General features: G+C 40.7%; 11 protein-coding genes and 1 long non-coding RNA gene across 14 annotated transcripts; 8 read left to right on the forward strand and 4 right to left on the reverse strand.

Moving 5' to 3' along the window:
- Window positions 1-4,729: 4,729 nt before the first annotated feature.
- Window positions 4,730-7,368, forward strand: slc18a3b (solute carrier family 18 member 3b). Its single transcript, XM_056430089.1, has one exon. It carries the CDS (start codon window positions 5,066-5,068, stop codon window positions 6,632-6,634), a length of 1,569 nt encoding a protein of 522 aa, XP_056286064.1. The 5' UTR covers window positions 4,730-5,065; the 3' UTR covers window positions 6,635-7,368.
- A 670-nt stretch (window positions 7,369-8,038) lies between these two features.
- On the forward strand, window positions 8,039-23,924 carry LOC130204101 (choline O-acetyltransferase-like). The gene is made up of 15 exons (XM_056430617.1): window positions 8,039-8,122; window positions 12,622-12,724; window positions 14,169-14,360; window positions 15,045-15,163; window positions 16,406-16,459; window positions 16,635-16,815; window positions 17,809-17,986; window positions 18,099-18,268; window positions 19,030-19,130; window positions 19,242-19,370; window positions 19,458-19,580; window positions 19,667-19,808; window positions 20,066-20,128; window positions 20,792-20,929; window positions 21,843-23,924. Exons 2-15 carry the CDS (start codon window positions 12,677-12,679, stop codon window positions 22,095-22,097), a joined length of 1,893 nt encoding a protein of 630 aa, XP_056286592.1. The 5' UTR covers window positions 8,039-8,122; window positions 12,622-12,676; the 3' UTR covers window positions 22,098-23,924.
- Window positions 23,925-25,289: 1,365 nt separating this feature from the next.
- LOC130203809 (uncharacterized) lies at window positions 25,290-28,122 on the reverse strand. The gene is made up of 3 exons (XR_008833538.1): window positions 27,401-28,122; window positions 26,224-26,329; window positions 25,290-25,929 (listed from the first exon to the last, which is right to left on the reverse strand). It is a non-coding gene; the product is annotated as an uncharacterized LOC130203809 (long non-coding RNA).
- An 8,893-nt stretch (window positions 28,123-37,015) lies between these two features.
- On the reverse strand, window positions 37,016-57,411 carry LOC130203669 (poly(ADP-ribose) glycohydrolase). The gene is made up of 18 exons (XM_056430023.1): window positions 56,983-57,411; window positions 56,801-56,889; window positions 56,279-56,698; window positions 55,962-56,164; window positions 55,528-55,650; window positions 54,991-55,077; window positions 54,668-54,742; window positions 50,433-50,525; window positions 49,319-49,473; window positions 47,517-47,596; window positions 47,358-47,415; window positions 47,118-47,193; window positions 45,799-45,946; window positions 41,434-41,512; window positions 40,950-41,058; window positions 39,271-39,376; window positions 38,150-38,278; window positions 37,016-37,899 (listed from the first exon to the last, which is right to left on the reverse strand). Exons 1-18 carry the CDS (start codon window positions 57,096-57,098, stop codon window positions 37,724-37,726), a joined length of 2,322 nt encoding a protein of 773 aa, XP_056285998.1. The 5' UTR covers window positions 57,099-57,411; the 3' UTR covers window positions 37,016-37,723.
- Window positions 57,412-58,752: 1,341 nt separating this feature from the next.
- On the forward strand, window positions 58,753-68,036 carry zgc:174164 (uncharacterized protein LOC570656 homolog). The gene is made up of 22 exons (XM_056429968.1): window positions 58,753-58,859; window positions 59,208-59,314; window positions 59,401-59,477; window positions 59,590-59,668; window positions 59,754-59,830; window positions 60,103-60,292; window positions 60,408-60,470; window positions 60,727-60,798; window positions 60,922-61,091; window positions 61,186-61,276; window positions 61,855-61,985; window positions 63,408-63,579; window positions 64,841-64,930; window positions 65,011-65,212; window positions 65,427-65,535; window positions 65,719-65,899; window positions 66,029-66,115; window positions 66,201-66,306; window positions 66,865-66,997; window positions 67,109-67,208; window positions 67,395-67,432; window positions 67,538-68,036. The coding sequence occupies exons 1-22, from the start codon at window positions 58,793-58,795 to the stop codon at window positions 67,653-67,655; spliced, it is 2,460 nt and encodes an 819-aa protein (XP_056285943.1). The 5' UTR covers window positions 58,753-58,792; the 3' UTR covers window positions 67,656-68,036.
- A 492-nt stretch (window positions 68,037-68,528) lies between these two features.
- Window positions 68,529-70,710, forward strand: LOC130203996 (L-seryl-tRNA(Sec) kinase). The gene is made up of 6 exons (XM_056430472.1): window positions 68,529-68,812; window positions 69,305-69,560; window positions 69,728-69,929; window positions 70,041-70,116; window positions 70,205-70,298; window positions 70,394-70,710. Exons 1-6 carry the CDS (start codon window positions 68,594-68,596, stop codon window positions 70,609-70,611), a joined length of 1,065 nt encoding a protein of 354 aa, XP_056286447.1. The 5' UTR covers window positions 68,529-68,593; the 3' UTR covers window positions 70,612-70,710.
- On the reverse strand, window positions 70,649-74,004 carry LOC130203995 (zinc finger protein Pegasus-like). Its single transcript, XM_056430471.1, has 4 exons — window positions 73,895-74,004; window positions 73,527-73,762; window positions 73,249-73,422; window positions 70,649-72,510 (listed from the first exon to the last, which is right to left on the reverse strand). The coding sequence occupies exons 2-4, from the start codon at window positions 73,660-73,662 to the stop codon at window positions 71,591-71,593; spliced, it is 1,230 nt and encodes a 409-aa protein (XP_056286446.1). The 5' UTR covers window positions 73,663-73,762; window positions 73,895-74,004; the 3' UTR covers window positions 70,649-71,590.
- A 437-nt stretch (window positions 74,005-74,441) lies between these two features.
- Window positions 74,442-79,351, forward strand: LOC130203621 (short/branched chain specific acyl-CoA dehydrogenase, mitochondrial-like). The gene is made up of 11 exons (XM_056429954.1): window positions 74,442-74,516; window positions 74,779-74,941; window positions 75,017-75,117; window positions 75,221-75,427; window positions 75,586-75,756; window positions 76,034-76,159; window positions 76,233-76,325; window positions 76,443-76,532; window positions 76,638-76,775; window positions 77,385-77,484; window positions 77,667-79,351. The coding sequence occupies exons 1-11, from the start codon at window positions 74,481-74,483 to the stop codon at window positions 77,741-77,743; spliced, it is 1,302 nt and encodes a 433-aa protein (XP_056285929.1). The 5' UTR covers window positions 74,442-74,480; the 3' UTR covers window positions 77,744-79,351.
- Window positions 79,352-80,321: 970 nt separating this feature from the next.
- acadsb (acyl-CoA dehydrogenase short/branched chain) lies at window positions 80,322-85,833 on the forward strand. Its single transcript, XM_056430545.1, has 11 exons — window positions 80,322-80,428; window positions 80,718-80,880; window positions 80,974-81,074; window positions 81,169-81,375; window positions 81,467-81,637; window positions 81,757-81,882; window positions 81,956-82,048; window positions 82,166-82,255; window positions 82,361-82,498; window positions 82,925-83,024; window positions 84,176-85,833. Exons 1-11 carry the CDS (start codon window positions 80,396-80,398, stop codon window positions 84,250-84,252), a joined length of 1,299 nt encoding a protein of 432 aa, XP_056286520.1. The 5' UTR covers window positions 80,322-80,395; the 3' UTR covers window positions 84,253-85,833.
- A 1,410-nt stretch (window positions 85,834-87,243) lies between these two features.
- Window positions 87,244-88,519, forward strand: hmx3b (H6 family homeobox 3b). Of its 2 annotated transcripts, none has more exons than XM_056430269.1 (2): window positions 87,244-87,632; window positions 87,870-88,519. In XM_056430269.1, exons 1-2 carry the CDS (start codon window positions 87,353-87,355, stop codon window positions 88,463-88,465), a joined length of 876 nt encoding a protein of 291 aa, XP_056286244.1. In that variant the 5' UTR covers window positions 87,244-87,352; the 3' UTR covers window positions 88,466-88,519. The 2 variants fall into 2 exon arrangements, with proteins under 2 accessions (XP_056286244.1, XP_056286246.1); XM_056430271.1 differs by having other exon boundaries at window positions 87,873-88,519.
- A 1,744-nt stretch (window positions 88,520-90,263) lies between these two features.
- On the forward strand, window positions 90,264-95,385 carry bub3 (BUB3 mitotic checkpoint protein). Of its 2 annotated transcripts, XM_056429695.1 has the most exons (8): window positions 90,264-90,395; window positions 91,254-91,448; window positions 91,522-91,591; window positions 91,961-92,112; window positions 92,410-92,568; window positions 92,690-92,867; window positions 93,104-93,320; window positions 94,010-95,385. In XM_056429695.1, exons 2-8 carry the CDS (start codon window positions 91,254-91,256, stop codon window positions 94,017-94,019), a joined length of 981 nt encoding a protein of 326 aa, XP_056285670.1. In that variant the 5' UTR covers window positions 90,264-90,395; the 3' UTR covers window positions 94,020-95,385. The 2 variants fall into 2 exon arrangements, with proteins under 2 accessions (XP_056285670.1, XP_056285671.1); XM_056429696.1 differs by lacking the exon at window positions 94,010-95,385 and having other exon boundaries at window positions 93,104-93,324.
- A 9,706-nt stretch (window positions 95,386-105,091) lies between these two features.
- si:zfos-911d5.4 (uncharacterized) lies at window positions 105,092-120,753 on the reverse strand. Its single transcript, XM_056430738.1, has 7 exons — window positions 120,670-120,753; window positions 120,224-120,354; window positions 119,563-119,663; window positions 118,598-118,746; window positions 117,261-117,489; window positions 116,547-116,767; window positions 105,092-106,926 (listed from the first exon to the last, which is right to left on the reverse strand). The coding sequence occupies exons 1-7, from the start codon at window positions 120,688-120,690 to the stop codon at window positions 106,759-106,761; spliced, it is 1,020 nt and encodes a 339-aa protein (XP_056286713.1). The 5' UTR covers window positions 120,691-120,753; the 3' UTR covers window positions 105,092-106,758.
- Window positions 120,754-127,001: the final 6,248 nt, after the last annotated feature.

Raw genomic sequence — 127,001 nt, forward strand, 5'->3', positions numbered from 1 at the left:
ACTATGTTTATAATTTTAATTTTCCAAACATAAATATAAAATAACGTTAGAAAATGTTGTCAGTGCAGATGAACTTTGCCATTCTGGAACACTTGGAGTTCTAGACTTTGTAGTAAGAGTACATTAAATGATATTAAATGCTGCTGCATTAGATTTCTACAAAAAGGACTTTTAAAAGGAGAGTTATGATTGAAGAGCACTATATTTTAAGTCAACCGATGATCCGTTAAAGTGCACAAGATCCCCTACCGAGTATTAATTTGGGAAATAAACAATTAAGCAGAGCATAAAAGACTTTAACGAGTAAAAGTTGAAGCACAGAGGTCGATTGAGGGAAATAGTATTTAGTGTTTGCATACATTCACATGTTAATTATTAACTTATTGGTCCATGAAACACAATGGTCCATGTTAAATAATAATTTAGCTGAGAGATACTCAGAAAGAAAAGCAAAGGTCAGAGAGAATCCTGCATTAGACATTACTCGTGACAGTCAACAGGTCAGATTAGATGACAAGCGTCAACATGTCACATGATAAAAATAAATATCTTACATAACACTGCATGTGTCTGTTCATAAGCCTAAACGATGTATCTTTCATCAACTGATATTTGGATTTCAACACAACAAATTGTGTCAAAGATTTGACACATCTCCGGTGGATTTTTCTTGTAATAATAATATGTAAAGGACTGTCTCCAGAGTATTATCTGGATTAGATTATAATTGCGTCACCAGCCTTCAAAGACATCTTTTCCTCGAGCCTCATTGATTAAACATCTCTCATAACGTCTTCACACTGTCTCAACCCAGAGGACAACGCTGACACTGAACTCCAGATTATCAGTGTAGTCACTGACAACACTGCACTGTCACTCGCATAAAATATGTACATAAAAAAAAAAGCTGTTGTGTGTTTATCTAACGGCTGTCGCTGTGCCAAGCCTCTCTCATTAGTCAAATTGTGCAGTAATTTCCTGTGATGTAGTAATCCTCCTGTTGGTGTATTAATGTTGCATTTTCTGCATCAAATAATCCACTGCACACCCTGGAAACACCCCTCCGCTGTCTGCTGAGATCATCATCCAATATTCTGTTTATGACTGTAATCATCAAAGGTGTTGACATCAACAACTGAAAAGATAAAGATACTGTCTTAGCTGGGAAGTTACACACTACTAACATCTGCAATAAAGATACTGCAGTCACATTGGGTAGAAACAGATATATTCCAACACAAAGTGAGGCCACATAAAGTAGAAATTTAATTGCATTGTTATTACCTATTTGAACTTTAAAGGTCCCAATAGTTTATACATTCTACACAAGTGATCGTTTCACAACTATTACTGTTGTAAATCAACATGGATAGCATTTTGTAGCACCAGAAACATAATTTATTTAATATTACACTTACATTTTATCACTGATGTGAATTAAAATCCCCTGTTTTTGGTCTGATGTCAGAAAAGGTTACAGTCCTGTTTTTTGAGTTTTGGTAAGTATGTTTTATCATCAGATCTTGGATTAAACATTTATCATTATTTTCAAGTCTTCACTGCCCTCTACTGGCAAATGATAACAGTTCTAGCTTAGTTTAATACTGTTAGATAACATTGTAATACAAACATGTTAAAGGCTTGAATACTTCTTATTTGCTGAAAAAATATAAATGATGAAGTTTTATTGTTTTTTAAAGCATAATAAAATGAACCTAATATAGGGATTTAACTGTGGATTAAAACAAATACATTAAAAAACTGACTAAATTGTAGATGATGAGTAGCCTTGGGTTACAGTGGTTATAATAATGTAAAATAGTATTACGTCATGGAAAATATCACTGAGAAATTAGATGGTTTTGTTATTGATGTTGTGTGCACGTGTAGATTTCCACCACACGGGGTCGCTGTTGGCTTGTGTTCAATCTTTCAAAGGGTCCCCACCTCCCCGCGCTGTTTGGCACGATTCCATCTCAGGATGTCAGAGCTGCATTTAATAGGATTTCTATGTTATCACACAGTTTTCAGTTTGGAGTTGTTATTGATATGATGTGGTTCATTGGATAACTTTTAACTAAATCAACAGTTTGTTGTTGTTGTTGTTTCATTCACAAAGTCGCAATCTCCCTGGCTGCGCCAACGCCAGTCTCGTGGTTCTGAAATCCCATCAGCTGCGGTCAGTTTATGAGTTAATGTCTGTTACATATTAAAAAACTAATATAGTAAACTATGAACCATTCCATGTACGCAGTTAATGAATGTAGTGAATTGAATATTTGATTTAAGTTTTAATATTTTGATTTCCATAAACTCGTTGGTGAGAAGTGAGTTTATAGTTGTTTTATTTATGCTTGTAGGGTTTTAAGTTCTCTTTATATTCTATTATTCTTACACAGTGTGTGTGTAGATTTCATCTTGAGATTAATAACGGCTATATCTTCTTTGTAAACGATGCTATAAGGTGTCCCCGCGTTGCGTGTACGTATGTCTATGAATTCATACAAAATCATTGAAGAATAACACCAAAGACTCACACAACGGACTTTAGGAGAAAGCCTCTTTTTCTTCGAGGCTCTTGTGGAGGGGTCGTGTGATGTGGCGCTCATTGGCTCTTATTGGTTGAAGTGATTGCTGCCATGCATGGTAATTAACATAAAGGAGGCAAGTGGCGAAGGGATTCACTTGGGGGCAAGCTGGTGATGCGTCACAGCTCTTGGTAATAAGAGGAGACAAAAAAGGGGACTAAAATAGCGCCGAATCTGCGGGTTTAATGTGCACCAATGGCCACGAAGTCCCTCGTTGTCTCAGAGCTGCGCGCTATATGTGCCACAGGTGATGGGAGGAATGCACACAGAGATGAGAGTTTGAGCGCCCTAGGTGTTGCAAATAAATGCAGTAGGGGCGAGATCCCCCGACGCTGCACCAGCAGCACACCCTCAGTGGCAAGTGGGTCTGTGGCAAGTGCCGCTCATTGCCAGTGCTCACAACTCACTGGCACCTCACTGGCACCACACTGGCACACTCACTCATGGTCTCACTGGCTGGGCACTGACTTGCATAAGGTGGCTTTGCCACAGACTGTGTACATAATTTTTTGCCTTAACTTAAAAATGCACACTACGATATTGTACAATAATATTGTATATATAATAATATTGTTTTGCTACTACTACGTTTCACTTATATATATATACATATATATATGACTATATAATATAATATACCTTCCTTAATAATAAAAATATATAATTATTTTTTTACCATGTCATACCTTGTTATCCATGAAATTTCTCCTTTGACTTGCCATTAGTCAGTCTAAAGTTTAAGCACCAGCACTAGTGACACTCTGCCACACTTGCCCAGCAGCAGCCAGCAGTTGCCAGCAGTTCGTCCAGCAGATGCCACTACTGGTCAAAACTGCCTACTAAGTGCACTACTGGTTAAAAAGTGCAAGAGCCACATAACGATCACAAGACGAGGAGGGTCGAGATAGGAAGACAGATAGACAGCAGTCTGAGCTACAGACACAGATAGCTTTGCCGAAATATATATATAAAAAGACACTAGGATATATAAAAATGGATAGATAGATTTAGCTAGAAAATTAGATGCTTAAATATGCTAGATAGATACATATATAAGAAATATGATATATATATATATATATATATTATATATATACTTATATATTGTAACTTTCTGTATATACTGATATTGTGTGCAACTATTTTTATGAATTTATATGTACTGTATTACTGATGTTATTTAATCTATTACACCGTATACCATGATACTATTAAACACAGCATTACCATGCATCCTTAAACACCACCACGGGATGTTATTAATCCGGCGTGTTACTCTTCCACCGGATCAACCAACCAGTTATATCCCCTCCCCTAAGGGGGTCGAAACACAGGCAAACCGACTCTCAACCCAAACGTCTCGACTCCCTAACTCCCGCGGTGTTTTCAGACCTCCGCTCCCTACAGCCTCCTCTACCCGCCTCGTATCTCACTGCCTGCTGACAATATAAAACAGACACCCATATAGGTGACAGCGCCAATACACATGGTGACTGTGGTATGAAGATAATATCTCAGTATATATCCATACAATATTAAAATATCCATCTGTGTATATTGATTATCTATTATTACTAAATTCTAATCAAATGCTAATATATATATATATATTTATATCTATCCATCTATAGATCTATCTATCTATCTAATATCTATCTATCTATCTATCTATTCGCAGCTGCGTCGCTAAAAGTGTCATCTGTCACCCTTAAACTTGATTGATTTCTGGTACTCGCAATCAGTAGTCGCAGACTGTCACAGTGCTTAACCTTTTTGTCACTCAGTCACTGACCAATTGGCTGGCACTTTTTTCTGGTGTAGCATGACGGCGTATGCGCACTGGCACTTTTGACCAGTTGTGGCACTTTTCAAACTGTGCACAATCTCATTGCATTTAAGAGCATAGTGGTGCAAATTGCTGGAGTGTATAGTACTGAACTAATAAAATACATTTATAATTGTATGGTATGTTATATTAACCATATCATAAAATATGAATATTAAATTAAGTGAATATGGCATATATTTATTGTGCCAAATATAGGTATATAATTGTGCAATCAAAAAGTAATAGCGCACAATGATATGGCAAGTGTACATAAGATAGCTGCCTGCTCAATAAATGACCAAAGTCGCTCCAAACAGCCTGTGCCATGTAAGATTAGTGACCGAAACCTCTGCACGGTGCAGAAAGGCTACGATTTCACCACGTCACTTCTCCGGAGATCATGAAACAGCATCGGATGTGGCTGAGGCGAAGACACGTTGAGAAAACTGAGGGAAACCATCTTCACCGATGAGGCATCCAAGTTCCCCTTCGCCTCTCCCTTTACGCACAGGCGAGGTGAGAACGGAGAGCATCACATCCACGTAGAGAAAACACCAACGAGTCATCCGAGGTGCGAAACAATCGGCAGCAGACGGGAGAAGCACAACTACAATTTTTTTATTTTACGAAAGTCATAAAAAAACACATCATGGATGGAGAAGGAAGAACGCCCGGGCTGGTCAAATCAGCTGCGGTGAAGCTGTCCGCGATGGGCGAGAGAACCAGGGAGTTGGGCACCGCGATGAAGGATCCTCACCGGCAACGACGGATCATATTAGTGATTGTTTGCGTGGCTCTCCTTCTGGACAATATGCTCTACATGGTAATCGTGCCAATTATTCCAGACTATCTTGCTGAGCTGGAGAGTGAGCAGTCAGAGCACGTCCACGTAGTGATACACCCCAACTCTTCAGCCAACAGCACAAGCCAAGACGAAATCAACAAGAACAATTTAGATGTCCAGATTGGAGTACTTTTCGCCTCCAAAGCCATCCTGCAGCTGTTAGTCAGCCCGCTGTCGGGAACCTTCATAGACCGGGTTGGATATGACATTCCACTTTTAATTGGCCTGAGTGTTATGTTCGTGTCCACCTGCATATTTGCAATTGGGGAGAACTACACGACGCTGTTTGTGGCTAGAAGTTTGCAGGGTCTGGGCTCAGCTTTCGCGGACACCTCTGGAATCGCGATGATAGCAGACAAATACACCGAGGAGTCGGAGAGGAGCACGGCGCTCGGCATTGCGCTGGCGTTCATCTCTTTTGGGAGTCTGGTGGCGCCTCCTTTCGGGGGCATCCTTTACGAGTTTGCGGGTAAGAAAGTGCCCTTCATCGTGCTCGCCTGCATTTGTCTGGCGGACGGTGTCCTGCTGCTGACTGTGATCAAGCCGTTCTCCAACAGGACTAGAGAGAACATGCCAGTCGGGACCCCCATATATAAACTCATGGTTGACCCGTATATAGCTGTGGTGGCCGGGGCGCTGACAGTCTGTAACATCCCGCTGGCTTTTCTGGAGCCCACCATAGCCAACTATATGGAGACCACCATGCACTCCACTCAGTGGGAAATGGGGCTCATCTGGCTCCCAGCCTTCTTCCCTCACGTCCTCGGAGTGTACATAACAGTCAAATTGGGAGCTAAGCATCCCCATCTGCGGTGGTTCTACGGAGCTCTAGGCATGGTTATCATAGGGGCGAGCTCCTGCACAGTCCCTGCATGCAAAACTTTCGGGCAGCTCATCGCCCCGTTGTGCGGCATTTGTTTTGGCATCGCTCTGGTAGACACTGCCCTGCTGCCCACACTGGCATTTTTAGTTGACGTGCGTCATGTTTCAGTGTACGGTAGTATTTATGCCATAGCAGATATTTCATATTCTGTTGCGTATGCTATGGGTCCTATAGTAGCCGGCCAGATAGTGCACAATTTTGGATTTGTACAACTTAATTTGGGCATGGGCCTCGTCAATGTGCTTTACGCGCCAGCCCTGCTGCTGCTGCGCAACGTGTGCCAAATGAAACCGTCCGACTCCGAGAGAGATAACCTCTTAGAGGAGGCTCCGCAGGGTCTGTACGACACGATCAAGATGGAGGAGAGAAGAGCTAAAAAGAAGGGCTACCGTTCCGCGGGGAATTGCTTGGCAGTAGATGAGAATGGGGTTGACACATTCAGAGCACAGCGGTCCGTGTCAGAAGAGACGTCCGGTACGGAGTACACTTAGCCCGGCCACACTCCCCCTTCCCCCGAAACATTCCCCAGGAGAGATTTTGGAGATGAGGCAGGTTATAGTCAAGTAATTTAAACTTTTATGTAAGTACCAATGTGCAATATAAACACCCAGTCACCAAAATCACGGTGTGACCCGCTTTAATTGTTTCTTTTTGACTGTGAGTTCATTGTGTCGAACACGTCTGTGGAGCGTTTGTCATGGACGTATAACTGGAGTTTTGTGCGACATCTATCAGCTACCGTTGAATTCGTGTGTATCACTATTGTAAAATTATATATATAGATAAATGTACGCACAATATTATATGGGACCAACTATATATGCAGCACATTTTCCCCCTTACAAAAAAAATAGCCTATATTTTTAGTCTCCGAAGAAACTTTTTTTACTTGCGCATCAAAGGCCTGATTTACTCTTTACGTTGTTTTAAAAAAAATCCCGGATTTTGATTTTGTATCAAGTCGGTTTGAAATGTTTTTGTTGTTTGAATTTAAATGTATCCTAATAAATGGATTTTTGTACATATGTGGATATGTGCATACTGTAAATGGTTCAAACGTACGTGGACCTCTACAAAGTACGTGTGCGTTTGTTTTGTTTGTGTGTATGTGCGCGTGTATGTATGAAACATTTTGTCAAGACGTAGCTAATGAATTCAGTCTCCTTCAGATGAAAACATGTGTATTCATCATTTGTCGTTTTAATAAATCTCTGTTTGGACCTGTGTAACTCTGGTGATTCCGTTCTTATTTCAAGCTGCAAACGAATAACATCAAAATATGTCTGGAACACTTTTCGTTAGAAAATATGATGAATTCAGATTATAAAACAATTCACACTTCAATGTTGCTTAGAAGTATATTTATCTTGGTTGAAAAAGGAAATCTCATCAGGTTTTAATTATGAAAGATGAAAAATATGAATCATTCTGTGATTATTGAAAATACTTCAATGCGTAATTTCGCTATCAGCTCTCACAATTCGGCCCATTTTCCATGATATACAATAAAACACACACACACACACACAAAGATTGTTTTTGTCTCCCGTATTGATTCAAATCAAACTGACAAACGCAGCAGAAAGTGTAGGACTTCAATCTGAACCGAAAATGCATCATAAATGTTATTTATCACATGTCCTCTGAATGACAGACAGAAGGCGACTGTATACTTTTTCTCTGTTAAATTGATAGTGTGTGTGTGTGTGTGTGTGTCAGAGGGGGGGGGGGTGCAGGGGGCAGCTGTCACATAATATGTTCCACGAATAGATTTCAATGGGAGGAGTTTCCTGCCCCAACGGGGTAGGTATAGCCGCAAACACCTTCAGCATCTTTTCCAAGGCGCACTTTAATGTGGAGTCGCAGCCTTAGGGCGGAGGGACCGGAGCGCTACACTCACACAGGACTTCACAGCGTGGACGTGGGAGGCAACATCCACACACTCATCTCACCTCTTGAGTGGTGCACCCACCGAACAGGTATATCACTTTTTCTTCTCTTTGAAGTATACACAGGCACTCCCTATATATGACCCCCTGGGTGTTTATTTACCCAAATGTGCTCACCTCCCTGTGGATCAAGGCGACACACCAGAGGAAGTGGGTGTCTGTCTTTGGGTTATAAGTGTCGCTGCTCTTCATAGAGTGTAGGCGATCACAGTGAGAGGTGAATGCAGGATGTTCTCTCTGCTATGCGGACAGCGGTTGGTGCGCTCAGGAGTATTTGGAAGGGTCATACCCCCTGTGGTGCACGCCAGGTCTTTCGCTTTATTACTTTAACTTTCCTGTCGTCTTCGGGTCCAATCCGACCCATTTTCAACTTTAATCAATCATAAATATTGTGTTTGACATTTGATTGTCTCAAGGCCTTATGATATCTTCGGCATTTGAACTTACATTGCTGATCGCACTATTATTGATTTTTTTTTAGTGGTTTACTTAAGGTCCGCGATATGAAATTATTAATGGGAAACACTCGATTATGTCCATTTATCAGATGGAACACACACACCAACCCTGTATCACAAAAATTACGTTCCCCCAGACCTAAAATGCAATTTGCGTTTGACTGAAACGTATTTCTCTCCAGATTACGTTTGTATTTGACGTATTATAATTACAAATACGTCTCTGATCAACGTATCTTAAGCCGTTTGTTATCTCTCTTTTCGACAACAATGCTGTTATGAATTGTAAAAAGCGTCCTCTAGTCTTATTTATTATTATGTTATATGTTGTTTCGCCTGCGTATTCTGACAGCAATAGGCGTTGTAACGGATCATATGAATTGGCGTGAAGACTTAGGCCTACTGCTGGTGACTCTCCATTATTTTCTTTCTTTAGGTGACAATACATTAATAAAACTCGTAAACTATCACCACCTTAACAGAGTTAGTCCCATACGGGTCAAATCAACTATTACACTTTTTATAAAATGCGCATCTGTCCGTAATCTATACCATAAAGTTCGCATTTTAACCTAAATTAAAAGTGCGCTTCCTTTTTACCTTTCAAAATAAAAGTCCGATTTGTCTGTTAAGCGGAAGTAGTATAAAACGTCTATATTTATTCAAACAATACAATATAAAAGGCATACATCAAAATCAATGAGGAAAATGCTAAACAGTCAAACAACTCAAAACAATAAACCCTTCATTGGGTTATTTACAGGCGTGTTTACTTCTCATCAAACAAAAAGAGCAGGTACCCGGAAAAATCTGGGAAATAATTTGGGAATTGAAAATAAAACACGATTTACCCTTCAACTTCCACTGATATGCATGCAAACTAAGACATCATTTCACACACACACACACACACACACACACACACACACACACACACACACACACACACACACACACACACACACACACACACACTGACAGAACACATAGACACTCATATACGTACACACACACACAGGCAGAGACACACACATACTCACACACACAGACACACACTCTCATACGCACACACTCTTACACATGCACACACACACACAGACAGACACACACTCACACACACACAGAATGACAGACACACACACACAGACACACACTCACACACAGACACACACTCAGACACACACATACAGACACTCACATACATACAAACACAGGCAGAATCACACACACGCACACACACACCCACACACACACACAAATATACATGCACACACACGCATACTATGCAGACTGACCCTTGACCTCCCAATTGTCTCTCAGATATAACCCTCCTGCTATATATTAAATATATTATATCTACCTTGTTATAAGACTTTGAGGTCGTGGGGGGAATTTCCTCCAAAACCTTCATAGGAGAAAATTGTCACCGTGCCAATAACCCTTGTACGATCCTTAAAACCATTCTTTTAGTTAATTTTTCATACTTTCAATCAACTTAAAGATCTGGATTCTTTTCAGATTCAAAGAGGGGCATCTGAATATGAATACCCTACAGTTTTGGACCGATAGCTCTGAGTTAAGGGCCCCAAAACAGGTCCAAATATAGTCAAGACATTGACAAGGTTAGAAATAATGATTAATATTTGAAGTATTAATTTTGTTCTTCAAACTTCAAGCTCAAAGGAAGGCCCCCCCCCCCCGCCCCACACACACACACATACACACACTTATGTGCCAAGGTGAACCACACCTTTCAGAATAAACAATGTTTCATATCGTCTCACTTCCCCCGATATGAACCTGTATTTTATGCCTCGCTCTCATTTGACTGTGAACACAAGGAGGAGGCGACCAAGAGGCTCTGGACCCAATCTAGCGATACCTTTTCAGGATAGCAGAGAAAGTAATCTCTTTTCTTTTCGACATCTTTCGCCGTATATTCTGCTGTCTAAACTTGGTAAGAAAGTAAAGTCTGCCATATAGTTGCTCAAAAGCAATATGTGCATACTGAGCATTACCACAGCCAAACATTGTACCCAGTTCTTTCAAATCCCATCGCTACCCACGGCTCAAAAGAGCCATCTTTCTACATCTATCGTTATAAGGTGCATGTGTTGTAATTTAGTAAGCCTAAGGCAGATGGATTCAATTATCCATAATCAGTCACCAATATAAAAGGCATCTCTGCCTCTGGAGTCCAGCTACGATCATGTGCTGCGATAGGTTTATTATAAATCAATCGTGATGAGAGGTTACCCAATACAGCATCAATTGAGAACTGGGACGGCAAATTTGACATTACCCGGTGTCCAAGTCCGAGTGTGAAATATAAATAACACTTGTAGTGGTATTTAGTGTAAAACTGTAAATACAACTTATAGTGTTGTTTACATTTGACACTCACTCATCTACTGTTATTCTAAATAAACACTTCTCAGTGTAGTGTAGAGTAAAATAATAACTCTGACCAGAGTTGCATTAACTCTGAAATGTTAACACTATGTTCAGTGTTACTGTAACACTTTGTGGACGAGGGACCATATGTTCAATGGCTGACTGTTAAAATAAACTATTTAAGTGTTAAATTGACACTGCCAATTTTACTGTGCAGCAGCACTGCTCCAAGAAGGCTAAGGATAGTTTAAATGCAATAACTTATTATTTGAGTAAAAATAACTGCAATAAATAGGCAATATCCACACTATACACTTCCGATTTAAAACACGTATCATTTGCTACATTTACAGTGAGCTTCCTCACTATGCCAACGATTTAGGAGTTAGGAAACGCTCCCGAGGACGGATACATGTTACTAACGGACTCCTCACTATTTTCATGAGCTGCCACAGAACCAGCAGCAGTAGTCGAGTTTGAAGACCTTGTGAAAGTATATTTACTTTGCTCAGTTTGCTGCAGCAATTGAGAGATGGCTCTTTTTCACATATCCGCAGCTTAATACGCTCAGCAAACACTGGGTGTTTGTTCCAGAAATGTCTTTTAACATTTAATATTTGGTTCTTTGATGATATCTCGCCACACATGAAGCATACAGGTGAGCCAGGATCTTTAAATTGGCATATAGGAGGTGGGTGTGCTGCCTGTAGTGTGGTTACATATGTGTTGCACATGTTATGCAGGTTTGACAGTATTTTGTTCAAAAGCTCAAAACAACGTGAGTGAATAAATGTAGTGTTACCAATTGAACAACCATACCTCCCCTTTGTCGCATGGTCTCTTGCTTGTGCAACAACTCAGCATCGTGAAAAAATAAACGTGAAAGGAGACACGGTTTACCATCAGATTTTCGAAATTTTGAGCAACCAATTTGGCGGCCTGTGCAGAGAAATGGTGAGGACGAGAAGTATAAACACAAGTGTGTCATGGGAGGAGAGGCCTTTACCACGGATAAGGGCACCAAGGGAAGTCTCCAGAGAAGCACAATGTTCCGAAAGTGTTACTAAGGGCACACATTGTAACTCGCTTCATGTCCTTCAGCAGCAAGGTGTTTCAAAAAGGGGTCACTGCCTCTGCCTCACTCTGTTTCTGTGCGGGAGAGGCAAATAAAAGGTCATTAACATATTACAACCATGCGGTGCCCTAAATCCACACAAGGTGATGCACGGTGTCCACGTGCGTACTTTAAAGTCCACTGTGCTGTGAAAGTTATTTTTGATTATCATAATCATGCCTTTAACATTCAAACAAACTTGCAACGATGAATACTGTACAATCCATAATTATATACAATTATTTTTTTAGCATTGTTCGTAAAATTCCATTAAAAAGTGAAACACATTGTATCCTTTTATTGGATGAATTATCATTTGTTTTGGGAAACAAACTTTGAGGACTGCAATAGAGATGAAAAGAGTTTTTAATATGCATATCTCTTTACACTGGTGAGCGATTAGGCACAGCTGGAATGCAAGGACAAGCAGTGAATTGCATTCGGCAAAACGATGAAGAATGGAAGCCTGATGTACTGTGTACCTCCATTGCTCAGTAAATTGTATTAACTGTAGTTGTTCTGCTCTCTTTCTCAAATGTCTTTAAATGCTTCGTGAAAGAAAGACTGAGACCTCAGATCGTCTCAAGAGGATTTCTACATGATTCCCCTTTGACTGGAATGCCAATCATGGAGAAGAAAGAGACAGTCTGGCACCCAGACAGCCAAGTATGAACACGTGTAATTGCTTTCATCGTGAAAATGTTTTGTTTTAAAATAAATAAGCACTCATTCAATTCTAATATGCTCAGTCTTAAAACGATATATACAGGACTGTCTCAGAAAATTAGAATATTGTGATAAAGTTCTTTATTTTCTGTAATGCAATTAAAAAAACAAAAATGTCATGCATTCTGGATTCATTACAAATCAACTGAAATATTGCAAGCCTTTTATTCTTTTAATATTGCTGATTATGGCTTACAGCTTAAGAAAACTCAAATATCCTATCTCTAAATATTAGAATATCATGAAAAAGTATACTAGTAGGGTATTAAACAAATCACTTGAATCGTCGAATTAACTCGAAACACCTGGAAACACATTTTCAAATGTTTGATTTTGTTTTGCTGTTATAAATCTTTTTTTTTACTTGGTCTGAGGAAATATTCAAATTTTATGAGATAGGATTTTAGAGTTCTCTGAAGCTGTAAGCCATAATCAGCAATATTAAAAGAATAAAAGGCTTGCAATATTTCAGTTGATTTGTAATGAATCCAGAATGCATGACATTTTTGTTTTTTTAATTGCATTACAGAAAATAAAGAACTTTATCACAATATTCTAATTTTCTGAGACAGTCCTGTATATATATATATATATATATATAAATAAATAAAATAAATATATATATATATATTTATATATATGCTCAGTCTTAAAACCATATATATATATGGTTTTAAGACTGAGCATTGTCGCTGTCCATTGACCTGAAGTTGGAAACGTTAAGTGTTGAATTTCAGCACCACGGACAGCGGCATCGCCACTTACACTAACTGTCCGCTAGGGGCGAACCAGACAGCCTTCCACCTTTCAGACACTCAAAGTGGGACATGAAATATTTTGTGTCATTTAATCCAGATTGAGTCAGTAGAGTATTATGATATAATTGAGTTTGCATTTACTGTGGCTTGATTGGCTTCAAATTGTAATCAACATAATACGATTTCCTGAAAAGAAAAGAAAAACAGCTACGCAAACCCAATTTCCAGGAATCCATAGATCGGAAACCTATTTTATAATTCAAATTCAATATTCAATATTAACATGTGGGGATACTAACAGTACAGTTATGTAAATGTTAAAACATCAGACAGAAAATATAATCAATGTGCATTTTCTCTTCTAATGAAAACAAGAGTGTTTCAAGTCCCAGAGGGCTGGAGACTATATTCTCAAATAATCCTTGAAGCATTTAAATTGAATTATTGACGGAGGTTCTAATAATAATGATTTTAATAAGGAGAAAGAACACATGTGAGAGAATTACCAATTTAACTAATGAACCCACGGTGAATCAGGGGAAAGACTTAAAAATATCAAACAGCTGCTACGTTTCATTACTTATTACTGTATTTATAACAATCTGTGTTTCTTTATATGACATCAGAAGTTGCCAAAGGTCCCTGTGCCGCCACTGAAACAAACCCTCGACGTTTACTTGAAGAGTGTCCAACACCTGGTCGGGGAGGAGCAGTTCAAGAAAACAAAGGCCATTGTGGAGAAGTTTGGGGCTCCTGGAGGCGTCGGAGAGGTTCTCCAGAAGAAGCTTTCAGAGAGGAGGGACAAGACATCCAACTGGGTAAACTTTCAGATCTGAAAAATAAATGACAAACACTGCTGCTCCTTGCCGTAGGTTCACTTATATTAATTAAGTTTGTCTTTGTTTTATTAGTGTTTAAGATATTCTGGATGTGTTCCTCCTTTCTCGTTCATCAAACGTTCATTTGAAAAACTTAATATAGTTCATTGCAAAATCATTCTCTAATGACCTTTCAGTCAATACATTCTTTGTATCATTCATAATCATTATAATCCAATTTATTGAATTTGACCTTTTACAATATAGTGTTTGTAATAAGCCTAAACTTTGATTGTGTGTGTGTGTTTTTTATATTACTGTTTCAAACTTCATCTGCTCTATCGAGTCTGAAAAAAATATATATAGAAATGACTTTTTCAAAAGAATATATATTACTCATTCATGAAAGAGTTGAAGAAAGTGAAACACCTTACAATAAAGAGTTATTGGAGCCGGTGTTGCCTCAGTAGCTCCACCTGTGTCTGGGTGATCGGTCAGACCTCAACTCATCTGGAGTCTATCACGCTCCCACGCTGACTCTCTCCCACTCTTCTTTTCACCTGGCAGTGACACACTGTCAAGTTATTTTTCCTCCATTATCAAACTCTGACAGTAATAACTTGAGTTTAAAAGGCTTGACAAAGCCTCATTTCTCAAAAAGTGTCCTTGGTTTTTTTTATTTAGGTGTTTGACTACTGGCTGGAGGACATGTACTTGAACAACAGGATGGCCCTTCCGGTCAACTCCAGTCCCGTCACGGTGTATCCTAAGCAAGCGTTTAAAGATCAGAAAGACGCCCTCGGGTATGTGTTGTTTTTGGTTCTGCTATTGCCAAACCGTTGCATGTGCTGAGTGTTTCAACGTTCCACATCCTGTGAGTAACCAGAGATCCATGACTGCTGCTGCTAACTGAATAGGTCACTGAGAGGAGCAAATAACAACTACACATCATCATAAATTGCTTGAGGATATATAACAACATGTAAAAATGAAAAGAAATGTGCAACTGAAACAAAGGTTTAACACTTTTTTCGAAATTATTTCAGTAATGTAAACTTAACAATATTGATCTTGTGACTGCGGCCAACAGAACAATATGCAACAAATAGAACAAATATCTTCATTATCAATTAATCTCACAATTACCGGCTTGTCCAAAAAAGGTCTAGAGAGCTAGAGGAAATCTCATATTCAAGTAGAAGTATATAAAATAAAAATACAATTTAAAAAAAGCCAACCACAATAATTCATATCACATAATAACTCCCAGAATGCACTGGACATCCCAGATTGTTTGCAGATTGCTTGAGAGTCTTTGACAAGGGCAGTTTCCCAACCCCAGTACAATGCCATCACTAACAATACAAAGTACACAGTACATCACCCAGTCCTGCAGACAGGGGTTATGTTCTTCTCAGCAGGCACAGACTCAGATTAAGATCTGAATTACAGACATGGAAAAAAAATCACTGGCATCCTCTCTTGGTTATATCTCTGCCCATTATTAAATGAGCCGCCATCCACCAAACATTACAGCAGTCCACCCAGGCCTGTAACTCAACATTAGCTTTTGTCAGCTCTCGCCGCACTAACCGGATAGTTCCAGAGCACCCGGAGCTGGTAATCTACTGACACGGACATTTATTAGATTGCGAGTGACAGGGCTAAACTCACCGCAGAGACCGCTAGTCAGGCTTCATTTAGGGGTGTGGAGCACTGCGGCCGCCTCCTTCGTATTGATCTGGCTTCGAACGTAATAACACCAAGACAAATGACACACAACATGAGACCTGACAGGGCTCTGTGTTTTCCCTGTGTGCCCACACCGCCCACTCACACGTACAGACTGTCTCTCTCTCTCTCTCTCACAAACACAGATAAACACACACAGCTCGCCCACTGTATCCTAGTGATTTGCCATAATGTGATTACGGTTGTCCTGTGAGAGATGAGAGCAGATCTGATTATAATCACCAGCCAGATCGCTGTCTATGTTCAGTGTTTCATGTTATTTTTTTATTTTTTTTACTTCTCACTCTTTTAAGATTTGCTGCTCGTCTCATCAGAGGAGTAGTGGACTATGCTGCTCTCATTGATAAGTGAGTTTAACCTATAATGGATGACATGCCACCCTGCACCCTCAGCCTCCACCCGCATACCCCCTGGTGCTACACTCTATGTTACCGAGTAAAGTCAGCGAATGCAAGATGACAATAAAATAATAAGTGATTAGAGTGAGAGTCTCGAGGTAATCCGTGTACTCGTGTCTCTCAGGCGGTCACTGCCAGTGGATGTTGCTGGAGGTAAGCAAGCTGAGACTCCTCTGTGCATGGAGCAGTACTACCGCGTCTTCAGCTCCTACCGCGTCCCGGGGTTACAGACGGACACGCTGGAGGTCGAGACGAACGTAGCGTCCGCCGCGTCGCAGCACGTCATCGTGGCGTGCAAGAACCAGGTCAGCATCATCGGAGGAAACTTCTCACGCTCCATCACACTTCTGACTGCAGACAGGGTCCTGTTCACTTGAGAGAAAAGATGAATACATGCAAAGACATTGTAATATTATATATAGCGTTTATCGATAAACGCTGAAAGATGAGAGTGGTCTGGACGTCATGTCATACAAAGGCCATGGATTTACTTTCGTTTGAATACTTTTTTCTTCAGATAATTTGTTCCCATTGCATGCAGCAATACTGGCCTCTCGTGTAAACTTTTCCTACATCAGATTTCAGAGTATTGGACTCTTCTAAGCATTTGGCTACAATAAACATAACATTTATTCTGTCTAGGTGCCATATATGAATATGCTGAGTGGAGCGTCATGAAAGCGAAACTGGAAAAAAATAATCCATGAGAGATATTTCCTAAGGTTCATGGCATGGTATAATCTTTATGTTATAGTACATTAGGACTATATAACTCACATTAAAAAAGTTGCTCTTCAGTTAGACATTTGAATTCTTAAAATCCCACGCCGCTGAGACGCAGGTCTGAAGTCCAAAGCTACTATTTTCATAACATTTAGCTCACATATTGTGCCTTTCAATAACCTCGGAAAGAGGCACAGCAGGACGCCTCACCTGGAAATGTCTCTGGGATCTATCAGTCCGTGGCACACGCCCGTCCCCATGGAGATACGGGCGTTAACTACATCACTGTTGATTGAATCTGCCAGAGCTTCCTTCAGTCGTGTGTTTAACTGATCATAGTAGAGGAGCCTTATTTTAGGTACCACTGGAACATATTCAGCTGTAATTACTAGCGTCCTATTTATCTCAGCTGTTCAAGTACCGTACCACAGTAGCAATGAATGAATCCGACATGAATGACTTTTAGTAGACAAGGACACATGGAAACACACATATTCATGATTGAAGTTGCATCATGCAATGCAATGAAATAGTTAAGGAACACATGATTTCTATAATCAATTTTTTTCCCCTAGTTTTTCGCGTTGGATGTAGTCACAAACGGCAAGCAGCTCAACGAGACTGAGATCTTATCCCAACTGGAGAAAGTCATGACGATGGCAGAAAACGCAGCAGAGCGACTCCCTCCTTTGGGCATCCTGACATCTGATGGGAGAACAGAATGGGCGCAAGCCAGAAATGCACTAGCAAAAGGTCTCCACTTCAAATGTTTCCCGAAATTTATATCAGAAATTTTAAACGACTGCAAACAATTTCGAGATGAGTAAACCAATACATATCTCGTCTCCTTCCCTCTTCCATCCAGATCAAACCAACAGGGACTCTCTGGCCCTGGTTGAGAGCTGTCTGTGTGTGGTGTGCCTGGATGAGCACGGTGGCCTGGTGCCCAGGGATTCTAACAGGGCCCTGCAGCTGCTGCATGGTTGCGGCCGTGAGAAGAATGGGGCAAACCGCTGGTATGACAAATCGATACAGGTAGGGCAACATTCAAGGCACTTAAAGTCACATTATGCAACAACTGTACCTTAAAATAACAGCTTGAAAAAAATTGTGCCGCTACAATGACTTTTAATATGGCGATTTGCGCCTCCGCCATTGCCATCGGGGGTCTGTGGGGAAATAACTCCGCTATGTAGGATTCTGGGGCCGCCCGATCCGGGGCGGATGTACTTCGACCTGCTTTCTGGCAGTGATTACGCAACGTCATATAGTGCCAGTCCACGCTCGCAGCTCCAGTATAAGGGCGAAGCAAGCAAAGTCTCTTGTAATGAATTACACGTTCCAATGTCAATTACGAATATGTAGCTTTTTGGCGTTGTCAACAATATTGTATTCGATCACACGTACTCCACATTCAAACATTTAGAAAACAACGTACATAGGCTGAAAAACGCGATCGGTATTTCATCTAAACTAAATGTTGTCATTCTTTTGGTTATGTTAGCATTCATCTCCGATATCACAATGAATAAAACTATGCAGTCATATTTATGTAAAATCTTTGAATATTCTTACCTTATCGGTTGACATCATTTCTTGGTTTCTGACTTCGTCTGGTCATCAATACAAGTATATGCGAGGCTGCATCTATCGTAACTGGGTATTTACGACACTGAAGTAAACGTTAAATACCTCCAAAACTGAAGGGGGCGCTAAAAGAGAAAAACTCCATTATGGGGCTTTAAATCCTCCATGAATGTAGAGTTCGGGCAGTTAGCTAATCCACCTCCTCTCAGTTTGTTGTAGGAATGGACGGGACTTGCGGAGTTGTGTTCGAACATTCGGTGTTCGAGGGAATGGTTATGGTGCATTGCTCTGAATACGTATACAACTACGTGTAAGTCAGCCCGTCGGTGCAACATATAACCACACACTGAATATTGTTGTCAATGAATGCTGCTGAGGCCAACAGTGAGGGAGACACACGTGCTGTTGTTGTCTTGAACAGAATGGGGAGTCCGTCCAAGACGGCGGGAGCATCCGGCATCAGTAACCTCGCCCCTCCAAGAAGGCTGCTCTGGAAATGCGACCCACAGATCGAAGGACTTTTAGCAGCTTCAGGAGACAGACTCCAGTGGCAAGACCAATACTTCATCTTATCTACAAATAATGCCTTGCGTCAACGTCTTGTCTCTTGTCTCACGTCTCCGCTTTTTCCTTCCAGGCTGGTGAATAATCTGGACATGGATGTTTTCATTTTCGATTTCTATGGGACAGAATTCATAAAAAAACAGAAGACGAGTCCCGATGCATTCATACAACTTGCCTTACAACTTGCGGTTTACAAGTAAAGCACTTTCAGGATCTCAATCTTCAAATGTGGCCACCAATATGCCCTTTGAAATATACTGATATCGTGGTCTTGTGTCTCAGATGCAACAGAAGGCTCAGGCCCACTTATGAGAGTGCGTCCATTCGGCGTTTCAAACGAGGTCGGGTTGACAATATTCGCTCTGCCACCCCGGAGGCCCTGGCCTTTGCGACGGCCATGACAGATGAGAGGGCCACTTTCTCCGTGAGTCATTTTTCTCACTTCGACCCCAATTACTGAGTTACTCCCACGTTAGTGTATCACGCCTGCTTAAATGAAACAGGTGCGACCAGTCACCTCACCCTGCCATTCCCAGTGAACTGATCCCAACAGATGATCTCCCTACACATTTAACCAGTCTATGAACAAATTGATTTACAGGCTGTACACCTGCTCCTTTTTTACAATATAAAAATGCCTTGTGTTTTGTTTCTCAAAATAATTTGTTGCTTCTCATACAGGATGCGGAAAAAATGAAACGATTGCATAATGCAATCAATGCCCAGACAAATTATACAATTGCAGTAAGTATTTTTTTGTTTTGTTAGCCTTATTCAGTATAATTAATGTGACAGACAGAATTTAAACGTGTACAATTTACATCTTCATCTCATTAAACATTCACTCCTTGGACACTTTGTTTGACCTGTTTGACCTTTTTGGAAATGCACTTTTTGCTGAGAGTTAGATTCTAAAGATTGATACCACGCAAATATCTGCATGACAAATATTACATTTCAGCTAAGGCACGGAGCTTCATATTCTACAGACTGATATGAGAGCAGTATCAATACTCTCATCTAACACTCAGCAAGAAAGTTAATAATTGTCTTTCCCCAAAATGGGTCATGCAGAGTTGTTTTAATCATCTCTTCAGGATGGTGGCAGCTACAGTCAATTTGAATTGACGTGCGTTACAATACTTTTCAATACTGACCATTTAATGGCAGAAAAACTAAATAAATGTATATATTTTGGGGTGTTATTTGAAAAAAGCAGGCATATGGGTGTTGAACTTCTATTCAAATCATCAGAGAGGAAGTTAAGATAATTCGGTGTACATGGTCTGCAATCTAATGGTTTGAGGTGAGGTGGTTGTAAAGGACTGGACTGGAAATAACTCATGTGATCATATTGAGGTCCGACTGAAAATACTTCCTTCGCACTAAATGAAAAATATTTCTCAGGCTATTTCAGGAATGGCAATAGACAATCACCTCCTCGGGCTCCAGAGGATCGCAAAGGAGCTCAACATGGAGAAGCCAGACATCTTCAGTGACGAGACATATTCGTCCAGTAACCAGTTCATCCTGACGACTAGCCAGGTAACACGTGATCCCACTCTATTCTAACATAACGCTTTAAACTTTTGATTCTGGTTGAAGATAGAGAACACAGAGGAGAAACTGTTGAGGAAATACTGGTGCGAATAGTGTTTTTTAGATGAATCCATCCTCACTTCCTCCTCTCGTGAGCAGAGGCACGTTGACGTCACGGCAAGCAAAATACGATAACATGACAGCCATCAAGCCGGCAAACATTTCCTGCAAATTTAACACATTTTTTGTATATAATTCAAGATGAAGAAAGATCCCAGGATCCACGAGAAAACACTGTATCGTCAGTAAATGGCTAAAAGAGCTCTACTGTAGTCATTTAAATAGATAATTGTGGCTGTATACGTAAACTAAATGCACAAAACTAAATTAAATATAGCTTTTGCTGGTGTTTGAGATGCTCACAGAGGACTCTGTGCTTGCTGATATGGTATTTTATTATTTGTGAATATATCATTTCATTTGTTTTACTAATCTCCATGGCTTAAGGCAGCCAAGTCAGAGAGTTTTGCATGAAGCTTTAAAGATGTCAAGAGTCTGCTTCATGTTTCAGTTGTCTGGAACACCTGCAGGGTTAAAGCATTAGGCCCTGCATGTGGTGGGATGTAAACAGACACTGGTTAGAAAATACATTTGTGGTTACTTAATTCATTGATCAACAAAGAAAGTATAGAATAATTTAATGACCCATTAATCATTTGGGTCACATATCAAGAATAAATGGTTCCAACTCATCAAATGAGAGGATATGCAGTTTTTTTCTGTTTTGCAAACTAAACAACTTCATGTTTTGACTGTAAATATGCTAAATTAATATTCTAATGAAAGTGATGAAGCAATAATACATGAACTTTTACGTTCTCTTGACTGGGCTAACCCCGACGGTGCTCTCTCGTATCAGGTCCAAACCACAGTGAAGATGTTATGTTGCTACGGCCCGGTGACGCCCAACGGCTACGGCGCCTGTTACAGCCCGAAGTCAGACCACATCATCTTCTGCGTGTCCAGTTTCTGGGAGAACACAGAGACGAACTCGGCCGTTTTCGTCAAAGTCCTGAACGACGGCCTGCTGGATATCAGGGACCTGTGCAACAGAACCAGTGCTGCGTCTCCCAAACGGGTCGATGGTGGCCAGAGTCAGGCATCAGGGAAGTAAGACAAACTGAAAGAGCACGGCACCTCAAGCTGCTCCACTCAGCAAACGTAGACTTAGACTCAGTAGTTGAGATGCATGTGTGTGTCTTTGTTGTCTGTGTGGTCGTGTTCCTTTAAGATATTGCCTAAAAGATCATTTATACTATATAATACTAAAAGAAATGTGATTTGATTGAAAACTGGAAAACTTTTTTTTAATTTGGGGATATGTGGATAATGATTTTGGGTCCAACAGTTTGACTCAGCAGACTGAGATGAACTGAAACTGAAGCCATGCCCGCTTTGTAGTCCTGATGAGAGGCAACTCCCCGAGCAGTGAATCCGCTGAGAGATCCCGATGTACATTTTACAAACACAGAATAGTAATGGATATGAGAATATTCTGTAAAAGTAAAAAAGAAAAGACAGTTTATTCAAGATGCTTATAACAACCTTGACACCCTGTAAAGATGATCCTGTTTAACGTTGTGTGCCATCATGTAATAACAAACTGGATCAGTTATATTATATACTGTGCACGATCTAATTTAATGTGCTAAAGTGATGTCATGGTTTATTCTAGTGACACCATGAGGTTTCCAAAGAGGTGGTGTGTATATGTGAAGTCGGTCTGATGAGGCACTTAAATATTTGAATCAATAACCGTAAACGCAGAGGATGGGTTATGAGTAATGTGCATAGAGGGAGTACTGATGTGGTTTCAGTGGCACGTTTAAGGTTGTCTCCATGTGTGTCTGTGTTCCATGTTAAAGCAACAGTTATTACGTGTGATACAGTGTTACTTTAAAAGTATAACACAGTCTAGTGGTGATTGAGGCAAACAACTGTGTTCATGTGTATGTACGTGCTTTTTATTTGCATTTGGAGGTAAAATGAGGGATGTATTGTTATACTGTAGTGCAATAAAACAATAGCAAGTGCAGTGAGGGTAGATGTGCAATTTTAAAAAAATAAACTCTAAAGATGCATGGAGCTTAGGTACTAATATATTGACTATTTTTGATAATCAGAAATATTGGACGTTACATTGTGCATGCTGTTTGTGGAAAAAAAATATTGATTCAAAGTGTACTGTGACTTGTCTTGTATAATGTCTTTCAATCTGTGGTGGCTCATGTAAAAATAGAATTGAATCAGAGATGTGAGGATATGTGTTGTCCTGTCTCCACTGTATGACACTTGTTATGTATCTTCCAAAGTGATTGTAATCCGTGTAGATTATTTCAAAAATCAATGACACAAAAAAACTATAAGCGACACACATTGCATGTTTATTCTTATATGCTATCTGTATTTTTTTATGTTCACATGAAAATATGATATGATAGAGGAACATACTAGTAAAGGGTACAAATAAGTAACACATGCCTTAAAATAAATGGATGTAAACCGTTTTCCTGCCAGATGTGATATTCTAAAATGATTGAATGTTTTACCTCTGAAGTTAATTAGATTTGTTGGTGATTGCTAAGTGCTACATGTTAATTATGTAATACCTGTCATGTGTTCACTGGGTTTTCCCTTTGTAAACCATGGGAGTAACTCTTGCCGTTATATCCTTTCAACCACTGAATAGTATTAATGTGGATTAATGTTTAATTATTTATGAATGGCAATTAATGTAACACATCTTTGACTGGGTTCAATGAATATTCAATGAAAACGTGTATGTTTATCATGAAAAACTAAATAAAAAGGCAGATTAGTTTGTTTTAGGGTACAACGATATGTTGTTGATAGAAGAAATTGCTAATTTAAGATGTAATACAACTGTTGTGTTGCAAAAACTCGTACTTTATTCCAGAAATAAAAGGAACTCTAAACTATCCAGTAGTGTCAGTGTTTTCTGTTGAATGGATGAAAGTCGTCTGGCTGAAGTGCTGAAATTAATTTCTCGAGTTGGATGCTTACGGCACAGAGTTACAGTTCTGAATTTTATATTATTTAGTATTGCCAAAATTAATACAACCACAAATTATGGATACTGACTTTTTTTATTGTGTCAGTTTTAGTCTCAATTAGGATATTAGACACACAAGAACACAATTACTCACTATAAGTCTTGTTCATCAAATATTATAGCAAGATAACAAGAATAAACTGGCCTTGATGGTCAGTCTCAAGTACAACTGGAGAAACAACTGGACTCATTTGCATCTGGTTGTCTGTTGGCAGCACGGCCGCTTCACGAACACACTCACAACAGATGGCCTCGTTTTCACCGGCATCTGAAAAGGTCTTTTGGGAGAGACCTAAATGTAATCCTCCAATGGTTAAGCCACTGAACCAGGTTCATCAAGGGCCCAAAAAACGTTAAACGTTTAGACAAGCGTCTGTGAACTGGCCCAATTAAATTCGTAATACAAATTGGAGTAAAAAAAATAATTATGCAGACTCATTTGGATTAAAAAAGTTCAGTTGGTTAGTGGCAACAACCCCAAAATGATCCACTTCTATGATATTGATCATCATTGTCTCAGCGTTGTATCACCAACTCACTGCTGCAACTTGCTCCCAACTCATAAGAACCATGGCTTTAGATTTACAGGTGTGAACTCTTCCCATGCAGATGTAAATCCTTTGGGGGAACAGAGTCCTAAGCTTTCTGCAAGTCTACCAAACAAGTGTGGACTGGATGTCAAAACTATTGTGATTGTTTTTCGGTCTCGCTGTTAAAGGAAAGGGCCAGGATCCCCATGAGTCTTTGAGCTCCACCTCCTCCACAGTTGGGTTCAGGAGCTCCATAAAATGGTCTCTGCACCACCCGGTAATGGTCCCATTTGCAGGAGTTAGTTCTTCCTTTGAAGATCAGCATGGGCGAGGCCCAGCCTCCCCCTCCAAAGCCCCTCTTCTTATGAGAAAACAGCAGCATTAGGATACTTATCGTGATAAACAATAATCTACCATTTGCACACCGCAGTGCTCGGTCATATTTCAAAGATCTTATAGAAGTTTTTCCTCAGACAGTATGCATTATAAAGTAATCAATATGTGCATATTAGCAGCAATTCAGACCAAACAGCTGCGTTGGTGGGGGAAGGTTGCATAAGGTACCAGTGAAACATGAAATACAATCCAAGGTGTCCAGTTTAAGTGCAGATCTATACATATATATATATATATATATATATGTATATATATATATATATATATATATATACATGTCATGCTCACAGACATGATTTTAAAACTCTGGAAGGTTTTCACGACAGAAACTATGTTATCTTTTGTCACGACGATGGTCAACAGAAATACGATTGATACATTTGATTGGCCGATGTCATATTGTGTATTAATTAATGAACTAGTATTACTAGTATTTTCCTATTTCACTGTATTACAAGAGTCCATGCTCATTTAAAAGAGAATAGAGATGCAAATCTTCCCATTTGGTGATGTCATCTGATCATAGTCTTGTGAACCTCTGTGGCTCATTGTGTACTGGAGAGCATTGTGAGGAAAAACATCTCACACTGCTGTGCGTGTCACCTCGCTGCTCTAATACCGGCTGTCCAGAGTCTATCGACAGAACATCGAGCTCGGTCACCTAAAGCCAGAGCTGGCGGCGACCAGCGCTTTCATTCGGCGAGGTGCAGCTCGTGACAGGTCTTGGCCTTGAGATCAATGACGGAAGCCCACCTGGAGATGGATGATGGGAGTACATTACCACTAATGAGTGTCTGCCACGCAGCAGACGGAGAGCGAGCCTAACCTGCTGGCTGCTATTGACTCGAGGGGGCAGCGCTGTCCATCCAGATTCCCCGCTCCCCGTCTACGGGCCAGACAGAGACCAGCAGAAATAAAAGGCCGTTGTGGCTGGATTCATACCTCAACTGAGGACGGCAAAAACAAAACAGAGGCAGTCTATTGAAGTTAAGACCCTCACACGTAGAAATATCCTCCTCCATAGGTATGAGTCCACCACTGTACAATGAGACATTGAAGATGATCTTGGCAGGAGGTAGGAAATCATACGTATACTTTCAAGGCCATAATTTGAGTTTCTATATTCATTCAGAACGGCAAGTCAATTTTAAATTGAAACTGCAAATATCTGGAGAAATTAATGATATTTAATGGGAAAAAAACAGTGCACAAGGCATTAATTAATAAAAAAACATATTTACCTGTCCTTACGTCTGACCAGGGGACATGCTCAACAACCCATGAGCTCCTCGGCTCTCACAAATCATGTGATGTAATCACTAATCGCCGTGTAGTCTTAATGAGCTTCTGTAATTGTAAAAGATGACCACACATGACTCCAAAACAACAGCTACAAGATTACAATCTGACTCCATTCAACAGCCAATTTGTGACACTGTCATCCAAATATGCTCCACACACTATTAATATATTAGGTAATACAGAATATATGAGCAATGGTGCAGCCATCTTTGTAAATTAAACTGAGCTTGACATTTTCTCCCTAAAATGATACAAGAAAAAAACAGGTCCCATTGTCTAGTGTCAGATATTGACATTTAAGGAGGAAATTGAAAGATCGCACCACTGCCATTCCTACAATATTTCAATTAAGACAAAAGTCTATATTATAGTTGTCTGTTTTCACTCACAAAGGAATTTTGATAATGGCCATTCTGACATTTATGAGGAAATTGCTCCCAGGGCAAAAACTCCATTTACACACCATCTTGGAGCCTAATTGGGCAAGAAGTGAAGCCCCATTAAATAATATGCCACAATATAGTACATGCCAAGAGATGACATTTCAATGGAACCCTCCCCATTAAGTTAGATGTCTTAAAAACCAATGACAGAATACTGCGTATTTCAGCTTTGCATATAATTGACAAGCTTCCATTACACTTTTGAAACAGTCGGAATTAAGAGGGGTGTGAAGAATTTGTTTCCGTCACACAGCGTGAACCGCAGTATTATAATATCAAAGGCACTGCAATTATTCTCAAATGAAAACATTAAAATCCCTGCAGCCATAATCACACATTGTTGCATACCGCTATAGCCAACTTCAAGCGCTTCACTTTAGCGACTGTCGAGAGCTTCCTCGGCTGTTTTGATGCGTTATAATGAGGCTCTGCTGGATGACAACGTGACGCCTATTCATCTCAAGCTAGACTCCTAATTTCTTTTCCCATTTACTCCGCGCAGACACTTTGTTTTCTCGTGGTTTCAAAACAATACTCAATCCTCAGGCTGCATATCCGCAGGTACACAAGCGACGCGAGTCACGCACGCGACTGTAAACGCGGTACCTAAACAGTGTTGGCAACGTATGATTCATTTTGTGATTGGAAGATCAATAACCAATTTGAAGATGACCTGGTGGAGAGGGTCCAGATTGTGGGGCTGTGCTTCGATGTGCGGCGTAAATCTCGGGTGGTGTATGTGCGTCCAGGCCTGCAACAGCTCCTGCTCTGGGGGATGATTTATCCCCTCGGTCCTGCGACACCTCCTGTAGCGACCGGGCTCGTACCGAGGCGCAGATCATTTGAGTGGCCTCAGTGAAACAGCTGGCTGAATGAATAGTGGGGATGGTGAACGAAAGGGTCAAGGTGCTACAGTGAGAGAAAGTGGAGCGGAGGACACAAACCTCAGTGGTCATTAATCATTAGCTTTACCATCATCATCACCATCATAAGCACATTGTTCACAGTACACATGCCTCGACTCTCAAGCACACACACATGGACTTACTATAGATCTGAGCGGAGACAAACAAAGAGAGAAAAAAGAGAAAGTGCGAGTTCATGACTGGATGAAAGTTGAGAAGGTAAACGGTTGTGCAACCGTCTTAAGATCCGAGTCAATCATCCACAAACGCACCGCTAAGAGACAAGCGCTTAAACGCCGTCCTCACATCGGAGTACCATTCATTTGTCCGCCTGCACGGCATCTGAGAGGAACTCAGAGCCGGTTGCATCGGTGACAAATGTGAATGGACACGAGGCGACAGGAGGGATGCGAGTTTGATGGAAGGAGCTCATTAAGAGCGCTGCGCTCTCCTCGCAAACCCCTCGGTGAAGCATCGAAATGTGTGAACTGGCCATGAGTTCTGAAGGATTCGTCATATAATGCTTGACAAGTGAAAAGCGCCACCAGGCAGCTGATAGCTATACTGTCACGAGGGCAAATAATAAGGCATGAGTTTGCATGTATGTAGGCTTTGTGGCTCTGGTCATGTGAGACACACTTTGCAAAAAGGCAATTCCCTCAATCCCCAAGTTGCCCAACAGATCTGTTCTGCTGCCGTGCCAGATGTGAGGTGGAGGGATTGTAAGCGTTAGCAAAAGGGGTTCATTGAGGAGAAACAGAGTTTTTTGGGTTTTTTTAAAGGTGTGCTTCATTAAATGCTCAGCTCCCAGAGGGCCATTTGTCCCAGTAACATTGTCCCTGTGGAGCAGAGCTGTGTGGGGTGGAGATGAAAAGCGGTGCAGGAGCAGCAGCAGCATCCTTGAGCTCACAGCTGCCAATAGCTCCATCGCTCTCAGGACTCCAGTAACTAAACCACACGCTGAGGGGCAGCGCCCGCTTCCCGACTCCGCCAATTACAGGGCCCCATGAAGAGGGGCCGACGCAGCGCCACCCCGGTTTCGATGGATGAATGATGTGTGGGGGTGAGGGGCGGGGGGGCTTGGCTGGATTCTGCCCCCAGTCAGTCTGCCCCAGCCAGGGCATGGCTGTGAGCTGCACACCACCACACCACCTGTGTGATGTGTGTGTGACTGACTCTACGGCGAAGCTGGGATGTCGGCATGCCTTGAGAAGCGCTATATAAAATAAATGATTATTATTATTATTACCAGATGGGAGAACGGGAGGTGTGTTCACTCGCTGGTTTGGTGAAAGGACACAACGCCTATTTTGAGGCTGATTGGGACTTTCTCATGCCTCTGGACACAACAGCACAAATAAAAGTTTCCATAATAGACCATTCATATTTACCTTCGCATTGAATATGCGGAAGGTTATGTTTTGATCGCCGTGTATTTATTTGTATGTGTGTTACTCGCATAACTCAAAAAGTATTAAACCGAATCGCATGAAATTTGGTGGGATGATTGGTTATTATCCGGGGACCATTTGATTAGATTTTGGGATTGATCGGGTCAAAGGTCAAGATCATCTTTTTACCTTAGCGCGGTCAATTTTTATCCAATTGGCATGCAACTAATGCCAAAATGTTCATAATTCAATGCCCAATCTTGTGATATGCGAAGGTATGCGCTCTACCGAGTGCCCGTTCTAGTTTTATGTGCATTGATACAGTTTTTCTTTTGCCAGAGTGTGGTTTAATAATCAAGTGAAAGTTTCGTGATGTCATACTTGCTCTACCGTCAGTTTGACTGTTTATACATTGCTTTCAACTAAATAAAAGTAATATTTAATGTTGTTGATGTTAGCTCAGTTGATCTCACTGTAAATAGACAAGAACCGTACACATTCCAGGTCATCGTTATTATTTTATTTTTTAACAGATATTCCATGAACGTTTAGGAATGTTCAAACTGAAACTAAACAACATACAGTACAATGTGAACGGGAGAGTTAAAACGCATTCCCTTAATCTTAAAATTATGCTATAAAATACATCCACTATTTCAGTCAGAAATAATGAAATGACAACGTACATGAATGAAGCAGTTCACTGACAGCCCTTCCCCCACCGGTGAAGCAAACAACACAGCAGAAATCCAAACACCACGTTGGGAAAGGCACACACTATGATCAATACACACATGCCGCTACACAGTTCACAGGGGAGTTTCTTCACAAGTAAACTTAATGCGACCACTAAGTGATGTGATGAGAAATATGGCGAGAGGCATTAGGAACTTAGTGGGCCAGACAGTCAAAAAGAGCCTCTCATAGGATGGCCTGCTGTGCTTTCTGTTCAACCTTGAGCTCAGCTGTGTCTATTTACTTCCAAGGGGCTGTGAAGGCAGATGAAGGAGGAGCAGAGGGAAGCGAGCCGGAGCTGCAAAGTAATGGTCCCGTCTTTAATGAGCGGCTGGGGACCGCAGTATCTGGTGACGGAGAGGCTCCCTCTGCCGAGCCTCCGTCACAGCGGAGAGGCTCATCCTAAATCTCGCTCTTATTGCTACGAGCAGCGCGACAATATCTCACTCTGGAGACAGAACATCAGATTTTTATGGATGCTCGGGTAATTGAGCAGCAGGAGGGGGAGAAAAAAAAAGGTCTCATCCACTTTTCTGAGAAGGAAGTCTAGCAAAACCTAAAGGACCGATAAATTGTTATTGGTGTTCTCTCTTCGCCCTCTCTCCATGTTGCCTTTCACTTCCTGTAGTTTGTCAATAAGATTTTTTGTGTGTGTGTGAATTGAATCATCTAAGCTACTGTCCTGGTGCAAATAAGCCTGTCAGTTCAGCCACTCGTTCATATGTAACAGAGGGCAGGACTGAAGAATGGAGACAGCTCCGATGGGCACGGCCAATAGGCCGAGTCTCTGTGGTTTACCCAACAGAGAGACACACTCTATAGCATTTTCAGTATCTAAACTGACTCAGAGAAATATCCGCTGATACAGACTGACTGTTGCTTTTGTCAGTGCGACAGCAAACATTACGACAACTGTAAAGTCAGACTTTTACTTCCTCAATAAAACAAAATGCCGACCGGTGTCAAAGCAACACATTGAAAATGTGCTTAAATAAAGGGTCTTAATATCATTAGATGTATATCTTGTTAGAGAAAGAACATCTAAATGTTATCCCAGCAGCAGTTAGAGCTTATCCTTTTCACACAGGCCCCGACACCCAATCACTCTTTTATTCCGTCTTTTTTGTTGTCGCTGTGCTTTAATATATCCTCTAAATCACAAGTGAAGTGCTTGATCATTAATACGATTTTAGGAAGAAGGCAAAGATAACATAATGATCTCAATTACAAGTCATACATCCCTCAGAGTTACGATTCTTGCAAGAATTTTAGTATGTCTCATTTAGGTTTTGATTAAAAACAATGTCTCTGTGAGGACTGGAGGACTTCCACCGATGAAATCCAATTAGCATTCAGGAAACAGCAGAGATTTACTTTCTAACCCGGAAATCCTCAACCCCCTGTGCAGCCTTCCTGGCAAATCAACTATCCTTTTTAATCACTGCAATTACTATTTTGTCACAGGAGGAATAAAAAAAACAGACAAACACTAACAGGTTATCTCCTTTAATGATCTGTGAATAACAGTCGAGGAAACACAAACGTGGTAACAGAACTCATTTGCGTGTGCTCTTCCTTTACACTCCACATACATCGTGTTCAAACCTCCACGAAAAGGGGCTGTTGTATTGTGTGCTGCCACCCCAGCAGTGACAGCTCCGTAACAAGCCCGGTCCACGGCGAGTCTAGAGGTCCACTCTGCCAGAGCTACTTCGAGAAGCCCTGGACGAACGCACACAGCCAACCTGAAACTTTTGACGGGTCCTTGCCTTGAGTCGCTCTGTTCCGCTGTCCCCCACAGTCCCCTGTCACAAAGTCCTCACATACATGCAGCAAACAACACATCAAGCACTTTGAAATGTCGGCCACAGATCCGGTTGAGGTATCGACCACTAAATTAAAGGCCTTAAATGAAGATTTCATTGGATTAATCCCTCTTTTTAGGTGATTCTGTGATTCGATGTGTGTCAAGTTAATGTCAGAAATAACCAGAGTTGATGTTCTCTGAATGCATGTTTGTTGGACTTGCAGTCAAACACCCAAACGATATTAAATTCACAATGTTATAAAACAGTTGAAGGAAATACATCCTCTCAGTGGAAACGAGTCACTTTTTTGCCATTTCTGCTTGTCAAATTATGTAAAAAATTAATCCATAATCAAAAATAGCTGCTGATTTATTTTCTGACATGACTAATCGGCTAATACAGTTCTCAAATGGGGGTACGTGTGCCCCTGGGGGTACGTTAAGGCACTCCATGGGGTACATTATATATATATAATATATATCCATTAAAGAAATCCTTTAAAAGTAGTTATTTAATAAATATTCAATACAATATAAGTATAAGTTCGTAAACTGAAATGTAGATATTCTATATTAAATCAGACACTGATGGCACAGTAAACGCTGTGCATTACATCTTTTTTTCAACCCAAAAATCAGGTGGTACTCGGCTGAAAAAAGGTTGAGAACCACTGAACTAACAGACCAATGGATTCAGCACTACGTCCAAGTTAAAGTAAAACACACTCAAACTTATTCACTCGACTTAGTTTTTCTCCCTGATAATGACTGCTGCCATGTGTTGGGATCTCATCATATCCTGAAAATGATCAAGGCCAAAAGCCAGTAAAATGTCTCCTTTGAAATGAGAGGGAAGCATCTGTTTCTGGCACCTTTGAAACCCGGAGAGAGGGAGACATCTGTCGGATGTGGTAACATACCGAAAGAACCCCAAGATCAACATATATGCGTACATCTTTACATCTCATCCACACAACAATACTCCTCTGCAAATAACAGTGCAACATGAAATATTTTGTGAAATTCCCTAAATTCCTGAAATCTATGAAAACTGAATATACTTTTCTTTTTTAAATCATGATTGGTTTTATGCGGACACGGAGCAGATGGTGTCATCTACCTCGTGGGTGGAAAGAGCAACAAGTGTGCAATTAAAGGCCTGAAGAGATGCCGATAAACCCATTCAGCAGCTTATATGCAAAAATCATAAGATCCTACCTGGTGCATTTGGAAAGTAAAATGTGACAACCAGGATCCTAATATATGGTCAAATGAAACCAGAAAGCAAAGATGAACGCAAATAAACAGTTTATAGAATTGTAATTGGTCAGCAATATGTGGACTGTCCCTAAGTTAACTGTTTATGCACACACACTTAGTGGTGGTTTCCACAAATGCCTATCCAGCTGTTTTCTTCTTCTTCTTTTTTATTTTTACTGAGCGTGTTGAGGTTGTCAGATTTATGAAGAAAAACGTGCAGTAACAACCACAAGAAAAAGAGAATATTGCAGCCCCAGTAGTTAGCTCGTCATTTCATCTCCTCTAAGGGCTTCTTCTACCCAAGTTTCCGGGGCTCATGTGTGGGAGCAACAATGGCCTCGCTCCATCTTTCATTCAAGTGGAGTCAGTATCAATGAGATGACACTCCAATGATAGATAGGCAATCTAATAACACTCGGAGCAACAATAACTTCACTCAATCCTTGACCTTACGGAGCGAGCAGTTGGTTTGGTTAAAAGCGACAGCTATCACATAAATATTGATCCTTCTTTGGGATCAATTGCAGTGGAAATATTTGAACTAAAATGGCCATAGAAAGCTGTCACCAATAAATAATTGCTGTTGTTAAGGATTTATACACCGCTTCCACCTCCTCTAGATCAGCTCAAAATAAGAGTGTTTTTCGACTGCAGGCTATTTAGACCGAATAAAAATAAAAAAGACAATGCAAGCAGGTTTTTCAGAGTATTGAAGGAACCGCCTTTGGACGAGGAACCATCTCGGCATGTGTAGAGCCGCAGGACAAACCCAATTATCATCAAACGGTTTGCGGCCATGACACTCCTGAGGCGCCACACAGGACACGGAGGAAGTGGTGAAACACGCGGGACACGCCGAGTTCAAACATGCCAACAGTGAGAGCCGAGGACGCTCACAGATGACGCACGATGTGTTAATCGTGATGGCACAGAATTGATTTAAAATAAAGGACATGAGCATGACAAGGAGAACATCCTGTCTGGAAAGGAACATTATGGTTCACTGGAACTTGCTGATGGCTGGGAGAAAATACAGATGTGTGGGTAACAGAATATTGTCTTTGATCTCAGAGGATGTCATTTGTTGCGATAACAATGATTACAGTGTTCAGGACTATAACACTGTTTTTCCGAACAATCGCATTTTGCCTTTATGTTGCACATAGTTGGTAACTATATATTCAATTCAATTCAATTTATTTTGTATAGCACATTCTCACAAATGTGCCTTTACAATCTGTACACATAGACATCCCTGTCCCAGGACCTCCCATCGGATCAGGAAAAACTCCCAAACAAACCCTTCATGGGGAAAAAAGGGAAGAACCCTTCAGGAGAGCAACAGAGGAGGATCCCTCTCCAGGATGGACAGAACAATAGATGCCATGTGTACAGAAGGACACAACTACAAATAAGGGCATCAGATTTACGGTTACGCTCGGTTGACTGCGTTCCACTTCAGCAAGTTAGCTCATAACAAGGTGCAGCTGTGCTGAGGGTCTCGCCAAATACATTGAAAAATAAAAAAATAAAAAATAAATCCCTTGGAAAACGACACGATGCACAAATGAATTAGAATGGACAGGAAACATAACCACCTCGGAGTAGCTTGTTGATGTCTAAAATTATATCTTACACAGGTGACTTCCGTAAAAGTGTGGTTGACGAAGGAAAACACATCGGCCGACGGGGCGACAGTGGGCCTCATGCAGGAAGTGATTTACAGACAAGGTCGGTGAACCTTATTTGACATTATAAAAAAATTATTTAGTTTCTTTTGATGTTAGAATTCAATATTTTTACCAATTGCGTTAAATGGTAATAATTCATGACCAAGATCGGAAACCATTGCAAATAAGCTTTATGTACTCCAATGCCCCGGGATGTGTATGCGGTACATGCAGCATCTATATTATTTTCAGAAAAGAGAGATTTTTGTCATGGAAAGGACAAATTATGAATAATTACCAAACATCGGACCATGACAACACATCATATTTTTGTCTTATGTGTTCAGTCCAAACAAATGTAAGCCACAGCTCCCAGGGTTCCCTCAAACATATCAATATTCAGATGATTATTCCTTTAATCCGTGGCCAAGAGATCCTCGCATTACTCCTCCAAACACTGCAGGGATTTTCCACTAATGATCAAAAATAATAAAGAAGTATGATGTAAATAGCAAATAATTAATTAAAGCAGGCCTCCCCATTTATAATACAGCACCCTACATTATCAGAGCTGACCTTCTTGGAGGGAAACAAAGCAAAAGTGGAAAGATTATTTGGCAATGTAGTTTAATCTTCAAAAAGAATCTAATGACAAACTGTTTGATACAATGTCTTTGCTCTCTAGGGTCCATTGATCATTCATTCAATAGACTAAAGGAAACTTGGCGTTACTGTCGTGCTGTATGTGTATGATTACTCAATTACAATAAAGGAGTGCACTGTATACCTGTTAAAAGGTTGCTTGATCCCCTAGTTCTTAACACCAAACCACAACTCAAACCCACATTTTAACCTTTAGTGGGTCAATGCTGAACTAAATAATATTCCTGGATGCTGAATGCATTAAAAAAAAAATACTACCTAGATTCATTTTTATCAATTGGGTAAATGTTTTGCACACTTCATCAACGGTAAGCTTGTCTGTACCCCAAAAAAAAAAGCTAGAGGAAATAATCAAAATTAAAAAAGGTAGATAGATTACAATAGAATCATCGAAACAACAGAAAATAAAGAGGTAAACTTGTGATAATTATCGCTTGGTGTTGAGCTTATAAAGTTCAAAGTCTCATCTACAACCTGCATTATTTATCTAACGTTTCCAGCCCAAACTGCAGCCCGGTCATGGGTCATGTTGAAGACTAACCACTGTTCGTGACAGATGGTAGCCAAAAGGTCAAAGACACGCATGGGGCTCATTGCTGGGGGATCAACTCAGTTGGTACTATGATGGGTACCCCTGTGGGTCTATGATGGATCCCCTTAGGAGAGACGCCACCAAAGCCCTTTTTTGAACTCAGCAAGCCACAGAGACCCACCTACCCCCAGTCCAGAATCCATGAGCGCAGACAGCACGCAACCTCGAGGTGCCTCCAACTCGTTCATTCACCTCCAGTGACGCACACACACGGGATCAAACTGATTTAACATTCAACTCAAAATATGAAGTCACTAAACTCCTGTTCACTGGGTAATCTGTAAAGAGACATACAGCAGTTTACCAGGCATGTCAAATCACTGAAATACATATTGCGTCTATAATCAACTAAATTTAACCCTTGTGTTGCCTTCGGGTCATTTTGACCCGAATCAATACCTCCCTCCCCCCCTGGATTAATTTTACCCCATTCAATGTTTAATGTCGGTGTTCTTCAGTCAACAAACAAACACAAAACAAAAATAACTTAAACTTGGAAAAAAATGGAAAATAATTAAATTTTCTTTTTTTTTTTTTTTGTGATAATTGTCAAATAAAATAAAATAAAATAAAATAAAAATAAAATATAAAGGTAAAGGGAGGGTGAAACCGAAAATGGTCAAAAAAAACCAAAAGGAATGAGGGAAAAATATTGATTGAAACAAAATGAAGGGAACCTAAGTTAAGAAGCATTTACTCCATATCCAACAGGGTGTTAATATATCTAAGTTAATAATTAATAAATAAATAAATAAATAATCTAAGTGTTAATAATATCTAAGTTTTAATATTGTGAACCCTAACATTTATGTAAAATTGTGTTGTGGGCCAAGATTATTTCTACAACAATAAAACCGGAATAGAAAGTACCAACGGTGTTCCTCTAGCGCTTTGTAACGAGCAGCTTCTCCTTGATGCAAATGAGAAAGTGTTTCTTCCAACAGAGAGAGAAATGACCCAGGAGCCCCACTGCCTGACCCGCGCCTCTGACTGGATGTTCTATGATCTACTCTTTACTTAATGAGGTGTCATGGTCAGTTTATATAAAAGGTATGACCTTATTAAACTGTGAGTGCAAGAGTGAAGCAACTGCTGGGGAAAGATAAATGGCAAGGCTGATTAAAAACTCATTGTGCCTGTAACCTCAATGGGACAAGAAGCCCTCATGCTGATTGTCCAGTGATGTATGACTGACATTGATGTCTCTCTTCAAACGATGCTTGTGAATAAAATGTAGGCAATATAAAAAAGAATTGAAAATTGCATTTACTTTAAACAGATTTTATTCAGGCCGTTTAAAAATTCCTGTCAAATAACAAATAATCATTGATATTAGTAGTTAAATACAGAAACAAACCAATCAAATACATAATTTAAGTGCAACTGGGTTCCTTAGAGTGCATCACATACAGCAAATAATCAAAAGAAAATCATGACGAACTGTGATTGCAACTAGAATTTTGCTGTGAATGAATAGAAGAAGAAAAAAAAGAAGAGACACGCTGCTCTTCAAAAAAAGAAATGTTTAAAAAATAAAGCCAAGCTTTCCGAACCCCGTTCTTGTTATTATGTTCCTTGAACTTGATTTCTGACACCCAGTTCAATTAGGCTGAATATGTGTGGGTGTAAAAAGAAAAAAGGCAACACGACAAACCCAGAAGATGGATGGCGACCTTTGCTTCACCATTAAATTCACAATTGCTTCGTATTGAAGCTCGATCCATTGGCGTATTAACAGCAGCAGCAAAATGAACACGGCGCCAGACGGGCTGGTAACTAATCACCCTTTGCACTTCCTTTGTTTTTGAAAAGGATCTCCACGCTAGATTGTCATTTTCGGCTGCCAGTGGTGGAGATCACATTCGGTTTATCCACCCCCCAAAAAAGGCAGCTGGAGAAAGTTTTAAGTCGTTTTCTTGGGTTAAAAAAAAACATATAAAAATACGGCAGTCTGACTCATCAGCCACCTGACTTTAACGGCAGTCTGCAGGGACGTGATGTCTGGCCGAGCCCCTGTCATAGTCATCTGGCGCTAGGGAGGAGCTGACCTGTTGGTAGATGAAGGAGTAGAGGCTGACGTCAGGGCGCCGACTGAGGCAGCTCCTGCACACCGAGCTGTCGTACTGCCTCAGGAGATCATACACCTCCCCTGTGAAAGAGACGAGGAGATTGTGCATGTTATCGAGTCTCATATTGCAGGAAACTAATTATGTGGCGTTTTTCAGGAATAAGAATTATCCATATCATTGTTTACAACAAAATCTGAAAGAATGTACATTCAAAGACCTGATAAATCATATAGTTATTGACTTATTATCAAGACAGTGAAATCAAAAAGAAAAAAGGCGTAATCACAGTTGCATAGAAACAGGAAGCAGACAGGTGCTTGTTTTCCTTACCGACACCGATCTCCCTCTGAGTTAGGAAAGAGTGCATCTTGTGGACATCCGTCATGAGCTGGCTGTCACCAAAGGTGAAATAGGCCACATCTCGGCCCGCCTCAGCAGCTGCCAGCATCTGGAGCAACGCTGGAGGAAAAGAAGCCTGTGTTGAACCTCATCCGTGAGCGATTAGAGCTAAAGGATTGTTTTTCTAGGTTTTTTCTTCTTTTTTTGGAAAATGTTGTTCCTACAACCTCATCCTCTTAATTGGAAAAAATAAAGACGAGTTTAAATAAAGTCTGAAAAGTCATCCAGTCGCCGATGTTACCATCAGTGTGTCGCACCAACCTCTGTGGCACGTACAGTAAGAGGGGAGTAATCTGGGAATAGGTCTCACCCCCACTGAGAACGCTGGATTAGTTACAAAGAGAGCCCCGGGAAGCTGTGAATATTTGAAGAGACTGGAAAAATGTTTGTTGATTAATGAAGGTTGGGACAGTGGCAAGTAAAACCAGCATGACTGAATCAACATTTACAGAAGAGGGCTAAGCTGAATGTCCACACGTTTTACAGTTACTCCTCCCTGCTCCTCTTCCCAAGAATAACTGATGATTAAAAGAGAGTTGGCTATTCGAGGCCACAGAAGGTAAACCCAGGAGGAGAACTGCATCTTCATTACAAAGCTCTTCCTCCCAGGAGGAAGATCATTAAGAAAACAGGAGGTGATAGTGCCTATGGAGGGCTGCGGCTTGCCAATTAACAATGTATAGTTCACAAGCACAGTGGCTGGAAAGTCAGCTCCAGCTGCAAACAGCATAAAGTCTGCCAGTGACACAAGGCTGAGACAGGAAGCTGGAACGGATTGATGGACTCGAGCAGGCGATCAATTTCACCATTCATGAAACATATTAACTTTTTCACTTGATCAATAGAAGGAAGGCGACGAATCGGGCTCAACTAAATGAAAGCATTCGCGGAAGACAAATGGATGCCCGCGCCGATCTTGCCGGCGCCTTTGAAGCTGAAATGTATTCCATTACGTCCTGGAAGAGACTCACTTAGACTGCCAAGTGCAGCGAGATGATCGGAGCGCATTTGCCCACATGATCTACTGACGGGAGCGTGACGTCGGCCCTTACCTTTCAGACGCGCGTCACCTCCGAAAACCCCACAGCCCCAGTTCCCCGTAGCCACTGCCGCAAGGTTTTGGCTTTGCTGTTCCGATCGAGCAAAGCCACAGTAGGCCTGAAAGAAGACAGAGCACAGGGAAGAGCAACGACAACACGTGAGGGAAGGAAATGGAAAACAGAGCCAAACACAACTCGATATGAGAGGACAAGTGTTCAGGAGCAGACACAACGAGGTCAGTACACTGGAAAACTAGAACGGGCACTCGGTAGAGCGCATACCTTCGCATATCACAAGATTGGGCATTGAATTATGAACATTTTGGCATTAGTTGCATGCCAATTGGATAAAAATTGACCGTGCTATGGTAAAAAGAAGATTTTGACCTTTTCATGACCTTGACCTGATCGATCCCAAAATCTAATCAAATGGTCCCCGGATAATAACAAATCATCCCACCAAATTTCATGCGATTCAAAGAAGATTTTGACCTTTTCTTGACCTTGACCCGATTGATCCTAAAATCTAATCAAATGGTCCCCGGATAATAACCAATCATCCCACCAAATTGCATGTGATTTGGTTTAATACTTTTTGATTTATGCGAATTACACGCACACATACAAATACACGGCGATCAAAACATAACCTTCCGCATTTTCAATGCGAAGGTAACAATTAGCCGTGTCTGACATCATTCACTATTCTAGCTTTTGAACATATACGAATCATCATTATGATGTAGGGTTGTGTATCGGCTACTAGAAGGCAAAGCATTGCACAGTGAGATTTAATACAATGTATTTATTTAGATGTGGGAATTTTGGAGAACTCAAATAAAGTGGCAGAGATATCAAATACCGCCATTGCTTCACGGTAAGCAAAGCCCTCCCGTCATCGACATTTTAAACGAAACGGGTTTTCTTTGGATGACAATACATCAAGTCGTCAGAATGGGAATGACGTGTCATGTAGTACATGGAGGCGGAGTCAGCTCTGATGAGCCTCAGGTCTTGGGATCACCTTCTTGTTCCAGATGACTGGTGTGTTTTATGAGAACCCGGCCTACAGAACATCTCCATACTATTAAACATAAATGGAAAGCAGCAAAGTAATTATATTTGCCTGCAGGCTCGCGCTTGACACATCGTTCGCTGCATGAACACATAAAGGTTAGTTGGCCTGGCTGAACATACAGATTTAACATGGTGTCAACTTCACACATATTCCCTCAGTTTGATTGCCATTGGTATGAAATTGGCGCGGGTTTAACATATTAATAACTGCACATTACGGACTAAACCCAAGAGCATCTGGCATGACAACATGTCAGGTGGGATGTGTCATATGATACATTATTTCGTAAAGCAGATGTTAAATGAAAGATATGAAGGAGTATTCATTTTCACAAATTAAGTGAATAGTGAAAATTAATTGTGGGCGCCCACCCTCCCATACATTCTTCCTGTGAAAGGGCAGAAGTGACAGATAGCTGAACAATATTCAAAACATGATCGATCTATATGTTGGTGCATTCTTCACACCTTTGTCAGAGCTGTCAATTTTGTTCCTGCATGCTTCTTTACAAAGGCACATCCCAGCATTATTGTTTCGTGACATGTAGGACGAAGATATCAAATAAAATAGAGAGAAACACCAAACACTCAAATAAAGTAAGATAGAAGATAACCTTGTTTAGTTCCCGGTTTAATTTCTCTGGTTTAAACTGTTCGAGAAAGTTCTTGAACTGCAGCGCGTCGATGGCCACAATCTCGGTGCATTTTCTCTGCCAACTGTCTCTGAAACAAATACAAAAAAATGATTTAATGATGTTTCACAAACAACGAAAATACTGTGCTGAAGTCAAATTAGGCAGAAACATGATTTGAGAGATTAAAAGAGATGCCTGAATTTTACATGATGATGATATTGCTAGATGAAAGGCTGGGCATCACCTAAAACTGTTACAATTCAACCTGAGGGAGACATGAATGTCTGTACAAAATGAAGGCAATCCATCACATAGTTGTTGATACATTACAGTCTGGATCAAGGTGATGGACCGACAACATTTCCCTCCCATCAGCATCGTCAAAAATTATTATAATGATGGGCTCAAACATTGCATGTTGTTATCATCTAAGATCATTAAAGCAGTGAAGTGCAATAGATACCTTGGAGTTGTGTCCTGGTGGCTGCCATTCCACTGGTAGGTCTGAGAATAGCCTGTGTATCTACTGTACTGCTGTGTACCTGGAAATAACAAACAGGGACATTAGTCACACGTCACTGCAGATCAATAACATTCAATCAATCTGGATTTTCAAATGTGGCCAGTAGGGGTGGGGGGAAGTCTGCATGCAAAAAAAAAAAAAAAAAAAAAAAAAAAAATCAAGATTCTTATCTTCTAAGATTCTGGCCAATTTAGCCACAAGTTATAGTAAATTAAGAAAATTGGTTTAAGGTTCACGGTGTGATAATAATCATAAGGCTAACATATGTTTTGAATAGATTTTTATTCAACAGGTATTAATAAACGCTGATATGAAATTCACATACTACATATCAATGGTTGATACATTATTTATTTTAAGAGACACATGGAGCCGATACCACACTGTGAAACCAACAACAGGCTCTTAAAGAACCATCTTAATATATTTCAATATCCATTCATTATAACGATCAATTAACAAATAGACAGCAAAAATAAAAATTAAAAATAATGGTTACTCTTTGAAATAGTTGCATTGACATCCAACATTACTAATTGCTAAAACAAATGTATTGTTCTAATATAACAGAAGGGTTTCAGAGGGTGTCGTGAGTCTGCCTCGTGTGATTGGAAGAAACAAGAGGAGCCGTCTCTTGACAAGAGAAAGGTCACGTTATTATCCCCCTTAAAACAACGCGAGAAGCAGCGACTGACCGCCAACCCACAGGGGAGCACTCGGCATCAGTAAAAGGGGGTGGAGGGTGGTGAGGCAACAGCACAGTCAAACAAATGAGGCCTCAAATTAACTTCCCTTTCATTAGCGCTCATTAGTACCTGGCTGTTGAGAGCACTCGCTGAGCTGCTTCACACTGCAAAGTGAACAGACCGAGTGATTCGTCGTGGGGCCTTGGTCAGCAGGTATGAGGAGGCGCACAAGGGGGGAGGGAATCTCTAGAGTGGACTCCACTTGACATTTCACTGATAATCAGCCTGCCTCTCATGTTTTTTTAAATAATAAGCACAATGATTGGTTGCCAGTTTGCTCTTAAAACAAAACAGACAGACAAAAAGCAGAAACAGGACAAACATATAAGACCAAACTTTATAATTACTGTACTTATTTTCAGCCAAGGCATACAGCCACAATAACCGCTTTTTACAATCCAACTACTGGCCATGAACTTATCATGCATAAAAAATGTTTTTGTATCACTAGAGGTCATATGCTACTACCACAATGTATGGATACAAGAAAAAGGAGGTACATTCTGTACAGATGTGAGGTAACAGCAGTAAAATAGATCTTTACTCCTGCTTGTTTGTGCTGTTCAATACCAGAATGCTAAGCATGGCAATCCTTGTGTGGGTAAATATTTTCTGCAACTTTAAGTGAACTTGCAAGTACTTCTATTTAGAAAATCTCTGGTGAGATGCGCAAACTAAGTAAAATAAAAACAGCTGCATTTTATACTAATGCTCATTAAAACAATACCGTGACCCATATACTTAGCAGCTACAACAGAAAACATGTTTGTAACAACATGTGAAATTTATAAAAAAGTTACTTCAAGAATATGCCAAAATATTCAACCAATGTTAGACATTTGATCTAGAAATGTAAAGCATGTTAACCCTCCTGTTACCTTAGGGTCAATTTGACCCCATTCAATGTTTAATGTCGGTGTTCTTTCGGGTCAATTTGACCCCAGGCTGTTTTTCACTGTCAAACAAATAAGAAATATCAACTTTTTTATATATTTAAAGGGCTATTTAGGTAGTCAACAAACAAACATAAAGTACCTCACACTTAAACTTGGAAAACAATATTAATTCTAATAATTTACTGGAGGTTTTAATTGCTGGGGTCAAATTGACCCCACGGGTAAAATATGTCAGTAAATATAAAGGTAACAGGAGGGTTAAACATTGAATGGGGTCAAATTGACCCTAAGGTAACAGGAGGGTTAAGTACAATATGAAATACCACATATCCATTTGCATACCTGATCATCAAATATGCATACACGTGACCTTTATTGGTCCTCCAAGAATATCAAACTCTATGATCAACCGTATTTGCGTTTGAAAGGAACAACCTTCAGGAACAATAGAGATTATGATTATGATTTTTTTTTTTATGCACACCGTCATTCAAACATTACGTGGAGTGCGAAGCAGCTCAATCTTGGCCAGGGAATGATGTGTGTGGTTATGAGAAATGATTTATAAATAACAAATAGGTTGCATCTGCAGATATAATTCTCGATGTTCCTGAAGGTTGTTCCTTTCATGTGTAAATACAACGTAACAAAGTGCTTCATATTTTTTGGTGGACCAGAGAAGATAAAAAGGTCAGAGGCGCATCTCATTTCCATGTTGAGGCTAAAGTTGGCAACTGAGAGTATTACTACCGTACAACAGTCACGGTCTGCATGTGAACACACAAGGAGGACACCGTTTCACACCATTATAAATAAAACATAGCAGTGTAAAATGAGCATAACAATTAATATTATTGAGCAAAATGTTGTGCAGTCGAGAAGATAAATTAAGAAAGAAAGAAATTTCTACATCTTCTGGTCTGTACCGGCATCAATGAATCATACGACTTCTCCGAGATACTGGTTGGACTCACGACCGCCCACGATGGCGGCCGCATATCTAGCAATCAAGGGAAATTAAATTAGGCTCGGGCACTTTTGAACATTTCTGAGGAGAGGTAATAAGTGGCGTAAGTGGAGGCGAGGGAGAGATGGCGGGCAAGAAGTCTGAAGGGGATTCTGCCAGAGCGAGAAGACCTGATGACGGTATGATTGATGCTCAGCAGGGCGTGGCTCTGTTGCCTCACTTCCTGCTCCAATACAACTTGCTTGTTAATGCAATGTTGAGGCAGCTAATCTATTTATGGGTGGGTATTCGCATCGTCATGAACTTGCATACATTAAAATGTATATTTTCAAATTACAATTATTTGTAAATATTAACCGAAATAATCTGGAGTTTGTGACCAATTAGCAGCTAATATCTCTGCCTTATGAGAGCTGTAAAAAAAATAAAAAATAGTGATGAGCACGGTGGCAGTAAGCCAAAAAGATGAGCTGTAAAATACAATGAGCAGAAGCAAATATTGATGAAAGCCTCTGTAACGCTGACCACAATGAGATTCTGATCCAAGTGCATCTATATAGCCCAAAAAATGTCATGTTTTATGTTTTTAGTTCACTGAGTCAGTCGGGTTGTGTATTGGCAAGAATCAGACAATAAGTATCATGATACAAGGTGTACGATTCAATATATTGCGATACTGTAAGCAGAGGAATATATTGTAATTCTTTACATTTTATTTTCTGAAAACTGTCTTTGTATAAACAATACAGCACCATACGCATTAAATCTGAGTAAAAGTTGAGTTATTTTAATCAGAAAAGTGGGATCGGCATTTGCACAAACATTCAGCAACTGCCCGAAATATTTCAATATAAACTATTAATTAAAAATGTATAGTTTTTTGGGGGGGGAACTAATACAGCGTTGCAAAACATAATATTGCAACACTCAAACCTTCTTACACCCCTAAGTACCAGAGGGTAGGGCTTTATTATATTGTAGTACTTACTAAGCACAGTCATTTGATTTTAATGATGTTATAATATGTATGCAGACATAACAGTACTTATGCCAGGCTCACTAGCTCCAGAAGTACACACGTTTTTTGTAACCCTGTTGTCAAATACATACATTACTGATTTGTTATGGTAGAATGTCAACTAGACTTGTGTAGGCTTGCTTTAGTTTTGATAAGCTATAAACATATAACTTAATGTTAGTTTTGTAACCTGTTTATCAAATGCAATCAAGCAAACAGATAATAAAAAATAAAAAACGGTCTGCAGACATCAGCCACCTGCTGGGACTCCTCGAGTCGAGCTCTTGTCACTCAGTCTGCAGGTCTGTCCAGACCTTGTTTGTTGCAACCACTCAATCCTGAAGTACAGTCAGTGGGAATTACTCAACCAGAAGCCACCAACAGAGCAATCAGGACAGTCCAATCTACCACACCCGACTGATGAGACTCTCCCCTCTGCAGCCAATCAAACAGGAACATGTGACAAGGACAGACACAGAAAACAGCACAAACATCCTTTAGCCCCTCGCTGAGCCGGAATGGCCTAAATTGAAGGTGCGTACCTGCTGTGTTTCAAATAACAGGTCAAGCACGAGAGAACTGAACCCGGGGGGCATTATTGATCTGATCTGGGTCAACGGAGTAATTCTGTGGAAATAAATGTTCACAAAAAGGTGTGGGAGAGTTTTGATCACTGACCTGTGATGATCACGCATTCATTATGATCCAGGGCTTCAGTGAAGAGGCGAGAAACAATGAGCTCAGGATTGATTAGAAAACGGATTTCCTCTTGAACTAGACCCGAACTGGTGACTCCTCCTCCCACAAACTTATTGGCAAAATCCACCTGCAGATTAAGAGAGACAGAAGGCTGAAGAAAACACTTTTGAAGTCACGTGCACATGTTCTTTACCTGGGAAAAATAAGAGTATAGTTTACCAAACTTGGTAAAAATCATCATATGAAAGGGTCTCAGCTCTCTGACAAGCTGATTGGAAAGGTGGCCTGGGGTGCACGCATCATTCAGACATGTGTTCCCCGGTGCCAAAGTGAGCTGCACTTAGGTGTGCAGCTGCCAGAAGCAAATATCAAAACAACAGAGCAGCCCTGCAGCCCAAAGCTAACATCTCACTCCAGTCACAACATGTTGATGAATTGATTGCTGACTGACATATCTTGCTGCTTGTGTTCTTTCAAGATTGTGGGCAGATCTACGGGTGACACTGATTTACTTGATTGTGTGTGTGTTTGTTTAGGATTCAAAATAAAAACATGCGTCTCATTCTTTCAGCTCCGACACAGACGGGACAAAGTCATTGTTTTTGTCGGAAAGCAGCCATGTGGAACATATAATCCCAATTCCGGACAGAAAGTTGTTGCTCATTGGCCCATCGACAGTCCAGAGCAACCCCGTCACCATACCCATGAAGAGGCAAAAAGGGGAGCAGCAGTCTGAGGGGTAGATCTCCCGAAACTGGTCACTCAACTCGGGGACAGCGGGCCCATCCTCCAAAGTCTCCTTTGACAGGCTGTCAGCACCCCTCCCCCACCACCCACCCCCCACCCAGCCGAGCATCCATCAATCCGGGCCGCAGTGTGCCCCGGAGCTGGTCATGTGTGCACATCAACTGTCAGCTTGTGGCAACCGGAGGCAAGCAAAAAAAGTGAAAGGCAGAGCGGGCCATTCTGACAGCGTGCAGGAAGCATGGCCGACACAGAGAGCAGAGGAGGGTCAGAGGCCTCGACCCCAGTCCCAGCACACACTCCCTCTGACGTGTCACGGGCTCCCTTAAAAAGGCCTTTTCAGCAGTAATAAGCATTGTGGGTGAAACACTCCAGAATGGCGTTGCTCAGATTGACGAGCACAGAGGCAAATGATGGGAGCCAAGCTCAAGGTCGAGCATCCCTCAAACTAAGAGCTCCTTTAAGTGAAAAGATTCTCTTTCTGAAAGGCAAAGTCCTTCTAAATCATGTCGTCTCCCCACATATGAGCATACTTCCCATCCTCTGCATCTTACCTGAAGCATTCCATAACCATCATCCTCAATGGTTCCTTCACAAGTAATGTGGAGCTTTGTGAGTTGTGTTTGTGAGCTGAAACACAAATAATTAGTGTTATCCTACATACTACAACTGAGACTATGGATCCATGCTTCCAACCAGTCGGCTGGATATAGCTGCAGGGATTTCTGACTGAAACAATTGAAATACTAACAAAAAAAGTATTTTTTTCTTTGATTAGTGTCAATAAAGTTCACCTTCTCCAGTTACGTTCATCCACTCCTTTTCGTGTGAATGTTACAAGTCCACTAGGCTCTGAAAAAAAATGAGAAGGGATGTAAATATTCAATATCACATCTTATTTTACATCAATAATGTTTTGCTGCAAAACTTGAAAAGTAAATCTGAACACCTACTTTGTTCGGTGACACTTTTGAAATAGCACATCAGGGTTTTCAGTTTCTCAATCTTCCTTGACGAGGACCCCTCAAACAGCCTGAAGGGAGAGAAGAGAAATGGAGACACAAGACCTCCACTTTAGCCATGTGAGTTCAGTCATGCTTTAACTTTTGATATGAATTGGTTCATCTCTCACTCCGCTTCCCTTTCAGTCACTAGCCTGTTATATAGGAGTTCCTGCGCTGTTACGACAATGGAGTTGCCCGAGGCTTGCCATCACGGAGCCTCACTCGTGTGCCACTTCAAAGCACTCAAAAAAACATGAACAGAAAGGGAAACCGGGCTCCCTCTCTTTGGGGCGACATTAAGAAGCCCTGTATCCCTTTTAAGCAACGTAGTCCTCAGGAGGCAAAAGGTCAATCGCCCTAAAGAAATATCACACTAATACACACACACACACACACACACCTGCTGTAAGTGAGGTGCTGTGGGCATTAAGCCCACCATCTCCATCAGGAGCAAACTCTATGAAGAACGCCACAGACGGCCTCACATGCCACAATGAAAGAGAAAGAAATGACATGTGAGTAAAATGAATTAATGACAAAAGGTTGATGCTCTGAGAGCCCTTCAGGGGCTGAGAAATGCTTTCATCCAAGTCTGCTCCTGCATTCACTTCTAGTTTTTGTAGAGATAATCGTGCGTCGTGTCGTCCTCGGGGAAAACGTCTTTGACATAAGCTAGCCACAAGTGAACGCAGGCTTTTAGTGACACATTGCAATCTGGTCTTTGGGGAAGAATATTTAGACACGATTATATAACATCACGGATGTGAAAAGGCGATGATGTAACTCAGGAAAGGGGTATTATAAGTGACTAGAGTATGTAGAACAGCTGGGTTCTGTATCGCCAGCAAATGAAAACATTTCTCAAAGAAACAGGGGAATCAAGCCTGGAAACACTGTTTGAACCAAATAATAAATGAATTTACTTCTCAAGCGACAACATGTAATCCAGACAAAAATATAACTCAATAGTCAAGTTCTCTCAATGCAAATAATATTAAAAGTCTGAAAGGAACATTTGAAGATAACCAGCTTTCATGTTCGACAAAATATGGAGAATTAATGATTTTTAAAAAAGAAAAGAAAAACAATTGAGTTGCTCCAAATTAGTGATTCGGGAAAATTTTCAGCAGCAGATTAAACAGATTAAACGGCCTTTCCTTTTAAAATCATAGCATCAACTTTCTGGGAATAAAATACTGATGCAATTGAACTCTGCTACAGCCTTCTGCAAAGCAACCAATGGCCTTGGCCATTGTGAAAAGCAGCCATCTGAGTCAAAGTTGATCTAATTCTCTCTTTCATTTGGGTAATTACACTGTGATGCTGACAGAGACGGGGGACTGAGCAGTGATCTGCAGACCCTGTTTGCATTACACCACCCAGACCATCTCCACAGTGAAAGCTTGCAGGGATACAAATATGACCCTGCTATTTTTCTGATAAGTATTGCAGCCTAAAGGAAACATTTCTTTAAAACACAGCATCTTGAAACAGATGAGTGCGCAAACACGTGTGAGTGATCACGGTCTCTGATCAGTCTACGCTTGTTATAAGACAGTATTTGCTCATTTTTAATCGAGTCTACGAACTGTGATTTTACACCCAGCTGGAAGATAAAATGATAAATAAGGAAACATATACAGTAGTGCCCCCTCGTGGAAATTAAACTAGTTGTCACAGCAGCATCATTTACAGAACTGATTATGTAACTTTTAGACATCATGGATAAAACTACCACATCCCTATTTTACCTGAAGAAGTTGATGTCCGGGTAGTTGCCGTATTCATTCCTTCTGGAGTTTCGTCGGGGGAAGGTGCAGAAGAAGGCGTTGGCGAGCAGACATGCCACCTGCTCCTGAGACATGGTGATGGAGTGGTTCATGCCTCTCTTGAGGAGGGGTATCGGCTAGAGGAGCAACAAAGGTACAAATGAGGAAGGTCAAAACAATTTGTTTTGACAATTTGCCAAACGAGACATTGGAGTATGTCACTTAAATGGAATAATTTCGCACCACTCTGTGCTTCTTGAATAAGCCATCATAATCACAATCACCATCCAGCTGTGCTCATGACAGATCCATACTCTTAGTAAAGGCTGGGGGTTGATAAATATAGCAATTCTGTCACAACAATGGAGACGACTTGTGGCATTAAAACTATCTCCATACAGGAATAATTACTTTGTTTAGCTACAAGTTGCGTGGACTACATGATCACAGAGCAATATTGATGGATAGGATGGATTCAATTCATTGTGCCCGCTGTTTTTAATGTTGCAGTCGTGTAGGAGCACATTCTGTTCACTTAAGTATTACCGTAATCTCTTCTTCTCAAACACAGACCAGTTTTCCATGGAATCAATAGAATTATAGATTGATTTTAGACAAGAAATTGTACACTTCTCAAGAATAATCCATTTCAAAATAAACAACTAGAGGGGAGAGAAATCAACTCTTATACAGCACAACACAACAAATGTTATATGCTTCTCAGGTGTAAATCACTTAATACACTAAATAAGGATGTAAACTGTTGTTCTGTTTGGGAGAGTTGGAGTATTAAATACATCAAACTACAGATATATTTAAACCAAAGTTGGATTACTGTCTGCTTGGCCACATTGATACGCATGAACAACTTTTAATTAGACTGGCTGCAAACACACATTGCTGTTCCTCAACCGCATGCCAAAGAGATGACCGGGAACACTTTTAAACTTTGTACAAATGACCATTAATAGCCATGTGACTTGACCTCAACATTTTGACTATTTGTCATGTCGTGACCTTTGGGATCAACCTGCTGCGGTGATCTACGATGTCACAGACCAGTGATCACTGTCTGTTGGTTAGGGATGGCAGTTACCTTGGTACAGAGCTCAGATGCTCGCAGTGCTAATTGCACCATGTCTGGCAGCAGGGAGCCAAACAGATGTTCAGCGTCATCAGGCTCCAGGACCTTGGAGAGAGCAAGAGATCTGTTTATGTTTGTCGTTTTGCCACACAACTCAGCTGTGACATTATTTGCCGTTTGGTTTGATTAGGACAGATGGAGGACAAATAAAACAAACAGCTCTGATCCAGATCAAAATGGTAGACATGATGTCCAATTTTACGAACCAACAAATCGATGAAATACAGAACACCAAATGGCAATACTTTAATTTTTGAAAATTATTATTCAGAATTCTCTCATCCAACCTAAGATACTGTTCATGCAAATGTAGAACAGCGAGTGGGAAATGAAAAAAGATCAATACCTGACTATTACCTCATATTGTATCAAATCAAGAGACGGCTTTGTCTCTCATAGTATCACCAGAAACATTTTTAAAGTAGCATACCAATAACCCATGACTCCACAACATTGTTTAAGTGCATTAATGTATTTTAGACAATATATACAACCCGTGTTAACTCCAATATTGGCTACAAAATGTCAATTACAAAATAATGTCAAGATTCCACGGACATGCCAGCTGATTAGTCTTCCTGGAACGGATGCAAATGACCAAGCGTTTGAAATGGAAAGGACAATGTGTCCCCAGGCCAAGAAGCCCCGGCTTGTGATTTAGCTAAGTCCATTCATATTATGGCAAAAGAAGCCTGACTAAACACCGTCATAAGTAATGACCTGGTTGACATCATAAACCGGTCCTATGGGTGTAGTAAATAACGGCCGTTGACAGGGCGAGACGGAGGATATCGCTGAGGTAGTATAAGCACAGCTCTTTAAATCAGCAGAAGACAGTTCATCAAATCATCTAAACTGTATGACTTGATACAACTGACAAAGTAATCAAGCAAGATGCAGGCGAGCGGGCAGTGAGAAACCAGAGCTCCCATACTTATTTAACACAACTCCTGATGCTCCCGTTCCTATTCCCCACAGGTCAGAGCAATAAAGAAATCTGCTGGCCGATTGACCACGTAAAAAAATAAAACACTTGCATGCCCATAACTGTAAACACAACACCGGTTTGGCAGAGAGAGAAATTGACCACGCCAAAGCTGTCCGTCAACAGCTTTTCAGTTATTCATAAGATGCGCATGCCGAGATGAATATTCAATGAGGGTGCCTGGCCCGTCACTCCGTGCCCTTCATGTCTACTTTTCCCAGACGCACAAAATGAGTCTCCAATCTGGCATCTGCAGGGCAAAAGTGAAAAACGGTTTGCTATCCCCACTTTGCCTGTGTGTCGCACTGGAAAAAAATTCAATTCAATTCAGTTTATTTGTATAGCCCAATTTCACAAATTAGTCTCGGAGTGCTTTACAATCTGAACACATCGACATCCCTGTCCCAAAATCTCGCATCGGATCAGGAAAAACTCCCAAATAACCCTTCAGGGGGAAAAAGGGAAGAAACCTTCAGGAGAGCAACAGAGGAGGATCCCTCTCTAAATGGAACGTCCTCGGTTATTGGTTTTCAATTAAATGTATTAAACACCAACACTATATTCTGTGTGCTGCTAATTGAGCTGCTTTCTATCAATATATTAAATATATGAATGTGTCGACTAATGGCTACTGACATTTCAGCATATTCAACAACTAAAACACAGATTTATAACTCGCTCAAACTGAGAATAAATTATGGAAGAAACAGAAGCAATGAACAGTTTTTGTTGACAGGCACTGTAAGCGTCAACTTTGTAATAATAGATAACATGAATAAAGCAAATGTGTGTGAGCTACAATGCAGTGTTCAGTATGCGGCTGTCACAGAAATGTGTGACACTTTTAATTCTCACAATTTTACCGTGTTTACTGAACTTCCAATCATCACTGATTTCGAGATACTGTCTTCCCTTCAAATCAACAAAAAGTGATCAAATGTTTGATGTAATAAGCAAACATGTATGTGGCACCTCACTTCCAACTCTATTTAAAAAACAATTATGATAATGGAAATTCAACAACAATAAAACGTGGTCTTCATATAAGGCCTCTCAACATCTTTTATCTAATAAAAATCCCATTTGGACATGATTTATGATGTTCATTTTGCACACAATTTATTCAACATTATAAAAGGTAGAGAGAGAGTAAAGCATTCTCTGGGATGTCATGTCAGCCATTTTCATTTATGACAAGTCACTAAACATGACCTTTTGGCAAAAGATTACAATATTTCTCTAGACTCCTACTTTGCCTCTGAAGGGCTGCAACATTTTCCTGTGAGCACTCCATTACTGTACCTGTCCAAAATGACAGAAACACATTTGACATACTGGCGTTCATGAAACAAGTAGTTACATGCACTCCTTTCATGAGATGCGACATATCATAAAAACATGGATCTGATGGATTATAGAGGATGCCATGTTGGGTGAGTGCTCTGACTATAAGGAACATAAAGGCCATTATTTGTCTAGTCCTACAGGCTCAGGATTTCTTGTCACTGTCACAACACGGCCCATTTCTCCAAATGAAAGATTCCCATCACCTTCGTGAGCTAGACAGTAGTCCAGCCCTCTCTGATTCTCTCCATGGCGCAGAGCGCATCAAGACAGAAGATGATGGAGGGCCTCAAAACGAGGCCGGAGAAGACACTGACAACTCTGAGCAACAACCAATAAACCAACAGTGCTCTGGCCATCATGATGCAACTCTGGCCTGTTTCGACCTGATCCTGTCAAGACAATTAGTGAAAAAAGAAAAGCGAAATACTTTTTTCTTTTTTAACCCTCCTGTTACCTTTAGGGTCAATTTGACCCCATTCAATGTTTAACGTCGGTTTTCTTTGGGGTCAATTTGACCCCAGGCTGTTTTTCACTGTGTCAAACATATAAGAAATATCAACTTTTTTTATATACAGGACTGTCTCAGAAAATTAGAATATTGTGATGAAGTTCTTTATTTTCTGCAATGCAATTAAAAAAACAAAAATGTCATGCATCATTACATCATTACAAATCAAAACTGAAAGATTTTAGCTTTTTTTAATTTTTAACTTATGAATCTTACAGCTAAAAACTCAAATATCCTCAAAAATCCTATATATTCAAATAAAATATCATAGAAAAGTATACTAAATTAACTCGAAATTAATATTGAAATGTCGAATTAACACTGAGGGGTGAAGAAACACTCCTACAAGGGTTTCCTGTTTCTTGAGAATCTTTAAATTTTTTTATATTAAAATTTTTATTTTTTTTTTTAGAGTTTTTTTATTTTTTTTCTTAAGCAAGCCAAAAAAAAATATATTAAAATATAAATATTTCAGTTGGAATATTTCAGTGCATTTGTAATTTTTGTTTTTAATCCTGTATTTAAAGGGCAATTTAGGTAGTCAACAAACACACATAAAGTACCTCACACTTATACTTGGGAAACAATATTAATTCTAATAATCTTCTGGAGGTTTTAATTGCTGGGGTCAAATTGACCCCGAGGGTAAAATATGTGAGTAAATGTAATGGTAACAGGAGGGTTAAACAAAAGCCTTATAATCTGAGCCTCAGAACTCCAAACAGCCAGATGTCCACACAAGATATATATATATATATATATCATTAATTAATTGCATTTTAGTGTAGTGACTTTTTATGTAGTGCTGCAAAAATGCCTCGTCACAATAAAAAAAAAACTTTTCACAGAACCTATAAAACTTTCTTTCCACACTAAGCCACGTATAAAGGGCTCATTAGACTCACTGCATGTACTGTATTCAAGTACATGCAGAAAAGATGCCGCATAGTCAGTCCATCTATCGATATAGATTCACAATGCCACTTAAATACTGCTTATATCAAATTAAATTGAATCTGTTGTCAAATGAGACATCCGTATGGTATCACTGTGTGTTCCACAAAGTGTAGGTATTATTCCAACTATCTGATGAGACATCTGTTCTTTATTTTTTTACCCGAGCTCTGTGAGAAGCACCAACATTGTTTTTTTCTGTGGGGCGATTATCACGATTAGACCGATGATGTTTCATTAGTCGACAGCTTACCCCGAAAGATCTTCAACATGTGTCTTACATCTGTGTCTACATGTTCAATGAGAACAAATGCTGAGCACAAAGTAACTGTATTCACTACTTCAATGACATTCAGAAAAAGATCGGTTATAAGAAACATGTACATTGTTTACCGTGGTGCAATACAAACGGAATGCGGTGAAGTCCCATTTCTTGGCTTGTGAGGCACTGTATTTCAATATTGCATTCTGTAACAAAAACATGAAATGATTATACACAATTTAAAAGCTACACTTATCTGAATTGTCATTTGCACTCATAATTACTAGTATATGTGTAAACTCTCAAAAATGCACAATTCTGAGATGTTTCTTGGCCTATGGCACCATCTTATGGCTTGGTCTAGTTACAACAACTACAATACACTGTGCCCCTCTTTGTATGAAGTGAAATACATGATAACTTGCCAATAACAGGACACAGATGTGAAACTTGCCTTCAAATCGTGTTGACTTGAAAATGTGTTGTTTAAATTATCCTCGATCAACTCCCACCGACTTTTATTCTGATGCTCTTGTGTTATCTGTGGAAGCACAATTCTATTGATTAATATCGGGTCTCTGCAGTATAATTTCTGTTTAGCTTTTGATATGCAAAGAATAATAAAGCTGTGTTGCTTGCAGTGATGTCATGATTTATTAAATACACTACCATCTTTTGCCCCTGCATTGTTGTTCATTCATGCATTTGCAGATTTGAGAAATGTAAAGTTAATGTGGATGGATAAGCATCATAACTTGCAGACACTCTTGAAGGAATAACCTAAATTCAATACTTAAAAATTTATAAAATTACGCATCACTGTGTTAATCCGATAATCCTCAATCATAGACTGAATATGCCTTCAGTCAGACAAATAATGTGATAGTACTGTTGACATGACCTACAGTAACACCTGATCAATCAGTGCAATTAAAAGCAGCTCATTTTAATTAGAGTAGAGTTTTTCTTTTTCAGAAAGTTGGACACTTACCTCATCATATACAGGAAATAGGTTCCAACTGGAACAGGGCATCTTGACATGGACATCATCCCAAGTATCCTCAAATGTAGCAGGATATGGGACACAGACTTTACCACTCTCAAGAAGGTCTGTCTGTCAATAGGATGTCATGAAAATAGATGGCATTAGTAAAGATATATCTGTGTGAAAACCAAATAGTCATATTGACAATAAAACATAGATATGTGAGAAACTTAAAGAATAAACATTATTTTAAAGATGATGTTTTCCTTTGCATGCTTACAAATGATTCTGAAAACCCTCAAAGACATCCCCTTATTGTACAAATCATTGCTTAAATAAACTGACTCACAAACTGGCAAAGACCAATTTAAAATAGTCACAGAACATAACCACTTGAAGTGCTGTGAATAAGAGAATAAAAAAGAAAGAATGTCGCAAACCTGTATCATCACAGTGTGGTGGCCAGGAGCATTCCTCAGTGGAGGAAGCAGTCCTCCACATTCAGGCATTCTCTTAAGGTCATTGATTGGCGTCCCGAGCCATTTGACCTTTGGCTTGACAACAGCGGAGGTGTCCTCGTCTGCATCCTCTGGAGCCGTGTCTGGCCTGCAACTTCTCACAGGTAAACCTGTTGATGACATCCCTGAAAAGAAGTCTGTTATTTTGGTCTTGTGTTTGACCGAGCTTTCTGAGCATGTTTCTGCTTCTTTTTTCTCTAATCCACCATAATTGTGGGACAGTGTCTGCATTAGCCCACCTCCTGCAGAATCATTGGAAGGTGGTGATACAGGTGTTTCTTCATACAGCTCTTGAGGTGTCAAAGGTTGGGTTTCTTCGTCGTCGTCAGACAAGGTGGGATTTTCAGCATTTTGGCAGTCCATAACCTGAGCTGAAGTGCTTTGAAAGCCACAGTCGCCAGCCATCTCTACATCCTCTTTGATTTGGCATGCTTCATGTGTACTCGGTTGTTTTTGGTGCTTACCCAGCCATTGTAAAAGAGTATTTGTGGCCTTCTGTTGTGGTTTGGGGCAGATTTTTTGACGGTCACCTTTTGTCTTTACACCTCGCAAACTATCTGCTCCAGTCTTTGGTCGCATATCCATCTTCTTCTCCGTGTCATGTTGCCTCCTTTCTTGATTGACTGTGTCATCTCTGCTCTGAATACATGACGATGGGGCTTAAGGATATAACAAATATTGTTTTAATAAGAGGAATGTACTTATGCCAATGACATATTTAATATATACTCTGCCAGACAAATGTTAGCTAAACAAATTACCTGTCAGAGAAGATGAAGGGGACGTCGGGGCACTGATTTCAACCTTAAGCCGCTTTGCTAAAGGTTCACAGTTTGTCAGTGCTGTCATTCTACAAAAGGAGAAAGTAACACAGACATATTATTTCGAGAGATGTGCCTTGCTTGGCAGTTTGAAAATAAAAAGCCACTACGTGTATACTCACAATACAACTTGAGCTGACACCACGAACGAGGTGTTATTTGGTTTTGTCCAGACGTGTTTCTTAGGCAGTCCTTTCTTCAATAGGTGAGACAATCTTAAAATATAGTATGCAGCCATACATAACACAAACTGTGTTTTTATTGGATACTATATAATGCAAGAAAATTGTGATTTGAATTTCAATAGTGTTCAGACTGTTTCCTTCGGTCGTAGGTACCGCCGACTGTCAACAACAAACCAAAGCTTATGTTAGCTAACGCTTCCCTGCTAACTGGCGTTGGACTACAACGGATTGTTAAAACAAACGGAAAAAACGTTCAGGAGGATGTGACACCCTTTAAATAGCTTAAAGGCATAATAAAATAACATTTGTTAGTGCACAATAGTACTTTCTACAATGCTACAAACACAGTACCGTTGAACAACACCAAAGCACTTCCGCACTCGAGTGACGTCCAAGTGACTGAAGTAACGCGAGAACTCCATCGCTGTTCTCGTCCACGTTTTGAACACTGGGGTCATGTGAGCCGACATCCGTGGAAACTCCGTCAAGTAACCCGCCGCCTGAAATGTAATGCACCTCTATTCATGTTGTTACGGTACGAGGACTTCTACACGGAGATAGACTCATAATTAAGCAATGATTTTTCCAATTGTATATAACAAGTCAAAAAGAACATTAATGTGGACATTGAAATGAAAATAATATTATAATAGCATATGAAGTTACATTACTATACTCTTTTTAAATGAGAGTCAGCCAAATTCAATGATGATATATATTCAGAGTTTTACAATATTAAAAGCAGATCCTTAAAAGGTTATAACATGTTAAGGACCTGCTTTAAAATCAAGTTTAAATCGTGGGACATTATGAAAATAATTTCTTCTTTTAAGCTGACTTTGTCTTTAATTTTCTCAAAGACATTAGAGTCAAATCTTATTGAAATAACCATGGACATCGCAGAGGTCCTCATGAACAACAATCTAGTGGAAATAGAATATAAACTTTAAAGGATCTGCTTTAATAAGAGTTAAAATATCGGAGAATTAAGAACATGATCAAATCATTTGAGCGAACTTTGCTTTTAATTTTCTCAAAGACAATCCAGTGGAAATAGAATACATGCTTTTAAGAATCTACTTGAAATTATTAATATATTTAATTTGAGCTGACTTTCAATTAAAAACACTACAGTAGTGTAACTTTATATGTTATTATAATATAAATTCATATAATGTCCAAAATAATGTTGTTGTTGACTTCATATATTACCAAATTGGAGAAATTATTGCTAATAAATGAGTCCATCTCCGTACCGTAACACTATGTTTAGAGGTGCATTACATTTCAAGCGGCGGCTCACATGACAGCAGTTTTAAAACGGCAATTATTATTTATGTTGACACCGGTTATTCATAAATTGTGATTCAAGCCCCGTCGAAACAAATCTCGACTTTATAGTAGACTTACTGCGTCTTTACAACAACGATGAACGGAGAAATGTCAGCAGATAAACGTTCATGTTAGTAACTTGGCAAAGCAGGTATTGTTTAACTGTCAGTTAACACTGGCACAGGCGCACAGCCTATTAACGTCTAACAGGGCCTGATTTACAAACTTTAACAGTAAGTGTCACTCCACTTTCGGAGTTTGTTTGTTTATTCAAATCACATAGCTCACCTGTCGTTATAGTCACGCCCATTATGACGCACCGAACCAGGAGCAAGGAAGCAAAGGCACATGCATTAATTACAAGTAGATACCGTAGACCTGATGGAGAAATAGTCGTGATAAAGTAACAAGGATCATGATGAGGAAATACATCTTATTTGCTATTGTTTTGCTGTCCTGCGTCTCCTGGATTGACAACAAAGGTAGGCTAAGGCACTTGCTGTAGCCTATAGTCTTTCGATGGAGCCGAAAAAGAGCGTGGTTTTCGTCTTTTGTTCACATTACAATACGGGGTGTGGGTTTTGACACTTTAGTTTTTGTTCCTTCAACCTTGCTTGCTGTCTACAAAATAAATTAATTGGGTATGCTAGATAGTTTTTTAGTTTTAAAGGAAGGGATTCTAACAATACAGAAACTCTTAGGAAATATGGTGCAATAGTCCACAATTAATGTTCCTTCTTTGAATGTAGTTACAAAAAATGTTGGCACTTGGTGTACCACAGAATGCCTACTCAATATTTACAGTTTCTCTGTATTCACCTTCCTTCCAGACAGTTTCAATGGGCGGACGTCAAAACTCTCCAAGTACTCCATTGTAAATCCTCTGCTGGTTCACAGATGGAAAAGGAACATCAATAGATCGCCACAGTCGAAAGACGTAGGAAACAACCATAATTAATTATTTTAAACTGATATTTTAATGTAAAAACTACAAGAAGGCGTTCTTGTGTTTACCTATTTCAGAAACATGGAGAGGAGACGGTGTCATATGCAATCAACATAAACAACAGGAAGCACCTCCTTCATCTAAAGAATAACAGGTATCCACACAGTTGGAACTTAATTAAGATGTGACTGACATTATTGTAAGTTCATACCAATGCTTCAGATGAAATACCACATACTATTATAATTGTTTTCTCTTCTTGTCAGAGACTTTTTGCACCCAAACTTTGTTCAATACTCAAGTAACGCCACTGGTAACCATGAGCCATCATATCCCAAACAGGATGTAAGTTGACAATTACAAATTCTGTTTTAATCGGCTGGTTTGAACTTCCACCCCTTGAACTTTTTATTTATTTTTCTCCTCTCAGGTGCATTGCTATTACCACGGAGAGGTGGAGGGATATGAGAATTCAGTGGTAGCGCTCAGCACGTGCTCTGGCCTCAGGTTTGAACATCTCTCTCGCTCTTTCTAGCTCCTTTGATTTAATATTGACTTTATGATCAGATTGAGTTATTGGTGCCAGAATTATCCAGAGCAGCAGAGGCACGTTTTATTGAAATTAATTTTAAAAAATGTAGTTATGAGGAAATGTTCTGGGGTTTATTGTTTCAAAGATTTTTTTTAAAGTTGTGCAAGTCATGATGCCACACCCAGGCATTGGCACGTACTGAAATCATGTATCTAATGATGTATCTGCTGTGCACTATTCTCTTTAGGGGTGTAATCCTCCTTGGAAATGAGAGCTATGGACTTGAGCCTGTGCCACAGTCAGCCACCAACGACCACCTTCTCTACCTACTGAAGGACAGTGAAGGGCCTGTCACTTGTGGGGTCTTCGATGAGGCTTTATCAACGCAGAGCCATGAACCCTTTGAGCCAGGCAAATCACTGACTTCACTGCTGCGGGTTAGGAAGCCCACCACGTTCACCTGCAGTGAACTCATTTTCATTGTGTGAACTGGTTTTGAAACGGAAGGTGAAATGACCGCTTTTACTGTTTTACTGTTTGTCGTTTAAACAGAGGAAGCGCAATTTACCTCAAACCAGTTATGTGGAGTTGGTGCTGGTTGTTGATCATCTCAGGGTAAGTGTGCATACCTGGCAAATACTTAATTGTTATGTAAGTGGTAATGAATTGGAACAGGTTTTTGTTGTAACTAGACGCAAGTGAATATCAGTCAGTGAAGATGAGCACTTTTACCATACGTATTGACTTATCAGCCTTAATAAGTAATGTGCTATACCCCCCCCCCCCTCCTCTCCAATGATGTAGAATATAGTGCCGACTATATTTACCTTAATCTGTAAACATGTTTTATCTTTTTTATTTGCATTTACAGTATAATCATAAGAACGGAAATGAGACGGCTGTTCGAGAAGAAATGGTGGAGCTGGCTAATCTAGTGGATGGGGTGAGATTTCAAGTTGTTTGTAAAAGAAAGTTTGCTCAATTTTAAGAATTAAAATATCATTTTTGTGCTATGCCTTATAATCTGTTTTAATGCCTTTTTTGCTTTGTTTACATTTTATTTTAGTATTTCAAGCAGCTTAATATCCGTGTGGTGCTGGTTGGCCTGGAGATCTTTAAGGATAGTAACCCCTTTAATGTAGAAGGCGCTGCAAAAAATGTGTTGATGGATTTTGTCAAGTGGAGGAAGACTTCTCTGTTACCAAAGATCAGGCATGACATAGCTCAACTCATTGTGTAAGTACTGTGTGTTCTTTTGTCTTCGTCAAATATCTAAATCCTTCAGAACTGTATAGTTTGTAACTCATCTGTTGGTCTACTTTGCTGTCAGTGGTCTGCCTCAGCCATATGAAGGAAGTATATTGGGTTTGGCCTTCGTGGGCACGGTGTGCCACATAGCGAACGCTGGGGGAATCAACGTGGTGAGTTCAATTGTTTTTTAACTTCTAACACCAGCTGTCTATTTGCTGCTTTGGCAGCATTAGCTTTTCTACAGCAGCTGATAAGGTCTACATTATGTCAAGCAGTTAAATACGTGCAGCTCATTCTTCCATTGTCTCAACAGCAAGTCAAACAAGTTAGACTTCAATGCATTCACTGTCACCAGGCATGTGTTTGTTTTTGGAATTCCTTTGCCTTGTGGGGCCACCACTATGTTGTATTTCCTTCCACCTTTACAATCATTCAAATAATATAATTGAACCATTTCCCTCCAAAGATAACATATTTTCCTATCTATATCCAATTATTTTACACTTTTAAAAGACTTTTCATGTTAGATCTCTTCCTAAATAAATCCTTATTCGACAATAGATAAGTAAAATGAATCAGAAGAAAGACTCTCTTTCACTGAGACTTAAAAATACTCTGAATAATAACTAGCCAAAGCACTTTTATTAATTTTGTATAAGAGCGAGGAATAACTTCAGTTCAAGATTCTACATTTAGGTATATTGACAATGGAGATGGTTATTACTGAATGTACATTGTGTTTTACCAGTTCAGTGCGGACAACCTGGTTTATTTCTCCACCGTGGTGGCGCATGAGATGGGCCATAACCTGGGCATGAATCACGACACTGATGGCTGCTGCGATGGCCAAGACTCATGCATCATGGCAAGCAGTACTGGGTAACGAATCTTCCTCAAAATATTCCTGAACCCCATGAAACGAAATTAAGCAAGCGGTACAAAGTGCTGCTGTACAATATGTGTCGCATATTATGTGCCTTTAATACCTCTATAGCAGAGGTAACCAACACGGTGGCCGCGGGCACCTGGTCGCCAGCAGGGACCACGTGAGTCGCCCGCAAGACATGTTCTAAAAATAGTCAACATTGAGCTCCGTAAAAAAAATATATATATATATAATATATATATACGGCCATTATACCAGGGTACTAGGACGTTGGGGAGGCTGCTGGGCTGGCTTTCTCACTCTGCAAGGAACGTCTCTCTCAATGAGAGTCAAGATTACAGCCAACGAGTTGAGCTCAAAGTAAATGATGCACGGAGTGAACAGGAAGTCCAGCTAGTTACAGCATGTCAGTAGTTGTTCATGAATGTAATATTTTTCTCCATTGAGTTGTATATTAGACACTGTGAACTCGTTCATCTTTATCTCAGTGATAGAGTCCAAATGAGCATCAAATATCACTATGACCCTGAAATTCTGTCTCTAACAATGGATATCCAGGGCTTTAAAAAAAATGTGCAAACATAACGACTCTGCTTATTGATATTTGGGCCTGAACACTGACAATGGGTGCAGAGGACCTATTCTTCTTAAAATCTTTAGTGTTACTACGTGTCTTCGGCACAATCTATGTTCAGAATGTTGGTCAGAACAATCAAAAGATCTTAGTTATGAAAGCTTCAGGTTTCATCAAACCACATGGATGTCCTGTGGCAGCTCATTATTAAAAGGTGATTTATGCAAATTTGTTTTTCGGGAAGTTTATATCAAACAAGTAGTCCTTTGGAATATTTTGTACCCTTGAAGTAGCTCTCGGTGTCAAAAAGGTTGGTGACCCCTGCTCTATAGTCTAAAACAGACTCCTGAAGTATTGACAGCTGACAGACAGCAGTTTATTTTTGTAATCAAGTTGAATGTCCTGGACGGTCCATGTACAACCTGAACAGGATAACCTGTTCAGGTAGTACAACAACAACAATATGCTTCTGTATAAGCATATTGTTGTAGTTCATATTGTACAAAAAACTGCAGTTGCATATACACAAAATCCATTTATCTTTGAATTCTAAGAAGCAGATGTGTGATTTATTTTTTTAAAGGTAGGAGAGAGATCACGTGGGTAATTTAACAATACAAATGCATTATGCTGATATTGTTTAGGACAAACACATTTGTGACTTCCTACTGAAGTGATATCATTCTGTATTTATTCTTGTTCCTAAAAGTCTATTTCTCATTCCAAAAGTAATGTTTCTATGACAATAAAAAGTGTCCTATCCTCAAAGGTCAAAGATAGTTTAATGTGAGTCCTGTCCAATTGGATATTTCCATTAATGGTTTATCCTGCTACCTTGTAGGGGTTCACCCTTGTTCAGCGGCTGCAGTGGAAGATACTTTGAGAAGCTGATCATACGTGGAGGAGGCACGTGTCTAAAAAACCAGCCCTCCTCATCCGATGTGGTTGATGTAGCTGAATGTGGCAATGACCGATTGGACAAAGGAGAGCAGTGTGACTGTGGCAAACCAGAGGTAGAGTACCGCTTCTTAGATACACTGACACACATGCAGTAATATGTTATTGTATTGGATAAGGATGTGAATTATAATATCATAACATTTTAAAAACTTTATTCGACTGTAGTGTAACTGGGAGTAGTTTTCAGAGTTATTTGATTTGTTTTGCCGTCATTTAGATCTAACAAACCAATACATACAATGTATACCAGAAACTTACATGGACAGAAACTATATAGCGTTGTGGAGAATATATTTATATTATTATTGTTTAATATTCAGTTCATGAAGCTGAGACATTTGTGATATGTTGTGTGGAAGATAACATGTTTTGTATTGTGTGCTGCCACAACATAGAGGAAAGTGTGTTACACTTGTGCATAGTTATATTTTCGACTTAAATTACAACTTTAAAGATCTCACATCTCTCTCCCTAACATGAGTTACAAGAACGGCAGACGTAGATAGACACAGCGACCATGTGCTGTTCCAGTATTAACCGGTAGAAAGGAGACTGTAGAGCGAGGGCCGGGATGCTCAGACAAGAGGAGACGATAAGAGAAGTGACCAGGGGGGAGACGTCAGCAAGAACCGCCACATTCCTTAAAGTAACCGGCTTGAACTGGGGTAGGGGAGGGGAAACTGAGTGACGAGAAATATGTAATGAGGGAGGGGACGGAGGCGGCACATGCATTGAATGTGATGTTATAAATCATATGTCAATATGTTTGTTCGGGAGATGGGAAAGACAGATGTGGAGGGAGGTTGTTGTCTTTAATAGAGGACCCAACTCAGGTTTATTTGTGAAACTGTTGGTTACAAATAAATCTAGGTGAATTGAACTCTGATCCAAACTCTGTGTGTCATGTGGGTGTTTGATTACTGAGGTCCCGTGTGTGAGTATCCTGTGGCGTCTCACAAGCAGTCAGACAGGAAATAGATACAGGTTTATATGCATCAGGTTAAAATATTAGTCAGAATCTATCTTAAAGGAAGAAATCCAGCCGCCACAGTTGTAAAACCAATATTTTGAAAATAAAAACAGACATTTGCAAATGAATTATGTGAAGGGTAATGACTAGTATTTCTTTGTAAATCAAGAATAATTCTTTGGTGTAACACATTTTATTTTTAGCTTTAAAGATTGGACACACGTCATGTCATACGTCATTGGTCTTAGAATAAACAATGATTGTACTTTTGTATCTTTTTAATGTTTAATGTACATTATTAGTACATTATTATAACATAGATTTTCTCTTTCTATTTCACACAGGAATGCAACAATAAATGCTGTGATGCTGTCACCTGCAAGTTTACATCTGGGGCCGTCTGTTCTCAGGGAGAGTGCTGCGATAACTGTCAGGTCAGCATTATGTTTGACTTAATGTCAGAGTAAGATAGAGAAAAGTGTTTTTTTGTGTGTGTGATTATTTTTTGTTTTAGATCAGCGTTTCTGGAACACCATGCAGAAAGTCTGTCAACACTTGTGATCTTTCTGAATACTGTAATGGCACGACTGAGTTCTGTCCCAACGACTTCTATGTCATGGACGGCCTGCCCTGTGAAGACAATCAAGCTACTGCGTACTGCTATGAGGGCCAATGCCAGACTTATGATTTCCAGTGCAAAACTCTCTTTGCACCAGGTACGTTTAAAAATGCAAATGTTTTTGCCGCTAATTAAACTCTGAAAAAAGTTTAAGTTTTGTACTTTTGTTCAAAATTCATGGCTGCAATTCATACCCTTTGGATTTCTATCTATTTGTGTTAAACACTAACTGTGGATAACTCAGTCAAGAATACAGATATTACATCACTTCTCTTGCCATTAATGTTGGATATCATTTATCTTTTGGGCAGATCAAGCAAAAAAGGCAGCGGATATTTGTTTTCAGAATGCAAATGTGAGGGGAACCTTGGTTGGTAACTGTGGATTTGACAGCAACGGATATGTTAAATGTTCTGTAGAGTAAGTACTCTGGTTTTTAATAATGTAATGATACTAGACTGTTGATACATAGTTTTGTCACAGTTTTTCTAATATACTTAAGATGGTCATTTAAAAAGTATTTATTCAATTAAAGGATGGATTTGCTTTTATCTTCCAACATTTAACTTATTAACAACTGTTTTTTTGTAACCTGCACTGCAGAAATTCCATGTGTGGGAAGTTGCATTGTGTCAACGTGGACCTCAACACCCTTCCTCAGGGCGCTCTAATCACTATCGAAGACATTCAAGGGGAAAGGTGTATTAATGCAGACTTCAACCTCGGCCCAGATGTGCTAGATCCTGGCTACGTGAACAATGGCAGCCCTTGTGACAAAGGAAAGGTAAGCAGATCAACTATTTGAGAAGGCATGTATAGTGGAAAAACAGGTGTGTCAGGACAGTACTGTCATTTTTAAAGCTTAAATAATGACACCCAATGACATCATTAAGTTAAAAGTATTGTCTCTCAGACCTGCCTGGACTTTAAGTGTGAGAACGCCTCTGCACTGCTGCCTAACTTGGACTGTGATGCCCAGGCAAAATGCAACAACAATGGGGTGAGTCTGCATTTTATTTACTGTTGTACTTGGTTACCAGCCAATAAATACAAGTGTGACTTTGCTATTAAAATGTTTTCTTCAGATTTGTAATGACCAAGGGAACTGCCACTGTGACAATGGGTGGTCCCCACCTAACTGTGACAAGTCAGGGCGTGGTGGCAGCATCGACAGTGGTCCTGCTCAGATAGGTGGGTTCAAATGGATGTTGTCAATTTACTTTTCAAAATAAAGTACACGGGAAGTCAAAGGCACTCCACTAAATACAGTTCACCTTATGCCACATATACACTCTAATTGGGGCAAAATCTGAAAATCAGCAATGACGTTGTCTTAGTGGATAACGAGATAACACAGTAATCTAATACATCTGTCCTTTTATTAGGCTTCATATCACTCTTAACATCCTGTCCTCTGTTGGCATGACAGAAGTAGGTGTGGTTTCTTATTATCTCTGTAGTTGAAGCGATTTAATTGGCATTTGGTCTTGGATCCTTTTAACAATACTAGAAATGTCTCAAGCCAATTTGTATATTGACCTAACTATAGGCTGGATCAGAAACAACATGTTCGTTCACTATCGTCTTCTCAGGCTGCGATGCCTTTCTGAACTAGAAGGAAGCAGATATGTTAGCTGTTATACTCATTTTAGGGAATCTGTGAGGAAAACATGTTGACTGTTTGGTGAAACTAATGCAATTAAATATACTATAATATTTGTTATTTACACATGGCCGCTTCTACCACAGACCACTCCCTCAGGAATGGATTGTTGATCTTCTTCCTGTTGGTGGTTCCTGTTCTGGTTATTGTCATTCTGGCGCTGCTCTACATCTTCAAGAGAGACTCCCTGAAACCCTGCCTCAAAAGACGACGCACCAAGTAAACATCACCTCACATTGAAAATATACCTATAGATACATTATGGGATGCAGTGTTTTATATTTAAATGTCAAGATTATTTCTTCTCATAAGCCTTTCCTGCTTTCACAGGTCAAGTAATGCTACAACTGGAAACGCAGATAGGCAGGCAAACAGCAATGTTCAGAGAAGTGCCACAACCCAGCCACCAGCACAGGCTTCTTCTGATGGGGTACATATGTGTCTTTCTCTTAGGGATCATCTCTGCAGTGTAATGTTGAGATTTGCAATCGGAAAATCAGTTTTTCATTAACTGAAAGTTGTCATACAAAAGGAAAGGGATGAATCAATGAAAAAAGATACATGTTTTGTTTTGAGCATCGCATATTTTAAACTTTTTGTTGTTGTCTTATTCCAGCCTGGATATCCACCAGCCACTGAAGTTCCAATTTCTGAGTATGAACTTCTTTTATTTCACTCAATCCATATTACCCTCCCACACAGATGGACGTTGAAATGTTCACTATATAACCAAATGTGCACACATCCTGTCACTTTCAGGTATGGAGATATGGATTATTGGAATGCAGAGGAAAGCGCTGCATCTGTACAACCTCCAGCTCCCAGGCAGGGCCCTGGAGTACCCAAACCAATCCCTCCCAGGCAGCCACCTCTCTGATTCTCTTTTTATAAAAACATTGTTCAAGTGTATTGTGAATATATATGGGGAGTTTACTACAGCTCAACACTGTATGAAGAGACACATTTTAAACACTGTGATCACAAAAGAGTTACTTTAACTTGTTTCCGGTATTATTCTTTTTTTAAAGGTGTATTGTAGTAATGTGGGAGTGGATGAGGCTTATAGACAAGTAAATATTTATTGTATAAACATTTATTAGTTTATCACTTGTTGGAAATTCATACAAAGTATCTTAGATATTCCTAAATATTTTGTATTTTATGTTAGTGTTTTCAAAGATTTTAAAAGATTTTACTTCATGAATGTGAACTGAATGAATAATTAAATAAATGTATCGGACAATGGATTCGAACTTTTTTTCATTGTGAGTGTGTTTCTTGAAACTGTAATAGAAGCTTTCCTGTCAGTGTAGTTTATTGAACTTATAGATTGTAATACTACATGAGAGGCACAAGCGGTTCTTATGTAGGTGTCAGAAATGTTCAGCAAGAAAATGTGTTGGTAAAGCCTTTGCTTTTTAATTTAGTTGTTCAAAGAAATATAGAAAATATTTTTTGGGGCTTTTTTGGTGGGTTAAAAAAAAGTTTTCACGAAAATATAATTTAAGACAATGTATAGTATTTTGTGGAAAATAAGTATCTATGGTCCCTGGCAGGTTCTGACCCCAAGGTTGGGAACCACGGTCTTAAACAAACAGTTTTGTGCTCTCATACATACATGTATGTATATATGTATACATGTATGTTTATATATATATATATATATATATATCTTTTTTATTTTGAAAGGCTTGTGGCCGGACGTCACGTGACGCAGCATAATGCGGAAGTTATCCGTCAACTGCAGATACCCATAACCACCCCTCTCTACAATGTGTATAAAATAGGAGTTTTAAACCGGCTCTTCGGCAGCACATGGCGGCAGAGGAAGCCGGAAGTGTCGGCCGGGCTGCGGCCTGTCTGTGTGTCCTCTGCGGTCTCCCTGCGGCTGGGAAGTCCACGCTGGCCCGCGAGGTCCTCAGCGCCGCTGCCCAGCGCGGATGGAGAGCTGGTGTGGTCCCGTATGATGACCTGATCCCCGGGCATGCTTTTCAGACCAGAGTGGTGGAGGCGGACGGTGCAATCCCGAGCAGTGTAATTTAATGACACTTGTATCCAAAACTAGTAGAATAGCAACATTCAAATAATTTTAAGTGGACTTTTCCTCTCACTAGGTTAATTTGATAAGAATTGTTAGAATTGTAAACTAAAAAATGGCGTTGGTGTTAACGTTGCAGCTGTACTGTGGATGGTTAATTAAGTGTATTTGTGAGAATAACATATTTACAGCAAAAGAAAAAGAAATCCACTGGTTGCAGCTTCTCACATATGACTGGTTTTCTTGGTAGTTATGTTATGGTAATCAATAGAATATATTTAGGTGTTAGACTTGTAGTCAGACAGAACGAGCCATAATGAGGACAAATGTAGTCACTGTAAGGGACCAGAGTCATTGTCTTCATTTGGGTTTCAGTGATTTGTCCACAATACTGCTTTGCCATAACAGTGTCAATTAAATAAAAGTTTTCCAGAATACTTTACAAAGGGTATATTGGTTAAATGTGTGTTTTTTCCTTCTATTTCTAGCACACTGAGTGGAAGTTGCATAGAGAAGCAGTTTTGCGTTGCGTTGAGCAGTTTTTGGAGAAACCTCAAGTGTTGGCTGAGCTGCCAGACAGCTGTCGGATCAACAGAGCTGCATGGGAACAATGTATTCACGCTCTACGGCAGCCTAAAGCTTCGGGCAGCTCGCATGCTGACCCGGCACCACTTCTCTTCCTACTGGATGACAACTTCTACTATCCAAGCATGAGATATGAAGTGCACCGACTTGCTAGAAAGTGTACGGACTTTCTCTCTTATCCCAAGCCAGTTGGCGTTAGTATCCTGAAAATAAACTGATATTGGCTGCCTTGATAATTAGAAATCAGTGTCAAAACTATGGGATCAAACAAGCAAAACCATTTTAATTTCCTTGTGGTTGAATTAATTTTTCTGTTGTCTCTTTAGATTCACTGGGTTTCTGCCAGGTGTATCTGCACTGTGATTTGGAGTCCTGCGTCAGCAGAAACCAGACCAGGTCTGAACCCATTCCCACTGAGGTGATATTGGATATGGTGAAGCGTTTGGAGTCTCCGAATCCACAGAAGAACTCATGGGAGACCAACAGCATTTCACTCAACACCACAGACGACTTGTCCAAATGTGACATGTAAGACGGCCGAATAAGCAGTCATTAACACTTATGACTGACGGTCACATGTATAAAGTAAGTGTTCATGTGTTGCCTGTCTTTTTCTCTTCCTGTCTGACTTGTTCTTAGCCAGAGGGTGATGGAGTTGATCTATTGTGCACTTAGCAACCCACTGAGCCCAGCTGAAGACAACACTGAACAAAAGGTGTGTCAATGTCGCTCCCCTCAAATCTTTTAATAGAACTTAAGATATGCAACCGCATAACTTATTTGTGATGTGTCATCCTGTGCAGGAGGCGGACCGCCTTAAATGTGCAACTAGTGTGGTTCACCAGACTGACCAGGCCTGTAGGCGGCACATATCTGAAGCTATGAAGACTGTCAGAGGTCAGTTGTGAGCTTTATTGATACACGTTTGAAATTGTATGCCGTTTATCATTTAAAGCCCAGCTTTATAATGTTTTTTTTCTCCTTAACTTCAGAGAATCAAGTACCTCCCGAGCACATGAGGTCTTTGGCCGCTCAGCTGAATGACTCCAAAGCAGCATTTCTTCACAACCTGCGGAGACATCTGTTAAAAGAAGCATCTTTCTCCCAAGAAGAGGATATTGATGTAGAACGGGTGGTGAAAAGAGCAGTGGACGGTTTTGAACACGAGAAAACGGAAATCCTGTTGAGAGTAATAAATGAAAATAAATGACTTCATTATGTTCAGAAAGGCAGATTTGATTGCATCAAACGTTTCAAGAAAATGTGACACTATTTAATTCAATGTAAATAAAATTTACTTTTTCCTGGTCATTGTAGCAAAGAAATAAAATGATGTATACTAATATTTTATCTTGTACTTAAAATCTTGAAAGAAATATTTTTTTTAAAGCTAAACTTTTAAAATGAACATACTGGGACACAATCGTGAACGACAGTCTCTGCTAATATGGTGTCAATACAAATGATATACTTCATAATTTTCTGTCTATAAGATAATCACATACAAACAATACATATTTGCTTTAGATCAAGGTTTACACAAATCAAAAGCTATTAATTCAAATAATTAACATTAGTTTACATCTTAGTCACAAGTCAGTGTTTCAACCTTTGCTACACACAGAAGTGTCTACTCACAGCGTGTAAATATAAAAATTGTTTCTAGGAGTATGGCATAAATAAATATCAGAACAGCAAGCAGGATTATGAGTGGCTAGACAAACATTTTTAAAGAGAAAAATAACCAATTAAGCAGTTAAACTTTTCTCACAACGGAATGTGTTCAGCCAAATTGGCTGGACTCTGAGATGAAGACATTGGTGTATAGTTAGCCTCATATGTACAGCTGATGGAAAACAATTTACAGTAAAACAGTCCCACAATGAATACAGAGCTGGTGATGTATTTAAATGTCTTGTGGATCCGATATGTCAAATACAAGACACTGCATTGGCATAGAAGGAAGAATTCAAGATGTTTCTGTTGTTTCGTCCATTTGTATTAATCAATCCAAAACCAATTTGAAAAGCTCATAAATAACTGCAATACGGTAACACCATTGTATTCATAAACCTAAAAGGGAATAGTAAGCTGCACTAAATAATAATATGAAATGTAATTCAGTGTCACCATGTTTCGATGCTGTACGAGCAATGTTGAAAACACAATGAGCAAAGACACTGTATACATCACTTTATATGTTGTCCGCGAGCAAAATGGCACGAGAAGTTGTATCTGTCGATGCACATGTGACCACAGATGTTGCACTGGAATGGATGTTCGTAGCCATGGCAGCCCATGTGAATGGTGTAGAGGATGTTATCCAGAAAGTGAATATCACAGTGCTGGCATTTATTTGAGAGCGGTCGGTCCGCCGTGGTCAGGGCAGGGGCGGGTGTGCTCGGCAAGCTGTTGCCGACACTCGCAGTCGCAGTGTTCAAGCCGTCCTCAAAGCCGAGGCCGGGAGCAGGACTGCAACTCCCGTGGCCTGAGGCGGGAGATTCATTTTTCGGCGGTGAAGTCTGCATTCCATTTGAACACGCATGTTCACTAGAGACCTGCTGTATGAGAATGGGCTTCTCGTCCTTTAAGGACTCCCTGTCCGGGGATGCGGGGGTCTGAGACTCGGGATGAAGGTCGGCTAACTGCCCGGCGAGTGTAGACAGCTGGTCCAGTGGGTTGATAAAAGTGAAAAAGTTTGCATCTCTTTTGTGGCCGTCATTGTCATCCACCTTTGCGTGGTTATTTTGATCGCCGCTGTGCAGATGGTGGTGGATCTTGGGAGACAGGTCATTCAGACAATCCGACTTCGACGTGGCGGGAGGGTTAAAGTTGATGAGCATTCGCCTGCTGAAGCCCAACGAGGCGGTCCTCTTCTGCAGGGAGCTCAACATTCTTTTGTTGGAGAAAGAAGAGCGGACGGCCCTGGTGGGGAGGAGCTTGTGGCGGCGGCGGCGGTGGTGGGACAGGTTACTGCGGTCGCTGCAGCGGAAGGCGCAGACGTCACACTTGTACGGTTTCTCACCCGTGTGCGAGCGCACGTGGGCTTCCAAGTGGCGCTCGTACGCCGAGGCAAACGGGCACAGCTGGCAGCGATGAGGCTTCTCTCCTGGGTCACAATCGGGGCAGGAAATAATTGGAGTTATAAAATTCATAGCAGCAAGCGTACTTTACTGTGAAAGAGTAAACGGATACTGTGAGACAGTAAGTACAATGTATTATGCAAAATGGACAAGATGAGAAAAAGTACATGGCATTTACAATACAGCAAGCCTACGGAGACCGACAGCGGCCTACAATGACGCCATGAGGATATTGTTGAAGAGACCGACTAGTGGACTAGTGCCAGTGAGAGGTTTGTGGCTGCAGGAGTCAACACATTTAACGCAGTTTTAAGAAATTGTATGCACAAGTTTATCTGCCGGGTTGATGACTCAGAAAATGAGATCATCATGTTTTTATCAAAATATAAAATTTAGTACTACACGCTACCAGTCCCAGCTGTGGAGACACTGGTACAGCTGTCTATTTATAAGGCATGTGTAGTTCTTTGTTTGCGTTTTGCTTGTGGTTTTGTATGTTTTTTAATGTTTTGTACTATCTGGACCTTGAGTCTGTAATAAAAGTTTGATGATGATGAATACATAGGCCTACATCCAATATGAATATATCATCCTTCATTTGTGAAAAATAACTGTCGTTGATATATGGTACAATCATAAGAGTAGATGATTAGGAACATTCAAGACCATTCGAGTGGAAATGTCAAATGGACTTGAATATACTGCATCACCCTGAGAGCCCCTGGTTTGCATGCTGTGTGTTATTTGTCTCCATGAACACTGACCTGTGTGGATGCGGATGTGCTCTATTAATCGAGCCATGCCCTTGTTGGCGTAGCTGCAGTAGCTGCACTTGTACTTCCCATCGCAGGTCCTCTCCAGGCCGTCCACCTGGACATCTGGACCTGGATCCTCCACAGACGGGGGGTCCAGACCATTCTGCGCACTCCTGGGGGCAACTTAGAAAAAGAAGAAAAAAACGTACAAACGAGCGTCATCAAATGACTCTGACGCAATCGAAGACACAACACATCGCTGTAAATGTACCGTCCTCCATTCCCACCGGCTTGAAACGGCTCCCCTGGCTCTTTGTCCCCGCAAACGAAGCCTGAGATCATGTTGACATGCTGAGTCTGCTGGGTCAGATATTCCTGGAATTCCTTCACAAAATCCACAGGCTCGGTCTTGATCTCTTCCATGCTGCGTGTCGAGTGCAATACGATCCAGAGGAGATGGGTAGACAGTCGGACGCTTTCACTTCGGACACTTGCAACCTGCAGCGAGTTAGCGAACGGATGCCTGTGAAATGTGTGTATTGGTTAGCTCAACAACAACTCTCACATTGTCTCGCTAGCTCGACACTTTAAAGCGATGTTCATTATTATTAACGCCGATTATCTCGCACCACCCTCACCGCAGTGCATCACTCACCTTATCAGCGGCTAAGTAACGTTATTGCTAAGCGGAGACAGGTGTGCAAACGGGGCCCCGGGGATAAATTATCCGGCTCCGACTGTTACCAAGTGAACGCTTCCGTTTTTCAATGAGACTTCTGTGTTCCGTACTCCCCCACACGCAACTGTTGCGTTCGAGAACTATCGTCGAAAATATGTGTTCTTAAATATAGCACATTTACGAAAGAGTTTCAGGAACGCGTCTCAAATTAATGGAAGATTGTTTTTATATTAACATGAATAGAAGCATGCAATCTCCATATGTCACAGTCTATAATTTAATATAAAAAGTGACGTCTATAAAATAAGCATTCCCTTCGGTCACTTAGACACATGAAAGCACGTTCAGTTTCCTTTTGTTTAAACCTACTGATAAGAGCATCCATAGGAGAGCTTCACGACTGGTGTATTTATTTACACTGTGTTTACTTAATAGTTTTATAATGTATGCTTAAGTGTTAAGAATCCGATTCTCACAAGGGGGCACTTGAAGGCAGCATCAAACCTCTGGTTGTCCGCGCATGCTTTCACCTGCGCTCGCGTTTAAAGGCATTTTGTAACTAATGATGGCTGCATCTTTGGTCCGGCTTTTCTCAAAGGTGAGATTGAATACTGTTCTTACAGCAATAGCGCTGTTCGGGGTTTCGGCCCTGCATTTATTAAATGTCCCACTGCAGCAAAACTTTATCCTTGAATTACGTGGCGTTAATTTAAAGTAACAGCTGTCTCTTGGTGACTTTCGTGCTGACCCGTAGGACGTGACTAATTGATCCACCTAACACTAGTGGTGAATGATGACCGACATGGCAGTGTGGCACTCTTGTTTAAAGTGTGCATTTTCTTTTGTTTGTCCTGTTTTAGTCGTGCAGGAATATCTCTCGACCATGGGGTGCATGTCAGGCTGGATGGAGGAGCAGTTCATCCAATCCTGCCCCAGATGTGTCCTCAGACAAAGCAGTTGGTATGGTCTACTTTCCTCCACTGCAGACATTTTCAGAGGAGCAGAGCATGATGAGGGAAGCAGGTGAGTTGAACATAGTAGAACTATCATGGATTATACTGCTGCTGGCAGCTGAACATATGTCTTCTTTTTTGACAGTTAAAAAATATGCCCAGGAGCGAATTGCCCCACTTGTGTCAAAGATGGATGAGAACTCTGCCATGGACGAGGAAGTGATCACATCTCTTTTTGAACAGGGTGTATGTAAATCATTTAATTGTGAATGATCAAATATGTCTGTTCCCAGTCAGTGGCTGTCTTTGTTTCTACCCAATTGACTCTGATATTTAAAAAATTTTACAGCTCATGGGCATTGAGATTAACACAGAGTACAACGGCACTGGCTCCTCCTTCTTCTCCTCCATTCTGGCCATTGAGGAGCTGGCGAAGGTGGACACCTCTGTGTCTGTGGTCTGTGACGTCCAGAACACGCTGATCAACACGCTGTTCATCAAACTAGGTACAACAGCTCAGAAAGAGCAGTACCTCAGCCGACTGTCAACCGACATGGTGAGCTATTTAACATACCGTCTCGACAGCATATGGCATGAAACAGGACATTGTGGGTGTGGCATAATACGGTTGATCCCTTGACTTGCTGTGTTTATTCTGCACTGTAATGTTTTCCTGCACTTGCTTTTGAACCGTACCTGTGTCACGTCACACAGGTTGGAAGCTTCTGCCTCTCTGAAGCAGAGTCGGGGAGTGATGCCTTCTCTCTGAAGACGCGTGCTGAAAAACACAAAGACTATTACGTCATCAACGGATCCAAGATGTGGATCAGTAATGCAGAGCATGCAGGTGTTTTCCTCGTGATGGCAAATGTCAACCCCTCTTCTGTGAGTAGCTGCTCAGCTCTACAATCTTTGTTTCTCTTCTCAGTTTATATCAGAGCATTTGATGCATTGATTGTTGTCAAGATCTAATGAGAATTTTAACAAATATATAAAACATTTCGGAAGAAGATTACCAACCCTGCCTTTACATACCACAAATATGTAATCCAAAACAACAATATCAGAAATTATAAACTCTAAAATGGTTACTCTCTCACTCAGTCTTAACAAATCCTGTGCCTGTGTAATGTACAAAGACAAACTCACTATCAATGGACAGGGATACAAAGGCATCACCTGCTTCATCGTGGACCGGGACACGGAGGGTCTTGAGATCGGCAAGAAGGAGAACAAGCTCGGTCTGCGTGCGTCCTCCACCTGCCCGCTCAACTTCGATAACGTCAAGGTAACACCTCGCACTGCGCCGGACCACCATGATGGAGCTGTGGCTTCTACCAACTTCCTACTTTTCATTTTAGGTACCAGAGAAGAACATTTTGGGCCAGGTCGGTCAGGGGTACAAGTATGCCATCGGAATGTTGAATGAGGGGAGGATTGGAATTGCTGCTCAGGTAGAGCAGTCTTTAAATAAATAATATATTCAAAACAAGCTAAATTTGCTCGAATCAAGATGACGAAGTGTGAGAGGGAATTATTGCGTGTGCTCAGCTGGTCTGTGTGTGTTCCAGATGATCGGGCTGGCACAGGGCTGCTTTGACCACACTATTGCTTACACCAGGCAGAGAGTCCAGTTTGGACAACGCATCTTTGACTTCCAGGTTAAGATCCACAGTCGACTCTCCTCTTTCAGTGGTTATTCACATTCTGGGGACCAGCGTGTTTGTGGGGTTTCTCACGTCGTTACGCTACTGTTTGTATTCCAGGGCATGCAGCACCAAATAGCGCACGTGGCATCGCAGATCGAAGCTGGTCGGCTGCTGACCTACAACGCGGCTCGTCTGAAGGAAGCTGGGCGACCTTTCATCAAGGAGGCCTGCATGGCGAAATACTTCGCTGGAGAGGTGAGCTTCCTCATTCTCACAAGGACGGTGTTGCTGAGGATCTTTGAAGTATTTCTAGGATATATTGTGATCATCAGTGTTACGTTTTGTTCTATTTGTTCTTATACTTAAACATTTTTACATTATTTATCCTAATACATCTGTGTTGTTGAACCTTGATGACCCTATTTTTTTTATGTGCTATTGTGGCGAGGGAACTCGTGTACAAATCTATATTTGTTGACTTTGTGAAACATATTCCTGGTTGGATTAAAGTAATTATAACATCAGAATCCGATTTATTGCCACGTAGGATTTTCAAAGGATTTTTGCAGAAATGACAAAACATGCTTATAGAAGAGAGGAAATATACCATAAAAATATGAAGTAATACTATTTAAATAAATGCTTAAATGTAATCTCTGCAGAGCTGTGCAGGTTTTAGAAGTGGTAGGTTTATACAGAAATGTCTTAAATCTTCCAATAGATGTCCAAAGGTTCACAATACAAAGTATGAAAAGAATATGCAATGTCTAGAGATGTATATCATAACATGTGCGTTAAAGTGAGTTTTTAATTTAACGTGTAGTGTCTACGGGATAAGAGTCTGTTATGTTTTATTTTCCTCAGGTTGCAACCCTAACCACATCTAAATGCCTGGAATGGATGGGAGGGGTCGGCTTCACCAAAGACTACCCCATAGAGAAATACTACAGAGACTGTAAAATTGGTGAGCATGACGTATACAGTGCATGACATATGCACCACATGGGCTTGTTGGCACACTGCTTCTTCGGTTGTTGCTGACATTGGAGCGGGTTTCGGTAACTAAAATGTGGGAAAGGACAAAGTTGACCTTGTTTTGTATGTCAGGAATTGACTCTAATGCGTTGGTTTGTCTCCCATGTGCAGGCACCATTTATGAGGGCACAACAAATATTCAGCTGTCTACAATCGCCAAGTTCATTGATAAAGAGTATGATCACTGACACCATCGGACTGGAGCCTGATGGATCCCAAACCTGTGTTACCCTCCATATTCTTCCCCTCAAATGACTGAGTGCATTGCTGTAGATCTGCATTCATGTTTCTAGAGTTTTGTTGCAGTTATAGATGTGTGTGACCGATATCACCAATGTGTTCTCTTGTTAAGTGATTTACACTACTGATGTTACTGATGGTGGAGGTACATTTCTTCAGTTTTTGGTTTAAAGGTGATGGTACAACGATGATTTTTCGAGCCTGCGATCTGACTAAGCCGGTCGAGGACTTATTGTTTCCTATTTATAGGGCCCGAGACCCGACTAAGTCGGTAAAGGATCTATTGTTCTTCGAATGTTTGTTATTATTATTATTATTTGCAGTATATTCATATTATAGTGCCAACTATGACCGATTTACTTGATGTTTGGCACACACGTCCGCTTGGGTCTTCACTAAAAAATGCTTCTCAGAGACCATTAAGCTCCGCCTATTTGGATTTTCCGCCATTTTGTCTCCTCCTAAACGCTCCTAAAAATCCAATCCTTCGAAGCAGCTACAGTCAATCGCTCATTCTCATTTTTAGCCTTTTTTTCATATTTTGGTAAATTGTAAAAAAAACTCCTTCGTTGAGATTAAACCGATTAATAAAAAATTCGGACAGAATGATCTTGAGACTTTAGCAGTGAAAAGTTATTAAAGGATTACAAAAATAAATAAAACTGGGCGTTCGAAGCAACGGTAAAGAAACACAATTTTCCATGAACTTGGAAGATGATTTAACTCAGCCGTACATTATCTAATCTGCTCCATATGTTTCATATGTCATGACTTCCCGACCCTTAAGACATGCATATGATCATTTAGAATTGTAAGCATAGTGCCACCTAATGGCAACAGGAAGTTGCATGTTCTCTACTTTTACCCCTTATCCTCACAGATTAATCAGATCCCTCCCAAAATGTCTCCAAATAGACTTAAGACCTTGATAATGCTTCCCTGTGAAGATTTTAATAATATGTTGAAAGTGCGGCGATTCATCGGCAAGTTTGATCCATCGCCGTGAACGAATAAACCAATGTATCTCCACACAATCAGATGCTTTCCAAATTCCACATGTGTGATGAGACTCCAGGCCTGAATACATGTACATTCCAATGTGATATTGTAGTCCGAGCACATGGAAACGTAAAAATAACTCTCATTGGATCATGCTCTAAACCTAACGGATGTCAGACATTTTGACTTTTGTGTAATTTGTTCACTGTTTCTTCTTCTGCTTTTTGAGATATGGTGATGAATCATGACGGCACAGCATAACTGATCCATACGTTTCAAAATGAGAATCTTGAAAGATATTGATTGGGATTTTCTTTGAATTTGTCCAGTGCCTTCAGGGTCGGCTATATGACCTGAGCTCAATCACTTAATAGTGTGTTGTTTACACAGGCTCCCAAATAGGTCAATTACAACATATTTACACACTTATAAGCTCCATAAATACTGTAGAGTTTCTTATTCGGGGAAATGTGGAAATTATTTAACATATCAAGAAATATTCTATATAGAGCAATATACCAATAACTTTGGCAATACCAATAAATATGTTCGTGCAATTGACCGTCTTTCTTTGGCGTGACTGAGATAGATTAAAACGCAGCCCTGTCACTAGATGGCAGCATTCTCCAAAGTGACAGAAACCCTTTGAGTTGAGGCAGATTCTCACTGAGACATCGATGCTTCTCTTGATATATTGTACAATCATAACAATAGATGATTAGGAACATTCCCAGTCCATTCGAGTGGGAATGTCAAATGGACTTTAATATATTTAATGACCTACACCCTGAGAGCCACTGGTATGCATGCTGTGTTTCATTTGTTTCCATGAACACGGACCTGTGTGGATGCGGATGTGCTCTATTAAACGAGCCATGCCCTTGTTGGCTTGTATGGACAGAAGCAAAAGATATAATGTGTACAGTTGATCAGCGTTACAGAAAGGAAATGATCCAGAGTAACGAACTAATTGCACTTGTGAATAATAGTAGGTGTCACTCACCCAGAGCCTGTCAAAAACTCTGCTCATGGAGGAGATTTTGACGGGCTTTCATTTTTAAATCAAACATCAGAAGGGCTTGATTGTCTCTGATGGACATCTTGAGGTGGTCTACTTTGCATCAGAAGTTAAATGAATTTTCAGTTTTGGACCATTTCCTTTCAAATCTAATCTGAAATTAGAGACACATTTGCTCATGAATGTGATTTTCATGAGCTTTTATTTTTAAAATCTACATCAGAAAGTCCCAATAATGGAAGAGTTATAGTTTTAAATTCACCATTCATAAGATTCAAGATTATTCGATGATTCATATAGTTTAATGTAGGCTATTGTTGTATTTGTATTTAAGGGCGTATTGCCTAATTAGTAACGTTCACCGGAAGTGTGCTCTTATTTTGAAGTTGGTTCTTAGACGATTTTACCGTAATGCCTAGGATAAATGCGTACCAAAAAATATATTGCGGGCTGGCTGACTATTTTTAGAAGTGGAAACTGTCTTTTACCACCGACACAAACTGCACTTGAAGGCAGCATTAAACCTCTGGTTGTCTACGCATGCCGTGACGTAGGCACGCACGTAAACATTTTGTAACTAATCATGGCGGCACCATTGGTCAGGATTTTCTCAAAGGTGAGATTGAATACCGTTGTTACAGCAATAACAATGTTCGGGGTTTCGGCGCTTCATTTCTGAAATGTCCCACTGCAGCACAACTTCATCCTTTAAATACGAAGCTAACAAACAGCTAACGCGAGCATGAGTGCGCAGACACACTTGTAGTAGGCCTACTGGTAGATTAGCTAGATCACAAACCCGGAAGGACATGAAGAATTAATGAACCTAACAACAGTGGTGAATGATGGCCGTGTGGTAATCTTGTTTAAAGTGTGCATTTCCACTTTTGTTTGTCCTGTTTTAGTCGTGCAGGAATATCTCTCGACCATGGGGTGCATGTCAGGCTGGATGGAGGAGCAGGTCATCCAATCCTGCCTCAGATGTGTCCTCAGACAAAGCAGTTGGTGTGGTCTCCTTTCCTCCACTGCAGACATTTTCAGAGGAGGAGAGCATGATGAGGGAAGCAGGTGAGTTGAACATATGGTGGTAGTAGTAGGACTATCATGGATTATACTGCTGCTGGCAGCTGAACACTGAACATGTGTCTTGTTCTTTCACAGTAAAGAAATATGCCCAGGAGCGCATTGCTCCATTTGTGTCAAAGATGGATGAGAACTCTGCCATGGACGAGGAAGTGATCACATCTCTTTTTGAACAGGGTGTATGTAAATCATTTAATGGTGAATTATCAAATATGTCTGTTCACTGAAGGTTTTTTTTCTACACAAGTGACTGTGATATCAATTATTTTACAGCTCATGGGCATCGAGATTGACCCCGAGTACAACGGCACTGGCTCCACCTTCTTCTCCTCCATTCTGGTCATTGAGGAGCTGGCGAAGGTGGACGCCTCCATCTCTGTGCTCTGTGACGTCCAGAACACGCTGATCAACACGCTGTTCATCAAACTGGGTACAACAGCTCAGAAAGAGCAGTACCTCAGCCGACTGTCAACCGACATGGTGAGCTATTTAACATACCGTCTCGACAGCATATTTATTGTTATGTTTTCCTGCACTTGCTTTTGAACCGTACCTGTGTCACGTCACACAGGTTGGAAGCTTCTGCCTCTCTGAAGCAGAGTCGGGGAGTGATGCCTTCTCTCTGAAGACGCGTGCTGAGAAACACAAAGACTATTACGTCATCAACGGATCCAAGATGTGGATCAGTAATGCAGAGCATGCAGGTGTTTTCCTCGTGATGGCAAATGTCGACCCCTCTTCTGTGAGTAGCTGCTCAGCTCTACAATCTTTGTTTCTCTTGTCGGTTTCAAAAAACAGCAAACATCCACAATCATGTACATAATGCACAAATGTAAAGACAAACTCACTCTCAATGGACAGGGATACAAAGGCATCACCTGCTTCATCGTGGACCGGGACACGGAGGGTCTTGAGATCGGCAAGAAGGAGAACAAGCTCGGTCTGCGTGCGTCCTCCACCTGCCCGCTCAACTTCGATAACGTCAAGGTAACACCTCGCACTGCGCCGGACCACCATGATGGAGCTGTGGCTTTTACCAACTTCCTGCTTTTCATTTTAGGTACCAGAGAAGAACATTTTGGGCCAGGTCGGTCAGGGGTACAAGTATGCCATCGGGATGTTGAATGAGGGGAGGATTGGAATTGCTGCTCAGGTAGAGCAGTCTTTAAATAAATAATATATTCAAAACAAGTTAAATTTGCTTAAATCGAGATAAAAAAGTGTGAGAGGGAATTATTGCGTGTGCTCAGCTGGTCTCTGTGTGTTCCAGATGATCGGGCTGGCACAGGGCTGCTTTGACCACACTATTGCTTACACCAGGCAGAGAGTCCAGTTTGGACAACGCATCTTTGACTTCCAGGTTAAGATCCACAGTCGACTCTCCTCTTTCAGTGGTTATTCACATTCTGGGGACCAGTGTGTTCGTGGGGTTTCTCACGTCGTTACGCTACTGTTTGTATTCCAGGGCATGCAGCACCAAATAGCGCACGTGGCATCGCAGATCGAAGCTGGTCGGCTGCTGACCTACAACGCGGCTCGTCTGAAGGAAGCTGGGCGACCTTTCATCAAGGAGGCCTGCATGGCGAAATACTTCGCTGGAGAGGTGAGCTTCCTCATTCTCACAAGGACGGTGTTGCTGATAATCTTTGCAGTATTTATATGTATTTCTAGGATATATTGTGATCAAAATGAAAGAAATCAAAACACATTGTCACCTGTTCTAAAACTGTGTGCGCCTGCCAATCTAGCAACACCTGGCCCTACTGCTCACGCTGATTATATTGACCTCTGTCTTAATTGACAGTGGCCCTATGCCCCCTGGTGGTGGGAGGTCCAACAGAACCAAAACAAACAAAATGGCTCTTGCATTATTTCTCCAAATCCATCGTCCAATAAATGTCCAAAGGTTCACAGTACAAAGTATAAAACGAATATGCTATGTATTGAGATATATTTCATGAAAGTGGAAATTTGCTAATTTAACGTTTACGAGATGGGATAAGAGTCTGTTATGTTTTATTTTCCTCAGGTTGCAACCCTAACCACATCTAAATGCCTGGAATGGATGGGAGGGGTCGGCTTCACCAAAGACTACCCCATAGAGAAATACTACAGAGACTGTAAAATTGGTGAGCATGACGTATACAGTGCATGACATATGCACCACATGGGCTTGTTGGCACACTGCTTCTTCGGTTGTTGCTGACATTGGAGCGGGTTTCGGTAACTACAATGTGGGAAAGGACACAGCTCGTGAGGGCCGCAGGAGAGTCAGGTGTAGCTGTTAGTCATTGGACCAGAGCGGGGCGGAGAGAAGGGCTGAGAGCAGCGGCTGTAATCGGACTCCGCAGGAATCCCCCCCATGGACCCCTCAAGGTGCCTTTAGACCAGTGGCTCTCAAACTGTGAGGTGTGCCCCTCTAGTGGGGCGCAGTGGTACTACTATTGAGACTGTCACATATTATAAAAGTACACAGACATAAAACTAAGTCATTATTAAATACATGTTGAAATGCATATAACTCCCTGTAAATGTTTGTGCATGCGCGACGACTAACATTCTTGTTGACTCTCCACATCCTACCTCAGTGAGATTGGCTTTTCTGCTGTTGCTCTTCAAAACAAAAGCTCAATTCTGAGCATGAATTGAGTGTTTTTTCTGCTGTTGCCCTTCAAAGCAAGAGCTCAACATTGAGCATGAATTTAGAGTGGCTTTTCTGTTGTTGCCCTTCAAAACAAGAGCTCAACATTGAGCATGAATTGAGAGTGGCTTTTCTGTGGTTGCCCTTCAAAACAAGAGCTCAACATTGAGCATGAATTGTAGGTGGTCGTATCAAGTCTGCGACCCCGTTTCTAAAAGACTTGTAGTGGAAAGCTCATTTCAGCCTCTAGTACTGATAACACTTGCTGGCTCACACTTATCTGCACTCGTTTTGTTTTGCACAGATTTCACTTTATTGTTGTTTTGAAAAGATATGGAGTGGAAAACTCCGTTAAACTCTTTAGTGCCACATTTTTCAAGTTTTTTTTGTTTTGTTTTTTCCCAGGTTGCACTTTAGCAATTGCAATGCACAGATGAAGGAGTCACAAAAAGTTGTTATTTCAATAGAAATTCAGCATGGACCGGGAGTACGGGCACACTGAGCAGCATAATAAGTCCTCTTGTCTCCTCTTGGGGAAAGCTGCAGGTTCATGTACTGTCCACGGGAACTAGACAAAGTTGACCTTGTTTTGTATGTCAGGAATTGACTCTAATGCTTTGGTTTGTCTCCCATGTGCAGGCACCATTTATGAGGGAACAACAAATATTCAGCTGTCTACGATCGCCAAGTTCATTGATAAAGAGTATGATCACTGACACCATCGGACTGGAGCCTGATGGATCCCAAACCTGTGTTACCCTCCATATTCTTCCCCTCAAATGACTGAGTGCATTGCTGTAGATCTGCATTCATGTTTCTAGAGTTTTGTTGCAGTTATAGATGTGTGTGACCGATATCACCAATGTGTTCTCTTGTTAAGTGATTCACACTACTGATGTTATTGATGGTGGAGGTACATTTCTTCAGTTTTTGGTTTAAAGTTGATGGTACAACGATGATTTCTTTGTATTGCTGTCAATCAGACTTTTCCAAAAGTCTCGGAGTAACAACATTTTTGTAGAGCTGTATCGCTTCCCTCTTGTTCACTGTTTCTTCTTCTGCTTATTGAGATATGGTGATTAATCATAACAGCACAGCATAACTGATATATACGTTTCAAGATGAGAATCTTGAAAGATATTGATTGGGATTTTCTTTGAATTTTTCCAGTGCCTTCCGGGTCGGCTATATGACCTGAGCTCAATCACTTCATAGTGTGTTGCTTACGCAGGCTCTCAAATAGGTGAATTCTAACATGTTTATATCTTTATAAGCTCCATTAATCCCTTATTTCTGTAGAGTTCCTTATTTGGGGAAATGTGAAAATTATGTTGCATCATATCAAGAAATATTCAGTATTGATTAATATATTAATAACTTTGGCAATACCAATAAATATGATAGTGCAATTGGCCGGCTTTCTTTGTGACTGAGGCGGATTAATACTTCACCCTGTCACTAGATGGCAGCATTCTCCATTGACAGCAGCCCTTTGAGTTGAGACAGCTTCTCACTGAGACTCGTCCTGCCAAGTCGTTTACCAGCCTGTCACCTCTAATGACATTTTATATCAGTTTAATTATGCCCATGCTTCAGATGAAAAGGACCTGGCTTGCATAATCGACTCACTGATAATTGTTCAGGTGAGATTGATAACAACCCCACTGCCTGTGCTGTGTACAATGAGGTCTGTTGTTGTACATGACACACAGGCTGTGTTGTAGATGATTATATGTATTAACAGGGATGAAAACTGTCGCAATGGAGATTGTCACAATTGTCATTTATATAGAATGTCAGATCTCCATGAAGTTATGGAGAAGATTTGTTATTACATTAATGAAACTTTATTTTAACAGAAAAATAACAAAGCTTCCTTTCTCCTTCGTGGCCAGACAACTATATATTATATACTATTCAAAACGGAGAGATGGGGAAATGGTATACTAGAAGACAAAAAGAGTTAAATTCAAATGTTCCTTTTGTAAAATACTTCCTGACAAAAATATATCTAGATACCTAACTTAATTCTATTTAGAATTGTTACCATAATATGATATATTCATGCAGTGTTACCTGTTGACACCAGATCAAACACAACGGATATTATAAATAGTATCATTTAGGCGTGGGGCATCACGGATACAAAAACTCCAACATGAGGAGAGTTAGTCTTGGCGGGTGGCGTAATTAGATGATGAACATGACGGGTTCAAATTAAATGAACACGGATGGAGAACAACATGTTACTAACATCAGCATAAAGTATGAGTAAAATGACAACAATTAAAAACCAAGACGTGTGTTTGTATCATTGATTAGTCGTACTTCGTTTGCCCCTCTGGTCCACTCTGACTTGTCTGTTGGGAAACCCCTCTGTTCAATGAGCATCATCTGATGGACACACAGCTATCTGCTTTGCACTTTGCATTGGCAAACGCGGCTCAACTAGCCTCTTTCTCCGCCCCCATCTTTAACACAGCTATGAGACCTCTAATTATGCAGGGATTCAAGTAGCTTTTCACAAAACAGTGTTGTCCTTAAGAGCTGGAGAGCGCTCCGTGAGCTAAGAGGACATGCTGGATGTGTGTGGGTTGAGCGGATTACCTTTTTTTAATCAGTTCTCTGCATCCGCTTGAAGTTTGGTGTTGATGAATCTCAAATGAATTCCATGGTGTGGTTATTTTATATTTAATCGTATGTCCATTTTTACTAATACGATTTTGTGGCATATTGGATGATTTAAAAATAAATTTTTGTAAGTAATTTTGATGACTTTGAGAAATGTGAATGCAATCTCCACATCTAATCTGACCACATTGTTTTGCTTTTCTGAATGCCTCATTATGTAAATATATGTTGCTGCATCCAAGCACCTGCATTGTTGTAATATTTGACAGAAGCAATTGTGTCATCCTCATGTATAACATCACCATGCTCCTGTGGGTTTGTAGGCTTTTGTAAAAAAAGCTGATTTGAAAAGCCTTTATCACAGTGGTGAGCATTCAATTTGATGTCTGGCTGTAGCACTTCCTGAATAATATAATGACATCAGTCAATGGGTTCTGGTGCAGGTACATCGTGCGTTCCTGTTGCACAGAGGTGAAACATGATATTGAAATAACAGGTGAATGAGGTTGCTCCTCTGCAGTTCACAAAGTTCAACAACAGCACGGAATGTTCTATCATCTTCTATAATATCATAATAACCATAACACTGTTTTTAAAGTTGAAATCTCTTATTTTTGTGTGTTATTTTTTATGGTTTCGGTGCTTTACAATAGTGCGTAAAACATGCGTAATGTGCGTAATATGTGTGCCAGGGCCACGCTGTTTACAGCTCCTCGTGGAGGTGTGATAATCCCTGCACCGTTTATTCAATTTACTGACAGATGATTGCGGCTCGTGCACGCCCAAAAAACCCTGAGACGTTCTCCTCTATAATCTAATTGGATGATAAGTGGGTACGCACTGTTGAGCCCGAAGCCAAAAACGCTTGGCCGGCCTATTTCTCCGCAGTCTATTCTCGTCACAACCCCTCGCGGTTTCATCTCAAATCCCATTTGCTATTGTACCTGCCCAATAGCAGGGCCGGAGCGCGTTTTAACTCGGATGGCATATTTTTCTATTTCATCATTGCAATCCAGCGCAAGCTTGACGCAGTGATCTCTGAGCTCTCCCTCTGATCATCACCGCGAGCTGTTTCTCTCATCTCTCGCTTATAGTTTTAACAAAAAACGATCTTCTTTTTCGGGTGCTGTTTGTATTCGCCCTAGATACGTTTTGATGGTGATCCACACCGGACAGTAAACGGCGATGGCAGACTCTGATGCGCAAGAGACTCGCCAACCTGCAAAAGACTCGCCGTTCTCCATAAAGAACCTGCTGAACATTGAAGACAAACCCACAAAGCCGAGGAGCTTCCTCGGCTCGTCCATAGGCGTGTTTGAAGGCAGCTTCTTCTCTCGGCTCGGTGACTTGTCTTTCCCTCGATTTGAGTTGCCAACTCAGAGAATTGGACTATCTGCGCAGTATTTGGAGAGAGCGTCCACCTGGTGGTACCCGTACACACTCGGGACGCATTTGAGGACTGGAGGTAAATGTAATTAACGTTGACGCTGCTAAGTGTGGTGTTTTGGTTGTATAAAAAGGAGAGGATACCATAATGTGGAATTTGAAATAAGCATATACAGGAATTATAGGGATTAATATAAAACGCATATTCCACCAATAAACTGTGTGTATCATTCAAAAGTGTTTGCCTTTCAAGATCACACCTGTAACGGCTCAGCGGGTCATATTTCAACACGTCCTTTTCTTCTTCTTTTCTTAGCAGGCTCCGAGAAGGCCAACCTGAGGGAAGCATCGCCGGCACTGGACAGGCGCTCCCCGGATCTCCCAAAAAGTGACCATGATGGCAAAGAGGAAAGCGCCGACGATGATATCGCCCTGGATGACAGCGACTCAGAAGAGCCGAAAAAAGAAGTAGACCAGGAGGACGACTGGAGGAGGAACACGGGCGAGCTGGACTCCGATAGGAAGCCCTGTCGGAAGAAGAAGACGCGCACGGTGTTTTCCAGAAGTCAGGTCTTCCAGCTGGAGTCCACCTTCGACATAAAGCGCTACCTGAGCAGCTCGGAGAGGGCCGGCCTGGCCGCGTCGCTGCACCTGTCGGAGACGCAGGTGAAAATCTGGTTTCAAAACCGGAGGAATAAGTGGAAAAGGCAGCTAGCCGCGGAGCTGGAGGCGGCCAACCTGAGCCATGCGGCGGCGCAGAGGATTGTGCGGGTTCCCATACTTTACCACGAGAACGGGGCCACAGAAACAGGCGGGGGCCCCGCTGCAATCTCACCAGGCAGCCAGTCACTCCTGGCTTTTCCCCATCACATGTACTATTCCCACCCGGTCCCACTGCTGAGGCCGGTTTAACACTGACTGCGTCATCTGTACATATGTTTTTAAATAAGAGTGACCTTCATTGGAAAAAATAAAATGTTGTATATTTTGTAGATTGAACGGACATAATGTTAGGTCATGATATTATTATTATTATTATTATTATTATTATTATTATTATTATTATTATTATTATTATATCCTATATGTAATCATCATTTATCCTGCTGGAGCATCCTTGATCAAGTCCATATTGCAATTACAATTGCTTTTACAGGAATTATTATTATTGTTATTATTATTATTATTGGTGAAACTGTTACAGGCTCTAAAGTGGGTGAACATAATTTAATGTATTCAATTTTAAGAAGAAAAAACGTGTTTTAAACAGGGTTGACTGTCCATGTGTATTACAGATATTTGTGTCAGTGTTATGGGAAAACATGTGGATTTTTATTATTTTAATATTTTCCAATATTGTGCAATAACGTTGGCTTCACATTGGCTGCCAGCATTTGTCACCTACAAAAAAATATGTTTCTCTTTGTTATAGTGCAGACAATCATGTGATCCTTCAGAAAATCCCCGAAAAACTGCAGGTGATATTTGTTTTTATGACGCAGTGTTTTGCCGGTAATTTGAAAGCCATGCAAAGAGCCAAAAATAGCCTCTGTTTTTGTGTGATATTTTCTCTGATATTGTTATTGAAATTATGTCATGGTCTTACACTGAGTAAAACATTCCGTTCCCAAAAGAAACGTATGCTTAATATAATTGTGATGTACATGGAAAATGAATCATTCAGTTTGTGTGCTAAAGATCTTGGTTTAACATTTTATAAGGATGGAGCGATTTTGTTCTTAAACGTGGCATAAAGGCACATTGAGTGTCTGCAGAGATGATCGAGGTCTCTAAAATAAAATACAAACATTTGAACAGATTGTCTAACAAATGAAGACTGTCATTTTGAATCAGATGAATTGAAAAATTGTTGTGCAATGCCTTTTTTTAAACATAATGTGAGCGCTGCAGTCTATACGGCTAATGACGACACACACATTTGATCTCTTGCGATAGAGCGATGCATTTTTCAGCGTAATTTTCGTATAAAACAATAATTATGTGCAGATAGCAATAGTCTCACACATTAAATCAAGATGAGCGCAATTATGAGGCAAGGGGGATTAAATAGTTCAGGAGTCAGTCGTTCAATTTCCAAAAATGTTGAGAAGTTTTTCTTAAAGTTTTTTTTTAGACTCATGGACAAAGAGAATGCTATTATATAACACTGGGCATATTTGGGCAAAGTTCTCCTTCAAGAACATGCAGCCTCAATAATATAAAGAAGGCTATAGCTGTATACGCTGATCCACTGCAGTTGATTTTATAATATATATTAGTTTGTAATTGGCTTCAAGGGACACATTATGTATTTTTTACATCAGAATCAGAATAATGTAATGGCCAAGTATATATACGTTGCACATTTGACTCGAAAGGTGTACAATAAACACATACGAATAAAACAATAACAATAACACATTTAATAAAACAATAAACATTGTACAATAATAGATACATGTGGTAAACTTGCTGCAGCACAGCTTAAATAAAACATTTTTAGTATTGTATCAATCTTAAAGGAAAGACAAAATCAGGCCTGCTCAGAGAGGGGGGGGAGTGAACATAGAGCAGTCCTGTGACACGTGATCTACATTGAGCCAACGGACTTATCAGCGTGAGAGTTAAACCAACCAATCATATGGCAGGCGGGAATTTGAACATTTGTCTTAGCCAATCAGCATCCACCGGGGCTACGGTAACGCTTGTCCAGGAGTTAGCTTCGCGGCCACATTTCCGTGTAGCATTTCCACGTTTTACAATTTATTGGATATTAAGGCATAATAATTAGGCTTGTTAGAGAAAAGAATCAGTCGCGTGGGAAGGACACCAAACTGAAACGGTAAGTGAAGTGAAACGGCTCACACCAGGGCTCGTAGCGACGTTATCTTCACAGTTAGAAGCGCTAGCAGACAGCAATGGTAGCGGAAAGGCGCTCCCGGCTAAGTCTAATTCCTGGAGTCGTTTTGTCGGTGTGAAACAATAACACATGCGATCGAGAACGCTCAAAGTAAAGATGCTTTTCCACGAGCTCTCGCACCAGAAAGCCATGTTTCTGAGCATGTTATGTTAACTTAGCAAGCTGCGTGCTCGATGGAGCTAGTTGGCTAAATCCACAACCACTGTCATTAAGCTAAGCTAACAACAAGCTGGGAGCCATTGACCCAGTAGCGTACCAGTTGCTTCACATTACTCTCTAAAATCAACGTTGATTTTGAGATCAACAAATCAAACTCGAATGCATGTTTTTTCTTTTCTTGTGAAGGCAACGTGATCAAGACTGACTGACTTTTTTTGCTTTCCGTTTGCGTAAAGCTTACTTTTTACTTCACCCAGTTAATGTTAGGAATTAATCAAACTGAATTGTCAAGGATCCTGAACTGTAGAACGAATGTGGCAGCAGTTTAGATTCGGCTCCTCTAGATATGGAAAACAAAAATACAACTGGGGGATTCAGTGTGGTGCATGTGTAATATATATTGGTATTCTGAAGCATATTATATATTTAAAAAAAGTTTGTAATCCCCAGAGATGATTTGTCAAGCTCCTGTTTGTTGTGTTTAATGTGATTGCAGTGTTTATTGTTTTTTCTATTGTGTAGACATTTTGAAAGGAGTCATTTATGCATCTATTGAGTCTCATTACAGTCACGTTTATTTAGTCTAAACTTCAGACTCGGTGATATGTTTCCTCTTTCCAGATGACGGGCTCGAACGAGTACAAGCTAAACCAGGGACCAGAGGACAGCATCTCTGCTGTCAAGTTCAGTCCCACTGCAACCCAGTTCCTGCTGGTTTCCTCTTGGGACGGCACTGTCCGTCTCTTTGATGTCGGAGGCAACACCATGCGGATGAAGTACCAGCACACAGCTCCAGTTCTTGACTGTGCTTTTTATGTAGGTCAAGGTTTGATTTGTTTAGCTTATTTATTGTAAAGGTACACGTGTAACGTTCCTCTGTCACTTGCAGGACCCAACACATTCTTGGAGCGGAGGCTTAGATGCACAATTAAAAACGCATGATTTGAACACAGACCAAGGTATGTCACAAACCTGTTGAGCACTCATAAAATGTTTGTTACCATCGCCTAAACCATTCACAGATCTTCATAAAACATATATAGTCGGAAAACACACCTTTTCCCACTATATCTGGATTAAAACACAGATTTGCACTTCAGTGGCACTTAAATAGCTCTTACTTATGGTACTTTTGTAGTTCGACTATGTTGAGGAAATGTTACTTCCTGTATTCTTGTTGCTCTTAGTTTGTACTCTTGGTTGAAATGCACTTATTGTAAGTCGCTTTGGATAAAAGCGTCTGCTAAATGACATGTAATGTAATAAGTATGCCATATATTTGCTGTATGTGTTCATTTATGCCGCTCTTCAATATTATCCTGAAACAGGTACTATCGTCGGAACACATGACGCCCCCATTCGCTGTGTGGAATACTGCCCAGATGTTAATGTCATGGTAACGGGTAGCTGGGACCGATCAGTTCGGCTGTGGGACCCAAGGACGCCCTGCAACGCTGGCACCTTCACTCAGCCTGAAAAGGTAAACGCAGTACAGTAGCATCATGTAGGAAGACAAATTAAAATATGTTTTTCTGGAACGGCTTTCATCGGTGCACAAAGCGATAGCCATTAAAGGTGCACTGTTTTGGAGAAAATGCTGTGATTAGATTTTGCTTTGCCTAGATGTGTAAGAAAATTCAGACCGTGTAATTCCGTTTGACTGTCACATGATTGTATATTACTTTGGCAAATGAAGGCGTAGATCGGAAAGTGTTAATTCGGGCTTTCTGCATTTCTAGTGTTGCGTCTCATCTCGTGTGTCTCGTCTCTGTGAAAGGTGTATACCCTCTCTGTGGCTGGAGATAGGCTGATTGTTGGCACAGCTGGGAGACGAGTACTGGTGTGGGATTTAAGAAACATGGGCTATGTACAGCAAAGAAGAGAGTCCAGCCTCAAGTATCAAACCCGCTGCATTCGAGCCTTCCCAAACAAACAGGTACCCTCTGCCTTATAATCACTGCGACACTGACAACCGATCATTCACCTTCTGTCACCGATGCAGCTCCCTGGGTTGATGAACTTGGATGGTAACTTCATGTTTTCTGTCTCGGCTCCAGGGCTACGTCTTGAGTTCAATCGAGGGCCGTGTAGCCGTGGAGTACCTGGACCCAAGCCCCGAGTTTCAGAAGAAGAAGTATGCCTTCAAATGCCACAGGCTGAAGGAGGAAGGAATTGAGCAGGTTTACCCTGTCAACGCCATCTCATTTCACAGTATTCATAACACCTTTGCCACAGGTACGACTGGATGGATAGCGCTTGACAAAATGATATGAATTAGTTTCCTCTTGCATTTAGTTTGTTTCCGTAAGTTTTCTGTAAATTGTTCTTCTGAGTGTCATACATTTTCATTTGACTTTTAGCCTTGAATTGCGAAGGTTGCAAGAGGGACACACTGTTATTATAGATCCATATCTCCGCAGTAGCACAGCCTAAATCTTTTGAGGTTGACCTCGATGCTCTCCTTCTTCCAGGTGGCTCCGACGGCTTTGTGAACATCTGGGACCCCTTCAACAAGAAGCGCCTGTGTCAGTTCCACAGGTACCCGACCAGCATCGCCTCACTGGCCTTCAACAACGACGGCACCATGCTCGCAATCGCCTCCTCCTACATGCACGAGAAGGGTGACATCAACCACCCCGAGGACGCCATCTTCATCCGCCAAGTCACAGATGCTGAGACGAAACCCAAGTGAGTCTTCCTCACCCCTTGTGTACTCGGTGCAGCAGTTTCCCACCCACTGTGTATGCAGCTGCATTTACAAGCCGCACGTCCAGCTGCAGCCGATGCTGATCTCTATCTCTCTGTCCACTTTTCAATATCCGACGGTTGAAAGATAGACAGATGCGAACTTGGAAACCCCCCACACACACACACACACTCACACACACTCCCCCCGTTTGTGTGTCTGCTGTTGTGAATATACACCCAGTGAGCAGACGGACAGCTGCTGTACAGTGTAATGCAATTCGTTAAAACAGGCCTGTAATAAATACCTTTTGTGAAACTAAATCAATGTCTGTCCAGGAACTATAATGATTAGTCATAAACATTTTTTGTTTTGTTTTCAGGATATTGTTTGGACTTAAACTGTAATGCATCGTTTGGTTAAATGTTTTTTTAGCTCCGAGGGAATTGTGATCGTTGACTGAGATTTCAAGAATGTTTTAAATATCGCTATAAAATGCTCCTTATGTCAATAGCAACTTTGCATGACATGAATAAACCTATAAAACTGGTATTTTTAGCAGATCTTTGTGTGTGAACCTCGCACCGAAATAACACTATGCAACCATATTCAATGAGTTGTGTGTCAGTGCATTGGTCAGTGATGAATCCCGAGTTGATTGAATCCATTGTCTCCTGTGTTTGGTTTACAGGTCAACCTAAGTCCACCCTGGACCGGTTCCCTCTGCGTATGAAGCCTTTATCACATTTGGGTTATGTGCTGGCGTCCAGTGTACCATTACCAAATTGTTTGCCGTAATGTCTGTCCATACCCGAACAATTGTTTTCTCTCTTGTAAGTCATAGTTGTGTAAACCTTTCTTCTCGTTTGTGGCTCTTGTTAAATATTTAATTGTTTCATGTTTGTTCTGAAAACTGATTCTTGTTCTTCACTCAAACATTTTTAAATCATTCTTTTTGCCTTTTTTTTCCCTCTTTTTTTGTTGTCATTCTAGAGTCATCAAAAGTTTAGTATTTACTCTAATGGTGGCGTTACATTTTATATCATACTGAAGCTGTTCTTGGATCAGGCTTGTAACACCTATTTGAGTTTGAAACTTTGACACTCTAATAAAACATTTTGTATCTTTTTAAAGTTTGAAGCATAACATTTTGTCACCTGTACCTGTGAAAGAAATGCTAGGAATGCGTCCGGGCGGTAGAGGTCTATCTTCTTGATGTGTTGAGGGAAAGCGATGATCCACTCGTCATGCCGAGGGCTCCACTTGCCCCCATGCGCTGACCTGTAGTGATAGACATCGGAGGTCTAAACCAGATCCTGCTTTATTATCGGGAGAAAATGACTAAACTGGATGACCCGGTTGCATCTGGCAGGCTGAGGGCGTCACTGTGCAATGGGGGATTGTTTTTTAACTCATTGAGAAATGTATACAGAGAGGGCGTCATGCATAAAGCATTCAGCAAATTGTATTATTATAGACGATAAAGGGGGATAGCAGAGTTTTTATCCAGTGAGCGCGTACTTTTTTAAAAAACTCGCTGAATTGATCTGCTGCTGTTTTGTAGGTTGATACACAGGACAGCTTTTTTTAATGCCATATTCAGCATTATATGAATGGGGAGCGTAAACGCAGCGCAGTGCCCCGCAAAACTCTACGTGGTGTCTTTTTCCCTCGGTTCAGATTTTCAATTGCAACTAATGCAATTTCTGAAACCCCTCAGCCAAAGCAGCAGAGAAGATATAGATGTCAATTATTCTATTTAAGAGCCCCAATTTTTTCTAATGACTATCTGCTTCTGTGATATCCTGGAAATGATTAGTCTGGATTGGTTAAATGATGTAACTAAGTCTCATGATTGTCGATAATGAGTCCGTCTTGGACGCTGGATTATGACTGCAGCTTAATATGAAATGGCTTTCATTTTGGGACCTAATTACAACCCGTGGAGCAGGCGGAGAGTGGCCCCCGGGGTTTGTTGTTGGGGCGACAGCGAATTACCTTGTTTCCCGTCAGCTTTGGCTTACACTAAATTAGAAAATTTGAGGATGCATTAAAACCGCAACACGGTTTTCTTGTCTGTTTAGTTTTTTTTTATTTATAGGAAAACGGTAATTTATCAGGCAATTTGTCAGGTGCATTGAAGCACTTTGTATTTTTATTGATTGTATCCACCGTTTGCAAAGAGTAACAAAGAATTTTGATCAGTATCTTAAATGATTTATTTAGACTAATTGCAGCAGATGCATCTTACATTATCAGCCTGCCGCCACAGATCTCTCGAGGTTTTTGATTTTTTTGTTTTGTTCCTTCAGCAAAGTGCCAGTGAACCACACGTGTGGTTGTGTGGCAGGGCTCCGGTTTCAGACCGCCGAAGTGTTGCAGACAGTTTGGCTCGACATGAAACCGTTACATGACAATTAAAATGGGTGATTGTGCTCCAACAGCCTGTCATGTGCATTTAACCCAACCACAAAAGGCTCTTATGTTCACTCAGGAGGGCACAGATGACCTTCAACCAGACACCTTATCTCCGTCAGGACCGGTTCCTGATCCTGTATCACGCCAACGATACCGGTCTCCATGTGTAGGAAATGGGGAAATCACGTGATGCATCAGAAAAACGTTGACGCCATTCTGGATGATGGTTTGCCTTCTGTTTCAAGACAGTGACACACAATGCGGATTCTTCCTCCTTAGTAATGAAAATCAAACTTAGTATTTTTTTTGCTAAAGTAGCATTCATTCAATGTATAACACTAACTGTATTTACAACCCCACAAATGAATGATTTTATTCTCACGCTCTCTAATCCCGTTGGGATTGTGGACGAGTCATTTCTGAGTAACCCCGAGTGTTTTAGATTGACACTTCTTTCTTTAGACTTCGTGTCATTTGCCTTCAGTCTCTCTGACACGACCAGATAATAAATGGAGCAAATGTTTAATTACCAGAGAAACATTGTCATCTATGTTCACCCTAACTTTGTCAAGCGAGTTGTCGTATGCTTCTGCTGCTGCTACGACTGCTGCTCCTTTATAGACATCTAACAATGTCGTAAATGTTCTTTTGTTGGCCTGATATTTAATCCAGAGCACTGAAGACCAGATTTACTTGGCATTGTTTCTTAATTTGTAATTAGAGAAACACAGATTATTTATGCTCTGTGATTGAAATTTAGCAGATGTGTGATCTAAACATTCCTTACTCCAGCAAACAAACTGCACTCCAGCATAGAATAACGATAATTGAGATGATTAGTAATGCTCTATACACCAAATTCTATGTTGTGTAACTTAAATATTGTCAGATAATTGTTTTTTCAGGAGGGAAGTTTAGTCGTTATCAAAGTTTGTTGTGTCATTGTTTGAGAGAGCGAGGAAGACTCAAAAGAGGATGTCGGCTCTGCAGGATGAGTTTATTTCATGTCCATCATGTCTTCCCCCGAATTATGTTCAGATTTTTAGGCATCCTATTATCTCAAATGTCTGGGGAAATATCTTGCTTTGTCTTTTAAATTCAACAGGAAGTCCCCATTCAGTGGACAGTTTGTATTTATGTATTGCTCTTTCTTGCTGAGAGTTAGATTAGAAGATTAATACTGCTCTTATGAATGCTCGTTAAATGCGAAGCTGCAGTTAGCAGTCGGCTCTGTAAAACACAGCGTGTTCTTGTCCTGTAGATTTGGCGTCGTGTTTCCAGTGCATCCCAGCTGGGGAACAGAACCTGAGCTTTTCACTTGGATGTGGCCACAACACCTCGCCCAGAGCTCCCCTCTGCCTCCAGGAGGCTTTTAAAGAGCTTTTGTGGGCAAGACAACATCTCCTCGAGAGCATTGTAGTTACATTACAACCTAATTAAATGGTAAAGCTCAAGGCCATGTAAACCACTGGTAAGGTTCCTACTCATGGCCATCCATCTCTGTACAGACAGGCAGCGAGGGGCTGACTGCAGGGGACTCTCACCTGGGAGCCGGGCTGTAGTAAATCAAAAGATCTCCGGGCGTGACAAGAGGGTCACAGATTTTGGGTTTGGGGTTCCTTTTTGGCTCCTAGGCTTTGTGCTGCAGATTAATCACCGTCTGGTTTTACACACCAAAAGCGAAACTATTTTTTCGCGCGACCAAATCCCATGAAAAGTCAACGTACAGACGCTTGTGGCTGCGATAGACGCGATATTTTTCAGGGCGGCGCGTTTGGGGCGACGCCATGTGGCCGACGCGTTGACAGCGGCGCAATTTTCGCCCCTAGTTGAAATATTTCAACTTTGAGGCAGTCATCTCGCAACTCGGGCCAATCGGCTCTTGTATTCCGACGAGACACGGAGATAAGCCCCGCCCCTCGCGGAGCGTCTCGACGCTCATGGTTTGAACGCGGTGAATGGTCGAGCGAGTAAACTCACGCGTTTTGGTCGACGCGAAAAATAGTTTTGCTTTTGGTGTGAACGCACCTTTAGAAACCCGATTGAACGTACCACTGATACTGTTGGGTCCGAGTGCTGAATTTAGATAACAGCTTTTGAACAAAAAGAACCAGGAAAAAAAAGTTGTTTTCTGTTCTAACAGACTCGGAGAGCTGCAACAGAACGGCTGACTTATTGTTTCTGTACGCTCAACTCTTGAGCCACTCATAGATTATTAAAGTATTCATCCAGACACCACGCTAAACATCACGGACAGTGGGGAAGAAAGTGCAGCTTTCATGCCAACTGTCAAACTGATGAATGTCTTGTATGAAGAAGGCGGGGGCAGCCGGTCCATCGGGGTGAGGTTTGAAAATGTCTGGCCAGGGGGCTCCAGAGCTGCAGAGAGTAAAGGTGAAAATACTCAGTGGACTCTTGTTGATGACTTTTGCTCGCCCACAAGAGGAAACCGCTCGGCCCCAAACAAGGGGGATATTTTCGGTATACAGATTGGTTTCAGTATGTTTTGTTCTAAATTAAATGTTGACGGCGTTGCCTTAAGTAGTGAGACGATGCTTGACGGATCCTACTGAGGGTATCGCTCCCATCGGCCTATTCGTGAGTCCTCCACGGGTGAAACCACAAGTACTTCAACTTAACTGATCCACATCCTGTAAAACAAACAAACACCTGTTGGGCTCTGAGAACTGATGCATCAACACAACATATTTATTGTTCACAACTTGTTGCAGTGTGTAGATGATCTGCAGTCAGTCTTGGAGCGACAGTTTTCTTTACGCTGTCAAAAAAACAAATACGGTGAGAGGCAGATCCCATGGGGGGGGGGGGGGGGGGGCAAAACTTGTTACACCCACTTAAAGTGAAATCAGATTGCAGGCCTTTTCAGACCAGCCTCTTTGTCCACTCTCCATGTCTATGCAGCCCTCTGTGCTGTTTAATGGGTTCATGGCCACAGGGCGAGGGTTACAGTTTGTCCTTCCTGCAATTAGCATTCACGGTTAGCTTAGCAGAACTAATGCACCACATCTTGGAGGCTCGGGTTACCTGTGTGCCTCTGAGGGACTGATTCAACTGGCTCCTTGTATCCATTTCAACGCGCTTTACTCGATGTTAATGCCAACATCCCCTGAAGAATACCATTTCAAGCCAAGTATTACGAGCCAATTTAGTGTCAGTGTCACTCAGGACCGAACGGAGGAGATGGATAAACCCGTGCGTATACGTGTGGGGATGGAGACTGTAGTCCAGCTCCACGCCATAGCAGTTACCAGCAGATTAGACGGCCCTCCTTTTAACATCATCGATCAATATGGGTCACTTCTGTTCTGCTGTCGATGTTTGTTTTTTGTTGTTGTATTTTTCTCACATTTCTCCATCACAACAAAACACATGGGCTCTCTGCCTTGTCTTGATTTTCCGGTCTGGTTCCCCCCGTGACATGAAGGTTCAACACAGTGTTCTCTCATGGCAGTTTTCAGTATCCAGGAACATTTACACCAAGTCTAAGTCGCATTTGTAAGCCACGGAGATCTCGTGGGTTTAAGTGAGACCGATGTTAAACTGGAGCTGTTTTCTGCCAGTGGCTCGCTCTGCTTTTGTGTAGGTCGCTCTAGGTTGAGTATTGTTTGAGAACTATACGAAATATAGGCTATAGTTCATCTTTTTTTACTTTTTTTACATTACCTTAAGGAAAAGCAACATTTCCCGCATGATATTCCATCTTCGCATCAGGCTTTCGCGATCTGAAGGGACGCGCACGCTCGTCTGCATTGGTGGAAAAGAAAGGATCTCTCTGAAATGACCTCTGACCTGTGACTCCTGTCATTAACCAGATCCTCTAATGCCTGAAAACAGAACTAATAGGAGGCGCACAGATCTGGTTTTAGTTTAGACCGCATTCATTACAATATGCTGAAAGGCTGAAAATAATGATGCCAAAAATAAACTGCCTAGCATCAGCTTTAATTACTATAAAAGATATCCCAAATATATTTACAAAGACCCATGATGAATGCAGGAAAATTACATTCAGCAAGTCAGCGTCAGAGTGAAGTTACACAATTCCCAGGGTATATCCTCCAACGTCCCAGAAATAGTTTCATGAGAACATTGAAGATTTGGAAATTTGTTTATCTGACAAATTTCCCCTTGGGGATTAATAAAGTATATATCTATCTAATATGAGAGTTCCATATTACTATTTGTTTTTTAAAAATATTTTTTTATTTTTCGTTTTTGGATAGTATCTTAATTTATAAAGTATACATCAGCACAGGTGTAGTATTCAATATATATCATCCAGTCCTTCAAATTAAATAACGTTGAACATTTTTGGGAGAGTGTACATACAAACAGAGAAATACATCAGACAAGGGGGAGACTAGGGAGGGAGAGGGATAGAGGTCGGAGAGGTTTCCTAAACTAGAGCAGCGTTGCAGGGTCATTCATTTATTATCTCCACAGGATCTGTCCGAATTGGATTAGCATATTTCACCCACTTGTCCCAGAGTTGAATAAACATACTTCTCTGAAGCATAGATGTCATTTCTATGTCTATCCACTCCTGAATCGTGGGGGGCTCAGGAAGCAGCCAGCGTCTGGTGAGCGCTTTTTTACAAGCGGTTATTAAAATGCCAAACATGTATTTATCTCGTCGCCCTGTTTGAAAATCAAATTTTCCTGAGAATAAAGTTGCAAATTCCAGGGGCAAGTCAGTGTTAAGTATGATTTCCAATATATGATGAAAATCTGCCCAGAAAGGCCTTATGACAGGGCACTCCCAAAATATGTGCCAGTGATTTGCTTCTTGAGCCCCACACCGTCTCCAACATGTGGCTCCCCTCCCGCGAAGCGTGCCTTCTGCTTCGGTGTAATAAAGAAACGAATAACACACTTCCATGCAAATTCCCGCCATATATGAGAGTTGGTACATTTCCATTGGAATTTACACACATCTAACCAGTCTTCGTTTGATATTGAGAGGTTGCCATCTCTTTCCCATTTTTCCTTTACATATACTGCAGTGTGGGATTTTTTTGTCATAAGGCCCTTGTAGGATTTAGAGATAATACCTCTGTTTGATTCGTTTTGGTAGGCACCGAGAAATATTCTTAGTATTGGTTCATCAAGGTCTATTGTATTTCTAATGTTATGTTCGAAATGGTTGCGTATCTGGAGATATCTATAAAAATCAGATTTTTCAAGACGATATTTTTCCCTTAGGTGTTCAAAGTCCTTTCGTTGTCCTTTATCTGTCAAAGAATAGTATGTCGTTATACCTTTTGGGATCCAAGATTTAAATCTATGATCCATTTCATTTGGTTTGAACCCCGGGTCATACATATTACTATTTGTTAATGTCTCTACTTAGCCTATTATGGATGTGGACATGTTTGTTTAAACTCCAACCTGTGGTTAAGCAGGGAAAAATCCATGTTATTGAAATTTAAAATACATTTGTCATTTCCTAAGTGCATTCTGTCTGAGTGATCCGTGGCTGCAGTGCAAAATCGATGAGGCCCAAAAAGAGGTGCTTTCATTTTGATTATTGGACATTATAACTTTTCTGAATTCAGTGGAGTGAAACGCTGTGCTGTCCCATCGACTCGGATGCAGATTAAACCAACCAATGTGAACACAGTGATCAATGCATTCATCTAGTGATGGTGCTGTGCGCAGAACGGCGTCGCACTGAGAAGCCCGGCTCTAATTCATCATCGTCCACACATTATGTTCTTATTGACGGCCCTTGCCTTGGGCTCGTGCATTTGTTGTTCAGATTTGTGACAGGCGGCAGAATGCTGGATGGAGGTTTATTCTGCAGCGGTGCCAGCAGCGTTGCACACAGCTCTCTCTTATTTATCTATTGATCATCATACCTCCCGATAATCTGGCGCCTGACACATTTGACAACATTATGTGGAAGAGGTCAGAGGACAGCGCTAATGAAACTCAATGATGGATGTTGTTATCCGCGACATTCACCTTGCTGATAGTTGTCACGGACAACACGTCCACACACACTGGGACCCAGCAGAGTCGGCTGAAATGAAAAAAACATTTATTGAGATGGACCAGAGGCATGTATGTGCGTGAGAGAAATGAAAAATAAATGTGTTTACAATTAAATATGACATTAGTTTTGCAGCCAGCATGCATGTCAAAAGATGTCTAAAATGAGGTGAGATTTAAATGTGTGAAGCAAGTCTTACAAGATGACATTGTCACTGAGAAACATTCACTTTTTAAATAAAAATTCAAAAGGCGTTAACCTAAATTTCCACCTGCAAATCACCACTTACTGCTTCTGTAGTTTAAAAACAAGTCAATTGGGGGATAAAAAGAGCAAGAACAGGCTCCTTTTGAAATACATTTCAATATATCTTACTACAGAACTTAAGGTTAATTTTAGCTCGATAGCAAATAGTCAACAAAACAGCACAATGAAGAATTAAACCACACACCAACGTCATCTCTGCAATTCATCCAAACGAGATAAAGGTGAGTGGATATTTTCCACATCTGAATTTTTTGTTCAACAGTCTTAGAAAGTAGGTAGAAAAAATTACATTGTGAAAAAAAAAATCACATTCTGTGCGAGCACTGTGAGTGAAGTCACAAGAGAGGTCTGTAACACCGGGCGTGAAGTGAGCCGTATGAAGCGCTGCTGCGCTCCTCTCCACTCCATCCATCCCCGCCTGGCTAATGTATCCCTCTCAATAGCCGGGGACAAGGGGAGAAAAGACTGTGTGAAGCACAAAAAGCTCCACCGCCACCACGCTCCCCACGGTAATTGGCAAGGAAGCTTCATTTCATTCACTCCTCTGTGTCTTTTGTTGTCCTGTAGGTTTTTACAAGTGTGCTGCCTTTGAGGCTTGTTTAAAGACTGGCTAATTTCTGCAGCCCCTGCCTGTTGCTACCATGTGCCCATTTATTTATTCTTTTGGATATATGGACAATTGAAAGATTCTTTTTTTTTTGTTGGACACTGAAGTGTATTAATAACTCTGCATTTAATAGAGTCTTGATGATACTTTGGAGTGCCCTACTTAATTTTGAACATCTGCAAGAGAAAAGCATTTAATCTCTTCTGAATCCCTCTGCTTTCCCACTCGCTCAGCTCGGTTGCTGTTCAGTAAAGTAGCGGTCGCAGAATAAAGGGTTTTCTAGGAATTGTTTCCTTTCATCACCGCGTTGTAGTAGTTGTATAAAAACCTGCAAAATGGGGCTGGTAGTTATGTTTTCACCACAATTACACTTTATCCTGTCGTAAAGTGCATGCCAAAAAAAAAGTCCTATGTTACCAGTGCATTTTTTCTTCTTCATGAGCACTCTTAACCCTCTGATTCATCAGCTTTATATGAATACATGGTGCAAAGAAAGGTCTATCAGCTTATTCGCTTTTTCCCGGTGTAATTCTGTCACGGATCCTGTACTTATGTTACATGTTCACAGCAGCTTATACAGCTGTAACAACTACACTAGTGGTTCCCGACCTGTGCGTTGGACCTCTGAGTGTAAAGTCATGTATCACAGGTTGCATGATGATGATGATGATGATATATACTTTATTAATCCCCAAGGGGAAATTTGTCGTAACAGTAGCAGCACCAATAAACTAAACACACAAGAGTAAAAATAAAATATAAAATATAAAAAACAGGGATGAAAGATATAGAAGTATACAAAGTAAAATATAAAATAAAATATATATGTATATATACAACATATATGCATACACAATACACAATACTAATGACAAATTAAATTAAATATAAAAAATATTAAATATAGACAGTGTTGTGAGAATCGAATAGTGATTTTCCCATCTCAGTTTGTTTAATTTGAAACACCTTTGGAAGACCGAATGGGTTCAAATGTAAGTATTTTAACAATATACAACAATCGAAAAGAACTTTGAAAACATATATAAATGTAAGCAGCAGTGTCCTGACGCCTGAGGTTGGAAACTGTTTGCGTGTCAACAGTTCTTATTGAATCTATTTCTTGAGTATAAAGGAGTTTAAGTGAAAACTAGTTGGCAGCAACATCTTGAATTAACCAGAAAGCTGCGACATTGTTTCTGGAGAGATCGTAGCCGTTGAGTTTTTGGCCCTGCTAGCAGCATAGCTGTCCACCCTTTAAGTAATGGTGTTACAGTTCCAATAAGGAAAACTACTTGTGTAAAACTTGATGCTGCGGTAGCGGCTGTGATTGTGATTGTAAAGTGCTGAATATGAATTCACTTCCAGTTCCAGTGCATTCACATTGTGTTTATGTAAGGGCACAATCAGAGCCGAGAGTCTTTCCCCCACTTACAGTAAACACAGCTTTCCCTGTCGGGTTAGACTCTCAGTACAACACAATCTTATCTCTAGGGCCCTTTACAGATGAAACCGGCTTGCATCTCGGAAAAAAATATTACAGTTATAAATAGTGTATTGACCTCCATGTGATCACAACCTTTGAGCTAGTCAAGCTGAAGAACCAACACAAGATGGAGGCTCACATAATACGGTCAAACTGATTTTATGCAGACTGCGTCCGTGTTCAAGCAGGCGAAAGGAAGTGTTTCAAACCATTTCTGATGTCCCCGAGTCCAGACCCGTATGAATGCAGCACTGTGGTGCAGGGTTTCCAACTAAATGGCTGTGGTTGAGACGGAGGCTCGCTCCTTCGCATATGACATTTGAGAGGGATCTGTCCTTTATACCCAGGCTGCTCTACAGTTGCATGTCCTGTACAAAGGAAAGGTCAAAGCAGTCACCTGACCCGACAACCCTGTGGACCGTGCCAAACGACGAGAGGTCAAAGTTGGACACCTGTTCTTATTGCAGGGTCAAGACTACTTCGCTTCCTGGATGGACCAGCTCTCTAAATCCTCCAATTCGTCAACATGTTTAATTTGCAGATGGTCAGAACAACTTTCGAACACATGACGTACATGTTTACTGCAAAAGGAAAACATATTTACAATTGATTCTATTGTGCTATAGATTCACCAAACTGGATATCCGGGAGGATTTCCAATAAACAGAACCATCATTGATTCATTTTCCAGAGGAATTGCATCCTGGGATCACTTTACCTTGTTACCTTGTCGCACTGTGTTCTGGTCTGCTCACCATGTCCATTTCCGCTCTGCTTCCCCTCCCTCTCGCCACCACGCTGCCGGACAGAGTTTGCTTTGTCCCCGTAACCAGTCATCCGTTCCTAATATCCAGACTCTTACCACGCGGGAGACGTGCCGCATGCTTTCAAAGAGCAGAGTGGGCTGTTGATGGATGCCCTGCATCTCCCAAATGAAGCTTTGAAGAAACCTCCAGTAGTGACAAGTGACTTTGAATACGCAGCATTAAATCATCAAAGATGGTTTATTATGACACCAGATAGTACAAATACATGTAAACATAAAAAAAAACACTTGAGGATACCGTGACAACTTTGCTTTAATCAATCAACTCAAGACTATGGTTCACAATCAGGTTGGCTTCATTCTGAAAGTCCTTAACCCTCCTGTTACCTTCGGGTCAATTTGACCCCATTCAATGTTTAACCCTCCTGTTACCTTTATATTTACTGACATATTTTACCCTTGGGGTCAATTTGACCTCAGCAATTAAAACCTCCAGAAAATTATTAGAATTAATATTGTTTTCCAAGTTTAAGTGTGAGGTACTTTATGTTTGTTTGTTGACTACCTAAATAGCCCTTTAAATATATAAAAAAGTTGATATTTCTTATATGTTTGACACAGTGAAAAACAGCCTGGGGTCAAATTGACCCTAAAGGTAACAGGAGGGTTAAACATTGAATGGGGTCAAATTGACCCTAAGGTAACAGGAGGGTTAAAGTAAAAATAAAAATAAAAACATTCATATTAACCTGCATGCATCCACCACTCTGAATTATATCTAGCAATGTCTAAAAACCCTTCTAATCCCAGATTGCCTGATATGGTTTATATGTTACCTGAAAAAATCAGTTCCCGAAGACGATTATTCGAACTTACATTTCAATATGCGAAGGCAGTAAGCTCATCGCACCACTTTCACATTCAAACATATTGTTGACCAATATCTGAACACAACCACAGAGTCTAAAAAATGTGCACTGACAAAGAGAACAGTCCTGTTAGTGCGATCTGTCCCTCAGGTATAACAGTAAACAGACATTTGCAAAAAAAGAAAGAAAAAGTGAGGCCCTTGAGTACAGTGTAATGATGTTTCAGGTAGAAAGATGCCATGCAACGAGATACTATCAACACAGAGAGCTCCTTCTATTGCATTAGCTTAAGGCACTGATGTCTCGATGTAAATAACTTCATTTTGGCCGCTGCCAGGCAAAGAAAATACAATTGCTAGCTGTTAGCGCAGCTGTGTGAGCCCGGTAACTGATGGAAAGTGACTCTGACGGTTATGAATGCCGCGTGAGGCTGCGCCTGTGCGCTCTTGAATATGTTATCATCTCCTCAGCGCGGTGGAGCATATTAATAAAGCACCTCACAGTTACACTTTCTAAACAGACCGTAAATCACTGGCTGTTAAAGCCACAGAGGCTGTAATCGTACGACTAGAGGCCACCAGCTTTTAACCGCCACAATTAACACGTTACACACTTCAATCCGGAGCTGATGTGACACAATCAGCCAGCGTAATGATTCATTAATGGCTAGTGTAAAGTGTGGGTCCGCCCTAGAAATTCAAAACAAGAGAAAGTTAATCAGTTTAATTGTCTGAAACCATTTTCATTTACATAATATTCCCACTGAGGATCTGAGAATGCGTCAAATTGGATTTTTTCTTTTCCTTTGTTAATTTTTTCAATAAATGATAACTTAAAGACATTCAGAACTTGTGTTTTTAGTAAAATATGACACATTGCGAACACTGCATAGTAAAAGGCACCCAGTAAAAACGTCAGAAGATTTAAGCTAAAAGAGTAATAGTATTTAAGAATGCTTCCTGTCCCCGCAGAGCCACGTTGTGATGGCTTCCCTCTTTATTCGACTGATGCCCAGCGTCAGTTGCTGAGTGAGATGCTGTGAATGGTGTTTGCTGGGATTTTGGCATCTGCTTCCTCCCCGCTGATCCTGAAGATCACCGCGGTGCTGGAGGGGATGGTGGTGGAGGCGTTCAGGGACTTACCCAGCCAGCCCTGAGAGCCGCGCTTGTACATTTTAACCGTTACCTGCGGAGTAGGACAGGAAGGAGTTAACAGGTAATACAGAACATTCAGATTATAAAGTTAATTGTTATACAGAAGCGGCAGAGGGCTGTTCTTGGATATTCAGGGATGTTGCTGGGGTCAAGACCCTGAAAAAGACCTTCTGACCTCTGCCTGGAGCTAAGCAGACGCTCATGACTTTGACATTTGACCTCTACATGGACAAGCTGTTGCTTTGTCTGTGGGCTTGTGGACTGAAGATTGGAACAAACATATTGATTGTGACTTGTAGAACAGGGACAGGGTTTAATAATGGGTAAAATAAAAACATCTGTCAAACTAGAGGTTCATTGATTTGATGATTTGGAGGTAAAAGATGGCAAGGCACCCACGACATCACAGGACTATATTTACTTTTGATTACCGTTGATTCAACAGCAGGTAACCTTTCATTAAAATGTAGTTTTTAAAAGGAAGTAGAAAAACATTCACTTTTTAATCAGATTCACTCTGGTTCTGCCTATTGTGAGCCTTATATGTTCTCAGAAAAAGACTCAAATGATAAAAAAAATTCTTATTTATTGGGGGGTCCATTCCAGTTTAATGTATTTAGTTTTCCACCAAATGTAAAACAAATCACTACTCTTTTTATTAGAAGATAATACTTGCACAAAGATCCTCCTGAGGAACCAATTAGACATCCACTGAAATAGATTTTTTTTTTTCGTGATATTTTTCCACACCAATGCTAAATCGTTGTGCAACTTTTTTGCAACGGTGATCCAAACGTCTTTGTGAAAAATACTAAATACTACATTAATCCTGTTCTCACTGCAAGCTTTTTAAATTCTCCTCCACATCTTGAATGGAGTCACACCTTTCTTGATTTTATGTAGGTTGTAGGCCATAATACGCTTTAACATTACATCAATACTGCCTGTTTGAGCCGGACAATAGAAGCCTTAACTAGATTTAGACATGCAGGTAATTGAACCACATCCATTTCAAAAAGAATGCCTCGCTGCATCTCTTGTTTGGCTGCATTTACAGGGGATAACAGAATATTACGGTGCCTTTTCACAGCTCCATTTTCTTTCACTTTAGCATTAGGCAATTTTTCAATTATTATTTTTTTCTCCATGTTCTTTCATCCCCGGCTCTCCATAATGTCTGGGCCTTTTAGTTAATGGTAGCGACAGTCGGAGCCCAGTATATCGGCCCTTGTCCATTTTGCAGGTCATTGTGGAAGCCCAATAGGCCTTTTATTACGCCGACATCAAAAGGCAGATAAGCATTAGAGGTGGGGAGAATACCCTGCACTAGATATGTTCCCTCTTTCCTTTGTCTGCTATTGAAAGTGATCATTTTAATAGTGAAGAGGTTGGTGAGCTTTGGGGCTGATGGGAAGTGAGACACCCCTGACGGCCTACGAATATGAGCAAGTCGATAACACAACACAAGCACACAGCACACCCTCAACACCTGCACACTCTTGCTTCTAACCTAATTATCTGCAACAAAGGCCACGGCCATTTCAGACACCATTTACTTACTTATTACTGCGCATTAAAACAGGGAGAAAGCAAGAAAAAAACCGGAACAATTGTGTCTTATATTGCAGCCATGGAGCCATGGCCGAATGCCACATGGCTTGTATTACAATAGCATCAGATACTTCAGAATGAGTGTCTTTTAATTTAGGATGCATGAAAAAATAGCGTCATGACAGCTGGTGGCAGAGAGGCGCATAAACCAACACAAAGACATCACAGAGGAATTATTCTAACAAATCACAGCCAAACCTAATAGTTAGTAATCTGCAATTAAGTCATTTAATGGAACTAAAGTTGAGTACTTCCATCTCTGTGGCACAGACAAACCACTGTTTTTGCATCATATTCAAACCCGGAGAGAGAAGAAGAAAGAACTATTCACTTCATATGTCAAGGACAGCACAAGAGGCTATGACACATTCATACTGTCTATGTGGGAACGCATCCCTGAAGCTTTTACCTCCATAAAGGCTGAACAATTCTCTACATTTTAGTTTTTTAATTGTATGAGAAAATGTTTTGAAATCCGCATCTAGATCCTGATCTGCTCTGCATGCTGATTGGCTGGTGGCCAACTGTAGTATTTTTTGGAGAACACCTTTATCTTGTCTGCGAATATTGTGTTTTTTGTATGAACTGGATTCATCCTCATTTAAATTGAGCAACGGCCAACGGGTAGAATACAATCAAACTGCAGTTTACTATGAGCATATTTCATCTTATCTGGTTACAATTGCACAACGCACCCAATAGTTACAGTTTGCACTAATGTGTAAATAACTCCTCGTCAAAATGATATGGACGCAAAAGCCAAAAATAAATGTTTCGGCTGAAGTTTAGATGCTTGAACCAAAACGTAGAATGCCAATCAGAAACGCGGAAAAGGAAATAACCGTATAATTTGAAATCAAAAGAACCAAAACAGGTTCGATTAACTGCTGCGTTGATGGTGTCGTGCCAAATACAGGAAGGAAGCATGCAGTCGTCGTTGGCAACAGCTCAAAGAGGAGAGTCCTGTGTGGTCTCGACCACCGGCCTGCCAGGAGCTCAGTAACCGCCACTGCACGTTAACCTCTCCGCCACTCGAGGCAAGTGTCTGAGGGTAAAGACGATACTGTATTTAAATGACAGCAGAACAACAGAGTGAAGATGTAAATAAGCCCAATACGATTCAAAGTGCAACCTGCACCCTACACTGACATGTCGCATGTCACAGCTGCACATCCATCAACCAGACAATAGATCAATAGTTGCTCAAATATTGTCTCTCTTTTGACTGTGAAATGTCCACAAGTGTTTGAGAATCATTAACATTTCAAGCACCGACAGGCCTGAATGTGTGTGTGTGTGTGTGTGACACTTAATGGGAGGACAGGACCCTTGGGGCTAAGATTGGTGTCACACACAGGGCTAAGAGCTCACCTAACGGAGTCTACCCCCTGATCCGCCTCTCACTTTCGGTGTCGGGGGAGAGGTGTGAATGACATCACTCCTCACATTTCAACGAGACAAACTCCTTCTTCTTATTTACCGTCTGCTAACAGTCGTAAATCCTGCCTCTGGTTCACTGTTCACCTTTTACCCTCTTAAAACTCGAGACGACAGCTCCTTCTAACGTCTCCGACCAAACAGCTGAGAGGGGTCTCACTGGTTTGCTCATCTTCTACCTGTAGGGATGTTCGCGGCACAGATTCCCAACCAGCTCGGTTACAGAAATCCCAAATGACTTCTTTTAATTAGAAAATAAAAACCAAGTCATGGACTTCGTGACATTATTGGAGATAACAGGTCGGACAGGTCTGACGAACGTGAATAATGTGATGAACTGTGTAATTGGGTAGGGACGTGTCACCACCTGTGTGTATTGCCATTCACAAAGTTCAGATTCCCCCCCTGATAAAGTCAAAGAATCCCAGCGGGGTATCAGTCAGCAGGGGCCGTTACCTGGAGCCATGGGTGCAGTGTTTCAGGTGAACTCTGAGTGAGCGTAAGGCCACACCAGCTTCAGACGACGGGCTCTTTGTTCCACGCCGTGTCTCACCAGACACAGATGGGGAGGAAGATGAGCAGCACACCGCCAGCGCAGCAAACATCGTTGTCGACGTGCCAAACGCGACGCGAGCAAACCAAAAGCGGCGGTGGCGGTTTTGGATGTATTTAATGAGGCAATTAGGTAAACACTGTGTGGTTTGGCTCACTGGGTGAATACATGAACAACCTGCTGGGAGAGGTGTGAATAGCTGGATTACCCGCAATTAGATGAAGATAGATTCTTCTAGACGGATGTGGGGTTTTTTTTTTTTCAATTCAATGTGATTGTTTTATAATTGATAATTTATGCATCCTTAGAAGAGGCGATTTTTAAAAAAGTACTCGAAGTAAATAATCGCAATCTTTAAATGACTTGTTTTGACCAAAAGATCAAAAGCAGCAGCTATTCATTTTATAATTTATAAATCTGAAACCAGCAAATGCTTAGCATTTTTCCTTGATAAAAGACTTCGCTGGTTAATTGGAATCCATAATGCTGTTGAATTGTTTTCTGTTTTTATTTATTTATAATTTATTTATTTATCAATGAAGCGTTTCAGTGCAAGAGGAAAGTAAATTAATCCCCAGAAAGGTATCAGTTCAATAACGTATTTGTTTGAAGAATCACTCCAATAAAATCCTGCATGAAATACTCAAACATCAACATCGAGCTCCAGATGTGGACCATTCATTAAGATGCCTCAACGTTGGTTTGGTGACATCACCGACAACGTCAATAACTACATTTGTTGAGAGCGCAACACGTTGGTTAAGTTCTGAATAGCTACGTCTCTGCTCCTAACCAACCCGCCTCAGCGAACAGGAAGCCATTAGACTGTCGGCAATAACCATTTACATCCATTCACCCATCTCTGACTTTATTACCATCCACATAAGTGCATTTTCCGCAAGAGGTTCAAATATGAATCCCCCCCCCTCCTTTTTCTCCTCAATGGGTCTGGTTGTCTGGCTGACTTGAGAGGGCACAATCTATGACTGATTTAATTTGCTCTTTACGAACATCTCTAACAGCATTACCCCCAGAGCATACACTGACTGCCCCATCCGACTCCATTAACTCCCAAATCAGGTTTAAAGACCATATTGATGCCGTCCGTTATTAAGGGTGATTATCAAAACAACAGACAATGGGACAAAGTGTCTGTTAACTAGTTTATCCATAATTGCACATAACTGTAACAGATGGCGAGGCTGTCAATTACATACTGTATCTGCTGCACACACAGCGGCCACACACTGTCTGGATATGCGGCACATTAGTCCTCACATTAAAAGAACGATAGTCTGCTCACAGGTGGTCGGAGGAAATGGAAACTGTGGTCGCAAAAGAAACTATGATATTATTATCACTGAGAAAACTATGAGAACTTGCCAATTACAAGCTGGCGTTTTTTAGATCCACCGAGGGTCTTTCTGTTTCATAATAATAAAATAAAATCAAGTCAGAGATAGAAATGTGGCCGTTCAGTCCACTTCACCACCTTTATTCTCCTCAATTAACGAGAATGGCTTTTGAAACTGTAATTAAGTGTCTCTGCTCCACTCGGCCTCTTCATTATTCATGAATCCCTATTGATCATATCTTACAACCTATACTGTGGGGACCACTGTAATATCCTGAATCCCCAAAACAAATAGCTGAGCTTCCCGAGTTTAAATTAACATCTCTGCCAGTGACCAAAGAAAAGTCTCCATTAGATACTAAATCTATCTTTTGATGCTAAATTGGATGATGTCACAGAATCATTGAAAGGAAAAAATCTTGTGTGACACCTCTTAAATACATCATAGCAAAGGTCTGGGCAATAATTAAACATGATCCTTTATTGAGCTCCAGTGGAGCCACATTAGAAGGCTATGATCATATCATCACGGTGGCAACTAACGATTATTTCATTCCCAGTTAATCGGCACATTATTTTCTTAATTAGTAATTGTGTCAATAAAATGTTTCCCTGCTATTTTATTGTATTGTATATATTGTAAAAATGCTTGGTGCTGGTACAAAGACATTTCCCCCTGGGGATGACTAAAGTATATCTGATATAATCTAATCTAAAATAGAGAAAAAGGCACATCACAGTTTCTAGAGCCCAAAGTGATGTCGTCAAGCTGCTTGTTTTATCGTGAAAAACTGAAAGATATTCAGTTTACTGTCATGTATGACAAAGAGAGGCATCTGATACTCACGTTCAAGAGAATATCTATTGAATAGATAGTTACATATTTCCTATGATGTTAAATAACTTCTTAAAATAACTTTACTATTTTATATCATTCCATTGAACAATAAAAATATCCTGTTACAAACATACACGATTTATGGGTATCACAGATAATATTACCTATGTTTTACACAACCACAGCTCATTCCACATTCAAATAAATTACTTTGTAATGAATATTAATGGCGCGGAGCTTTATTTTAAACATGTATTCAAATTTACTGAAACTCGATGTCCACCTGTGTTAAGTAGGAATATGTAAAACATGAACTCTGCTGGATGATGTTTAACTAAATTAACAAAAGAGCGCTTGAAGAGCCCTCAAACATGACTGCTATTGCATGCTGGGTGATGAATTTGGAGGAAACACATTGAGTCATCTTCAAATTGACAGATGCAGAATCTCTCCACGGGACTCTTCACAGAGCATAGTACTCGAGTGATAAAATAGATTTTTACCAACTTTAATCACACGCAGCTATTATCATTGCCTTCCACCGTATAAGTGCCGTGTCTTCACTAGTTTATTCCGGACACTTGTGTGTCTGCAGCACCCTTCTCATGTGTAATTGCATGGTTAGCTTTCCTCTGTAGCTTCCTACACACACACACACACACACACTCTGGTGCAAATTATTTCCAATTCCAGTTTCCTTTCGAGAGCGACGCGGCAATTACAGGAATCTGAACATCCTGGTAATTTCCCCACAATTTTCCTTTTTGTTGAAAAACGCAACGAGGAGATCTTTTCTCTCTGGGAAGTTCTTCGGAAATTATTTTCTTTCGGACAGAAATAATCTTTCCCCATTTGGGTTATTGATGAACCCGATGAACACTGAACTCTGAGGCACTGACAATCTGATAAAGTGCACTCACTCGGTAAAACTACTTCTAAGGATCTTTTACTTGGTTCCCGTCTGGTAACTGAAAATACATGAAACAACACATGTGTGGGTTGTTTCTGTGGTCCAAAAGCCTCCACGCACAAGTACACAGGCTTTTAGAGAAATGACAGGCACTGCCATGTTCATATCGTCATTTGTTTAGTAAATTACATTTCAGACAGCATATAAAAGGACTCTGCCATACATGTGAATGATTATTACAAATGCTTTATAAGCAATAGAAATGGGTGCTGCATATATTTTCTTTTAATGGTTAAATACTTTTTTTCATCCATATAGAAAAATACCAAAAAGCTGCTGCAGCTGCCAATATGATCTATTTAGAAAGCAGAATTTGCAGGCTTTGTAAATGGCCAGCTCCTGGCCTTTTGTGTGCCTCCATTCATTATCACCACAAAGCGGTTGATGTCTCCCCTCTCTGCCTTTTCTGTGCTAAGCACCGGGCGCACGGGAGACTTGTCCATTACGGGCCGGTGACGCGTGCTGCCTGGGAGATGGCCAAAAAGAGAGGAATGTCAGCGCAGAGTTAAATTAACAAGCTGCATCCGTGCGGAATCTGGAGAAAGACGGGAAGACGAGATGTATCTACGGTAACCGAAGTCAGATTATTTGTTCGCCGAGATGTTGGCCGTGAATTGGCAGCCTTTCGCCCGGTGGCCTCTGTTCTATTAATCAGCTGACACGGCGGGGTAGTCATGTTACGCTCGTAGGAACTCAATTGTTGTTTCTCAGCGATGCAATTACAAGACACTCTATATGCTGACTGAGAGTAGGGAGACTTTTTTATTAAACACGGGGGCTCAATTTCTACTCCTCAATAAACGGGATTATATAAACTGGTAAAAAGAAGTCACGAAGCAGTCACATTTTAGAAGAGGAGACGACATGAAGATGAACAACATACATAACCTGCACTTTAAATTATGGCATGGATAGATCTTTAGCACGCTCTCTCTCTCTCTAACACACACACACACACACACACACACACACACACACACACACACACACACACACACACACACACACACGCGCGCACACAACGTAATTACCCCTCAATCCATACAAATTGAATGAAGCCAGACCCGTGGTCTAAGAATATAGACCATAATTAATAAATTACAGCCACTATACTCAATCATTCTCCACTTTGGGGAAATGTAGACGTCCCATTCTCCGCAGAGTAATAGACTGAGCCCACAAAAAACACACCTAGTGCCTCCACGGTGGCTTTGTGGATGCATCTGGTGCCACCTCTTACCACCAAACAGATGCCTGAGTGAAACCGTGGCTCATATCGCAGATCTTCTGTCCTGTGTGTTTACAAGTAACAAATCAAAAGCATGCATTATTTCTGGGCTCTGACAATACGCCTGAGGGAGCTATCAAGTGTCTTTGCCACCCCCAAAGCTTCGCCTCGCAGCTGCTGCACACGAGCAAAGATACCTTCTTCTTTTTTGTCTGAAGAGTGGGTGACAGTCATGCAATCCAAAAGAGCAAATGTTAAGTTTTGTATAAATCCAGGGGCAAAGTCCATTTCTTCTGCTTGGAATTTGATAATGGAAAACACATATATACGCCCGCCTATTGTATTTGAACACGCTAAATTGGGTAACAGAATATTCACCATATATTTATTCTCAAAGTCACATTTCTTTGTGAGACATGGGGCGGGGATTCGCCTCGCACCGCCTCCATTTACAGATATTTCTTTGAAAATAATATATTTAATTGTCACTGTGTGTGTCCCCTTAGGCTGGAAAAGGGCCCGCTGGAGACTGTCTAATGATTGTTGGGTCATGTATCAAATACACAGCAGCTGGAGGCGAGAGTACATACGGTCTGGATGTTTGGGGTGGGGGTGTGAACTAAAGCCAGAGTGAAGCCTGAAAGGGAAAAACATGGACTGAGTGTTTTGGAGGGTGGGTGTGAAATTTGTAATGGATGCTGACCCGGGGTCGCACCCACCGGACCTTAATAGCTCCGACCTTTGTCTGTGTAACAATTACTTCTTTCAACTAATTTGTCTAACAAGCAGCAGCGAAGCACCCTCGCACAAGCAAATAGAATTCAATGGTTGTGAGTGATTTCAGGTAAAAACAACCATCATTTTGTGTAAATATCATCAACTACTGCAACACTTACAGTCATTCCAACATTGAAAGATAGGATTACCTTTCATGCCATCTGAGAAGACAACGTGTAACCAATTAGCCAAATCATCACCTTCCAATAACATAAACAATAATTAACAACCGATCATTGAATGTGAATAAGCTCCAAAGATGTTTATTCACATTCAATGGCTCTGCAATTGCCTTGATTCAATCGAGTGAGCTAATGAGTACCTTGCAGCCAGAGTGACTTACCGCAATAGAAAACTGAAGAGTTAACGCAGTAATTAATTCGAGGAGTGTTAATTGGAAATTAGTGGACGAGTGTGAAACATGATTTGTAAACAGTCTAGCTAATTGCTTTACTTCTCAATAAATACATATCAATAGCTTGATTATTATGGAATAAAAAAAATGGAAAACATGTTTTTAAAATTTTGGATTCAATATCTCAACGAAAATCACAATTGTTATCACAAATGTAATGAGTATACAGAAATAACTTAGAATTTTTTAGATAAATAAAAATGCCCTTAATTTTCAAATAACGGTAAAATTAATTGCTGTGGTGTTCTGCAACCTCCAGCCTTAATCAAACATATGTTTCTCCAGTTCCCAGAACAAGAGGGGAATGCCGGAAAACTGAGCGAGACGGTCATAAAGTACTACTGCCACCTGCTGGTCTTCAGATTCTTGTCGGCCTTTACGTCGACATTTGGAGCGGTTGACACAGCATTCAAATTGCCATTTACAGACCGTACCTCTGGTCCTGGAGGCTCATCAGTGTGCACTGACCTGAGGAGCGTGTCCCAGCAGGGCCCACAGCGAATCAGCTGACAGGGTCTTGACTCTGGAAAACTCGAGTGTTTCCGTCTCCTGTCGGTTGAGAGCGATGTGCTGGCAGCCCTGGAAGTCTCCTTTCAGCTGCTCGCCACAGTGCAGACTCACCAGATCCCACGTCCCCACCCGCCTCAGGACTTCCCGCACGGACTCCATCTGCCTGTACGACAGACGACCTGCAGGACAAAAAACAAACAAAAGAAAAAGCATTGAGAATAAAGGCGACCTGGTAGCGTCCCTGTCTGAATTAATTACACTGTAAAGAATGCATGAAACGTGTCAAGTTGTTGAGTCCTCTTATCAATTCAAAACATTTGCAAGGTCAGTAAGATTCTTATAATTGTTTTGGTACTTTTTGGGCATTTCATGTCTTTAGAGTTACAGAAGAGAGATGATAGGAAATAAGGGGAGGGAGAGATGGGATGACATCCAACAAAGGTCTTCAGTCAAATTCTATCTGGAGCCGTTCGGATCAGCTCATTGGCTGTTTCAAAATTCTCATTATGAAACAAGACATAATCAAGCAAACAACAGCACTAGAATAGAGTTTTTTTTAAACCAGGGGATTAGGATTGAAAACATGTTGAACTTTTATTTATACTGGTGCAGCAGTCTGTTTGAATTGAATCCCTCCAAGTACTAATGTTTATATTTTATAGAACCGCTCACCAGAGAGCCAGGATGGAGTCAGTGCATCTGACATCCAGGCCATGTAGCCCTCCCTTAAGGATTTGAGGAAATCGTCTGTCTGGCAATGAGAAATCAGCTCCCTCCTCTTCCTCAGCTCCTCATCGAACTCGCAGTCTGGAGAGAGGAAGATAACCCTGGGGAAGAAGAGGCTTTGGCGCACAGACACTCCGCTCCTCTTCAAATGGCCACACAAGTTAGCGGTCTTGGTCTAGAGGAGCAGAATGTAGGGATACAAGTAATAATTGTTAGTTTTGGATGAATCATTTAGTCCACAGAAGTTCAGGAAACAGTGAACAGGGTCATCACGATCAATATATTTTGCAACAGATTAAAATGTGTCTGTACATCAAGAAGTAGCGCTAGTGACAGCTTGCATTGAATGTCTGGTCTTGTTTATAATATTTAAATGATAACTTTACTGGTTATAGACTGTATTTTGAAGGCAAAGTTTAACATTTACACTTTTAGAAGTTCTGATTATTTTCTATATATGAAGTATATATGAAGGAAAATGTGTAAAAAATGTATTGTTTTTAGTTTCACTGCAGCCATTTGACATGTCAAAGCAGGGTGAACACAGGTAATTAATAACATTAACTATGGCCCTGGTATTGTGCATCAAATTAGCTTATGTGAAAAGAGCCTGTAGGTCTTTCCCAACATAGATAGACCAATTAACCAAATTAATTAATCGGTTGATGTTTCAGCATTGGGAGTTTTTTTTAAACATATGTGTCACGTGTGCTAACGTGATAAACAGTTATTTAATGACTTAAAATAAACGTCCACTTTCGATTTCTAAAAAAGGACCTACTTAAAGAAATTTAAATTGGCCCAGACGGTAAATACATCTGCTTTGTGTAGAATAATTAAGTTAATACGTCCGATTCAAGCTGAACTATTTGAACAATGGAGTGTGTGTTTGCCATCAGAGTCTTCTGTCAAGCTCCCAGTCCAAACTGAGCACAGAGAGATGGAAATGAATGACTCCTGACAGACCCAGGCACATAGGGTGACAGCTGTGTTTAGGCACCTGCCTGCTTTCACCCCCCTTTTCTGAACATAATTATGGCCTTTCAAATGAAGAGCGACCACTCAGGAAGTTTGGGAAGCCCCGTTGAAGTGTTTGAAATTTCCATATAAATTGTTATGCTGACTCAGGATCTCTCCACCCGGCTGGAGTTCAGATGAAAACAATGTGCTGGATAACTGATTGGACCTTGGACACAAGAGTGCCAGACAGTTTGACATTCAGGTTTTCATGATGGTATTTCAACATGTCAGCTAAATGTGTCTTTTTGAAATTTATTTTTTACCATGATAGCTTTAAGGGGATCTTCAATCTGCTCAATGCAAGTATTGGTCAAGTTGTGGTCCTCTTCCTTCACTTGCAGGTGCCAGTTCTGTTTGTGAGCAGACACTGTGCCTCTCCAGGGTTTCACATCGATGCAGAAGATCCCCTGGCCTTTCAGTAAAAAGAAGAAAACATTAGTGAAGATTTAATCAGTCAGAATAAGAGAGGAATACCTCAGATACTGTCACTAATTATGTGCTCAAGCCTTTAAATGGATAAAATCCTCCATCACAGTCCATGTTATGCTATGTATTGTGATATGAGAAAATGTCTGCAACAGTATTTGTTAAACTATTTATGGATATAGAAATAATTGAATTGCAATACCTTAAAAACATAAGGGAATATATAATATTGGGATCACTATTGGTTCTTTTGTAACACCGCTGTAATGTGAATATGAAGACATTTTGACATCTCACAGTAGAGAACAATCCAACTATGGCTGACTAAATTGAATTCAGCACCTTTAGCGTGATAGTGCTGGTATTTTTCACGCTGGCTCAGTCATACAGGCATGGCTTACAGGCACTCTTTGATAGGCCCTTTTCACAGCAGCCATTTTGACATGTCGTCGCAGGGTAAACACAGGATTTTGACACAGCCATTCGAGTATGCACATGCAATGGTCCTTAAAGCCAACAGGGCCTTAATTAATCTTATGAGTTACACCTGTGTTAACCCTGCCGTGAAAAGGGCCTGGAGAACGAAGCCATCGTTAATGTTATCAGTAACACCTGTGTGTCTCCTGCTGTGACAAGAAAATGTCTGCAATAACTCCTTCTTAAAGCACTGAAGTTTAAGGTGTATATCAATATTATAAAAAACAACGTTGAGGTAGTATTCAACCCTACTCCCAGAAATCTGTATTCAAGAGACTTACTGCGCAGATTGTTCATAAAATGCCATTTTATTCTAGATACCAACCTGTGAGGATAACAATGTTGATGTCATCTTTGGCGGTCTTAAGCTGGTCATGGATACGTAGGTGGCTGTAGACGTTGTCCTCTCTCATCCCTGTAAGTTTCCTACAGAAAAAATGATGTATGAAAAAGTAAAACAATAAAATTACATAAATTTGAGGTATTTTGCGCAAAAGAACAATTCAGATGCTGTATGAATTGACTTCATGTAAGCTGCAAACACAACATATACATAATATAAAGTTCCTACAATGAACGTGTTTGCATGTCCAGAAGACGCAAAGAAACATAAGCATTCACTTGGAGTTGTATTTCTGTCCACCACATTAATAAGTCCAGTATTGATTATCCTGTTTGCTCCGTTTTAGTCTCCAACAATTTCTGAAGGTAAGCTTCTGGCTCTTTAGCTGCTAAATGCTCCAAAGTGTTATCCAGCTAGTCGCTTACTTAGTCCGTCTGTCGTTTGGGCAGGCGGTTTACATACAGCAGGTTTTTCTCAGCGGTTTTTCCAAAAAAAAACGTTTGTGAGAGCAACATTGCAAAGTGATGGCTGTAAAACCAAAACAATGAGCTGAAAGACGCTGTCGCAGTCATAGGAACTGTCAGGGGAACTGCGTAATGAGGGGAACATTCTCTGTGGGGTTCATCTGTTGCACAATGCCTACCTGACATGATGTATGAAGTCATGTAGTGTTGGTGTCTGACGTGGGCTTTGGCTTTGAGCATCCTCTGACTCTTTGGAGCCGAGATGAAACAGTGTCAAAAGGCTTCCAAGCTGAGGCATTCTAGTCTTTATCTGCAGAAGAAAAACAACTTTTAAACTCAGCAGTTTGATTAAAAGACAACATATTCAGCAAGACGGCAACATTACTGAGAGAAATGTATTCATGACGTCAACATTGTGGCTTCCCTCTGTAACCAAACTGTGTCAACATGGTGTTAAGACATGATGCTCCAGCCAAATCCAACTAATAAATCCAATGTAAAACACTAACTGCCACATTCAGGCTTCACAGCGTTAATGACGACACTTTAACTTAAGGACCCTGAAGAAAGAACAAAGGGCAACATACAAGTCTGGCACGAGCTCTAAAACGAAAACAATACATACAGATTGAGTCTCGCGCTGCATCTCGGGGTTCACGTCTAGTCTCTGACTCTTTCCAACTGCCGAGACACGTAACTCTATCCAGGAAAGCGGTTTCGCAATCCCACCGCCCTCTCCAGCACTTCCAATGTTCCTGGAAGACGTCAACAACACACCACGTGGGCCACCAGCAGCATCGGATTTCGCAAACGGGGACATGACGTCAGGACACGTCCTTAGTCCTGCAGTGTTTGCGTGATTCATCTAGGAAACTGTTCCTGGTCTCTTCACGTGACGCTTTGGACTGAGGATCTGCATGACAAGCTGTGGTGGAGGAACTGCACAACACCACAGTGGGAAAATATGTCCCATTGTCATCCTGAAATGTGTGTTTAAATCGGTTTGAACAAGTATTTGTGAATTAAGTCTAGTATCAAAAGTACCCTACTTGATGTGCTGAAGGGGTTTAGTCTTGCTGTCTGATGATAATCTTGTATCTACAGCTGAGAAAACAATCCTGCTGTCAGGTTAATTCAGTAGGTTTTCTGGAGCCTTTCAATTATCTCACATGATCTTCATCAACAGATGGCGTTTTCTCAATTGACATGGAATTATAGAATGGTCCTTTTTGATTTAAAAATATGTAAACATTTACAATAATGAACTTAACCGCAGCTCAAATCAAAGATTTGTTTAAAACAAATTAGAAATCAGTGGCTCGTACAGATTAAATAAAGTCTGAAGTCAGAGTAAATAAAAACTGGACAGTTGAAAACAGCAATCGTTAAGCGTATAGTCTGCAAAGTAACTTAGTAGCTGTCAAGTGATGCCTCAGGTGAGTAAACCCCACATGAGGTAAAATCTCCTAAAATACATATGCTGAAGCAGTACCTTTGAAAAAAAAAAGGTGTTTAGTCTCATAGAGACGATGAAGGCTCGTTGCCTCTCACCTGCACTGATAACAAGTGAACATGGAATTCATTGTGATGCTAGCAAATATAACAACAAATAAAGAATGTAAATCCTTGGAACACAATGTGAGTTATGCAATCTTAGTCCCTTGCAGAGGATTTGAAATGTGGGCCTCGACCAACTATTGGGACTGAAAGATGGATAAGTCATTATGATGTTTCTGAATCTGGCCTTTAAAAGAGAACTGTCGAATAATTCCGAGAGCTAGCCTGTAAAGTTGGATCAACATCAACAAATAAAGGAATTGTTATATTTACAGGTAACCCTTAAGAGAAGAAATAGTATTAATGTTGTAGAGAGGTTCATCCCAGATATGTTACCTTTTCATAGAATATGGGAGAATACTAATGAAATGTACTGCATATTGTGTGTGTGTGTGTGTGTGTGTGTCTCTCCCCCCCCCCCAGCTCATATATGCTTTATGTAAGGATTTGCTTGGACAACCTGCAGAATGGCATGAGCCTACTGAGAGGATATTACAAAAGTGATGAAGAATATTTAATGCAGCAGTAAATACACACAGAAAATCTCAATGTGGTGATAAACAACACACGGATAGCACAAAATACAATGAAAGAGCTTAATATCAAGAGCAGATAGCCAAATCAGCTCATATGGGCTCAATGGAAGCCAATAAACAGAGGCCCTCTGCCTCCTCTGACCTTCACTTCTGGTTGAGATCGGGGCGATAAAAGCAGGCGCAACCTCAATAAAACCCATACAATGGAGTAAAATAAATAGATATTAAATTAAAGCAGAGGCAATACTGGCTGAACTGCTGCAGGAATCTGAGAACAAAAGCTTCCTTGTGCTGTTTAATATTGTCTACAATCACAGCCTCATGATACGTTTCCAATCCTTTTCATCTCGTGCCTTCACATATCAACACATATAATCAGTTTGTATTGGAACTTGCAAATGACTTGTGTGTGTTTTCGACATTAAATGTGCCTCATGCTCCCAGTTTGGCCTTTTCGGTTGGCGTTAATATCAAATTCATAATCTGTCTCATCTCTGACTGTCCACCGACCAAGAGTTTATGATGACAAACATGTGCATGAGGGCATGTTTGTCTGCCACAAGCTTACACTGACTGCACGTTTTGTTCTTTTAGGCATTATGCTCACCGTAACATGAGTTTTTTCACAGATGAATTGGCAGCGGCTTATTTTCTCCTTATACATACTGCCGCTACATTGTCTTCAGCCTTTTTTCAAGGGCTGAAATACAGGGCTACTTCAGGTCCACTGCACGCTTCAAGTGGCTCCCCAAGCCTTGCATCTACCATTGCATTCATGTTGTTTTCACCTAATGCACCTGAAAGGCTCCACTGTGTGTTTGATGAGTTGCTGAGAGTATTCACGTCCACTCTGATGAGTAAATAGGCAGCAGAGTCCATACTTTGGGGGGAAGGGGGGGGGGGGCTTCATAACCTGAATAGAAAGTAATTAGCATGATCTGGAGAATGAAAGTGGTAGGCATGTCATGTATTTGTCAGCATTGCACTGCTCGTACAAGCAGATGATGTTCAATTTATTGTACAGGTTTTTAAAAAAAGATAATTTTTCACACTGGTGATATTTCCATTTTCAAATCAAATATCTCATTTGCAGAAGTAATGGTTACATGACATGGCTGATGCTCTGCTCACTAATTTTTGCTCATTTCCTTTGAATTATTAATATGAGATTCTCCATATGTTTTCAGAGGATTCTTGTCTATTCCTTTCGGAGATAATTAGCATTTTACAGTGAAGAGTATAAAGAGCTTAACTGCCCCAATCAAAGCGAGTGATTTAAATCCTGGCTAATCGAGAAGTTTGATAGAGGTTACAGCTGCAGATAACCTGAAGTGCATGGTCTGAACATGTTCCTGGCTCTCAGGCACACCTGTATAATTATGACCATTTCAAATGTATGGGTGCTGAAAAGAGGGATTCAGAATATTACTCTGAGATAAACCCTTTAGGGGTGTCTTGGATGAATGTGAAATAACTAACAACTGAGTAAATAATAATTTCCACTGATGTGGTTCAAAAAACCTGTTAAATTGGGCTAAAAAATGAAGAGTGAAAAACGGTTTTGGTATTGACCCCAGAGAGCCTTCATTGTGACATCAGTAATTAGCCGTGCCATATGAAGAGGTAATTTGTATGCTAAAGTTGAATTGTTCAATTATCACTGGATGTGAGAGGAGGCCTTGATGCCATTTCATCATGTTTCAAAATAATGTTGAACCCCTCCTGCTGCATATTGTAATCGTTGGCAATTACAGAAAGAGCCCTCTAACTAAGTCGATTGATGCTGAAAGGCCTTCGCTACCTGCCGTGAAGAGGTGGTCCAATCCACCTGCAAAGAACCAGCCGGACGATCGCTGTGGAAGAGCTCCTCGCCTTCGTGCCGATGGACAGCATAGACACCGACTGTAAAAGTACTGAGGAGGACAACATGTTAAAACGACGTTATTACAAAAGAAACCAGAGATTAGTTGAGCGTTTATTGGCGGAAAGTAACCTTACATGTAGGTCTTTAGGCTATACATGGATAGAGGAACTAGTTCATATAAATAATGAGCATTTCTCATGAGGTCCTGGATGAAGTTTTCAATAGCATCTTTGCTTGCATTGCACCCTGGGAAGTTAGTAAATGTTATCTGTAAGTAGTTTTTATTGAGGCTAAAATCTGGGATTTGGTTTTGGTTCAGTTTCTATATTTATGACCAGAGTGACCTCAAGAACTAACAAAGCATAAAGGTTGTTACTCAGAAAATAACTATTATTTGGGTTTATTGTTTAAACATTTTTATTAGTCAAATGTGTGTTCACACATACATGCATACATACATCTATGCTTTTAATCAATTACTATGAAGAAGCCTAGTGTTGCCATCTCCAGGCTGCAATAAAAGGCCTCACTGAGTCTATCACTAAGCCTCAGAGGTAAAGCAGTATTACATTTAAATACCCACATTTACTGTACAGAACAGGAGCCAAGGGGTAATAAAGCAACAGAAATGATAAAGAAATAATAATATGGTTAAAGATATATTCTGTTGGACACCTACAGAATAGATATATACCTGATAGATATTCTGCATGTAATCTGCTTGACGGGAGGTATGTAAATAATAAATAAAATGCTGTCTCTATTTTGGATGCATGTCATAAATGTAATTCATTTATCATGTAGTTACAGCTCCACAATCAGTTCCTGATGACCAATGATAATGGTCCATTTCATGCTTTTCAAGGGCCCAGATGGGAATCCCAGAGACAAAAGGGGCCCCTTCACTCTCACCCAGCAGCTTTTCAAGATTCTCATTAGCGTTCTAAATTGAACCACGTCTGTCCAATTTGTAATTACAGCCTCCTTCACAACGAGGGGCGGCGCAATGTATTTGGTAGAGAACATGTCTACTCTATTAAAGGCCACTCAGTTCTCAACAACAACAACAGCAGCAACACAGGAAGTGAGATCAACAACAGATCTTATTAATGTTGATCGTGCACAGTTGTAGTTCTTTATTTCATGTAAACTTAAATGAATAATTGAATTGATTAAATGACTGCAATGAACAACATTTAGTTTACGCAATGCCGTGCAGGACCACTTGAACCGACTGCATGCCTGCTTTGGTCGACGCACATCTTCCTGGCTGAGGGAAGGGTCCAGCTCCGGTGTTTGTGTCAGGATGCGGTACGCTCGGCTCGATCCTCGTGGAGCTGACGCTCATGTGGTCGTGTGACTCAGGGGACATGTTGCACAATGTTTGAGGTTAATGCGTCCCTTATTCTGGCAGCTCAGGTGAGGGGTGAGGATCATTTGGGAGATTTATGCTCTTGTAGTGAAATTCAAAGTGCTTTACATCAGGTTAACGAATGGAATGTAAAAGCACAATTGGAAAAAAATATACATTTCAATAGAATAAACTTTAGATGATTAATTACTTATGTTTCCATTAGCAGTCTTTTCTTGCTGAGACTTTTGTACTAAAAGTATTTTTATTTGAAACATATGCTTGACTTGTCCAACTCGGACTGCTGGGAATTGCCATTTTAGCATTTGGCTAAACTCAAATGCATTTTAACACTGAACAGAGGCTGCGGATCCCTGATCACTTAGGAGGCACAAGAGATTCCTTTCCAGACGGTATATGAATAACAACAGGATGTGAAAGTTGTCCTGTTCCAAACATCAACAAATGATCAGATTGAAGAGGGATAACTAATAATTCATAATAGGGAACAGAGGAGGACTATTTTGTGAAGGGCACTTTTGAAAATGTATCACCATAACTACTGCACTGGTACAAATGAAATAGTGTGTGAATGTATATCTTACTGGGTATTAGGATCCAGGATTATTTAGGTATCAAAATATAACTTTTGCGTGGGGTTGGTTGAGTCATACGTGTTTTCTGGTTGATTAACAGCAGTTAGAGCTCAGGGTTATATAACAATCTTTCATTTTCATTTTGGTGATGAAACACTCAAAACATTCTTCTTCACAACGTATGGCAGGACAGACCCTTTGATGAGTGATTTGTAAAAGCAGAGGTATAACAGGTATTTTCTGCTCTCCCCAAAATGTCCCTTTCATGTTCCTCCAACTTGCGACTCACAATCTGCAACAAGGGTGCGATTGTGGTTGTCACCAAACAATGGCATTTTTTCTTTCTTCCACTCTGTAAATTCCCCACATCATCCCTACACAGATGAGCAATTTGTCTGTCATGAGGTCTGGGGCACTGACCCACTCTGGCCCTATTTCCCTGACAACACTGTTATTAGCGGTAAGCCGAGCCAGTGGCAAATGAATCTGCCCACTGTTCCGGAGACCAGGGCTCTTTTCAGCGATTAATTTGATAAATATATTAATTATGAATCTGGATGACAGTACAATCAGATCGTCAGGCTTCCAGACTTGGCCTTTGTGATAAGTCTGCTTTGAGATTGGGTCTCCTCGGGTTTCAGGAGCTGTCATCCCCGGGGCTCAGCCTCTTATCGGCGCCTGACCCATTCACTGGTAATTTCCTGTGTGTTGTAATTAAATGGAGGCTTTCTGATTGCAAGTGACTCTCTTTAAGAGGTGCTTCTTGGGTTTCAGGTGAAAGGGATATTCAAGGGACTGGCTGTCTCGCCTGCTCTCTGCAGGACGAAATGTTATTGATTCATGAGGAAGAAAAGTCCTGTATTCTGTCTGTCTGGGTATCATCCAACACACACATGAGTACAACTGGTTTCATCAACATTGATTCATTTATTTTTGTTGTTGCTGGCCCGCAGGTTAAATCAGCACAACACCATTTAAACGTTATCTGTTTGCTGGTATGCTGGGATTGTGTTGCCACTGTTGAGAAGCTGCTGACATTAGATTATGGACATT

The sequence above is a fragment of the Pseudoliparis swirei genome, chromosome 13, assembly GCF_029220125.1.
Source record: "Pseudoliparis swirei isolate HS2019 ecotype Mariana Trench chromosome 13, NWPU_hadal_v1, whole genome shotgun sequence".
Classification (NCBI taxonomy): Eukaryota; Metazoa; Chordata; class Actinopteri; order Perciformes; family Liparidae; genus Pseudoliparis; species Pseudoliparis swirei.

Coding starts and splice junctions, on each gene's coding strand:
- slc18a3b (XM_056430089.1), top strand. CDS start 5,066: ATGGATGGAGAAGGAAGAACGCCCGGGCTGGTCAAATCAGCTGCGGTG.
- LOC130204101 (XM_056430617.1), top strand. CDS start 12,677: ATGCCAATCATGGAGAAGAAAGAGACAGTCTGGCACCCAGACAGCCAA. Junction 16,816..17,808: donor TCGTGGCGTGCAAGAACCAG/GTCAGCATCATC, acceptor TTTTTCCCCTAG/TTTTTCGCGTTGGATGTAGT. Junction 18,269..19,029: donor GGTATGACAAATCGATACAG/GTAGGGCAACAT, acceptor ACCTCCTCTCAG/TTTGTTGTAGGAATGGACGG.
- LOC130203669 (XM_056430023.1), bottom strand. CDS start 57,098: ATGGCTGCATACTATATTTTAAGATTGTCTCACCTATTGAAGAAAGGA. Junction 50,526..54,667: donor TCCGTTTGTATTGCACCACG/GTAAACAATGTA, acceptor GCTCTCTCCAAG/GTCCTGGAGCCTGATGACGC. Junction 39,377..40,949: donor TAAACCGGGAACTAAACAAG/GTTATCTTCTAT, acceptor GTCTTCTTTCAG/GCCTACTGTGGCTTTGCTCG.
- zgc:174164 (XM_056429968.1), top strand. CDS start 58,793: ATGATGAGGAAATACATCTTATTTGCTATTGTTTTGCTGTCCTGCGTC. Junction 65,900..66,028: donor GCCCTTGTGACAAAGGAAAG/GTAAGCAGATCA, acceptor ATTGTCTCTCAG/ACCTGCCTGGACTTTAAGTG. Junction 66,307..66,864: donor CAGTGGTCCTGCTCAGATAG/GTGGGTTCAAAT, acceptor CTTCTACCACAG/ACCACTCCCTCAGGAATGGA.
- LOC130203996 (XM_056430472.1), top strand. CDS start 68,594: ATGGCGGCAGAGGAAGCCGGAAGTGTCGGCCGGGCTGCGGCCTGTCTG. Junction 69,930..70,040: donor GACTTGTCCAAATGTGACAT/GTAAGACGGCCG, acceptor ACTTGTTCTTAG/CCAGAGGGTGATGGAGTTGA. Junction 70,117..70,204: donor AAGACAACACTGAACAAAAG/GTGTGTCAATGT, acceptor CATCCTGTGCAG/GAGGCGGACCGCCTTAAATG.
- LOC130203995 (XM_056430471.1), bottom strand. CDS start 73,662: ATGGAAGAGATCAAGACCGAGCCTGTGGATTTTGTGAAGGAATTCCAG. Junction 73,423..73,526: donor AGGGGAGCCGTTTCAAGCCG/GTGGGAATGGAG, acceptor TCTTTTTCTAAG/TTGCCCCCAGGAGTGCGCAG. Junction 72,511..73,248: donor GCACATCCGCATCCACACAG/GTCAGTGTTCAT, acceptor ATTGTGACCCAG/GAGAGAAGCCTCATCGCTGC.
- LOC130203621 (XM_056429954.1), top strand. CDS start 74,481: ATGATGGCTGCATCTTTGGTCCGGCTTTTCTCAAAG. Junction 74,517..74,778: donor TGGTCCGGCTTTTCTCAAAG/GTGAGATTGAAT, acceptor GTCCTGTTTTAG/TCGTGCAGGAATATCTCTCG. Junction 75,428..75,585: donor GCCGACTGTCAACCGACATG/GTGAGCTATTTA, acceptor CACGTCACACAG/GTTGGAAGCTTCTGCCTCTC.
- acadsb (XM_056430545.1), top strand. CDS start 80,396: ATGGCGGCACCATTGGTCAGGATTTTCTCAAAG. Junction 81,075..81,168: donor CATCTCTTTTTGAACAGGGT/GTATGTAAATCA, acceptor ATTATTTTACAG/CTCATGGGCATCGAGATTGA. Junction 82,049..82,165: donor GGATTGGAATTGCTGCTCAG/GTAGAGCAGTCT, acceptor TGTGTGTTCCAG/ATGATCGGGCTGGCACAGGG.
- hmx3b (XM_056430269.1), top strand. CDS start 87,353: ATGGCAGACTCTGATGCGCAAGAGACTCGCCAACCTGCAAAAGACTCG. Junction 87,633..87,869: donor GACGCATTTGAGGACTGGAG/GTAAATGTAATT, acceptor TTCTTTTCTTAG/CAGGCTCCGAGAAGGCCAAC.
- bub3 (XM_056429695.1), top strand. CDS start 91,254: ATGACGGGCTCGAACGAGTACAAGCTAAACCAGGGACCAGAGGACAGC. Junction 92,569..92,689: donor GAGCCTTCCCAAACAAACAG/GTACCCTCTGCC, acceptor TCTCGGCTCCAG/GGCTACGTCTTGAGTTCAAT. Junction 92,868..93,103: donor TCATAACACCTTTGCCACAG/GTACGACTGGAT, acceptor TCCTTCTTCCAG/GTGGCTCCGACGGCTTTGTG.
- si:zfos-911d5.4 (XM_056430738.1), bottom strand. CDS start 120,690: ATGCAGCGCGAGACTCAATCT. Junction 119,664..120,223: donor GACTTCATACATCATGTCAG/GTAGGCATTGTG, acceptor TTTTTTCTGTAG/GAAACTTACAGGGATGAGAG. Junction 106,927..116,546: donor TGCTGGGACACGCTCCTCAG/GTCAGTGCACAC, acceptor CCTACTCCGCAG/GTAACGGTTAAAATGTACAA.